Source organism: Anarhichas minor, unplaced genomic scaffold (genome assembly GCF_050575085.1).
Source record: "Anarhichas minor isolate MPS153535 unplaced genomic scaffold, ASM5057508v1 ptg000006l, whole genome shotgun sequence".
NCBI lineage: Eukaryota > Metazoa > Chordata > Actinopteri > Perciformes > Anarhichadidae > Anarhichas > Anarhichas minor.
This window is the reverse complement of record NW_027466452.1, coordinates 3,288,421-3,432,599: the sequence shown is the minus strand read 5'-3', so window position 1 is coordinate 3,432,599 and position 144,179 is coordinate 3,288,421. Positions and strand designations below refer to the sequence as shown.

The 144,179-nt window shown below is 43.9% G+C and overlaps 2 protein-coding genes and 1 long non-coding RNA gene across 6 annotated transcripts; 1 reads left to right on the top strand and 2 right to left on the bottom strand.

Annotated features, from left to right (window-relative positions):
• Positions 1-5,410: 5,410 nt before the first annotated feature.
• On the top strand, positions 5,411-6,497 carry LOC142933920 (uncharacterized). The gene is made up of 2 exons (XR_012947641.1): positions 5,411-6,044; positions 6,350-6,497. It is a non-coding gene; the product is annotated as an uncharacterized LOC142933920 (long non-coding RNA).
• Positions 6,498-33,516: 27,019 nt separating this feature from the next.
• Positions 33,517-103,858, bottom strand: chd7 (chromodomain helicase DNA binding protein 7). Of its 4 annotated transcripts, XM_076079577.1 has the most exons (43): positions 103,555-103,858; positions 101,768-101,851; positions 100,558-100,597; positions 85,148-86,775; positions 83,931-84,241; positions 77,388-77,851; positions 69,228-69,372; positions 68,413-68,535; positions 68,025-68,090; positions 66,592-66,647; positions 66,048-66,162; positions 65,089-65,172; positions 64,827-64,964; positions 63,121-63,242; positions 61,678-61,921; positions 59,832-60,008; positions 59,349-59,492; positions 59,137-59,235; positions 58,843-59,026; positions 58,518-58,734; positions 58,209-58,404; positions 57,915-58,082; positions 57,045-57,224; positions 56,849-56,959; positions 55,510-55,721; positions 53,257-53,456; positions 52,289-52,448; positions 49,444-49,533; positions 44,514-44,617; positions 42,463-42,592; positions 41,954-42,069; positions 41,421-41,835; positions 41,121-41,329; positions 39,978-40,982; positions 39,507-39,673; positions 39,052-39,306; positions 38,684-38,854; positions 38,033-38,266; positions 37,701-37,916; positions 37,396-37,536; positions 37,174-37,278; positions 36,872-37,043; positions 33,517-36,657 (listed from the first exon to the last, which is right to left on the bottom strand). In XM_076079577.1, the coding sequence occupies exons 4-43, from the start codon at positions 86,652-86,654 to the stop codon at positions 35,663-35,665; spliced, it is 9,948 nt and encodes a 3,315-aa protein (XP_075935692.1). In that variant the 5' UTR covers positions 86,655-86,775; positions 100,558-100,597; positions 101,768-101,851; positions 103,555-103,858; the 3' UTR covers positions 33,517-35,662. The 4 variants fall into 4 exon arrangements, with proteins under 4 accessions (XP_075935692.1, XP_075935682.1, XP_075935711.1 ...); XM_076079567.1 differs by lacking the exon at positions 100,558-100,597; XM_076079596.1 differs by lacking the exon at positions 100,558-100,597 and having other exon boundaries at positions 57,045-57,218.
• A 5,209-nt stretch (positions 103,859-109,067) lies between these two features.
• Positions 109,068-137,322, bottom strand: rab2a (RAB2A, member RAS oncogene family). The gene is made up of 8 exons (XM_076079554.1): positions 137,102-137,322; positions 127,900-127,971; positions 127,194-127,261; positions 124,786-124,868; positions 123,144-123,236; positions 121,075-121,186; positions 115,129-115,197; positions 109,068-111,597 (listed from the first exon to the last, which is right to left on the bottom strand). Exons 1-8 carry the CDS (start codon positions 137,145-137,147, stop codon positions 111,502-111,504), a joined length of 639 nt encoding a protein of 212 aa, XP_075935669.1. The 5' UTR covers positions 137,148-137,322; the 3' UTR covers positions 109,068-111,501.
• Between the last annotated feature and the right edge of the window lie 6,857 nt (positions 137,323-144,179).

Below are 144,179 nucleotides of genomic sequence, written 5' to 3'. Positions count from 1 at the left end.
CTGCAGTGAGACGTGTTCTCTCTGCTGTGATGCTGTGTCACTGGTACCAAAGGAACCGGCCTGTGATCTAAGAGAGTCGGCTCAATGCCGGATCAATCTGGACGGGGACGTGAAACATGGACACGATGATAATGGAGCAGTGCATGTGTGCACGAGTAATAAGAAAACCTAAACGTTTGAATGTACAGACTAATAACCTGCCTTATTCTGCCTCTGATTGGCTCGTGCTCGCTGCACATTTAGGAGAATTTATGAAGGTTATTGCTGGTGAATAAGATTGGTGGAAGGTTGGCAGAGACTAATGTTTAAGTATGGCAGCCTTCCTGTATAGTGTTCTCATATATAACTATGATAACCTGATTATGGGAGATCAATGACTTTTTGTTTTTCAAATGTTGCACTATGGAATAAAATTACAGATCCGTTTAATTTTTGTCGTGTCATAATTAAACTTAATATTAACCATAATGTTGCTGTGGCACACAGATTAACAAGAAAAGTCAAAGGGTAACTTTATATCAGAGAGTCTAACATCTGCATATTCTGTCTGATGGGCCCAAATGGCACGTTTGAAAATGAATCACCTGCCAGTATCATGTACTGATAGAGTTCCTTTGAAGCAGGTCTCTTGTAAATATCCGGGATGATTCCGTCTCCAGTATGCTGGTTCAAATCAGAAGTCGTGCTGCTGACACGCTGGACTCTGGCTCCATCACATCCCAAGGTTACCTCATCAACCAGAGCTGTGTAGTGCTGCTTTATTCTAAAGGAGAAATAGTGGGAGCCTTAAGGGAAACCTTTACTCTCATCTGTCTGTTCTTCTCCTTTGATTTCTTCATCAAACAGTCACTAATGAAAGTCTTATTGTGGCACAGCGAGTTCCTGAACAGGGAAGACAGAGAGCACAAAAGAGAGTAAATATAGACTAATGGACTCATTTTGGTTAATTACCAAGAGTTCCTGAACAGGGAAGACAGAGAGCACAAAAGAGAGTAAATATAGACTAATGGACTCATTTTGGTTAATTACCAGTCTTTGGTTTAATCAGGCGTGATTTGGTCAGGCTGGAGCCTCAGCAGCTGCACAGATTGCTTTGTAATCCTTCTTTATAAAGTGTGAAGTGATCAGCAGGACTAGTAACACACTAGATAGAGCTCCATCAGGGGCCCCTGTCAGATTTAAGGTGAAAACAAATCCTTTTCCGTTCTACAGGTGACATGAAAATGTAACCTTGTTCTGTTTTTCATCCAAGGGACTCAGGAGCGACTTTGATTTTTGCTACACTAGAGTTAGCTTCTTAGCTCTTTAACGGACCTTTTTCCTTTAATTTTGTCTCGTCATAGCAGGACAAGTTTGTACAATTGACCCTTTGCTAAGTCCCGCCCTCAAACCAGCTCTGACCAGGGTCCGACCAGACTCTCATGCGCTTGTTTGAGTTTCTTCCTCTTCAGCCTGTATTAGTGGATTCAAATGTGTTTTAAATAGTGATACTCGTTACCCGGAGAGGTTGGAAGGAAATATATGTTTCTAAAACGTTTTGTTTCTACATAAAAAACCTGTGGGGCTAACATTAACAGAGTACGTTAGCACATCATTAACTAGCATTAGCATGAATATGTATCTTTATTATTTTAACCTGAATCAGTTTAACATCCTGTATATATCCTTCAAATCGGAAATCGCCTTTTCATTTTTCCCAAAATGATTTAATATGTTTAAAGAGTGCAGTTAGTGACAGTGTGGCTCCATGGTAGCTCTGACAGCTTGACGCAGTCGCAGCGGGGTTTAGTAAAGGGTCAGCTGATACCATTCACCTCGACCACCGTAGTTCTGCTACTCGCTTGGCACACGGGAAAAGTGTCAGTTGGTTGCAATCTGCAACATCACCTCTAGATGCCGCCACATCTCACACACTGCATCTTTAAAACACAACTAAAGTCATCAGCTGGAAAAAGTATATATCTTACGTAAGTATATATCATCATATAATGATCAATAAAACATCAAATTGACTTGTTAGATGCAGACTAAAATACTAATCCAAGTACATTCTTGTGATTAGCAAGCTATGTAATTTAGTACTGCTATGGCAGAGGAGACAAAACCTCTAATGAAACGTGCCGTTTTCCATCTGAGTGTTGGTATCTGCGACCAGATGGGAGTAGAGTGGAAACTGGGTTGAGGGGGTATCCGGGGTCATGGGCTTTGGTGATTGCCATGCGAGCGACGGCTCTGTTATTGAGATCAGAGAGGTTGGGGGATTGGTGGACCAATGATTTTAGAAGCAGTGTGGGACACGTTCTTGTTGGAGACGGACAGCATGGTGAGAAAACAAGGGCAGCAGTAGAGTGTGCTTTTGCAAAGCAGTAACAGAAGGTGGGGAGGGGGGGGGGGGGGGGGGGAGTGCAACAGAGAGTCTTTGCTGGCAGCGTTTGTGGATGTCAGTGGTGTGTGAGTCCAAACTGAGTTTATGGTACAGTGTGATTCAAAACTGCCAACCTGCTCGACTTTCCCCTCGGGGATGTGTTGGGGGTGTCGATAACCAGTCTTTTATTTTATGAGCATTCAGCTGTAGATAGTATCTGTTACACCACTGAATGAAATGACGGTATATAAACACCTTGTAGCGATCCATTTATTTTCATCGACTTATGCAGGACCCAGTCGAGAAGGCAGCATTCTAAGCAGGGAATCCAGACGTCCCTCTCCCAAGCTACGTTTTCCAGCTCTTCTTCCCAGGTCATATGAGATATATAATCTCTAGTGTGTTCTGGGTTTACCCTGGGGCCCGGAAAAGCTCTAACGGGAGGGTGATGACAATCAGTAGCACCTATCACACCATCCCCCCACGCCGCACTGTGACACTTTGACCCCGTCACGGTCAGCCTGATTCAGAAATGAAGACTTTCTAAACCTGTCGACATCTAAGAAGTAGAACAGCAGAGCCGTGGAGGATCGTTGTATGTGCTTACATCAGCTTCTGTGAGGACTGCTGTGCAGAAAGGAGTTTTAAAAACCACGACAAACCCTGGTTCACAGCTCAGCTCAGACAGCTAAGGCTGGAAAGTGAAGAAGCGTTATGGAGTTGGGACATGGTTAGGTTTAAAGAGTCAAAGTACAGGTTTAGCAAGGCAGTGAGAGGCAAACTGAGTATCTGAGAAACTCCAACAGTAGCTCTCAGCAAACAACTCTGCTTTTGTCTGGATGATCACCAACTGCAAACCTAGAGCCCCCCCCCCCCCCCCCATCATTCCGTCTCTGCTGCAGGACAAGATCTCAGCTGGGGAAACATGCCTCGCGGACGACACAACCCTCATTAGACTCATCTCTTGTTGGGATGACTTCGACTACAGGTGGGAGATTGACTATCTAGTGACCTGGTGCGGACAAAACAACCAAGAGCTAACTGCTCTGAAGACAGTGGAGATGGTTGTAGATTTTAGTCAATCATCCATCATCACCCAGGACCTCAAGTGGGAGCTGATCATCAGCTCTATCATCATAAAAGCACAACAGAGGATGTGCCTTTTGAGGCAGCTTAAGAAGTTCAACCTGCCAAAGACAATGATGGTGCACTTCTTCACTTCATTGTGTCTATCTTCACATCCTCCATTACCATCTGGTACACCGCAGCCACTGCCAAGGATGAGGGCAGACTGCAGCGCATCATTCGCTCTACGGAGAAGATGATTGTCTGCAATCTGCCATCCCTCCAGGCGGGCGAGAAATATTGTCGCCAATCCATCTCACCATGGACACAAACTCTTTGGACCACTCCCCTCTGGCAGGAGGCTGCTGTCCATCAGGACCAAACTGTTTCTTTCCAGCTGCAGCTGGCCTCATCAATAAGGCCCATTCCACCCCACAGACACGTTACATTGATTTAAGTCTCAACATCCATCACAAAGAGTTACATTAATGCACATCTTTGGACATCGTTTGAATTATCATCTCTGTAAATAATTGCACACATTCATACAATATACTTCTAACTCTTGCACAGTCGATGGACAATATTTTGCCATTTAGTTTCTTGGCTGTTTGCAGTACTTGCCTATAAATAAAATGTTCTCTTTTATTGTAACACCAATGCAAATTCCCCATACAGTATGTGAAAAACATACTTGGAAATAAACCTGTTACTTATTATAAATGCAGTGTGGATGCAGTTCATCTGTGATCCATCCGAGGTCAGTGTGAGCCAAGTCCTGAAGTCTACTCTAGTCTGTCTGCAGAGTAGGAAACAAACTCAGAATAATTATTAGAATGGTTTATGGAATTAGAAGAATATTTTACTGACACCACAGAGACAGAAGACATCTGAAACGCCTGTATCACCAAGAAAACACTGGTTATATATACAGGAATAACACAGTGATAAAAAAGAGTTTCTTTGAAAAAAAGACTAAAATATAAAAAGGTGTAATCTTTTATCTGTCATCCTCCAAAATGTGTCATAAAAGAGCCCTTACTACATGACCTAACGGACACACACGTACACAGTGTATGAGGGGAGAATGGAGAGGGATAGAGTTACAGTGAGACTGTCTCCAGGATGACATCATCAGGCAACGGTTGCCTCATACAGATGGTGGATGGAGCTTTAAACCAGGTGCTACTGTGTTGAGCTCAACAGGAGGCATTCAGCTGATGGAACACTGGCAGCCAGTTTGGAGGTCCAGACTGTTCATTTACCAGACTCACCTGTGGGCTGAAGTCATCCAAACCGATCTACCACAGGAGCTGTAGCCACCATTACAAAGAAAAGGATGTCTGTCATCTTATCAATGGAGACATTCTTCTCAATAATAATGTAGAATGTCACAAGAAATGCTGAGTATAGTATGCCATTAAATGTATTTAAAAAAAATCTTATTGTATGCCATAAAAATGAATAATAATATAGGATGTCATAAAAAATATCCTAGTATAGTATGCTGTACAAAAAGACTATATAAATAATAGAAAAAATAGAAAACATTTCATATGCCATGAAAATGTCTTAAAATGGTCATAGCTATGAAAATATCATCGTATAATATGCCCAAAAATGTAGTGTGTCATTAAAAGATGCAATGGTATAGTGTAGTGACCGTTGCTTCCCAAATAAAGTCACCACGGTTGCTGAAATGTTTGTTCTGACGCGTGCCACAAATAACGAAGTCCAGTTTCCAATATAGGCATTTATTTCTCGCATAAACAGAGTTCAACCACTCTCTGTCGTTATCCACTTTTCTCCATATATCAATAAATCATAACATTTACATTCATTCAAATGCGCACGGTCAAAAACTGTTTGCTTCTGCTTATTAGCCACCACCTGTATCCAATGACCCCACTGATTATAATACCTGTGCCCTGATTCACACCGGCACTACGCCCCCATGTGGTGGGAGGTTGTACAAAAAGAAAACAACAAAATGCCATAAAGCATCGTATGCAATGAAAAAAAAATGTCATAAAGTATGCCATGCACTAACCCGGATTTCAACGTTGATTTCTGGTTGAAAAAGCGTTGATTTGGGGTCTGAACGTCTTAGACGTATTTTAACCGTCTTTTGAACCGGCTAAATTACGGTTACAATATCAACGTGTCACAAAACACCAATTTGTTTTAAATTATTGATGGTTTGTTCAGTTGTAGGTTGAAAGAGACGCGATTTTGGTTACTTTAAACGTATTTCTCCAAAATCATATTACGCTGGCCGTTGATATGTGGTCTACACGAAGACGTTATTTCAACGCATTCAATGTCTCATACAAAACTTCGTAAATATGGAACTATAGACTGTGTGCTGTCAACAAGAAGCTCCCAGGACATCGTAATGAGAGCAGAGCACATTATGTCTGTATAATCACGTAAGTTCACGTAAAATACAACTCTGTGTTTACTGCTGTAACACGCATGCGCACGGACTCGGTGCATTTTTCTAAGTTAGAGACGCTGGCGTGCTGTCTGCACGATGCTAGCTAGCTTACTGAGTTGATGAGCGAAATGAACGAGCTGACGGAATAAACGAGGCTTCACGCTAACGACATACTCTGTAAGTACTTGAACTACTTTATTCCAATATTGCAAACCGAAATATCATTACCAAACAATTAATATCATGTTATGCTCAACATGGTGGAGAGGCTGCTAGCAATTGTAGCGTTAGCATGTTAGCTTGTAGTGTTAGCATGTTACGAAGGTAAACATAGACGTGTGTTAGTTAATATTGGAGACACTTTCTTTGTGGGCTGTCCCTTATAAAATAGAGGACATTTCACATGTAAACTACACGTGTATTTTCCGTATTTTTCGAGCGAGTGGGACTGTACACATTTTAAATACTTGTTTTATTTACAGATGTCCAGCTTGAAAATATGGCAGATCTCCTGAAACCGGCTCCTGTGTGGCTTTGAAAACGACATTTAAAGGAGAAGGAGATTGTGGTTTTATATAATGAACATTGTTTATATTGATATTGTGCTTTAATAAATACAAATGAACTGTTGCCTGTGTCACTTGGTCTTTTGTCCTGTAAGTGGAAACTGTTGATGTGTTACTAACATTAAGTATTTAGTTGCTACATATAGATCTGAGAGCATTTTGACAGTTAAAACACGGTGACGTTGAAATCACGTTGAAAACTGAAAGTTTTTTAGCCGACTATTTAAAGACGTTGATTCAACGTTCATGTTTAGACCAGATATCAACGTGATGTCCAATACTGGCTTTCAACTGATGAATGTGGATGTGGTGTCTTAGTAAGCCTCTAAATCATGATATATTATTATTAGCACAATGTAGAGGACGAAAAATTATAGTATTGCAAATCACGTTTAAATCTGGTCTTGGGCGTAGACGTCTTTTAAACGTCTATTCAACGGAAAAATGCTCACTAGTCGGAATGAACATACTTATAAACGCACTGTTACAACTCCTTCATAGTGTCATATTGCTTTTCGGAGAATTATGATGATAAGTTCATAGTAGATGCAAAAGTATACTTATGTACAATATATTATGTTGAACATTGTTGCTCCTGGATGGATCACAGCCAACCCAATTATTTTCAACACAGCTCCTTGTCCTTGGTCATGGTGGCCACAGCACTTAAAAGAATAAACTTCATAATTCTCAAAATTCTGACCCTTTGCTTTTTTATTAACAGCATTTACTTGTACTTTTACTTTCAATACTTAAGTACATTTAATATCAGAAAATTACTTTTGATACTTAAGTACAATAAATATCAGATACTTTAAGACTTTTACTCAAGTAGTATTCTAATAGGTGACTTTTTACTTTTACTGGAGTAGTTTTCCAGTAAGGTATCTTTACTTTTACTCAAGTATGGCTTTTGAGTACTTTATACACCACTGGTTGCAGTTGCCCCTTTGTTCGGTTTGTGTTCACACTGCAACATTTAACAGCGGACTAAATCTTGTAAACAAATGCCACGCGCGAGCAAACTGTTCTCTCATTGGTCCGATTGTTATGCGGCTATAAATAGGCTCTGTTGATTTTTTTTTTTTTTTTTTTAAGGTGTGGGGGATGGGGGTGCGTGAACCCGGTTGGGATGTAGAAGGGGGTGCGTGGCCTAAAAAGTTTGGGAACCGCTGGTATATATACTATACTATAGTTATATGCTATATGGTATAGTATTGTATGTCATAAAACATCATTACAAAGCCATAGCATAGTCTTAAAAGTCATAGTATAGTATGTCATAAAAAAACACAAAAAGTGGTAGTATAGTATGCCAAAAAACTGACAAATATGTATGTAAATAAGTATGTTAAAATACCAATTGTGTAGTGTGTCATTAAAAAGCAACAAACCAACGTTCAAGGTGCATGCCGCCACCTACTGTACCGGAGTGTGTAACATTATGACTGTATGACAGTTATCATTAAACACAATAATTATTTATTATCATTATTATTATTATTATTGTCAGTTATTATTTATAAATACAATTAAAACAAAAAATAAACAGTCTTTGTATAGAAGTTATATTCTGGATATGAAACCCGTTCCATTAAAAAATAATAATAACGCCCTTTTAACCTGAACTTCACTGTACTGGTCCAGCTTATAGCTTATAGCTCTATTATTATTATCATTGGTGATTACATCACTTCAGCAAAGTTGCAAAGGAAAAGAATAAAAGAGTTCAGTCATCGTCTCCTGAACAATGAGTTTGTGTTACCTTTAGACAGAGCCAGGCTAGCTACCCATGTTTCCAGTGTTTATGCTAAGCTAACTGGCTGCTGGCTGTAGCCTTCTATGTATTGAACAGACACTAAAGAGGTATCAATCTAATCATCCAACTCTCCAAAACAAAGCAAACAAGTATTTTCTCAAACTATTACTCTGGCGTATAATAGGGGTGGAGGTAAAAATCGATACAGCATAGTATCACGATATTTTGTGTGGCGATATTGTATCGATACACGGAAGCCAAGTATCGATCTTTTATTATATAAAGTTTTTGGTACTGGAAAAATAAAATCAATTGCTTTTTCAGTCCACTAGATGGTGCTGAGGAGTTTTCTGGTGAGGTCAGCAGAAGTCCCGGGTCAGCGTCTTTGGTCAAACAAAGATGGAGACATCGGAGAAAGAAATCAGAAATGCGCCATCCGCGTTTAAATCGGACGTCTGGCTCTCTGCCCTTGACGTCCGTGCATCGCAAGTTATACTGAGTTATATAACTCTTATATCGTATTTATATAAGTTATAGTTCATATACTGAGTCCACACGTTTGCATTCAGTTAAGTTGGACTATGTAGTAATACAAACAGTTCAGTTTGTCAGGTGCAACATTTATGACATTGTTGGTCAGTCTGTCTGCTTGACAATCCTATTTTGCTACAATAAAAATGATTGAAGTGATTGAAAACTCTATCTTATTAGATAAAACATGTTGACACAGTTTTCCCTTTGGAGACATAATTTGCGGTTGACAAAAGTAATAAATCGCAATATATGTTATCGCAATACTCAGCATATCGCAGTATCGTGATACTATCATATCGCGGGACCACTGGTGATTCCCACCCCTAGCGTATAAAAACAGAAATAAAAGAAATAAAGAAACAAAACGTATCAGAGTGAAAATAATTGTAATTAGCACAAAATGGAAATACTCAAGCAAAGTATAATTTCTTCAAAAGTAACGTAATACGGGACTTCCGGTTAGAGCATGTAGCGAGCAGTCGCGTGCGGAGAAGCTCCCGACTACTTTTTATATTTGACCTTTAAGACCTTCTTTTTGTTACACTTTTTAACCATACGGCAAGTTTCCAAACCTGCTAGGAAGACAACTGGATGGAAAAATGACATCGAAACATAACAAACAACAAGGCTCACAAACCCAGGCAAATCGTGCTACTACTTCGCTAGCTGGAAAGTTAGCGCTAGCTAAAATGGCTGCGAGCCCATCCCCAGGTGAGGAAACCCACTCAGCCCCCGAGAACGTGGGGGAGCCCGTCACGATGCAGCAGCTGTCCTCCCTGCTGGAAAACCACCGTACCGGTATGAAAGACGACATGGCGGCGCTGATACAGACTTCATCTCAGTCACTACATGTTTCCATGGACGCGCTGCGAGGGGATGTGATTTAATTTAACAAACGTCTCATCGAAACGGAAACAATAGTGGGCAAAAACTTTGAGCGGCTCACTTCGGCCGAAGCGATCATTAAATCCATGCAGTCACAGAATAAACTTCTCTACGACCGTGTGGAGGACCTGGAAAACAGGTCCCGAAGATCCAACCTCCGCATCGTGAACGTACCAGAGGGCAGCGAAACTGGCAGGGAACCGAAGCAGTTTCTAGCGGACCTGCTAATGGAGACGACGGGACCGGAGTTGTTTACTTCACCTCCGCTGATTGACCGCGCACATCGCACCGGTCCGGTACCAGACCGAGGCTCCACCAAGTCCAGGTCATTTGTTGTGTGCTTTCACAACTACTCTGATAAGGACACAATGTTAAGATGGGCCATGAAACACGAATTAAAGTTCCGCAATGTGACTTTGAGAGTGTACCAGGACATGAGCGCTCCCCTTGCCAAGAAGAGAGCGGCATTCAATGACATTAAGCAAGAACTGTACAGAAAAAGGGTCCGCTTCGGACTGCTACACCCGGCCCGTCTGCGCGTCACCTTTGAAGGAGAAACCGTCTACTTCGACACCCCGAAAGAAGCAAAAGCCTTCTACGACCGACGGATAGCCGGCTAACGAAGTCATGATCACGGTCATATAAACGGGTACACGGGGGTGGTTATATGTACGGCTCTCCTCCTGATATGTAGACTATTTTTACTTTATTTTTTATTTTTTCAGTTTCTCACCGGTTGGTGATATGGTTATTGTTATCCCCGCTACTATTATTGTTAAGGTGAGAGCCACTTCTCTCTTGTGCTTTCTGAAATACACACCACCCCGTGTAATACAAGCTTACGGTCTGATACGTTTCAACATGTACTTGTTGTGGGTAATTATACTTTATTATTACTTACTGTGATGTCACAAAGTTGGTCTTTCACACTAATTTAATGTGTTGGGAGAATCTCCCATTTAGGAGAAATTAAGGAAGGCCTTACTGGAAGTACAAGTTAAGGGAGTCCTGCAGCTAGCCCCTGTTAGGGAGTCCAGCATAGGAATGGTGTTTTATGTTCAATATGTTGTAGTTTTTAGTGTATTATATAGTTCCAAGTTGTACGGCAAGCGCACTGCCCCCATGTCAAAACTAACCTTTAACCTTAAGCACAAAGTAGACCCATGTCAAATGTAATAATGACAGGAGGAGGTACTACCAGAATTGTTAGCTGGAATGTCAAAGGACTAAATGGCCCCATTAAAAGAGCTAGGGTCTTTGCTCACCTGAAAAAACTCAAGGCCGAAATAATTTTCCTACAAGAGACACATTTATCAACAGCAAACCAAGTTAGATTACGAAAACCCTGGGTTGGTCAAATCTTCCACTCTAACTTTAATAGTAAATCAAGGGGCGTGGCTATCCTTCTTCATAAAAAAGTACAATTCACTGCAGCAGACATCATCTCAGACCCAAATGGCCGTTATATTATAATTTCAGGTTCACTCTTCCACACACCAGTGATACTTGTTAATGTATATGCTCCTAACTGGGATGATGAAGACTTCATAAAGAAAATTATCTCCAGTCTTCCTACCCTAAATTCTTATAATTTAATATTTGGAGGAGATCTAAACTGCTTAATCAATCCCAGTCTGGACAGATCAAACCCTACTTTAAAACCACCTTCAAAAATGGCAAAAACCTTGTTGGCTTTTATGGATCAGGTTGGATGTGTGGATCCCTGGAGGTTTCAGAACCCCACCGATAAGACTTTTTCTTTCTACTCACATACCCACCAGTCCTACTCTCGAATAGATTATTTTTTTATTGATAAAACCCTCCTTCCTTCAGTGGCTAATACAGAATACTCTGCAATAGTAGAGTCTGACCATGCACCAGTAATTCTAGATCTATCATTTAATCTCTTACAGAAACCCCGTCCTGTATGGAGGTTTAACTCTCTTCTGCTTGGGGATAAGACATTTTGTGAGTTGATAAACTGAGTCATTGATGAGTTTATTATGAACAACCAAATAGACGGCGTATCCCCTTCTCTTCTGTGGGAGACCCTTAAAGCGGTCATTAGGGGTGAAATCATTGCCTTTTCATCGTTGCAAAACAAATTGCGTAGAGAGAAACAGGATCAACTCACCAAATCAATCAGGGACCTAGATTTACAAAACTCAACAACACCATCCCCTGAACTTTCAAAACAAAGATTTAACTTGCAAAAGGAGTACGACTTACTGTCGACAGGCAAAGTAGAAAAACAATTATTACAGGCTCGTGGATTTCAGTACGAACATGGTGAGAAAGCAGGAAGATTGCTAGCACACCAACTCAAAGTTAAATCTACCTCTCAGCAAATATCACAAATTAAAAACATATCTGATGTTGCTACAGTAATTCCATCTGAAATTAATGATACCTTCAGGGATTATTACTCAAATTTATATAAATCAGAAAGCCCACCCAACAACACAGACATGGAAAAGTTCCTTGAGGGTCTTATATTCCCGAATATTGATAACAGCCAAGAAAAGAAACTAGACCAACCATTGAATACAAGCGAAATACTGGGATCAATTAAAGCTATACAAAGCGGCAGAGCACCTGGGCCAGATGGTTTCCCCATTGAATTTTTTAAGGGATTCTCAGATAAACTATTACCACTTTTGCTTGATATGTTCAACGACTCTTTAACCCGAGGTACTCTGCCACAAACCCTGACAAATGCATCAATTACTCTGTTGTTAAAACCCGGGAAAGATGCAAATGAATGTGGATCCTACCGACCAATTTCTCTTCTTAATGCAGATTATAAGATTCTGGCAAAAGCCCTAGCTATGCGTCTGGAAACAACAATTCGTGAAGTAATTTCTGAAGACCAAACTGGCTTCATAAGGAATCGCCATTCTTTCAGTAATATCCGCCGCCTTTTCAATGTTATCTACTCCCCTGTGTCTTGTGAGGTCCCAGAGATGGTTATCTCTCTAGATGCAGAAAAGGCATTTGATAGGGTGCAATGGCCATATCTCTTCAGGATTTTGGAAAAGTTTGGTTTTGGTCCTAAATTTGTGGCATGGGTAAAACTCCTCTACTCCTCACCTAGCGCCTCTGTCGTCACCAATAGATCAAACTCAGAATATTTCAATTTATACCGAGGTACCCGCCAAGGCTGCCCATTAAGTCCCTTATTATTTGCCTTAGCTATCGAACCATTATCCATTGCTCTTAAAGCATCCCCTAACATTAAAGGAATTCACAGATGGAGCACTGAGCACAGAGTCTCGTTATATACTGATGATTTATTAGTTTATATTTCGGACCCGGTGGAATCTGTCCCCGCACTAATTGAAATCCTGAAGCAATTTGGGACATTCTCAGGATATAAATTGAATTTCTCCAAAAGTGAATGCTTACCTTTAAACAATTTGGCAATAAAGACTCCAGGAATGCAACTGCCTTTCCACAAGTGTGAGTCTGAATTCAAATATCTTGGCATCCATATCACCCGTAAATTTGAGTTTATATAATAGGAATTTTTCTCCACTAATCACCAAAATGAAGACAGACTTTGACAGATGGAAAAACATCTATACTTCATTAACAGGCAGAGTTAATTCTGTCAAGATGATTGTTTTACCACGCTTCTTATATCTGTTTCAATGTCTGCCAGTGTTCCTGCCGAAACTCTTTTTTACTACCTTAGATAAGCATATTATAGGCTTCCTATGGGATAATAAACAACCGCGGATAAGTAAAGTGATGCTACAAAGACATCGATCTCAAGGTGGACTTTCTCTTCCCAATTTCAGATATTACTACTGGGTAGCAAATATACAGAAAATAATATACTGGATCAAACTCCCTCAAGTAAGCTGGTGCCTAAATGAAGCTAAATCTTGCCCATCATCTTCTCTTCTAGCATTGGTAACCTCTAGACTACCATTCTCCCCAAGAAAATATTCATCCAACCCGATAGTAATTGCAACATTAAAAATTCTGGCGCAGTTTCGCGCACAATTTGGCTTCAAAGATCTATCTACTGTAACCCCTATTCATGATAATCACCTCTTCCCTCCAGCCAGACTGGACCATGCATTCTCGCTATGGCTTAAAAATGGCATTTTCAACATGGGTCAGTTATACATTGGTGGGGTGTTCGGAAGCTCTGAGGATATATTTAAGAAATATAATATCCCTCACTCCCATCTGTTTCGCTACTTTCAAGTGCGAAATTTTGCTAAATCTAACAACCCCAATTTTCCGAGTCCACCGCTAGACTCCGTGTATGAGGAAATTCTGAACACACCACCAGAGGAAAAAGGATTTATATCCCGAATATATCAAACCATTAACTCAATTACCGTGACTAACATTGTCAAAATCAAAGTAGACTGGGAAAAAGAACTTGCCATGAACATACCAGACTCATTTTGGAACCAGGCCCTAATTAGAGTCAATAACAGCTCTTCGTGTGCACGGTTAAATGTACTACAATTCAAGGTACTGCATCGCCTGCACTACTCTAACTTTAAACTTTCAAAAATTTACTCCAATGTAAAGGATAACTGCAATAGATGTCACAACTCACCAGCAGATCTTACTCACATGTTTTGGTTCTGCCCCCAACTGGCAAATTACTGGGAGACAATATTCAAAGTTCTATCACAACGCCTGGATGTGCATCTTTGGTGTTCAGGGGAGTGGAGGTCAGACGTTAATGAAGCAACACAAAAACATAATTGCTTTCTCAACCCTCTTGGCACGAAGGAGAATCCTATTGGACTGGAAGTCACCTCGTCCTCCCAGTTCCTCCATGTGGTTAAAGGACCTGGTGTTCTTTTTAAAATTGGAGAAAATTAAGTTCTCGCTGCGGCGACAGCCTGAGAAATTCGAATCTACTTGGGGTCCGATCATACGATACTTTGATAAATTGAAGACTCTCATTAGATTCATAAACCATCTGACGTTGTTGTAGGAATTAAGAATAGCAATAACTTCCAATTTCCAGAAACTCATTACTGGTTTCTGTTTGTCTGTAATACCCTCCTACACCATTTTTACTTTTGTGTATACTTGAGCTACTAATACTGTAATGTGCTTTTTGACAATTGAAGCAGTGCGATTTGTTCTCTGTTGGGGGAATGTTGGGGGGGGGGGGGAGAAAATGACAAATTACATGTGCAATGTATAACTGTGCACTCTGCTTTTGAGAATAAACACAATTTACAAAAAAAAAAAAAAAAGTAACGTAATACCTGCATTATCATTATTATGTTTAAAAAGATGTTTCAGACTAATTCACTGATAAACTAGTTTTGTGTGCATGTGGTCATCACTATCATCTCCACCAGATTGATTAGAAGAATACTTTTATGAATTCAAACTTTGCTTTGTTTTTGAAATGTGTGATGATGGTTTTATGGCTCATGGGTTTAAATGTAAAATACATGGATTATATATTGTAAATTTATAATCATATATTGTGATGAGATACTGTGTTTAAGCTCTGAAAATGAATATTGGAGGATTTTATTTCTATTCATTTTAGTTCTGTATGATTTATGCCTGCAAAGGTCATTAAGCACCCACGTCATAAGATTAGACCCAATAAGATCTGGTCTAGAGGTAGAAGTCAAAGATCAGACATTTTGAGCATTTTAAGTGATTAGCATTTCAGGATCTTCATCGCACTGATGGCAGCCCCACTCATGAATTAGCCTACACTGTGCTCCTCCACCGCTCCACCCAAAGTCTCAATAAAAAGACAGATATAAATATTATCAGAGAAGATGATGGTGAGTAATACACTCTCCTTATCTTTACTCCTACCCTCCTCTCGTCTCTTCCAGCTTAATAAATGAACAGACCAAAAATATTGACATCTAATGCATATTAATGAATACAAATGAAGTGTGACAGATAAATTGAGATTGTGATGAAGTCATGTGCAATATGCTCATATAGTTTGTTTGGTCTGCTGACTTGCATTCCTGTTAAGTCTGCATAAAGAATAATCAGCAACCGATATAAATGTGTTGGTACAGCTGCTTTACGTCTGTTGTACTGTATTGTCAACATACTATCATTTTACTGACTTAAAGAAAACAGATTTTCCTTGTTCTGTATTATTTTCATACTACAGCGTACTGCTATAATCATTCATAAAGCATATCTAATTATATCCAACAAGAATCCCTTGTATGCGATTATAAGTGGCCTCTTATTCATCATATGTCCACTTATAAATCAAGTCATTATAACGTAGTATTGCTGTCGTAGACAAACAGTGATTCATGCCTTTACGAATGTCTGGGGATTTCCAAATGCAAAGTTGCTAAAGGGGCGTCAAGAACGGCCGCTAACAAAGCAACAGCCCCTGACATGTAGTGGATTCAAACAGGCCGATCACAAGTGTTTATCTACATGTGTGGGGAAGTACGACGGTGCCACAGAGGAGTCTTCAGTCTCTAGTTGAGTGAAGCCTTTAGAGACTCACTTGTGAGTCTAATTATACTTCAACGACATAAACCTTTGCCATCGCCTTCACAAATGACCTATTTGATTGTTTCTGATGCGGCGTCTCTAGTGTACGAACACTGTTTTGTCCTTTGGTAAAATGGCCCCTGTGACAGTGACAAAGAAAATTCACCAGCTTTCATCTAGACAACTAAAAGTACTTGGTGAAGATGAGCTCATGGTTTGTCGCTGGGACAGAAATATATAATAAATCTACACTACCAGGACTAAGATACCCACTTCTTATTCCCAGCTGAGCTTCACTGCATCACAGGTTGACCGTATCAGGCCTCATAATAATAACAATGTGATTCCACATTAACTATCATGAAGCAAAGACCAAATAAAGAGTTAGTTTTGTTGTTGTACTCTCCCACTCCTTCCTTAACTGTCTTCTAACTTCCTTAACACTACAGTCCAGTCTAAAATCTCTATGTCAAAACCAGGTCCTCTGGTAAATGGGATAACACTGTGTTTGGCTTTTTCATTTTTCATTTAATAGGATAAAATGAACCACTTGGTTCTTTGCACTAAAGTACAGTCTCCAAGAATTGGTTGCTTTTTGCTGGACTTGTGAGTAACTTCTATTACCAGGTGATGAGCTCCGTGGTTTCCCGTGGTTCCCCTCCCTCAGGCTGGTGGTGGTCATCCTGGGGGTCAGTGGCACCACGGAGGACAGCAAGATAAATCAAAAGGGTCATTAGAAAAGCAACAATGCAATTTCAAACGTTCCTCTAACCTTAATTTTGTTTGCAGGGGTGGAAGTAAAATAATTAATATACTCTTGTTACTGGAGCAAATTGTTTGGTTTTTTAAACCTATACTTTTTTGAATATTTTTAACAATCAGTAACTTTACTTTTACTTAATTACTTTCTATCACAAGTATTGTACTTCACTACATTTCAAGTTACAGAGTAAATTAAAAAGTCCTAATAAGATGTGAGATTGGAACAAAACAAGGACATAAATCAGCAGCAGAGAAGAAGCTGCAGGAGGGCGGAGCTCCAGAGAGGTAACAGTCTGGGAAAGTTACATGTTCAATATATAAATGTTGTACTCTCCCACTCCTTCCTTAATAAACAGAGAATATATATTTATTTTACTACTAATATAAAATATACAATAGTCCATGGTCAAACATTAAGTTTGTGATGTCAAAAATATTTATGTGTCCGTGTGTGTGTGTGTGTGTGTGTTTAATGACAGCCCCACAATGCTAAATGCTAAAATAGTTAAACACATCACAAGAAAAATCACCAGTCGATGTTGATTTTAATGTGTATGTACTTACAGAAGTGTGATCATCATCCACCACAACTCCACCCAAACCAGTAGGGTTGGTCTCACACTGGACCTAAGAAGGGAATAGTATATATTTATTTTACTACTAATATAAAATATACAATCGTCCATGGTCAAACATTCAGTTTGTAATGTCAAAGATATTTACAATGTGTCTGTGTGTCCTCGTGTGTGTGTGTGTGTGTGTTAGATATGCTGTACAACATGAAAGTCAAAAGAGACGAATATACTCACTGAAAGAGAACACCCCTCCTCGTCTATTATTTGAACCTGAGTGTGGAACAGCAGAATAATGACATTTTACTTATTTTAATTCATAGGCCCATTTATATACTATATATATAATGAAGTTATGAAATGAGCAAATAATCATCAGCTAATCTGTTTCAACCAGCGCAGAGAGACCCAACAGTCAGAGAAGTTATTTCACATGGCGTTCTCCAAAAAGAGAAACGTGGACAGAGAGACCAGAGTCTTCAACCAAGAATGAACAGACTTGTTTGATCATTCTTCCTACGGGCAGTTTAAAACCAGTATGTCTGGAATGTTCAGAGACCGTGGTGATTATTAAAAGCGGGAATGTGAAGCGCCACTCCGAGACAAAGAACACATCTTTTGAGCAAACGTACCCACAAACGTATCCACAAACGTACCCACTCAAATCCGAAATGAAGGCACAGAAAATAAGCCCAATATGTTGTTGACTACATAAAGATGTTGATACAATTGCTATAGACGTTGAATTTTAGAAGCTTCTGGAGACCTGTTTGTCGGATGAGCGTAACATGAATATTCGAATCAAACGGTCCGTTTGACGGAATGAACTTTAGCAGGACTACAAAAGTCAGTCATTAGGTTACGCTGGGTTACGCTGTCATGAAAAGAATTAAGATACCACCAATAACCTTACCATAACAGCGTTCAGCTTTAATGCGGAGAGCAAGCCTTTTTTAGACCGCGTGCTCTACTGTGCTCTACTGAAGATGGCCGACAACTACGCTACTTCACTCCTTCCGATTGGTTGTGACGTCTTACGGGAAGGCGTGTACAACACGTGACCTCCGCCCAGTCTTACGATGTTTCCTCAATGTGTGTAATGTGTGTTCTATCTAAAACGGCCAGCCGATATCGCTATCTCACCACTGGGGGGGGGTTGTCTGTGCATTGTATTCACGCTTCCTTGTCAAGTTTCTCAGAAAAAGAACGGTAGACAAGAGAAGAGTGTAACGTAATAAACAGAACTGCATTCAAGGTGTCTGCTGCCGTTATTTGGTGCGGACCACCATCATACACTGACGGGAGGGCAACACATGCATTTGCCCAATAATTAGGTTCTGCTCCTTTGACCAATGCTACACCCTTCCACTTAGTTTCCAAGTTTTATAAAAATCGAGCAAACAGACAAACAAACCGAAGCTAAAAGATAACAAATACACTCACTAAAATGTCTTTGGCAATTCCATAGAAAATATACTTACGTGGTAGGTTTATCTTGTTGGGAAGTCTCATTGGTAGTGGCAGTTTGTCTGACAACAGCACCTTTTCGTTGGGGTTCTGCAAATCACATGCAAATCATATAACAATGGGCTGTTCCTCCTTAGTTAAACAACAACTGAAAGCCAGCCCCTTTCATATTACAAATGAAAGGGGTTGATCTCGTGCTACAGCAATCAATGTGAGGACAAAGCTGACTAAAACCTTCTGCACATACAACAACAATAAACCCTGGTTTACTGCAAAACTCAGGCAGCTTTGTCAGGTCAAGGAGGAGGCCTACAGAAGTGGGGACAGGATCCTGGACAACCAGACCAGAAATCAGGGTAGCAAAGAGGAGCTACACTTAAAAGTGGGAAAGCAGCTTTTCAGCCAACGACCCTGCGTCAGTGTAGAGGCCTGTAGGACCTCACCAACTACAGGAGACCATCCCCCTACACTGTGAAGAATCACCAACTTTCTGACGACCTGAATGTGCTGTACAGCAGGTTTTCACCCCCCCCCCCCCCCCCCCCATCTGCTCTGACATCAAACAACCAGGTACACCCCCTGCCACCTTCTCACCTCTCCCAAACAACCCCCTACCAGCACTGAGGATCTCCGAATAGGATGTGAGTCGGCTCTTCCACAGACAGAAGATCAGGAAGGCACCAGGCCCAGACAGTGTGTCCCCCTCCTGCCTGAAAGTCTTTGCTGACCAGCTGGCCCTCATCTTCATGCAGATCTTCAACTGATCACTGGAGCTGTGTGAAGTCCCCTCCTGCTTCAAATGCTCCACGATCATCCAAGAAATCCTCCATCACAGGATAAAATGACTACAGGCCCGTCGCCCTGACTTCTGTGGTCATGAAATCGTTAGAGAGACTGGTGTTGACCCAACTGAAGGACATCACAGCCCCCCTGCTGGACCCCCTGCCTACCGGGCAAACAGGTCGGTGGATGATGCAGTCAGCATGTGACTGCACTACATGCTGCAACACTTCGATTCCCCAGGGACATCTGCAAGGGTTCTGTTCGTGTTTTAATTTTGCGTTCAACACCATCCTCCCGGAAGTATTTGAACCAAAACTTTCCCAGCTCACTGTGCCAGCCACACACTTCCTGACAGACAGGACACAGCAGGTGAGGCTGGGAAAAATCACATCTAGCAACCGGATGATCAGCACCGGCGCCCCCCAGGGATGTGGGCTCTCCCCACTGATCTTCTCCCTCTACACTAACAACTGCACCTCAGGCTACATCCACACGAAAACAATCTCCGTCCACACAGCGTTTCAGCACCGTATTTGAAATGATCTCCGTCCAGACTAAAACGCCTGAAAACAAATTTTTATTTATTAAGTGTGAAGAGACTAGACACGGGTCACCTTTTTCACAGCAGACATTTGGACATGTGATAGCAGGTAAAGCACAGATGGACTTTATGACTTTAATAATGACCACATTTGTTTTAGATTATCTAATTACAGAGCATTGGTATTGCGCATGAAGTCTTAGCCATTCACATTTACAGAGATCGGGGGCTTCTGGGGCAAGATCACTCGTTTGTTTGAGTGAGTTTGAGCCCAGAATTAGACTACATTCCTCAAATGAGATACAATTTTTTACTTATTAGCATTCCAGCCGCTCTATCTGTTGAGAGGATTTTTAGCTGAGTAAAATGTAATGTTTGGGTGGTGAGGTCTGAGGTGTTCTTATGTGCTGACATGCTCCACAGACGGAGTCGTGTCCCCTAAGACACAGAAAGAAACATTCATGTAAATAAGCCACTTGGTTTGGTTTTAAAAGATGAGGTAGAAGAAAAACTGTAAATTGAGAATGTTTCTATTGTATTTTGTGCCCACAAAAGTGTGTTGGATATAAAGGGGTATTCCGACATTTAGTGCTGCACTGCTCATTGGGTCAAGTTTCAAAAAACTGGAACTAACATTTCCCATAATGCAACCTAATAGTGTCTTTAGTTAGACCACCTTGTAGAATAAATGTCAGTGGAGTGCTCCTTTAACGAAGACTGGAACACCAATCGGACAAACAGAGCAACGGCTCATTAGCTCAGCTTATTATGTATCAACTGCTTTGTGCTAATTTGATTGAAAATGGAAAATTTGCCGAAGGGCAAGGTAGCAGGTTAATGCTGCCATTACTTTAACAATACACACCACTAAATATTAGAACTGGCTAAATATCTATTGGTCCAACTAATAGATTAAACGATTACTAATTTAGCAGACAAGTATCATTGTTTTCTTGATTAGTATCTTTGCATGTGAGCACACACAGAACGGAAAAAAAATACTGTAGTCAATGACTAGAGTCAACCCTGTAAAGAAACAAGTCAAGTGTTAAATGCACTATAAGAAAACAAATGTTGAATATCTTATACAATTTGGCTGCAAAATATTTAGTCTCCTGTTTCTAAAACATCTAAAAGTGAATCGGCCTTCTTTGTTTAATCCCTAGACATGGAAATAGTGTTTTTATCAGTGAGTTATTTGTGAGTCACGTGATCGCGCATGCCAAGTTCCAAAAATTCAGAGGCGCACGACTGGCGCCATTTTCTGGCGCGTCTGCTTCACTAACATGAGTATAAACTAAATTTCAGGTTTGATTTGTAGCTGTACACTTGAGATTCACACACACACACACACACACACACACACACACACACACACACACACAGCTGAGTTCTGTGTGAACGTTCTTCACCCTCAAACACATGGAAGTGAAAACCTGTTAAGTAACTGAAAACCTATAAATCTCTTTCATTTGTTCACAGAATGTCATGCACATCTACAGATCTCATTTTGGACTTGGAAATTAAATCTTTCTATTCCGATTTATTTTTACACGTTCAAATATTTGAGTTAATTTTTTCAGAACGGTTTTACTCGTTGGGACTTTTTATTTATTTTATTCATGACCTGAATCTGCCCATCTAAATACATGTCAGGTATCAGCTGGACTGCAGAGATGTGTGTCTGTGAGTGAGCTAACACTGTGTTCCAATGAATGCTGGGATTGACTTCAACCCGAGTGAGGAAGGAAAGAAGGAAGGAAACAAAGGAATAAAGACAGGCAGACATCTCTGCTCACACAGATCCATGACCTCCCAGCTGACCAATAGCATGTAGCCTTCCTGATGACCTCAGAGCCCCCTCCCCTGTCTGTGTGTGTGTTCAGTGATGTGGATGATCCACAGATCTGTGGTGGACCTGCTCCTCCCCTCCCCCTCCATACCTCCACGTTCCTCACACACAGGCCTCGATGGTGAGGGGGAGGGGAGAGTGGGAGGGGGGTGGTAGGTCATTAGACAGCGGGGTGAAAATGAGAGCAGGAGGAGTAGCACACACACACACACACATACACACACATACACACAAATGCACACACACAGGGACTATAACATACATCCATGACTAGTGACATCATATTTTCATGCTGTATTGACTCCCAACAGAAATCTCCATTAAACCAATTACTAGAAAATACATTCAGTTAAAAAAATCAAAAATATAGACTGTATGTGAAAACTGAAGTTGCCAACCAGTCAAGTTGCAGTTTACATCCATGTTTGTCCAAAATGTGATCACTTCATCATTTCATCCTTTTAGACATTTGTGTGAAATTGTCATAATAAGCATATGAATTATTGTGTCATAGTCAAGCATTTAGGAGTCGGCCACCCCAGAAGGGGGAGCAGTGGTGGAAGCTAAGCTAACCCAGTCAGGACCTAGGCTGCTCCACTACTCAGCATGCTCCTGGCTAATGTTAGGAGACAGGAAGATAAGATGGATGACATCAGACTTCATGCTAACCCAGCGGCAGGAGGTTTTTTAGGTCTTGTTTAGGGGTTAGTTGGGATTCACAAACTAACTAACGGAGGTAAAACAGCAACTCCTGTGTTCTGCAAGGGAAAATGAGCGTCTTTGAAGAGATCACAGATAACGGCTTCAGTTTCCCGTCAGAAAGGTCTGTCTGACCGCAAGGTAAAGAAGCAAAAATAATAATATTTTCAGGTGTCTAAAATACGTCCACAGCAGTAAATTACTTTACTCCCGTGCTGGTGCTCCTGTCTGTTTCTGTAAACTCATCTACTGCAGTAAAACACTGACTATGGAGAAGAACCTCATACAACCAGCCTATAAACATCCAAACTATCCCTTTATGTGAAAAAAAACGGACCATAACTAGAACAAAAGCTCCTTTTGCACGTTCTTGTTCACGATCCACTGCATGTGGAGATCCGTGGTCTGAGAACGTAAGGTCAATCAGACCAATATTTGTTTAGTATGCGTCCTGTGTTGTTCTTTTACTGTTTAAATGGATCGAAATAAGACTTTTAGGGGTTGAAAAGAAAGACTGAAAAGTTCAGAGCACCTGTTTCCAAAGAAACGATCTTTGTTTTGACTAATCAGTTTGCAAATACATTTTTTTCTCTCGTGAACTCACCTGCATGGCAATCTCTCATGCTCATTCTTTTTCATTTTTACCATCAATAAACATACAAACATTGAAACTTGTGGCACACATTGCTTGCTCTCTGTCTGAAGGAAGCGGAAGTGTTTCACCAATCATTCAGTGACCTTTGACCTGCAGTGAAACCAGCGTGTTTCAACCTAAGAGACATGAGATTAACTTGATTTAACTGTAATTTACTAACTTTAACTCTTGTTAGCTGTTAGATACTGTCGGTGGTCGAGTTGCATTGTGGGTAGTGTAGGTACCAGAAAAGGAAGGTAAAAGCATGTACTGCATCCATTTTGTTACTTTTTTTAAACTATCCATCGTGAGTCCGACAACCTTAAAAGAGTGCGATAATAAATCAGTGGGGTATCTTTTAATATGTCCATAGTCAACATCTGGAATCCTCCACTCCTGTCCAGTGAACAGGATGCAGCCATGACGGACTGGACAGTGAAAACACAGCAGAGTTTATGATCTATAATGCTGATTATTGAATTCAAAGACCACTGCGGGAGTCATATGTAATGAACACATTATTTAATGAGATTAGCCCTGTCTTCAGCTGTCCGTCCGTCTGTCCGGCCTCCGTATCTCTCCATCCATCACCCCTCTCTCAGTCAGCCAATCGATACCTGATGTCAGGATGAGGTAAGTGATGACTTCAGAGTCATTAGGCGATATGATAGGCTGACACAGTGCCTTCAGCAGCCGCAGCTGGAAATGGATGGACCCCAGACACCCTGGGTCGTATTTCACCGCTCTCACAAACACACACACACGCACACACACACACACGTTGGCCCAGTGAGGATCTCGTATCTCCTCCCATAGAAATGGATTTTCCCCCTGCAGACCACACAGGGCTGATTCATATCTCTATTGATTTAGATAAGGAGATGAACTGAATGGGATGAGATGAAATCAGCCTCAGAAATAAATTACAAATGAATCAAATGAATCTGTTCAAGATACACACATAGGGGCAGTTACATATATATATATATATATATATATATATATATATATATATTCAATTGTGGCTGAGAGCCATTGCAAAAGCGTGAAGCTTTAATCTGAAATGAATTATGAGATAACGCAGCTAAAATTGTCATGAGTCACCTCAGAAGGTCGCCACAGTAAAGAACTGTGGTAGTGCTGCAGCAGCTGGATGTTTCCAGGAAAGCACTCAGTGACTGGTTTGGCCGCTCATCTTACCAGTCTGTTACTGGAATTTCTCAGTTCAGGGGGAATCAGCACAGGAAACTCCTAAAGTGGATCCCATTAAAAGCACAAAGCAGGACAGTGAGGCTGCTGCGTGAAACATAAACTCTGAACATCACACTACTCTTTACGTTGAATGTGTTTTTAACAACCAATGAATTCAATTTATCAAGAGGATACAAAATCATTAAGAACAAGGTTTTTTTAACTATGTTATAAATTACATACAGAATATACTATATATCATTATTATAATATATTAATGCAGTGTTGTTGTGGTAGTATTTCAAATTATTAAACCCATTTTCCCTTTCACAAAGCCATTTGCTGACAGTCATTACATGAAATTTCATGAAAATAAACTTGATGCAAGTCACATTTGTTATAGTGTATATATGTGTATATATATGTGACAAAATCAGTGGCTGGTTTAGTTTATCTGAACATTGTTAGCACAACTAAAAAAGAACAACTTCAGCAGTCATTCACATATTCATATTTACATATTTCATGCAAATTGGTACTGAACCATATAGCAAACAAACAGCCAAGCTAGGAGCACCACTCTGGGGGTTGGTCCACCACTTTTTAATCGATTGACATATAATTTGGTTCAGGCGTTCATGTTCCCCTCAGGATGAATTGTAATATAATTAAAACTATTTCCCATCAGCCTCAGCTGTACTATGTGGTTTGTGCTAATTAGCAAATGTTAGCATGCTAACACGCTAAACTAAGATAGCGAACGTGGTGAGCATTACCTGCTGAACACCAGCTTGTTAGCATTGTCGCTGTGAGCATGTTAGCTTGCTGACGTCTCAGTACAGCCTCACAGAGCTGCTAGCATGACTCTACTGTAGTCTTGTTACTCCTACTTGAGGGGGAAATGTAGTTTGGAATAATCTTGCTTTGGACATAAAACAAACATCACTACATAGGCCTATTACTCTGCTAATCGCTTGATGTTTCACTTGAAATACAGTAGGTTATGCTCCAATTAAGACAAACCACAGGACCCAATTCACAGCAGGCCTCATCTGTAAATCCTGAGAAGAGAGAACATACCCGACCATTTTATCTGTCATTTCCACATCACCTTATATCATCTTGAATAGCTTAATAAAACCGACCCAGTCTTTGAGAATGACCGCTCTAAGACATGATTGATTGTGTGGAAGCGAACAGCTTTAAGACAGTTGATCTTAGAGCTGCATGATTTTGCACCGCGTAGAAAATAAACATCAAATAACTCCTGTTACAAGCACAGTTGGTGAGAGCTGGAGGGACTCAACCAAAACATTCCTAATTTTTTCATTTAACTCCTCTCTTGGCCATTTTGTTTGTAGGACACAATTTACGTCAAATGCAAATGATGAAGAAAGTTGTGTATCGTTTATATAATGGAAAGAAATATGTTCAGGCAGTTGTAGAAATATGTTGTCATTTTTGTTTAACATAATCTAGGGTCTTTCAGGATTGTCCAAAATAAACGTTCTGTTTGGCAAGAAGTTTGTCATCGGTAGAATTGAGAAAAGAGAAGCCTCTGAACGAGTCATTTATGACTTTTACCCACCTCTAGTGGTGAGCAGCAGAACTGCAACAACATAACTCTTGCCTTGTCTTAGCCTCCCACATCTCCTCAACCAGCTGTCACTGTGATGTCTGTAACTGACAAAAAGCACAACCCGAATTCTATCAAACCAGAACTTCAGCAACCGCCAATCCAGAAACGGCAAAAAATCTGAAAGAAAGACTTTATTTGTCCTTCCGAACTCTCATTATGGCAGAAACATACTTCCTCCCCTCAGCCGGAGGAGGAAGTGAGGTTCAATGAATGCCATTATGTTCTGTGTGTGTGTGTGTGTGTGTGTGTGTGTGTGTGTGTGTGTGTGTGTGTGTGTGTGTGTGTGTGTGTGTGTGTGTGTGTGTGTGTGTGTGTGTGCGTGCGTGCGTGCAAGCATTTGTGTCTGTGCATGCAATTGATGCACTGGCTCTCAATGTCATGTTTTTACCATTTGTCTCTCTTGGAAACAGAGAGAGACTTAAAACCCCAGAGCAAACAGGACATCTGGACCTGTCTGTCTCTCTCCTCCTTCCTTTTATTCCATCTCCTCCTTCCTTTATTCTCCTCAGACTTCCTCCTGTCTTCTCCTCCTCCTCCTCCTCCATGCCTCTCTCTCTCTCTCTCTCTCTCTCTCTCTCTCTCTCCTCTCCTCTCTCTCTCTCTCTCTCTCTTTCTCTCGGGGCTATCAATCACGGTTGCCGTGACTGTCGCCGGGCTGTAGGTGGTCATGCTGACGGCAGATGGCTCTTTATCGCTGGAGCCCTGAACTCTCCATGACAACGGCAGAGAGCAGGAAGTGACACATCCAGCCGAGTGGAGAGAGATTCATCTGGACATGAGTGTGTAGGGACAGTGCGCACACACACAAACACACACATGGAAGAGTAACAGATATGAAAGGGTGAGGAGAAAAGCGGAGACCGACACAGCTTCAATGGCTGTTGAGGCTTATTTAATTCATCATATTTTGAATTTAATTTGCTTTATGTTACTTTTGACTCTGTAGAGTTTGTTTCCATCGATGGTTTTTCATTTTTCAGTCACCTCTTATGTGTTCTCTGTGTTCTGATTAATTAACTGTCATACTATAAGAGCCACAACTTCAACACAGTTACTATTTTTTGCATTTCCTTTTTGTCTATACAATCAAACGGTTGAGTTAAACCATTAACAAAGCTGCAAACACAACCCTGACATATTAGCAGCAGCAGAGTTGTGTTTGTGTCCACCTTGTGAATTTCAGTTTTATCTGTCTCTTTAGCTGCTAAATGCTCCCCTGTGTTCACCAGCTATGTAACTGTCTGTCTGCTGGTTGGTGCTGAACAGATAGAGCATCTGGGCCTTCTGACCCTCAACATAAACACTGTATACGCTATTAGATCTTCTTATTGTACAATGAAGGAATGAAAAAAAACAGCGGACAGAAGAAGACAGCAGAGCATCCACAGAAATAGATTAATGTAAATGAAAGGCCTTACAAAGCATCAAATGCAGATTATTTTTCACTGTGTGATCATAGCCCACTTTCAGATCGGACCAGGAGAGAGAGTCAGGGTTTACACAGTTGTTTGTCTTTGTTAGGCTGGAAATGGTCTTTGACAGTTTGAATCCGTTTTCATTATATTTCGGGTTGTTATAAAAATGTCTTCCATATATTTACGACTATAATGGCGGGAAAAGACAACTTTAGAGAGAAACTCTTCTGCAATCGAACCTCACTACTAATATCGGGATGTAGATCCATACACAGTCATCTGCAGCAGTATGTGTCCAATGAAGCATTGTTCACACAAAAATATAGATTAGTGCAGCTTTAATGGATAAGGCTGGCAATACTCTATATTTTCTCAGTATGTAACAACTCTTCTATCAGTATGTGGCACTAAGAACAATGGTTCCTACTTAAGACTTAAATCAATTGCTCACTAACATTTCGTTTTATTCTTTATAAAAGCTTAGTAATTTCCTTAAATAGCTGGTCACCATAGTTTTTATCAAACGTAACTCAAACAGTAGGAAATAGTGCATTTGTTGGGGACTATTTTCAGCGGCAGATTAATCCACATTTGGGGCAGCAGCAGGCTGTTTGTGGGATTTAGTCAAAATAAACTACAGTGTAAGTTCACAGTAATTAAAGAACATGTCACCCATCAGTGTACCGGTGTGACTCACTTTTTTTAAACATGCTTTGGATACACAGACAAAACTACATCTTTAAAGAATGTTGTAAAAGTAAAAGTGTCACTCCGGCAATTTAGAATTGCATTTCCAAAAAGTTTGGGGACTCACAAGACACACACAACTGTTAAACAGAGAGTCCCTATGATGAAGGTCCAGAACATTGGCTCCGATGATTATGCTATCAAGCTGCACAACGTCCGCTAGCTGGACAAGCTTACTAGTCATGAGGACTTCAGAGTGAAACTGATGGAGTGCCCTTTACTGTGGATTTCTTCTGATTTGGGTTCCAGATTTGAAGATCTGGATTATCATCAACAAGATGTACAATATGTGGGACAATAAGGCTGGATATTCACTAATCTGGGCAAATTCATTACAAGTTAGCTGGCAGAGTGCAGCCTGGCAGTGAGCAGTGATATAGATGCAGACACGATGCCAGCGGAGCCGCTTGTGACTGAAGAGCCTTCAGAAACAAAGGCAGGCTTTGTCCCAATATATCACTGTTCAGAGCTCTGCTGCATATGAAGATAACTGATTAAAACATATTAGCAACTCTTCAGAGTGTTTTTAGTAAAAACAGTGAAAACAACTGTATCACTGTTTGTGAAATAATTGTATTGATTTCAATCTGTTATATTAAATGGCATTTAGGGTATATACTGTATTTATAGTGTATATACTGTATATAATGTATTTCACTGGACTTATATTTCTATTGAATATCTGATCTTGTATTTTTTACAAGGACCTTCAAAACACCGCCAGAAGTCTGGTAATCAGAATTTTGTTTTTCTAAATTACTGGAAGGAGAAATGAGGATAGAAGACAAGACTGCCTGCTGGGTTCGTGGTTCAGTGTTTGTGTGTGTGTGGAATGGGGCGGCTGGTGGATTTCACGTCCCACTTCCTCCAGCAACGCGATTAGGCCAGACGTCTGTCACTCACACACACACACACACACACACACACACACACACACACACACACACACACACACACACACACACACACACACACACACACACACACACACACACACACACACACTCCACCTCTCTCTACTGTCTGCTAGAGTAAACACACCCTCACTCACACACATATTGGTATTACCATTCATGTGAGGACATTCTATGGACCTCCATTCAGTTTAAGCTGCCGGTCTGTCTTTTAAAGGTGCAGTAGTTTAAGTGTCATCCAGGCAGCAACCTCCGGTTCTGAAAAGTGAAGCCAATGCTTCATGTCTTAAAGCTGCATTCTCTCTACTGACCATCAGGGGGCGACTCCTCTGGTTGTATAGAAGTCTATGAGAAAATGACTCTACTTCTCTCTTGATTTATTACCTCAGTAAACATTGTAAACATGAGTTTATGGTCTCAATCTCTAGTTTCAAGTCTTCTTCAATACAGCATGATGTTCATTTAGTAAATGATGGTCCATTTAGAGTCAAATAGACCATGAAGCAGGGCATGCTTTAGGGCGGGGCTATCTTGTGATGGACAGGTGTCTAGCGTATATAGCGTCACACTTCCCCAGTCCAAATATGGTCACTTTTGTTCACTGGTTATAAAAAATCCAAGATGGCGATGGCCAAAATGCCAAACATGATGCTTCAGAACTGCAGTCAACAAACCAATTGGTGACATCACGACGACTGTGTCCACTTCTTATATAGGCTACAGTCTATGGTAGCATCACCCACAATAATGTAATACTGAGACATATGATGCCTGCAAACAGAGCATACCACCACTGAGGAGATTGGCAGCCTCTTCACTGTAGTTTACATTGAATACCACTGAGCTACTCATTAAAAATTATGTTATCGCTCTTATGGTGCCGTGAAGGGCTGAAACGCTAACGAAAGGCCTCTAGCTAGCTAAAAACATCAGATTTCAGCTCGTCAAAGGATCATTTTAGCACCCTATGTCTACCAGGGGTGCAGTCGATAACTAAAATGATGATGGGACAAGTAAGCTGTTAGCTAGCTAATATATATTATTAAACATCATACTAAATAGCTTTCTGATTTATCCATATTCTGCTATAACACAAGTATCATATTGTCAAAATGTATTAGCTTAGTTTACGGAAATATAGACTAAAACTGACATTTGGACAAAATGCTCGCTGCACACATAACGCTAGTCGTACTGAAAGTCAGGACCCCACAGTGTTCCCATTCGTCCTGCTGATGCCTGACAGTTTATTGGCCTGTATCCTCATTTTGTCAGTTACGGAGCTGTTCATTTGTCCAACTGGATACTTTGTTTTTGACCAAATTCAACTTCCAAACTAAACATTCACCTCAACTATACTTTGTGTTTTATGCTGATAAGCAAATGTACGCATGCTAAACTAATATGCTAACATGCTAACCTAAGATGTGAACACGGTAAACACTACACCTGTTTCACCTCAGCATGTTAGCATTGACATTGTGAGCATGTTAGCATGCTGACATTGAGAATGTAGCTCAATGCACCAGGTGGGAGCAAAGTGAGAGGGGGGACCACATGACCTGAACCGACCAATGACAAAACTGTGGTTCCAGCACCAAAGCATGAAGTGTTTCTCTTGTCAAACACCAAGATGGAGTCGATGTTGACTTAGAGCTTCTATTTTTGGATCGTTGGTGTGAGAAGAGTAGTAAGTGCATCAATCTTTATGTCGTGAATCTGCGACTTATTTTTCCACAATATCAGGATAGATTTTGTTGCAGTCTAAAAGCACTGTTCAACAGACGTTACTGTACATATACATTTTTTGGAGTAGAGCTTTACATATAGTCTGACGATTGCTTGTGAGCTTCTACAAAGTATATAGAAACATATCCTACATTATGTGTATATACAGTGTCTTTGAATGCAACATACAGTTTAGTTTTATGCTGGTGGCACAAGAAAAGAACAGCCCAAATCTCATGTCCATGCTGGTCTTCCTTACACACATGGGTCTGGCTGTCAGTTTGTGTTTTGTCAGCAGCTCCAGTGGGAGAGAGGCCATTTCTGACAGATGTCTCTCTCTCTTTTTCACTCGCTCTCTCTCTCACGCACGCGCACACAAACACACCTCTGTTTTTCTCTTTAATGCCGACACACATTGCATACCGTTAAATAAACAAAACATCGACATTCACTCTGGCTACTCCTGTTATACGCAATGATCACAGAGGCCTCTGGGGGCCGCAAACGGGCCTCTTAAGACCACTGTAACATACAGCACAAGTTGTATTTACACCATCTATAAAACGTCCTTCAACACGTTGTCACACCCAACTCCAAAACCAAACCGTTGGTCAGTGGCCCCAAGGTTCAAACTATGGCCAAATTCCAATGTCCCCCCCTTACGGACTCACGGACTTTGAGGCGCGCTACCGCGAAGTCCGTGAGGGTTTAGGGCTGTCCCACTGTCAAATTTTGAGCCCTTTATGAACCCTTTCCATAAATCAGCATGGTATGCTGATTTAGCCTAAGGGAATTACCCACAAATCATTGTAATGTGACGTTAAACACGGAGTAACCAGTGGACGCATGGAGACGTAAAAAAAAGGTAAACAAAGACGGCTCAGTGTGTCCAGCCTGTCATAATACATTTACTCAGAAACATTAAGGGTTAAAGATGGAACAAAAAATAAACATGAAATCATAAGATATTTATTTATTTATCAAATATTTCATTTTGTCATTGAAGCTGTTTTGACAAAAACGAGTAAATAGATTCAATAAAATGACATGGAAGCCAGGAAGACGTTCAAATCAGGGAGTACAAAGTATAAAATAAATACACACAATTATACATCATATTTTTTGTCGTTTTCATGGTAACGTGATATGTTGCAGCAAAGTGCTGTCCCATTCCTATTTCCACCATCTCAAGCCTTCACAGTCTCTCACACTCACCCACTTACCAGGTGACGTCAGTAAGTCCTTGAGGGTTCAGGGGGAACATTGGGATTTGGCCTATGACTCTCTAGGTTTACAGTTTTGAGTCAGTTTATCCTCGTTACATTGTGTCTTTTCAAAATAAACTTCCGTCTTCACAGGAAGTGGCGACAACAAATCCACCTGGTTAGATTTAGAGAAAAATAGCATGGTTGACATTAACTTGACTAACCGAATGACGGACGATTCACTTGACAAATAGTTTTGTTTAGCACGGGACTCGAACATCGGTCTCGCACTTGCTCTTTCTTTGCCTGTTATTTATGCGTTTGTATGTGTGGAAACGGATACATACAACATATCCTTCCAAAAAAATGCCAAACACTTTCTGATTTCAGCTCCTACAATATGAGGATTTGCAAATTTTCTGTCATATATGATAGATAAGTGTAGAAGTTTGGCAGTGTGTGGCAGCCTCAGGCAGAATCAAGCCCAGTCGGTTAGTTTACAAGAGTCGAGGTGATATACAGTCCTACCAATGGTTCCTCCAACATTCAACAAAGGAAAGAGAGAGCAGTACAAAACAAAGTGGATGTAAAATGTAGGTTGCAAATTCTTCCAAAAAGCGTTTTAGCCAATGTTTGAGGAAGTAAATGCAGGTAATGTAGTGTGATGAATGATACATACACACTACACATTTCAGTAAAAAACTGAATGTAAACATAACTTCCTTACTCTCAAGATCCACGAGCGTTTTCCAGAGATTTAAAGGGACAGTTCACAAAAAACTCTGGATTATTTTTGAGTAACCGGGTCATGATTTCTGGAAAGAGACGTTGCTCTGGAGTTTTTCCAAGTGTATTGTTTTTTTTTGGCGCTCTGAGCACCACAAGCCGAGTACCATCCAGTCCTAATATATTAGAGGAAAAGGCAGACTTCTCTACGGCTGATATCTTCAACACTAAAATAATCTAAATTATTAATTAGCACTACAGGTTTGTGTGCATTTTTGATTTAGTGGTGAACTGTCTCTTTAACTGCTTCTTCAAAAGCCACATTTATTCAGTTGTTTTAAACTGGACCTTAAATTTAGATTATTTTCCTGGTAATCAGGCTTTTTTTATATTGATATTCAGTACCTTCCTCCAACAAACCTGCATGTCCAGTGGGACCATAAGTACACAGTAGACCAGCACCAAAGCTGGTTTCACTTGAGTCTGACCTCATGGTGGAAACAAGAACTGGAATCAAAGTAGAGAGGGCTGAAACAAATAAAATGCAAAGCGGAGGTTTGGTTTCCTAGGCGAGTATCATGATTCACTTTTATTAAAAGCATCATAGCTACAATTCATCATACATGATGTCTCCAAAAAACAAAAAACAAAAAGACAAACATCAAAAAAAGAAGAAAAAAAAACATTTACATGGTATGTCTGTAAACTTCAAGGCTAGATAAGAATTTTGAGGTAATGCTCTTCAGCTTGCTGGCTAAAAGTAACAAAAAGTCCATTGTTTTTCAAGAAAAAGTAGCTAAGTAATAAAGGTACCTGATTATTTTAACTCTTTAACACCAGTGCATCAACAGGAACAGAGTGAGACAAAATTGATTGCAGTACTTATTTGTCTTCATTTACAGTTTTTTTGTTTAGTTTTTTTCTATTCATACGACACTTGTGGTTATTCATATAGTGTGTGTGTGTGTGTGTGTGTGTGTGTGTGTTGGGAGAGTGATGTTGGAACATTCAAAAGCTGCCTTGGTTATTGCTGTCTCAGCATTAGACGGGAGAACGAGGAACTTGAAGGGGAAGGAGTCTTCCAGACAGCAAAAAAACTCATCTCTCCCCCTCCGTCCCTCTTTTTTCTCTCTCCCTCTCTCTGCATCTGCTGGGCTGGCTGTGATAGCAAATGTTAACATGACCTGGCCACAGTGTGTGTGTATTTGAATGGACTTTATAATATTTGAACCACTCGCGGCGCTCGATTCGCCTCGGACACTTGAACTGGCCTCGGGGGAAAAAAGCAGAAACGAATGGGGCGCCGCCTGTGCTTCTCAAGCGTTTAAAACTTGAGTTGGTCTTCATGTGGAAACTTTGTGAATTTCCAACTCGGGTGAAAAGTGTGTCTCAGTGGTGTTCTGGCCAGGCCTGGTGTCAGTGTGTGTGACTAGAGAAACAGTCTTAAGAGAAGGTCACTAGGGAGCAGCACTTGGTCTGAAACTACCGGGACATGAAGAAAAAGAAAAAGATAATAAAAACAAAGGATTCTTAATGCGGCAGCGACCGGGAAAAAACCTTCAAACAAAAAACAAACATTGCATGTACCCCCCCTCACCCCCTTTAAAGAATAAACCTGAAACATCACATCCCTGTGTGGATCACCGCTACAAATCCATTCACAGAAAAAAAAAAAACTCCAAACGGGGACCGATGGAAAGGCCCAATCGGGGGCAGACCCAGCCCGCCTGCCCCCTCCTGAGCACAAAACCAGCCGCCTCGAAGAGAGAGACACAGGATTCAGACGTGGCAGTGGAAAGACTCAAAGACTGGCATTCAAACAGTGTGGGACTGGTTTAACAGTATTGGTTCAGTGTGCATCCACACGCTCAAAGGAAAACAGCTGTGGGGGACCAGTCATCCCACTAAACAGTCACATGACAGAGGGCTTTCGGGGGTTAGTGTGTGTGTGTGTGTGTGTGCGCGTGTGTGTGTGTGTAGTGATGGACATTTGAATGTGCGAGTGTGTGCAGCTAATGATCAAGTATGCTGTGGTCGTCAGTGTGTGTGTGTGTGTGTGCGTGACACTGAGTTCTAGTCCAGTCCGCTTCTCCTCCTCAGAGTCTACCTGGTCTGATATGTGAGAACTAGAAAAAAAAATATGAAAAAAACAGTCTGCTCTGAAACAACAGCTCAACTCAACTCCATTACCCATAATTCCTTTTGCAGCAGCTTTGTCAGACAGACAGCCGGGGCTGTTTTGAGAACTGATGTTAGAAAGAATGCTGCCAACAACAAAACAGTCCAGACGAGGGAAGCAAAAATAAAGATTTGAGAGCTGAAAGCAGCAATAATAATAATAATAATAAATGCACTACTGGAACTTTGTGGAGTCCTATCTGAAGGATCGTGGGAGAGGAGGGCGGGGTTGCACCGTTCACAGTGCACACAGGAGGAGCTCAGAGGACTTTTCCCTGACTACACTATCAATCAGAGAGATTTAAGTTAACACACACACACACCTCGTTCTCTCTGACGCGTAGTAAATATACCTGCTGGGAAAAAAGTAACAACAAATAGTGAGAAATCAACGACAATGTAAAAGGAGGAAAAAACAAAAAAAACAGGATTGGTAATAGTTTGGGTATTTCTGGTGGAGGCGTGTAAACGTGGCGAGGGGGAGGAGAGGAAATGTAAAGGCCAGTCAGTTTTGTGTTTTTATTTCAGTCACTCTTGTCCTTCTGTGGCGACGCCTCCTCCTCCTCCTCCTCCTCCAGCCCTCCGTCCTCCAGGGCTGAATCGTCTCCTCTCGTCTCCTCCTCCGCTCCATCCTCCTCCTCAGCCAAGTCACTCTTACCTCCTCCCTCCACCACCACCTCCTCCTCCTCCTCCTCCTCCTCCTCCTCTCCCGAAGCTTTCAGCCCCGCCTTCTCCTCTTCCTCCTCGTCTCTCATGGGGTTCGTGGTCACGGCGTTGCCCCCCAGCATTCCGGCCATGGCGCTCTGCAGCTCGGCCAGGGTGGAGGCGGTGGGGAAGCCGGGCAGGCTGAGCCCCCCGAGGCCCGGAGGTAGGAACATGGAGGGGTAGAGGAGGCCGGGGGCCATGGTGGAGAGGAGGAAGGGGTTGAACGCCAGGGAGCTGGCCGACATGCCGGCTGCGGCCAGCAGCGCCGCGGCATCGCCGTTGATGCACGCCTCGGCCGACGAATCGGCGGCTGGGATCCGAGGAGCTCCGGTGGCTGCACTGACCGATTTCTCTGCCCTTCTTTTCTCCTTCTTCCTCGCCTTCTTCACTCCTTCTTCATTACCCTCAGCCTCCTCCTCCTCCTCTGCCCCTTCTTCAAAGTCTTCTCCTTCTCCATCCCTCTTCCTCTTCGACGTCACCGTCTCGTCGCTATCTGCTCCTTCGCCCTCCGTTGTTCCGTTGGTGTTCCGTGATGTGGCGGCGATGGAGTGCGACGCGGCGGCGGCTGCCGCCAGGTTGCCGCCGAACAGACCGCCTAGGCTGAACATGTTGGGGAGGGCAGCGGCCATGTTGGGCAGGCCTCCCATACCGGGCAGCATGAGTGGCAGCATGGAGACGGCTGCGGCCTGCTTGGGGTCGGAGGGGTGAGGAAACGCCATCAGACCAGCGGCCAACTGGAGAGACTGGAGGCTCTGCAGGGACGACAGGTCCATCCCTCCAAACAGACTGTTCAACAGCAGAGGGTTGATTCCGCCTGGGCACACACACACGCACAAAATTAAGCTCCATCTTTCAGGTCAAACAATATCGGCTATGAGGTTAAATTCTCTGACGTAGACTTGATTTGACAGTGGAGGGCTTAAAAAAATAATGGTACACAATGTCAGAAGGTGATTATCTTTCCTCAACATACGTGTGTGTGTGTGTGTGAGTGAGATGAACAAAGTTGCTTTAGCAGTAGTTTGTACCTGCAGATGAAGCAACAGAGGCCAGTGATGCCTGGGCTGCAGCTGCGGCCTGGGCGGCGGCGGTTGCCTTGGCGATCTCAGATTTCGGTCGTCGCCCCCGGCGACGGACGCCCTCCTCCCTGACGACAGGGCCGGTCAATAGACGGTCAAACATGGCCTCCGGGAGGAAACCCTGTGTGGTGGAGGAGTAGGAAGTAGAAAGGAAACAATGGTGCCACAAGCTGCATCAGTACACAAGCTAGCACACGGTGACATCCTTACAATGAATGGAACGGACCACAGGTGTTCTCTTTGCTACTAACCGACTGTTTGACGATGTCTGTCCAATCAGGGGCAATAGAATACTCAGGGTTCTCCAGCAACCATCTGGGAAGCTCCTTCATTGGTGGAGCCATGGCCCCGCCCATCTGAGGAGCAAGAAGATGAAAATGAGTTTGTCTTGATAAAATCAGTACCAGTAAAAAAGAGACATATCCACTACTGCACTGTAGTGGATATACTGTGGAGAATCCTGATGGGCTTACCTTGCGTCCGTTGCGTCGGTTGACCACAGGCACTCTCTCGTCTCCAGTCAGGGTGTTGATGTCGATCTTGTTGGGGTTCCGACAGCGGTGGCGCTTCTGCTTGGGCTTGGAGAACTGAGACAGCAGTAAATCCTCGCTCTTCTGTCGTAGGAAGGGAACATACAGAGGTGGGTGTGAATAACTCGTGGCTTAGAGAGAAGACTAACGCGAGAATAAACAGGAGGGGAAATTTCATTAAGATCTGATCCTGCTTAGGCTCACACTAACAAAGGAGTTAAAGACATTATAAAAAGAGGAAGGCGTACTGGTGTGAATCCAGCCATGTCCATGGTGTAGGTCGGGTGCTGCCTCAGCCACTCTCCCAGCTCTTTGTTGGAAACCGCTGTCTCTTCCTCCTCCAGACTGCCGGAGGCCAGAGACCTGGCACTGGGGCTCTGCTCTGGGACGGTGAGGGGTCTGGGGGCCCGGGCAGACTCCTGAACCCCCTCCGCACCTGAGACCTTTGTCCCGTCTGCGTCATCCTGAAGGTCCAAGAGGGACACGGAGAAGGGAAAGATGAATTTAAAGTAGACACTCATACTGTGTTGTGTTGGTGCAAAGGTGACGTCTGTTGTCTATAGAGTCTATATTGTCATACCCCTCCTGCTCTCTTGTTGCCCATGAACAGCAGCTCCAGGCCTTCCACATTTTTCCTGCGGCCCCGCCTCCTCCTCATGATGGGCAGGTCGGCCTCCAGCGAACCATTGGCTCTGTGTCCAGAGGGCGGGGCTTGCTGCAGCAACTCCATCTGGGCCTTGAGGGAGGGGCTCGTCACCAGGGCATTGGGGAAGCCGGCCAATGAGGGAGAGGCCTTGTGGTGATGGTGCATGCTCTGAACGACAAAACAGTTAGTTCATAAAACTGGTTTAATTCTTCTTCTTATTTTTTTTAATACTATAACTTTTAGTTTTTTCAAGTTTGGCAATAGTTTCTAAATTAACAATCATACTAAAGGCCTTTAAACAGTGGGGGCGTGATGAATAAACCACACGTGAAATACTATTTACATCTAGGGCTTTTATTGTGAAAGGAGTAATAAAGTTTGCGGTGTTCACACTACGGAGCCGCCACTTTGTTTTATATACTCCACCAGATCCGCACAATGTGTTTGGTTGATGCTTTTATTTGTGATGTGACAGCTCAGAAAAATCGACCTCCGACTGAAAGTAACCGTTTTGCTGCATAGTAGTCAAGTTCTGACTACCCCCCCCGCCATGTGTAAAAGCCTTGAGGAGCTTCGAGCGGTCACCTTGGTGAGGTCTATCGCCTGGCTCTGGGACTCTGCGGCAGAGTGGCTCTCTCTCAGCTGAGCCACCATGTCCATCAGGTTGCGTCTCTTGGCCGCCCTCTCTGCCTCGATCTCGATCTTCCTCCTTCTCCTCCTCCTCTGGCGAGGCGCCGTCAGGCTCAGAGCGTCCTCCTGCAACGTCAGGTTAACAGTTACACCTCTTGTCTAGGGGCTTGTCTTATTGTTGTTACTGGGACTTCAGCAGCAGTAAGTTGAGGCTGATTCCAGGGTTAGAATAATGATAGAATAATAATCTAACTTCTGGTTCAATTAAAATCGTTTTATTTTGTTAATGTATAAAAGAAATAAATATCTGCACAAGCACTCACATGAACCTGTGGTGATAGTGTTTTGTCCTCACTCCCACTGTAAGCTGTGTGGATGCCGGCCATCGTCAGCTCGGCGAGGCTCCGCCTCTGCAGCGGGCTCTCGGTCACCGTGGCGACGGCGGCAGTGGCGACGGCGGAGCCGTGCCCCGGCAACAGGTTGCTGGGGAAGTCGAAGATGTGGCGCCTGTTTACGGGCCACTTGCCCTTCAGGACAGCATCGCAGATGTTATCCATCCTGTTGATCATCACCCGATCCTATGGGGGGGGGGGCGGGGGGGGAGAGGGGATGATGGATTATTCTGCAGCACCACTACAACAGTTGAAACTTAAAAGCTCAGCAAAATGTAATTCCACTTAAAAATATTCCCACTTGGAACCCGTGGACTTTCGGCATTTTCTCCTAAAATAACTAACTCATCATTCCCGGCTGTTATTGTTAACCATTGGAGACTCACCTTGGGCCAGAATGAGAAGGAGTAGGCGCGGTCCTGTAAGGCCTGCAGCGCAGAGGTCTCCGGTAGGTCGTCGGGGCAGAACCCGTCTCTGGTTTCGTTTTGGGCCGACGTGCTCAGCGACGCGATGCTCTCCTCGTCAAAGTTCTTCTGCTCGGACGCAGCGCTCGCTGTGTGGGGGGGAGGGAGAGTCACGTCGCCGCTCTTAATTAACAAGGCTTTTCACGAATGGTTACCAAGGAATACACATTGGTTTTGATTCTCTCGCCTCTGGAACTTATTAAATCACCAGATATAAGCCTGTGACTTAGTGTGGTGTCAGCAATGATGAGGATCGACAAACGGAAAATAAACTGGTGAACAATACACGAGAACACATTTACAACTTCACATCATCATCTCTGGTAAACTAAAGTTCCACTGAGATCAACGACTGACTTCCTCCAAGCTAATGTCAATAAACATCCCCCTTACCTTCAGCCTGAGAGGATTTCTCTGATTTGTCATCTTCATCCATCCTCTCCTCCTCTTCCTCCTCCTCCTCCTCCTCCTCCTCCTCTTCCTCTTCCTCCGGGCTTTTCTCGGTGTTGGCTGACTTTGGGGATTTAGGAGACTCTGGGTTCTCCCTCTCCTCTGCAGCCTTGTGGGCGGGTTGATCTTTGGGAGAGGAGGGATGCTCCGAGAGCTCGGTAGTCGTCTCCGTCTGGTCCCTGAGAGAGTCGGCGGCAGTCGAGCTCTTCTCGTCTTCGGTCAAGTCTTTGTCTTGGTCGTCTGCTGGCTTGGAAGTTGTCTCTCCTTCTCTGCTCTGCTCCTCTTTCTGCTCTTCCTGGTCCTCTTTTTCTACTTTTGGCTGGGCCTCCTCCTCTTCCTCTTTCTTCACCTCGATCCTCGGCAAAGCAGTGCTTTCCTCTTTCCCCTCTCCGACCTCTCCCTCATTTCCCTTTTGCTCATCAACAGTTTCAGTCTTGATACACGGGATGTCGTCGACATCTCCTTGCTCAGTTTCCATTTTCACATCCTTTCCTTCGCCCTCTTCTTTGGCTGCAACAGCAACTTTGGCAGCCGCTGCAGCGCTCACCAGCTCCGCGGAGGTGAGGAGGGGCGCAGGGTTGGTCTCCGCCGCTCCCATTCCTGCTTTGGTGATCTCACCCTGGACCGTTGCACCGCTGCGAGCCCCCCGCTGGCCGGTGAAGCGCTGGTGGGCGTCCAAAAAGGCCAAGGCGGGGTCGTTAAAGATGTGGTAGTCTGTTCGGCTCACACCGTGCTTGGAGGCCCCTAGGAGCAGGTCCCGGTCGTGGCGGCTGCTTTCCCACCACTCGGGCAGGTCCTGGGAGGGCTGGCAGAGCTTGAGGCGCTCCGAGAGCAGCGGGTGGGGGAGGACCTGCTCCCGGATGCGCCGGAGCAGCTCGATGCGGTACAGTGTGCGGGAGGCACGCTCCTCTGTGATGGGGTCGATGATCAGGGTCGGGTCTGGGAGTTCTGATGAGGTAAAAGACAGAGACAGTCCTTCATTAAAACAAAATCTCATATTGAACTATTTTTTTTCTCCAAATAAACTTTCTTTGACCTGAAAGTTATTTTAGTGACAATACAGAACGCAGTAACATTTCCTCTTACCTGTTTCAGTCTTGACCTGCATCCTGCAGACCCGCTTACACATGGCGATGAATGAGTAGTAGTATTTCTCCAGGCTCTCGTCCGTTTTCTTGTCCAGTCGAGCGAAGGCCCTGAACTGCGCCCAGTCAAATTTCTGACGCTGGGTGTCAAAGACGACTCCAAAGGTCGACACCACGCGGTAGAAATCGGCCTCCTCGCGACGAGTCCATCTGACAGAGAAACAAAACCAACGTGTGAGTAAATGTTAAACTACAAAGAATAACATCGGGTGCAATGCAGTCGGTCATGTCTAATAACTACCGTTGTCGTCTCTCCTTGTAGTACATGGCTCCGTCCGTCATTAGCGAGCTGGTGGTCATCACCGGCGACGCCTCCGGCAGGAACTGACCGCCTTTGGCAAAGTAGGCACCTCCTTTAGTCAGATACGGGCTTCCGTCCGTCAGGAACACCGCCGCTGCATCTTGGATGTAAGTTGCCCCTCCTACCCCCGCGTCGGTAACCATGCCGATGGCGGGCAGGAAGTCCCTGCGTCGCCGGCGGCGGCCGTCAGGCCGGCTGAGGGCCTCCTGGCGTTGCTGCTCCCTGCGGTTGGAGCGCTGGTAGGCCGTGATGAGGCGACGCAGCCGTGCAGTGAGAGCCGAGGCCGCCGGCCAGTAGAGCCGCTCGTTGGCGCTCGAGGCTCCGCCCACTCCTTGACCGTTCTCACCCGATTTGGCTACATGAGAGGAGAGATGTAAGGAACCTCATCATCAGGTGTTTTTTTGTTATTGTGAAAGGATTTAAAAGCGGGTTGTGAGATTGTGCAGGTTCTCGTGCTTGAATTCAAAGTTTACCTTCAGCTTCACCTTCCACGTTGTCGTCTTTGTCGTCCAGTGGAGAGTTGGTGAAGTCGTCCATATCGTCTCTGAAAGGCATCCGCAGTGGCTTGTACTCTGGATCCTCCTCCTCACTGTAGAGGTTAGGGGGGGGGCCAAAGAATTCATGATTTTAATTTCACTGATCATTTTTAATATTTGAGGAAGCAGAAACACGGAGATGTTTAAAAGAAGGAGATAAGGCAAAACAATAAGACACTGAACAAAGTAAGCTTCAAGTTTAACTCGAGGGATTTTATGTAAAGACAACTTAATTTAAGTTGGCAGCAGTTTAAACAAAAAAAAAAAAAGACACCACGTACAAAGACATGTGGCCCTACACCCGTTTCCAGTCACATCTATCGGGGACCCTGGACTACATGCTTTAAATCAATGAGTCATTGTGTCAGACTATTTGAAGCTAATATACGAGTAGAAAGTAGAGAATGAAAAGGGGGAGGGGGAAGCAGAGAAGCTCTCTCTCTTACCCCTCGACACCATCTGCCATCATGTCGGAGCTCCTCTGCTCAGCGGCGATGGCCTTGGCGTCTGGCATGCCCACCCTCTCCAAGAAACACAGGGCGGGGTCAGCTCGCATCGAGTTGTACTTCTCATAGCCTGAAGAGAACGAGGAAGAAGCAATGAAGAATACGGAAGCCTGGAGGCCATGAAGTCCACTTTAATTAGTAACGAGAAAAACTCCTAGAAAGAAGAGTGAGGGAAAAAAGTTCTGCTTTCTAGCTCACTCCTAGACAGACATGGTGCTACACAGACCAACACATTATTTCACACACACCATCCAATATTAAATGAAGGAGTAGACAAAAACAGCAGCAGAAGGGCAGACCCCAGGAGCCAGCTGCTGACAAGACAGACAGCCCGCTAGTGTGTGTTTATCCAAGTGAGCCTGCAGGTGCTCATTTGTGTCTCAGAGAGAGAGAGAGAGAGAGAGAGAGAGAGAGAGAGAGAGAGAGAGAGAGAGAGAGAGAGAGAGAGAGAGAGAGAGAGAGAGAGAGAGAGAGAGAGAGAGAGAGAGAGATTATTGTTATATTGTTGTGTGTTGATGTAATTGTATGTTTAATTTTTTGATGCTTTGGCAATACTGTTTTTAAACTTTCATGCCAATAAAGCAAATTTGAATTTTAGAGAGAGAGAGAGAGAGAGAGAGAGAGAGAGAGAGAGAGAGAGAGAGAAGTGTGTGTGTCATGGCGTCTATGAAAGTGAGCTAGTGGGTGTGAGAAACTGTGTGTCTGTTTGTCCGTTAGGGGCATTCAAGCAGAACATATTAGAATGTGCAGATCCCACTGAGACACACAGTGAAGGGGGGGGAGAGAGCGAGAGAGAGAGCGAGAGAGATCATTTGAAGGAATGCGAGGAAAATTCAGAGGAGCAGGTGATATGAGGGGAACAAAAAGGAGAGAGAGAGAGGAGGAAGTGAGAGCGTAGAGGACAGGTGGCAGGAGAGGAGGAGCCACAGAGCCTCTCCTTCCACTTATTCCTCCTTCCTTCCTTCCTTCTCTCCATCACATTTCAATTATGGAAGATGTGACGCATTGTTCCCGAACCGTCTCTGTCACACACACGCGCACACACAGCTCTGTGCCTGCAGCCAAACGTTAATCATCGGGGCCTTACAGGCCATCCCTTTACTGTGTGTGTGTGTGTGTGAGACATGCATTGTTTTGTGTGTTAGCCCCCCGAGGGCCTCCAAAGTGAATGAGGATTATGATTAACTATGAGTGAGCCCTTTTGTATCCCTGTGTGTGTGGGTCCTAATTGAATCATAGAGGGTGGCAATGATGATAAAATTATGACAATTATGCCAAATTAATATGAATGAGTGTCTCCATCCACAGCTTGCAGACACTGGGAGTCACAGTCAGTCAGCAACTAGAGGTGTGTCATAGGGAGACCAACGCTACAATCCAATGTCGGTAAACGGAGAAAAGGGAAATTAGTTTGGTATTATTATTATTATCCTCATCTGTGACATACACACCTGTAACTACCTGCCAAAGCAGAGACACATACACACACACTCTCTCTCTCTCTCTCTCTGGGGGCTCCTGGTGAAACCAGCCATCAATCACACTCCCGATAGCACACTGAGCCTGCCAGCTGCGTACTGCTATCGCCATAGCAACACCAATCAACCGGTGGCAGCAGAAGTGGGTGGGATGTATTGGTGTGTATGTATGTGTGCCCTCGCCCAGTTTGAACGTGATGTGTGCGTGACTCCTCGCGTGATGTTTGCCGTGTTGGAAACCACCGGAGCGAGTCTGTCTGTGAGTGAGTGAGTGAGTGAGTGAGTGAGTGAGTGAGTGAGTGAGTGAGTGAGTGAGTGAGTGAGTGAGTGAGTGAGTGAGTGAGTGAGTGAGTGAGTGAGAGAGAGAGAGAGAGAGAGAGAGAGAGAGTGTGTGTGTAGGTGCTGACATGTTATCTGTGTGTGTGTGTGTGTGCTAACATATTATCTGTAAGTGTGTGCAATGTTCATTTTGCATTCCCGTGGACGTGGATCTGCAGCGTGCGGTCTTCTTACCGTGCTTGAAGACCCCGATGAGCAGGGATTTGTCGGCCTCGCTGTCCCACCAGTCGGCCGGGACCTCGGCGTGGAACGGCTGGGGGATCCAGACGTCCAGCTCACTGTGGCAGATGTACAAACACGGCGTCACAGAGACTCAAAAAATACTGTGTGTGCAATAATAATAATAATAATAATGATCTAAACAGGAAGTACTGCCTCAGCTCCCTCAAGGTTCAAACGTCTCTTGGCAGCAGCCTAAATCTGCTCAAAATAAGAACTGTGTTTTGGAGTTCCATCTAGTTTTCTCCCCAAACAGGATGTGAAAAGAAACTGAAACAGGAAGTGATAAGAACCCGATTTAAATCAGCAGAATCAGGACTACAATTGACCATGTAAGTAACATCCAACCCTACGCATGGCTCTGTGGACACAGGGTTGAAGACTGGGAGAGCTTTCTGAGAGCACATAGAATGAAATATAATACTGGATTTTACGGTCACACTGACAGAAGTATGAAGGGAAATTAGTATGAAGTCCTACAACTAACGCACATGGATATATTCACATGTTAGTCTTGGTGATGATCAGGGAGCATGCTCTGGAACGAGTGCTGTCATAAATATCAAAGTATGGATACGCAGCATCCGGTTCATCAAGGCTCCATGTTTTTCACAATTCATGTGTGATTCTGACACTTTGATTTCCTAATGTCCCTAATTTTAATGCTTCGGGCTCCATGTGGGCTCCAACCACGTATCAACAGCCTCCGTCCAATAAATCTAAATCTTAATAAGCTGGTAGGGGAGCATCATAGTCACCACGGAGACAGTGACGCACTTTATGGATGTGATCCAGTAAATTCTGGTCGCAGTGGAAAAACCCTTTTTAATAAATAAATGCAGATGACCCTCTGGATTATTCATTATTTTTCATACCTATAAATCATATTTGAGACAATTCTAGAGCTTTTTAGTTAAACATTTCAATTGAATTTAAGACTTTACAGACCCGCATAATATCTGAACACAATAACTCATTTAAGAGAAGCTACATGCAGCTCTGTATGATCATTTTATCCACGTTCATATGGAGAGGAAACAAGTGGGACAGCCTCTACACCATGTGGAGTTTCAGTAAGTAGAATTAGGGCACTGATCTTCCTGGACAAGCATCTACAGATCATCATTAGAAACGTCCATTTTGCACCATAGCACATCCAGTATAGGGCCGACTCCCTCCTCTGGTATTAATATTGTACCCACAAGCTCACAATGATGACCAAGATGGCTGCTCTAAAGGTGTGTGGTATTATCATTGGAGTTAGTTTGGTCCCTTTAGTGTTTGTGGGACCAGTTAAGGCAGGGGTTCTTAACCTTTTTGACCTCGGGGCCCAACTTTTCAAGTACAAAGTGTCCCGGGGCCCATTCAAATATTAACACTATTAGTTTAACTAATTGATCTCACTCTTGGTTTGATTTGTATTCAATAACTATATTGTTACCTGTTCAACTCCACCCCTATTTTGGAGCAAAACCGCCTAAAATGACATACCCAAATTAAAATGGCTGTAGCTTCTGAACCACTCTGACTATATGCATCAAAAGTGTCAGAAAACCTGTAGGTCATACAGAAACAGAGCAGTGGGCCTTTGGAGTCAGTAAGATTTTTGTCCGCATAAAATAAAAAAGTATATTTCAGTATAAATAACTGCCTGTGGCTGTATCTGTACAGGTAAAGGACCATATAGGGCTGTAACTACACTATCAGTGAACAACTGCCTCAAATTTGAAGAAGATTGGACAAAGTATGACCATTCTACAGTGTTTCTTCCATGAAGAGATCCAGGCGGAGCTCTAAAAGGATATTTGAAGACCCAAATGGACACATGGTAACCAAATGATATTCTGACACACTAAAGGTGTTTCTCCCTTTATATTTTGATATCATAGTATTTTCCTTTTATTTTTAGCCTTTGCAAAATCTATGTATATATGGTCGAAGACATGGTGTGTGAGTAGCGGACTTGCTGTGCGTAAAGGCTGCGATCGAGCGCACGATCGAGTATGCGGGTAGCTCAGTGACGCAAGGTTATACGTTGGTTGACGGCTTATAGAAGTGGGAGATAAGGTTTGTACTATAAGGACTAGCGTTTTCTGAAGCCACTAGCGCCATGGTAACATCTGCTAGCACATTGTCGGGTCTGTAATGTGTCTTTTTCCGTCGAAATGCTGCAAGATCCGACTTGCAGCGGTTATGGCGACTTTGGACAGTGTGTGTTTGGGCTCCTTTTGTGAAAAATCCATAAGAAATGAAAGAAAATCGATGATTTCTTTGCAAAGATGAGGATTTTGGGCATGCTGGGATACCTAACACAGCCATGTTTTGTGACGTAGTTTGCGCAAGCAAGCCGTAGGAACGGAAGGGGAGGGGATCGAGGACGCCAGCGTCCTCGCGGAGTTGAACAGGCAAAACCCTTGTCAAATAAATGAGATGATACAATGTGATGATCACAAAGACATTTATTTATCATGTGTATGTAAACCTGCATACACAACAAGAAGCCCAACAGGCTTTCCCACGAGCGTTGGATGTTTCGTCGCTAGGTGTCGCTTTATTTTTGAAGGCTTCAGTGCTTCGTTTGATAGCATTAGCCCACATTCCACACACTGAGCCCTCGGCTCAGCCTCGTTGCCTCCGTTCACAAAGCCGTACTTAAGAAAGTCAGGATTGTACTTGCGCACACATTTAGACTTTTGCGGGGGTATGGCACCACTGTGGTCTTCATTTTTTCTTTTTAAAAACGTATCCATAACTTTCGCTACAGGCTAGCGGCTAGCTGAGTGTCGTCTTCTGCTTATTGGAGCTTGTTAAACAACTGACTGACGCATTACCGCCACCAGGTGGTGGGAAGCTATATTGTAACTGAGCGTCTCATGGAGAACAGTAATATCTCTGGTGTCTTCAATTGATAATTTATGTGGTCCCGCGGCCCACAGGTGCAAAACTGAAAGTTGTTTGCGGCCCTCTAGGTGGCGCTCGCGGCCCAATCGTTAAGAATCACTGAGTTAAGGGACTTAAAATATGCTCTATAGGGTTCTTACTATCAACCATTTCTACCATCCTATTGTGAACTAAAACAGGGCCATTTGTTTCCAGGTGTTCAGGAGTAGTACTGCATCTGTGAAATGGTTGTATAAAGCAGAGTGGGAGCTGCAAAGTCTGACTATGGAATGAGCTCTGGAGGTGTGGAGTCAGAAGGACCTGAGCCCACCAGACCTCTGTAGGATACTCATCCTCTCCGCTGGAGGCTCCAGGCTACGTTAGCCGCTACTAGCATAACACAACCCCAACCTCCAGCTGAAGGACTCTGGTTCTGCTGCATCGATTCTGCATCCACTGTGAGTCCTCAACGTTACGTGTGCAATGCTAAATCCGTGGAGCACTGACATTCAGTTTCCATCGCAGCCTTTAGGAACACACTAGAAGCTTTTTGACTCGGCAGCAGCTTGAGATGTATGACATAGCAGCTAAACTCAGACTACGAGCTTATGAGGTCTCGCTTTAAAAAAACAAAACTAAAACCACTTATTTGGTCAGCAACATGCATGTAAATGACAAACTGACAATAATTATAATGAGTGAGGTTGTTTTTTGCAGAGAGGATTTTATGTTGTGGCACCAAAAAAAAAAAAAAAGAAAAAAAGAAAAGAAAGAAACCTCCATTATGGAAAGAAGGTAGAAAATGGTGTTTCCAGCTAGCTCTGGAGAGAAAGGGTACAATAAACAATGGAAGCAGAGAGACAGAGGGTGACAGGAGGGGAGAAGAAACCAGGGAAACAGTCCCTTATCTCTGCAAACAGCAGCATGCCCGGCCTTGGCAACGCACACGCCAAGACTGGCATGCTAAATCCCCCTGGCATATGTTGGCACGATGGCACCCCGTATGCTCACGTCTGGCATGCACTGACACACACGCACGCGCCATACACACACACAAACAGGCTTGTCACAGTAGCCATTGAGAGGGGAGGGGAGGGGGGGGGGGGGGGGGGGAGAGATAGAGAAAGAGAGAGAGAGAGAGAGAGAGAGAGAAAGGGGAGGGGGATAGATCAACATGAAGTGCACGTGCTCCACATTATAAATGCAGTCACATCTGGGGGTAAGATGATGAGAGACTAAAGTGGACTGCAGCGAGAAAGGGGAGAGAGATGAACAGATGGCAAGAAAAGTGTTGCGTGACGGAGAAGAAGATGGAGGGAGCGGTGACTGAGTCGTCAGAGTGAGACCTCCACATGGACAGCATCGCTCTGTGAAACCTCGAGCCCAGTGAGAAAAAGTCTTGACGCATGGAGGGAAAAGAAAACGCTCTAAATGGGTCAAAACTGTGATAAAAAGCTGCTTTTCCCCAGATAAAGACACTGTGTTGTATCCGTCAGAATATAAAGAAACCAGCCAAAGAGGCCAATAGAACAGGCAGAAATACACTCCAGTAATAATTCATCACACGCTCATATAAATATCCATCTCTCAACTCACTCATGATGCATCCGATACATGAAAGCCTTTCCGTCAACTGTAAACAACTAGTGTGTCGTCTTCTTGGAAAAAACCTACAGGATGGATCAGGTGCTCTTTTAGGGATTGGATCTAATAGCAGGTTATGAAATTAAAGGTCTGGACAAAGAATCCGAACGGTAGTTCTGTTTTCTGTCCATCTTTTTTTTTTTAGATCGGTGATGTTAACATTAAAACAGATCACTAACAAGAACGTCTTGTTTTAAAATCTTCAGATGTCAGATTAGTTTGTTGTAAACAACAAGAGCTGCAGAGTGAGTTTGAGCAGCAAAAGGCTCAAAGTGAAGAGAGAAAGGTAAAGCTGAAACAGCCTCATGTGGTGGTCATCCATAGCGAGGGAGGATGGGGTTAAAGAGAAGTGTTCACTGACCTGGAGTCAGCTCCTTCCAGGATGCGATCGGCCTGGTCGCCGATGACTTCCTGCCGCAGGTAATACAGCATCCTCACCCGCAGCAACACCCTGCAACACAAAGTCCATTAGTTCGCTTCTGCTGAAAAAACTGAGAACCTTGTTTTGCATGAGCTGATGAGATGGTTGTCAGAGTGACGGTGGAAGAACGGTTCTGGGTCATTGTAATCATTGTGTAAACTCTGTGTGTAACTGATCAATCATTTCAGACAAAACCTTCCTGGTTCTAGTTTATCAAATTCAACCGTTTGGTGTTTGTCTTTGTTCTAAATCACTGTAGACTGCATCTTTGAGTTTTGGTCACCTGGTCAGACAAAAAAACATTTGAAAGCGTCCCATTGGCTTCTGGGAAATTGTGTCTTTCACTTGTTTCTGGGGTTTAGGCCACATCCATACTACTCCGTTTTCAAACAAAAACGATCTCCGTCCACACGGCGTTTCAGCATCGTTTTCGAATTGATCTCCGTCCATACTAACACGCCTGAAAACGAATATCACGTGACTCTTCACGTACACTGGGCATGCGCGTCGATGTAAACAGGAAGTAGATTGGTTGCTTAGTTAAAAATACGACAGAGTAATAAAGTAGTCTTTAATAATGAGGTAATAAAAGGTCGTGTTTGATACTTAAGATCTTCTCTAAAATCTTCCTCTATAAACTCAAACACACAGTTCGTGGAAAGTTTTAGAAGTTTTATTTTTCAGACTTAGTTACAACGCTGCAGGTCTTGTTCTATCTCTCTCACATATCAAATTTACTTTAAAATCAACACTTAAACGTAAACGTTTATTAGATTATGGGTCCATAAATGTGGTCAACACACGTCTCTCACTCGTTTCCTCTCGGTTTCATTGTGTCTGTTCTCACTCGTAGCTCTGCTGGTGGCTGAACTATCTGTCCTACTGAATAGCATTTACTGCTTTTGTTAGTTTTACATTTTATCTGTGTACTTCACAATAGATGTGCAGAACAAAATAAGCATTAATAAGAAAAGGAAAGTCCTCCGTTTTGTGTCCATCACCCTCCCTAAAGCTGCTAACCGTGACTTCAGACGTCCGCTCCGTAGGGCTGGTAACGCCGCTGGTCACGCCGCTCGCTAATCGCTCCAATAACAGCTGCTTCCTCTGTAATAATGCAGATTTTAACTGAACAGCTGCTAATAAAGACAACAAGGTCAGCAACACCTGTAATGAGTTGTCCATGTTGAATTAACCTGGTAGTCGATCGGTAATCAATGTTGTTTGTGATCTTCCGGGTAAGGGTCACATGATAGGGGCATGACGAATCAGGGAAGGACACGTCGTGACTGCTAAGAACCAATCAAGTAGCGAACGCGGGTGTGGGCGTCATCGTTTCTAAACATATCCATATCCACATATCCATTTTCGACCGGCCACACGAAAACGCAACCCCGGAGTTTTCAAACTTATCCGACCTCGGGAGTGTTTTCGAACTCCTCCGTTTTCGGTGCTCGAAAACGCCAGCGTAGTCGCTCAGTGTAAACGTAGCAAAACATGCGTTTTCAAATGGAAACGGAGTAGTGTGGACATGAGTAGAGAAAATTATTAATCAATGAATTGATTGTAATGAAACTAATCTTTACAAAAATGTAAATATTATTAGTTGAACTATGAAGCATTTGTTAAAAAATAAATAATAGTTTAAAATGAATGAATGTGAAAACTTTTCACAGACTCCACTTTGAGAATCATTGATAGAATGCAATTCTTTTGCAAAAACGTATTTCCCCACTTGTTATTCGTAACATTTCCATATAAAGCCTCTGATATGGGAGATTTCATCACCTGACTCTACTGGAGGACGAGCTGTAAAGAAGCAGAAGTAGCTCAGTGAGCTACAACTCTGCAGCTGAAATACCGGCTGCAGAATCATACATTACTGCTTTCAGCGGCTTCTACAACTGCTGCCTAATAGATGGCCTTCTCTGGATACGAACCACGGATGTTCCCGGTCAGAGTTATATTCTTCCAGCATCCCCCCCCCCCCCCCCAGTAAAACTGATCACTTCAGCCACGGCTCAAGAATGAGAGTCCGATCTGATCTCCTGACGCTGGAAACGCTGCTAACCGGGAGACGTGCCTTCACTGTAAACATTTGTCACCAGGATTTAATGCCAATAACGGACGGAGGAGGAGGGGCGGGGGTGAGGGGGAGGAGCAGTGAGGAAAATAACTGAAAGGACAGAGAGCGGCGTTGCTGGAGGGGACAGAAAGTTTTGGAGAGGCAGCGAAGACGGGGGGAGGGTATAAAAGCCACTCTGCAGTGTGAGTGTGTGTTTGTGCATCAATGGCATCACAACTTGCCGTGTGTGTGTGTGTTTGTTGGCAGGCTGTGTGAGCTCATCCATCAATGTGCCAGGCCTGATTAGCCACACAACGCTGTGCTCCAGCCTAGCAGATGGCACCACATAATCACCCCCAAGTGTGTGTGTGTGTGTGTGTGTGTGTGCGCGCGTAAGTGCGTTCTTTCACCCACTTCCAACAGGTCTGCCTGCCTAGCACCTGGCCTGGCACACAGCCAGACACACACACACACACACGCACACAAACAAACTTCCCCCTCAAGAAGAAGAAACAAAATCTTGGGATTGATGCCTATCGCCCTGACAACAGAGGAGAGAGAGCTGACCAAGGGCAGCGATCCAGCGTGTGTGTGAGTATGTGTGTGTGTTAAAGCCATGGCTCCGTCCACATTAGCTCGGTATCCATAGCCTAATAACCCTTTTATAAACTGTTACTGGGCCCCTGCAGTGTGTGTGGAGTGTGTAGAATGAGGAGGCCCTACTTGTTACAGTGGTGTTTCAGGTGTCTCTTGTAGCTATCCTCTTGCAGTAAGTGGTCGGGGTTGCAGCTGGCCAGCCAATCGGCTCGCGGCGTCTGCGGAGGCGGGGCCAGGGGCTTCCCCTTCTTGCCCTTCCTGCCCCGAGGGACTGGAGTGGAGAGACCTGGGGGGAGGGGGACAAGGTGCTCAGACAATGGTAGGGTACTTCTACGAAATGACAACCTGTAAACCTCGTTCCTGAACAGCAGAATCCAGAACACAAGACAAAACACTACTGGCTTCAGGGATCTATAATGTTATAGTAGTAATAATAATAATAATAACAATAACAATAAGCTAGTCTTGTTTGGACAAGGTTCCTCTTGAGCAGCTTCTTTTGGTTGGACCAATGTCAACTTGGGCAGCGTCTTACTCTTCAGATGAAAATGCGTCACATTCAAGTCTTTTTATCATTTTAATCTAGTTTTAGATAAAATGCTTTGTCGCTAAATTTTGTCACTTTTTTAAAAATTGGTCTTAGTCCCTTGTCCAAATGTTCTTTTTAGTCAGATTATATGAAGTCAATCATTTTGTCCATTTAGTCTCATTTCACATTAGATTTGATGAAAAACGCAGGTTGAACAATAAGGCCCATGGACCACGGCCTTATTGTTCAACCTGCGTTTTTCATCAAATCTGATGTGAAATGAGGCCCAATAAGGCCACGTCCATACGTGCCGACCCACGAACTTTAAAGCATTATAGTAGCACAAGCCAGGAGATAAAAGAGGGACAGAGACGGACTGAGTGCCACTGTTGTGTGTTTGAGAGGGAGATGGGAAGAGAAGGTGATGAAGAGATTTCTTTATTCTATTTAACTACATTTTATTCTTGTGTTCTTTCTCAACGTGCAATATAACGCAGTACATACAGAGTGAGTATAGCTGAATCAGGTATACGTGTGTGTGTGTGTGTGTGTGTGTGTGTGTTACCAGAGTGGTTGGTCAGCGTCTTGGTGGTCCCGTCTGCACTCGGGGTGATCAGGTCCCAGATGAAGCTCTTGATGTTCTCGTCTCCGCGGTAATGCAGCAGGCAGTAGGCCAGCAGGGCCCTGCAGATCGTCTCCACGTCAGCCTCCTTCAGGGGCCGCTTGAAGCGCCCGTGAGCCAGGATGTCGCTCCACCTGCCCCACCTGAAGACATGGAGGAAACAGGAAGGGACACCGTCAGCCTATTACATCAAATATCCACGTCGAGTTGGGAAACAGCCTCCACTTGTAAAAAGATGGTCGAGCTAATCCCCATAAGTTACAACTGAATAAATAGTATAGAAAATGAATGACCATCAAAAGAAATACTGCCTGCTAACTATATTTCAGAGAAAACAAAACTATTTTGTGAAAAACTAGTCAAACTTAATAATAAAGGATAAAGTTCCAAAAACCAATCCAACTTCAAAATCCAAGTACACCACCTCAGAGTGTCCTTAGGGAACTTCCTGTTTCCACAGACCAGTTTCACTTCGTGATAATAGCATCACCTCAGAGTCACTATATCACGACATTCTGATGAGTTTCAAAATAAAAGCCCTCTAAAAGGTCACATACGAGCTGCGTTCCCTCTAAATTAAGATGAGTTTACCAGAATGATGATGCTGGTATGATCATACGCATTAAAGGGTTATATCAAACGTTATTTTACAGACAATATGAAAATATCAAGAAATAGAAATACTATCAGAGATAATGTTTATAAGCCATATTAACCAGCTTTAATACCAATAACAATGATCTACTGTAATAATGCGGTACACTCATCTGTAGAGCATGGATGGAATGTAGGAGAACGTTTTGTAATGAAGAGGGTGAAAGTTTCTCAAATAAATACATATTCCTAAAAATGAACCTGCTATACTTAGATAACGATAGTGTGAACTGAAACCTGAATGTTTTCTATCCTACATTGACTAAACCGTAACAGTCGCCCTAACTAGAACAACCCAGACATCCCACTGTGTGTGCGTGTGTGTGGCTCACACCCCCAACACGCTCCCACCCAACGAGCAAGCGATCTAAAGGCTGATGTTGTGGACAGCGTTGCTCACGCTGTCCTGAAATCTTTCCACTGCTGCTTTCAAATCTCCACTGAACCATGTGACCTTCCTCTGAATGATTTTAGACGGGTGGGGGTGGTGGTGGTGGGTGGAATGGTGGACAAGGACGAGACGGATGATGGGAAAAGACAACAGAGCGGCCTGGGTGCAGAGGACGGGCCCAGTCAGACAGTGTGTTTTTGTGTCCTACAGCCTCGGGCCACGAGACTAGACTGTAACAATAACAGCGCTGACATCTCACTAGCACCACTGTTCTGTCTTAATGCACACACACACACACACAATCGGTCACGCCAAGTCAGCCGTGAAAATGGATGGGTTTGCCCGATAATCACTGTCTGTGGTAAGTGTGTCAATTTGCCTCTCTGGGTGCGTGTGCCGTATAATGTAGTCTGAAGGCAGTGATTATTGTGTACTAGTACGATGCTCGTCTGTCACTGTACAGGTTAACAAGACATTCTAATTAAATAGTGCTCTTTACAGCTCTAATGCAAGAATATATATCAACAGTTATTCCCTAGAGACAAATATGTGTTTTAAATATTTTAAAGCAAAAAAAAAAAACAGGTGTAATCTAGTTTACGAAAAGCGAGTGTGTGACAGGCTTAGTGTGAGTGTGTGTGCACTAGAATGCTTGGCGTAGAAAAGTGTGTCATGGTGTGTTTACAGGCACGTCTGATTAGTGTGTTTCTGGCCTCGAGTGCAGCAGTAGGTCTACTCATTCACTCCGTGTGCAGGTCTGCATCCGTTAACTCACGTGCTCGATAACACACATTCAGTGGTCAACCTCGGTGTTGTACTGTCACCACTCATACCTGCTGCCTGGGGGAGTTTCTCTACAAGTTGTATGAATGTTAGCTTCATATTTAGAAAACAGATGTGAGTGGTATCCATCTTCTCATCCAGCTCTCGGCAACAAAGGAAAGCAAATAAGTTAATTTCCCAAACTAATCCTTCAAATAAAACTGTAAACAGAGCACTTATTCCAATGGAGCATTTTCGCTCTTCATGGCATCATATCATCTGTGGCCCCTAATAGCCTGAATCTAAAAGAAACACTTTTAAAATAACAGATTTCATAGTTTGTAAATCCTGTCTGGTTCTTGGGTAGGAAACATGAACATGTGACTGACCCGTAGACCAGCAGGTTCTTCTCCACTCTGAAGCACTCGGACCGGGGGTACCCCTGGGTTTTGTCCTGGGGCCGGCGGGGTTTGGACGAAGGCTTGCTCGGCTCGTCCTCGTCGCTCTCCAGCTCGGAGAACTCCAGCATCTCGTCCTCTTTGGCACTGCTGAAGTGCCGCGTTTGCTTCCTCACCCTCGGCGTGTCGATCACCAGCGTGTTCTGGAGACAAAGTCAGGGGAACCGTCAAGTCTGCGTACTTTTATAGTGTTCATTCCTTGTTTTTCTATTATTTACGAAGAACCATGTTTCAATTACAGATGGCCTGAAATCCATTCACAGCAATATGCAAAGCACCTTCTGCTTTACTCCTGAGAGGCGGCCCAGGTGTACCTGTACATTCTGAGTTCTATGAGAACACACAACGTCTTCTGTACAAAGTCAGATTAATTGGATATTCCGGCCTGCGTTTCATGCCTGATGCTGAGAACATTTCTGTCCGGCTCAAACAAACGGCCGTTAATTATCTTGTCTAATGAATTACATTTTTGTTCAATTAATTAGATTCCCCCCTCCACTTGCAATGCCATTAATATGCGCAAACAGGGCAGTAGTTAGCTCTGCAATTATCACAGAGCGCCGCCGTCGTTTCCATTTGAACATCACACAATGAGAAGTCCCGGGGGAAGCGGCCCCGCGTCCACGCTCCTGGAGCTGGATTAAGTGTTCCAGTGGAGGGCCCTCCACCAGAGAGGAGACGAGCCAACCAGGAGGAACAAATACACAAATACAAAAAGAGACGGGGAAGCAGAGCAAGAATATAAAGATGGCTGTTAGCAGAGCACTCAACGGGTGTGCAAGAATGTGAGTGAGCTTGTGTTTCCGTCTGTGTGTGTGTGTGTGTGTGTGTGTGTGTGTGTGTGTGAGAGCACTAGCCTAAGTGATATCTCTGTACCCTCCAGGCATCTGCGCTCCGTTAAGTGGAGCTAAGCAGCTTACTCTCTCTCGCTCAAACACACACACGAGAGCAGGGAAACATGGGTAATTAAGGAAGAGAGGAGATTCCCAACTGTCAATATTAATCTCTCTCTCTCTGCTTCCCTCCTGATCTATCAGTCTCTCCCTCCTCCTCCTCCTCCTCGCTTGTGGTGATAGCGGTGACTAATTACCACTGCTAGTCCCCTTTCCATAGGGGGACACCACCAAGTGTGTGTGTGAGGACTTTGTGATCGCTCTCTTTCTCTACGGCTACATCATTTGTGTGTGTGCTCGAGGGCGGGGTTTACACAGCAGGTACTTGTGTTATCAGTGTGTATGCACAGCTGTGTGTGTGTGTGTATGTGTAGTACCCGTCCATTGATGGCGTCCAGGTCAAGCTCCGCCTTCTTGGCCCATTTCTGCCAGAAGTCCGGATCCTCCAGAGAAATGTCGGTTCGGTTACCCGCTGCGACAAAACTGGCCTGCAGAGGGAGGAGAACTCGTTGGTCAGCGGCGGTTCCTCAGACAGCGTCAATAGATGCGACGGAATGGGGGCGACCCTATTACCTTAGCGAAGGTGGAGCCCTTGCCCTCAGACTCGATGGTGATGGTGTGGGTTCGTCTCTGGAGGATCTGGTCGATGTCTTCCTCGCAGAACTTGGAGCCCTCATCCTCCTCGTCCATCAGAGCCCCGTACGCTCCCTTTCTCAGAAGGTCCTCCACCTCCTTCTTGGATAACTGCTGGACCTTGCACCAGAGACAAACGTCATGACGAATGTTAAAGTGAGCACACAGACACCGTCGGTTTTGTTTTCATTTTGTGTTTGTAAGGTTTGGGGTGCCCTGTTCTAACTAGAGGGATCAGACATGAACCCAAAGAGGGGTCTGACAACATTGTGTGAGTGTCAGAGTGTCCAGCGTACAGTGCTGCAGGAATGAGCCCCAAAGCACTTCTGCACCCTCGTCTCAAAGTCAATGGGTTTTTGGTTAGATGCTTGAAATGAGGTCTGTGGTTAACACGAGTTGAGGAGATTTTTGTTCTTCGACATTAAATACGTCATTTACTGTTTTTATGTATTTACAAAACAGTGAATATACAATTTTGAAGCTTTTACGTGTCTTTAAAAAGGCGGTTGCTAACAGGTGTCTAAATTAGACGACTAAACGGCATCACGCTGAACACTAGTCCGCCTTTAGCTTAAAGGTGGTAAAGTCATGTGACCGTGGGGGAGTTACTTTATAGCTAATAAATTAATTGTGAAAATTATCTTGCTGAACAAAATGTGCAAGTAATCAAACTTTGATCGTATTTTCTGCAATAATCTAAAGGAAAAGTCCTTCTGACACACGGCACACTAAGCAGATTCACGTACAGGACAAACATCAACCTGAAGCCATCGCTGTAGATACTAGATGTGTAAGATGTGCGATGCTCACCCCGCTGTTGGCGTTCTCTCGTCCACTCATGCTCTGGAGAACGGCCTTGTCCAGCCCCAGCTTCAGACTGGCTTTGTCGAACATCTCCCTCTCGTAGCTGTTCCTGGTGATCAGACGGTAGATCTTGACCGCCTTGGACTGACCGATACGGTGGCACCTGGCCTGGGCCTGAAAGGGGGGGGACACAGTCAGGGAGTCAGACACGTTGTCCTAACAGCGGATCTCACTTACTCTTCTGTCCTGGCCGGCAGAGACATTACATACAGCAGTGGGGCCGATCAGAGCGGTTCATACCTGCAGGTCATTCTGAGGGTTCCAGTCAGAGTCAAAGATGATGCAGGTGTCTGCAGCGGTCAGGTTGATGCCGAGTCCTCCGGCTCTCGTACACAGCAGGAAGACAAAGCGGTCAGAGTCGGGTCTGGAGAAGCGGTCGATGGCTGCCTGCCGCAGGTTGCCGCGAACTCGACCGTCTATCCGTTCGTAGGGATATCTGGACACAGAGCGGTGTGTTATTATCAGTAACCTCCCGGAAAAGCTAACACCGTAGTAAAGATGACCCAAAACAGATCGAGGCGTCCCAACACATCTCGTCTCCACTCTCACCGTTTCTGGATGAGGTAGTCCTCCAGGATGTCCAGGCAGCGGACCATCTGGCTGAACACCAGGACTCGGTGTCCGCCGGCCTTCAGTTTGGGCAGCAGCTTGTCGATGAGCACCAGCTTGCCGGCGGCCTGGACCATGGCTTGGAGGGCCATGTCCGGCATGTCCGCCCTGCCGCCGTGAGACTCCCTGAAATCCTCGGCGATCTTCTCTTCCGCTCCTGGATGCAGGAAAACAATTCAAGTTCAGCAGGACACAAAGACGTTATGAGTTTGGTTCACAGAATCTTCCTACTTTTAGAAGTGCCTGTGTGTGTTCATGTGTATACCATTAATGAGGTAGGGGTGGTTGCAGCATTTCCTCAGCTCCATCATGGTGTTGAGGAGGTTGGGGACGTTGGGTCCTCCACCTCCGCCTCCTCCTCCTCCCCCTGCACCTCCTTTTGACAGGAAGGAGAAATTCTTCTCCAGAATGGCCCGGTAGTATTTCTTCTGGATGTTGGTCAGCTCCACCTGATGAAAACAAGAGTTGAGTCAATTTGTTTCTCCTTCTCTCAAATATGACCTTTACCAACGCTCACACGCAACACTGTCTTTTCGTGCTGAGATCATCTCGGTCCTACCTCGATGATCGTCTCCTCCTTCGGGGCCAGGTTCTTCTCCACGTCCTCCTTCAGTCTTCTCAACATCATGGGCTTCAGAATGGCCTGCAGTTTCTGAACCTGAGACGGACAGACGAAATGTTAACACTTGTGGAATTTTAGGAACTGAATAAAGATGACAACTCCACCCCCCCATTCGTGTTCCCCCAGATCCGATTGAGTCGTCCGTTTACCTGCTCTTCGGTCTTAAGGTCTCCGAATTCAGTCATGAATGTCTGTTCCGACGGGAACCGCTCGGGCTCCAGGAAGTTGAGTAAGCTGAAGAGCTCCTCCACTGTGTTCTGGAGAGGAGTTCCCGTCAACAGAACTTTGTGCTCCTGGAGGAGGGAGGGAGGAAATTTGAGTTCCTAAAATGGGAAGCAGGATGTCTTCAGAGCTTGAAAGCCCAAAGGGAAGGAGAGAGGGATCGTAGTAACACGTCTCAGGTACTGGCTGATCTCAAGTTTCTACAAGACCTTTGAAAAGCTAAAAAAGAAATCCTGCTTCTTGTTTTATCAACCTGTACTCAGTGTGCCAAGAAACTACAACAAATACCTCCAAATGGGGACTTTTTAGAGCCTTGAGCTCAAGTAGTATAAGTAAGACCATGTGATAGACTTGATGTGAGAACTGATTGCAGTTACTCCTGTGTTCCTGCGGCCCCGGCCACCACTCACCATGTCCATCATTTTGAGTCCTTCCAGTAGTTTGCAGTTGCGGTTTTTGAGGCGGTGTGCTTCGTCGATCACCACGCAGCGCCAAGGCACGCTGCGGAGCTCCGGGCAGTCGGTCAGAATCATCTCGAAGGTCGTTATCAAGGCATCGAACCGATACGCTCCTTTTATTATCTTACCCTAAGAAAAGGGGAGAGAAGGAAGGTCAATAGGAGTAATCTTAAAGTCCTTTACCCTGTGAATCTGGGAGGGAAACAGTTTTCACGTTAAGTAAAAAGCAGGGACCGTGGGCCACAGCTGCTCCGTACATCTGTGAGGAAAAGCAAGAGAAGCTCTGAAATAGGAGGTTGTGCTGCTAAACATTTTCCACTTGTTTTGTGCCGGTTTTCTTTATTCAAACCAGGTGAAATACACAATACAACGTATAGCCATCTAAGACATGGCAGAAATAAACAGTGGAGACAGGAGGCGTCTGCTGTATGTCCCCCCTCTGTCTGCAGATGAAGCAGGCAGTACAGCACAAAAGAACACGGCGTTTATGGCGACCTTGAGGATTACCTCAGCCTGGATTAGGAACAAGCAGCTAGCGAGGACGCGGCTACAACAGCTTATTTTCCTCAGAGGCTCACTGTGGCATAGGTTGCACTGAGAGATGTTAGCAGCATTGTGCAGTAGGAGCTTACAGCTACAGGACCATAAAGAGCTTACACAGCAGAGGAGCACCATACATCCCCAGCTGGCTGAAGATTTCCCCTGACCGAGGAGGTGCTCGGATCTGCTGACTTGTCTACTGTGCAGCTACGTCGGCCTCATCCTCCTTAGTTCTCATACAGAGCTGCCAAGACAGTGTACAACCAGCAATCCAGATTCTGTTCCTTCGTCTATTTCTGCTTTACACTTAACAAGCTGAGGTTTAGGTTGAGCTACCGTCACACTCTGAGTGACCGGCCAAACATTTAGTGTTTTGATGACAACAAATTACACTTAGTTTATGTAGAAATGTGGATACAGAAAGCCTGGATAAGACATTTATGAACCCTTGTGCTTCACTTTAAGAAATTTGGTTTGATGTCCTTAGAGGATAAAAGTGTCCCCTTCCTAAAAATTCTATAAAAATACTATATATTAATATTATTTTCCACTTGAACTGAGGTAAGTCTTTTAACCAACGTCACTCTTGATCATAACTACCAAATATGCATTAATTTCCGAAATGTTAAGCCGTTTCTTTCCTTAATGCCACAGTTTTTTTTGTTTATTTAAAAAAATGGTTTTTAGTCTTTGCTGTATATTCAACTCTAGAAGGATTTTCCCCCACTCTGGTATGTGTAAATGATTAGTAACAATATTGATCTTAATGCATCAACCACTGCAGAAACCAGGAATACTGCATGTATTTACAACATAAGGCAAAACATGAGATGATGACTCAATCTGGTGGAGTACAGTAAAAAGTACAAGTTAGAAACCAGAGCTCTAGATTGAACACATGATATAATATAATGTATGATCTATACTGTAATGGTAGTGGGATCAAACATTGTTGTTTTTATGTGTTTCTATAGAGACGATTTTGTACTTAAGGGTCTGAGTGTCTATATTGTGGCTACACAGTTTATTATGGACTTATTATAGGAGCTGAAATAAAAGAATGAGATTTTTTTACCATATGCATTAACACAACCAAAGTGATCAAAAAATGTAGACGCCCTTGTGTCTCTGTGTCAGTTCATTTTATCTAGTTACATCCATCCAATTACGTTCGTCTAAAAAAATAATAACATAATGCCTCTCTTTTCTATTCCAGGAAAACCAAACTTTAAGGCCAGATTAGCCTCAGCCCGTTTACCTGTGCGTCTCTGTAGTACATCTCGTAGGCCTGGATGGTCTTGCGGCTGGCCTGGCTGCCGTGGTAGACCACCGCGTTGAGCTCAGTCCAGGTCCTGAACTCCCTCTCCCAGTTGGGGATGGTGGAGAGCGGGGCGATGACCAGGAACGGCCCCTCGATGCCCTTCAAGTAAATCTCGTGGAGGAATGTAATGGACTGGATGGTCTTACCTAGACCCATCTCGTCTGCCAAGATACAGTTACGTCTGCAGACGACAAGTGAACGAGATGCTCAAAACAACACATACATTTGTATTTCAGTTCCACTAAACTAGTGTGGAACCCAAATCCAGATACCTTATACTCTCTAAAGCAGGGGTGTCAAACTCATCTTCACTCTGGGCCACATCAGCATCACGGTCGCCCTCTAAAGGCCGGTTGTAAATGTAAGACTGTGTAAATGTAACTACTCCTAACATATTGTTAAATAACTGTCTCTGCATTTAATTATTGTTTATTCAAGTGTACATATTGTACATGCAGTTATATAAATGTAAAAATATATTTAAGCACATTTCTGTTATTATAACTTAAATCCTTTTAATTTAGGGTTAAGAAACCCGCATTACTCTATCAAACTATTAAAGAAAATAGCAAAGACAAATATCAAACAAGTTATTACATTAACTTTGTTCAATGCTTAAAATCCTTTCAAGGGTGCGTTTGCACAATCCCACGTGAAGTATTTCATGTGTCGTAAAGCCACGTTTAAAGTAGTCTTCAATATACTCAATACATTTCCATTTCAAGTGTAACCAGCCAAAGAGCTGCTTCTATGACTGTGTGTTTAAGTATCTCATCATTTTGATTTTCCATCATAATTTTGACATTCTGTCTCATAACTTCGACTTTCTATCTCATAATTTAGACTACGGGGATATTTTTATTATCAAGTCTAACTTTTAATTATTAATTTTTTTATTTAATTTCTTTAAACTTTTTTTTTTTTTTTTTTGCTGGCGGATTCGCGGGCCACATAAAATGACGTGGCGGGCCGGATTCGGCCCGCGGGCCTTGAGTTTGAGACCCCTGATCTAAAGACTTGAAAAATTTAATTCCTTCAGATTTCCCCCGACCTAAAACACACCTCCAATACCTCCATGACTAATCCTCACTCTCAAACTGTAAGATGTGTGGCCCTGGAACAGAAAAGGGTCCTTGTCCTCAGACTTAAGTCCAGCTTGTGTTGGTGCTCCTGACAGAAGCGGTCTACAGACTCTCGTGGTGCCATTAGAGCACGCCTTTAATCCATGGATGGCACCGGTGGGAGAACTTAGACCACACGATGCTCGAGGGTCACTTAATGTCCACTTAAGACTATTAAATGAGGTGCTATCACACACACAGAGGCTAGCAGCAGCAGTTAGGGACTCATTCTAACAAAATAAAGTTAATGCAGACTTACGAGTTGTACCAGTTGAAGGTTAGCCAGTTGAGGCCTTCTAGCTGGTATTCCCTGAGTGCGTTGCAGTTCCTGTAATCCTTGGAGCCCTCCAGCTTTTTCCAGTCGGCGGCAGGAGGCCGATCCTAGACGCACATTAAATTATTTATTAAACGACATTGAGGCTTAACAATCCTTCTGAATTCATTGGTGTAAGGATGTGGCTCTTTGAAATACAGTAGATGGGTTGACGGAGTGTTTCACTGCCTCATGTAGAGGTAAAATAGTGGAGTAATTCATAAGTTCATTAGATGCAGCTACTATTTTGATTTAGCTGCTTTTCGTTCCTGAAATATGATTGCTGCATGCAGCAGTTGTTTATTCTAAAAGACCCTTTCGGGGTAAGGAGGGCTCAGAATAGAGAGCAAAAGTCCTGACCCCCCTTTAAGCAACATGTTGATCCACATGAAAAATCAACGTGACCGTGGGTTAGTGTGAGGAATCTTGTCATGCACTAAACTGTTGACAAGTGGAATTTTGACCTTCGGCGTGACCAACATTCATCCTCTGGGGAAGATGAATGTCCATCCGTCAAATAGTTGAGCAGATGTTTCTTTGTTGGTCCAACCGGCCATCCCTCAAGCAACACTGCTAGTGCGGCTAAATATATAGAAACACAAAATACTGCCTCTGTGGAGCATTTCTAACATGGTCCTTAAAGACATAGTTGGGATCTTTGGAAGTGGGTACACAGTTCTTCTAGATGAGCTTTGGAGAAACAGACAGGAGCACCAGCACGGAAGCAAAGTAATGTACTGCTGTGGACATATTTTAGACACCTGGAAGAATCAATAACAGTTAAAGTGTACTATACTATATGTAGAATATCTTCACCCGTTTACCTTGCTGTTAGACAGCCCTTCTGAGAGGGAACTGAAGACCAGAGTCACCAGACTCCATTTACAAAAACAGTAATTTTACCTTTGCAGAACACAGCAGTTGCTGGTCTACCGCTGCCTCGATTGTTTAGTCAGTTTGGATTTACCAAAGTCACACAACGATACAAACAAACTAACCCACCGAGGCAGTGGTAGACCAGCACCGGCTGTGTTCCGAGAGGTAAAATGACTGGCTGTAAAGAGCATAGATAAGTTCCCGTCACAAAGGGTTGTGTGACAGCAAGGTAAAGTGGTGAAGATATTCTAAATATAACGTACACTTAAACTAATATAGATTTGGTATGCAGTACATTACTTTGCTCCTGTGCTGGTGCTCCTGTCTGTTTCTATGAACTTCATCTACTGTAGTAAAACACTGACTATGGAGAAGAACCTCATACAAACACACTTAAAAAAAAATCTGAACTATCCCTTTAAGGAGAAACAGTAGGCAGCAGTTAAATAGATGGACACAGGGAGAGAGCGGAGTGATGAGGGAAAGACCACAGCCAGTCAGCTGCTTCTGTTCAGCATTAAACACACTGTTAGTGGTTTGGCTTGGCCACAAGAGCAGGGCGTGTGTGCAAGTGAGTGTGTGTGTGTGTGTATGAGTGAGTGTGTAAGACCACAAGAACGTGGCCCTGTGGAGAGCAGTTAAGGGAGCTGTAAATCTGGAGGAGGAAGGAGCAGGCAGCGGGGCAGCAGGCCAACACACACACGCCTACTGGGAGGAGGCTGGGACCCATATAGTACCCAACGAGCATATATACATATACACACAGGGCTACTTGCCACTTTCGTAGTGTTGGGTGCGTGTGCTGCGATGCGTTCATATTCCTCTATCTTGGACTGGTCGATGTCGGCCTTCAGCTCCCAGGTGGAGTCTTCGTAAGGCAGGCTGCACCATTTCACCAGATACAAGGTCACCGTCTGCACAGAAACACACACACACACACACAAACAGAGAGAGAGAAACAGGGAGGTTTGGTGAGTGTGCGTGCGGGGAGGGAGAGGCTCAAACCCCATGAAAGATGACAGAGAGAGATCAAAGCACCTCTCCGTTTTCATCTGGGCTCTCTGAAATGTCCAGGACGCGGTCCACCTCCACGTAGTCGGGGTTAAAAGGCTCATCGTCCATCTGGGTGTGTGTGGGGGGGGGGGGGGGGGGCAAAGTGGAGGTTTACTGTCAGAAGCAGGGAGATGGTTTTAACACTTACAGCAGGTTTTTGGGTGAGGTTGCGTGATTTCAGAATGAGCATTTTCCCATGTGTTTTTCTACTTTTTCTTTTTCCCCTATTAAAAAGCTATTGAACTATATGGATTCCTGGAGGTCTGATGGGTCAGGCTACATTATCGTACAAAGCTGTATAAGGATAAAGACGAAGAGCACCAGAGACAAATAAGAGAGAAGGATCGGTTTGGACACCTGAACATTCTCAGCTGTGAGCGGTTTTTAATCCAGAATTGGTCAACTGGACCAACGGATTGTTGTCGATCCGTCAGATCCCGCCTCACAACCGATTAATTAGTTTAACCAGAATAGTGTGAAAAACGTTTCACTGCCGATTCAGTAAAAATATGCGATGAGTGATCGTTAATGCTTTCTATTCGCCGATCCCTGATAATGCTACATCGTTAACAAATCTGTGCTGAGAGCTAGTTCATGTTAGCATCACCGCTAACGTACGGAGGTTCCATTCAGTTACATTATGATGCCTTCATGCTCTGTTCAGTGAGAATGATGTGTTCACATGTCATTTTGTAAAATGTAGTCTTTGGTGAGACACTTGAATAAACAGTTTTCTGAAGGAGGTGTTTTCACAGCAATAAAAAATAAATATTAGAAAAGGGAAATATGACCTGTTTAACTTCCTAACACTAGCTCTAAACAGTTTATAATACAGCATTTAAATTACTTATGACCTCATCATTTTAATCAATAATCAATCTCTTTCTTCTTTTGAGTTTTCTGACCCGTTGCTCATCGGTTGTAGTGAAGAGCGCAGGTCTTACCTCCGTGATGAAGCTGTTGAGTTGCTGCTTGGCCCGGAACCTCTTGACCTTTTGGTGTATTCTCTTGTCCTTCTCGAGCTCCTCCAGGTCTGCCCAGCGACAGTGGAGGTACGAACTGAGACACAAAGACACACCCAGGGGCTCATTTCACTCCGATCAAAGCCAGAGAATATTAAACTCCACACCGCCGATCCTGTTGGTTACACACTTATTTGCAAGTTGTATGTTCAAATTCGTGCATGCCGCTTCACTCTCATTTGCGATTTTTTGCTTTTTTTTTTGTTTTGCAGTTCAAATGGAAATCTGATTAGTGTGAGTGGACACAAATGAAATGTGGGCCGGCTGAATAAATGACAAAAGATGGAAGAAAAACAACCTACTACCACTGTTATTGATGCTAGAGTGAAGAAGGCTCTCAGGCTGAATATACTCAGCTTTTACACTTTGGACACCCTGAAGAGTGTGCGTGTTGAAAAAAAGAGGATCCCTGCTGTAAAAGACAAAAGAGGGTGACAGGGAGAGAAAAAAACAGCTCGTTACTCACAAGCCCTTGAACTTGACGTAGAACTCCTCCACCTCCACTTCCTCCCCCGACTCCAGCTGGAAAGAAAAAAGAAAAAAGGAAAAAAGGTTAATAATGAGCAGATATAGTAACTGTGCGGTGAAGGAGCAGTGTGTCATTGTTATACAACATGTGGCTAAGTGGCACAGAAGGAGCCTGAAACAACGTTTTCACATTAGGGCCGCATGCTCAAGATGTGTGACATGTTTTTCACTGCGAGAGATTGATTGATATATCTCGATAGGAAAAAATACAGGGACTTTCACCCTGTAGGGGGCATCTGTATGTCGCTACATTTCAAAGTGAAATTAATCAATCTGGTGCACTTTAGAGCTAAACTAAGAGGCTAAGTGAAGAACGTTGTGCCCTGGTAAAGAATGGACCCTCTCACAGGGAGCCGGCCCGTCGAGGTGAATCCCCCCGGACTGTGAGGACCAATATTGTTAGAAGTGTAACTATATTAGTGGCGGGTCTGTCTGGACAGTAGCTAACTACTGGGAAATACTGGATTAGTCATGGGAAATCAGAACTGTGGGAGTTTTCCTTTTGAATCAAGCAGCAAAAAATCTGTGTACACACACACTGAGGGACAATACTGTTTCATTCATTTTGCTTTTTGGGATAAAACAGAACGGCCAGATGTAGATGAAGCTTGCGGCGAAGTAGATGGAACATTTCAAATATGCCAACGGATTATACTTCCAAATTAGAGACAGATTATTAGTCAAAGAAAAATATGTGGCAGAAAACACAAACATCAGAACGGTGTTAAAAAAGTGTTTCTCTTGCTGTGTGTGTATGTGAGAAAGGGAAATACCAAAACAGTAGCTCTTTCAAGCGCAGCCGTCCATTCACCATTAAAAACACACACACACACACACACACACACACACACACACACACACACACACACACACACACCTACCTACTACTACTACTGTAATGCCATGAATCATCAATCACACACACAGCCTGAGGAAATGCTAGCTTGGCGTCTGGCATAGCTAGAATTGTGGTTTTGGCTGTGTGCCAAGCCCGAGGTCAACTCTGAATGGAGCGCTGTGTGTGTGCATGCGTGCGTGTAGGTGGGGGGGGTAACCCATTGGCAGCTGGCTAGCAAAGAAAAGTTGGCTGGTGACTAGATGTGCGTGCATGTGTTGGCTCAGGGATGAGCTTTCTTTAGACAAGCCACCTAAAACAAAGCCGGGTAGAGAGAGAGACACACACACACACAATGACACACGAGAGCTCACGTCTCCGCTTACCGAGTGAATACTCGCTGTCTGAGCTCTGTGTGTGTGTGTGTGTGTGTGTGTGTGTGTGTGTGTAATCTGCTCAGGCCAGCTGTGGAGCGGCTAATCAGATGACGTATACCGTGCTCGGCCCGTGTGTCCATGTCTGTTGAATCATCTCACCTGTTTCTTGGTGATGCGTTTGCCCATGATCTTCTCCACGACGGGCCCCTCGGTCTCAGCAAAGTCCTGCAAACACACACTGCTGTTATAACGCCTAAAGCGACTGACTTAAACTGCCCTTTAAAAAAAAAGAAATTTGGAAGAAGGTGCCAGACAGGAAACTATTCATTCAGTCTCCAAAGCGATCTACATTATTTCCACCGATGTCCTAATGTAACCCGTGACAGTTTAGTGACTGATACCTTGGTATTAGGGGGAAAATCTGATGGTTTAAAATGTGTAGCTTCTTTCTGTGAGATTACTTTATGTCAGACGCTGGCCACACACTCTTTAAATAGCGGTGTGACAGACCGTAGTAGATCCGACCCTTCGAGTCTTGCAGCTGTACCTGTTGTTGAGACGGGGACTTGGGTGCCGGCGAGTCGTCACCGCTGTCGTCCTCCTCCGAGATCCTGAACTCCAGATCCTCTGTGTACCTCTTCCTCTTCACCTGGCGGCTGGAGCGACGCTTCTGTTGGACAGAGGGAGAGGACATCGGCTGTAAATTTGTCACCTTTTGCAGAAATCCCAGCAGCAGCTTGATGACTCGTTACCAATCCCCCCTTTCAGTTGGTTCATTCAAAATGTCCACTGGTCGTAAAGCAGAGAGAGATGAGTAAAAGACACTCAACACAACACATCAGAGTGCATACTGTGTGACACTAGAGCAGAGCTGGAGACAGGAATCCACAGGAAACACACTTCATTGTCATTATTCTCTTCCATATGGTCCGGCATGTTTAGATCCATGTTTATATCAAAACGTTGCCAAATAATACGGATGTGTGAGCAGGCTGCTGCTGAGGTTCATATCTGAATGAGGGGTGCTAATAGCCAGCTGCTACTCTGTTTACATGGCCCACATAATCACATTCACACATAAAAAATTTATCTGAGGGGTTTAAGGAGGGATACGGTGGAGTCCTGCTTTGTTCCTCCAAAATTCAAATTGTATTTCAAATAGTGCACTGAAAATAAATAAATGTATGCGGCAGCTGAGAAGTTGCTGATAGTGCACGGTGTGAACTTTGTCTGTCAACACGGCTGGTTTACAACACAAACTGAGGCTGAGGGATGCCAAAGAGAAAAAATAAGGTTTTGTGGCCTTCTGCTGTTCTCGCTAGGCTTCCTGAAGAAACTATTGTTTCTATTTTAGATGCCTACCTGTACACCGTCATCATCGTCCTCCTCAGGAGGCGAGGGGGGTGGAGACTTCACCTCCACGTCGTCGCTGACTGATGGCTCTCGCTTCCTCTTGGAATCCTTCTTAGCAGCGCTAGACCCGCCCTCAGACTCCACCTTCTTACTGCTGTGGAGAGAGAGTAAGAAGGAAATAAAACAACTTTATATCCACTGAAGAAGAGACAAGTGGGTAAAATAAAACAACAGAAGACCAGTCCTCAAAGTGTTTCCTCCTTTACAGTTTACACACAACGAGGTAATCGTGTGTGTATGTGTGTGTGCGCCTGTCTGTCCCAGGGCAGTCGCCATGTTTGATTTACCCATTTAGAAATCATTAGTGTGCCTCAGGCTCTGGCACACAGGGGGTTAATGTGATGAAAGACCGTGAGGAGGCGGAGGGAGCAAGATGGAGAGATACAGGCACGGAGAGGAAGGGGGGGGGGCAGAGAGAGTGAGACAGGGAGGGGGGGGAGGGAGGGAGAGAGAGAGACAGGCAGGCAGACAGAGAGGGACAGGGGAGAGAGAGGCCCCAGAAAGAGGAGGAGGGGTTGAAAGGCCCTCAAGCTTCCTCTAATCTCTGGCATGGAGAGCAAGAGGAGCTGGCTCTATCTAACACACACCTTCCTGGACTGGAGCGGGCCATCCCAACCATACTTTTCTTAAATGACCAACATACAGTTATGCCATAAAGGACACATTAACCTCCTCTACTAACTCACTAGGAAAATATCTCTCTCTCTCTCTCTCTCTCTCTCTTCTCCTCTCTCTCTCTCTCTCTCTCTCTCTCTCTCTCTCTCTCTCTCTCTCTCTCTCTCTCTCTCTCTCTCTCTCTCTCTCTCTCTCTCTCTCTCTCTCTCTCTCTCTCTCTCTCTCTCTCTCTCTCTCAGCAATCACCATCTCCCTGGTAACGGCTGGTCATGTGACCTGCACCTGTTCCTCTGGCTGGTCGCCACACGCTGGAGCCATCTGGCCCCACACACACACTTACTTCTCCACTTGGCTGCCTTCTCCCCTCTCTTCCTCATAGCGTCTTCATGGTCTCACTTCTTTCTTCAATCACTTCATCACCTCCCTAAACTCTCGCTGCTCCGTCCATCTCTTCAGTCCTCCTTTGCTGCTCTGACTCTCTCCTTTTGTATTTCCCGCTTAGTTGTCCCCAAATGCTTCAACTTGTACCACGATAAATTCCAAACAAGTTTGCAGACTCACGACAAAAACTGTTTTGTAACGCCGCTTCTGTGCAGCGGTAACGCACTATTCTAGTCATTCTGACAGAAGCAGCAGATAAAATCATACTTTGCTTAGAACATATGAGAGTATGGAGAGGGGAGAAATTTACTCAAAGTGCAGCAGGGAAGACATATGTGTAGCCAACAGGAAGTTAGCATCACACTGGTTCCCGCGTCAAAAAGCCAGTGGGGTTTATCCATTGAATTTTAGATTACTGCAGAAAAATAAGCTCTGTGGCAAACAAACTTTCATGAAACGTACACGCTTTGTTCAGCAAGATAAATCTTCACAAATGAACCACCACTTTTATGATTTTTTGAAGAAGTTAAAAGCTAACTTTAGGCTACAAACCAACTGCACCACATCACATTAGCGAGAGTTAACACAACTAGTGGGTGTGATGGCCTTTTGTTGATTTTTGATATTTGCTCAAAGACACATCGACATGGATTAGCGGAGCCGGGGATCGAATGCCGATCCTCTGATTGAAGGACGACCCTGCTCTACCACTGAGTCACGGTCGCCACTTGTTAGCAACCGCCTTTTTTAAAGACACATTATAGCATTTACTGACTTATTTTATGTTGTAAAACAAAACGTTTGAATCTCCTAAGCTAAACCACAGACCAATATTTCAGGAAACCAACCAAAAAACCCATTGACTTGCAGACAAGGGAACCAGCGGCCTTTTTCCCGCTGTGTTATAATTTGGAATCTATTGAATGGTTGAGTGTTTTAGTCAAATGTTTTCAGCAGGGTTTTATTTACAAGTGGCTGTAATCACTAATTGTATCAAATGACTCCTCTTTACAGAGCTTTATATAGAGCTTCAGCTCATTGTTTAGCTATCCGGACCGCAACCTTCCTGATTTGGTTCACTCTCACAGCTCTCACAGTGTCATATTCAGACACGTGAGTAGGGCTGAGAACTTTTTTGACTCACTGCGACCAGAAAAAAACAACGATGTGCAACACTGCTGCCGTTTGTATCTTAGTGTAGAAAAGTGGCGCTACCACTGGAAAAACGGCACAACGTGACATAGCGGTAGTGGCAGTTGTTTTCCATCCCATACGGTTGGCTTGTCAATAGCGCCGTATTTCAAATCACAGTTATGAGCCCGACACACAAGGCAGCTGTTTTCAGTTAAAAGGCTCTAAAAGCTGTACACCAACTCTATCTCTGTGCCATTTGGTGCTAAGCAGGTAGCGACTACCTGGTGAATATCACGGTGCCTTTAGCAGAACCGGACATTTCTCCTCAGGAGTTGGCTGAGACCAAAACCAGAGCTGTAAGAGTGTATATTGGACTTAAATCAGCTGGACACAAACATGACAAAATAATGATGACGTTGCTCTGTAACTGCTGAATGGGTAAAAAAATTAATGGACTTGCATCCAATGCCAACAAGTGGTCAAAATAAATCTGGTTATTGCAAGTTAAGAAAAATGTAGGTTCTTATTTGATGACTGATTTAAATTGTGTCTGAGAGGCTGGTAACTCAGAATGTCCGACAAAAGAATTGGATCTTCTTTACGTCTCCGTATAAGGCTAGTCCTGTCCAGGTGTACTACCCCCCCACCCTCACCCATTCACTCTGCTGTATACTCGTGGGCCGAGAGCCTGGCACTCACACATGGCGGCCAGCTGTGGTGCACTGTGTGTCAGTTTGTGATGCTCCTTTCAGGTTGAGCTGGTGAGATAAAGGAAAAGACAGGATGCAGAGCAGTGGAGTAAAATATAGGGAGTGAGAGGAGAAGAAGAGGAAGACAAATTAAGAAAAACAAAGGGGGGGAAGGGTGGAGTGTAAGGGACACCTGCTGCCGTGATGAGTCACACACTCGCCCCATGGTAACAAAAACCACACACACACACACACACACACACACACACACACACACACACACACACACACACACACACACACACAGCTGTATTTGCACATGCGTCTGCAGACACGCAAGGTGCCTGCATGCATGCATGCATGTCTGACTTGTTTGTGTGTACTGCAAATAAATCACCCTGCGCACGCGCACGCATACACACAAACAGTGAGGGAAGGGTGTGGCAGCTGAGAGCTGGGTTATTTATAGATGTACTTCCTCTGAGAGAGGTAGACAGAGAGAGAGCGAGGGAGCAAAGGAAAAGAGGGATGAGAGAGAGAGAGAGCAAGGTCAAAGGAGAGGAGTGAGCTGACTGGACTAGTAAAGCACACGATTCTCTCTGTAGTGCGCACACACACACCTTCCTGGACAGCTGATGCTAATAGTGCTGAATGCATCCGAGGTTTTCATTTATCGTCTCTTCATTAACATCCAGTCGTCCTGCACAAACAACTGTTGTTGACTATGAGGCACTACTTTAACCCTTTGAACACAACTTGGGCAAGACAACCAGTCTTTACTGTGGTAGCTTTAGTGTCCATCGCAAGTGTGGAAGAAATCATATAAATACACTCTGCATATCTTCACAATTCATCTAAATCGGTGCGTTATGCAGCATGACTTCTCCGAGCACAGATTTATCGAAATATGTTAAAAACTGCGGGCCAAAAGACATGGTGGATCCATGGTGGCAAAATTTCAAAAATATTTATCCCATATGTACATTAGATAAGTGATGGAAAAGCTTGGTTTGCTTTGATTTATGACTAACACAGCATAGAAGGTCCTCAACAATATGGTGAGCATCATCCATGTACAGACATCATGAGGACATTTAGGCTCAGGCCATATGACGAGATTATCGTTCAACATTATATTGGTTGGCCACGATAGCGGTCCAAACGTGTCCAGGATAACTGGTTGATGTTCAATTTATCTACGCAGTCTCTCATTTTCTCTTGCTTTCTCTATGCTCAACGCATTTTTGTAGCCGATAAAAATGTAAGTTACGGTTCTGTCAGATTGCTGCTAGACCACCCTGTTAACAAATGGTAAACAGTTTCTCACTGCATGGAAAATGCAGTTCTGTAAGGCTAAAAAGAAAAATGGATTCATGCAGGGTATTTCATTAGATAAAAACAAGTTAAGTCTGCCTGGTTAATATGACAAGACTTGGAAGTGACAATGCCACAAACTTGTAAATAAAGGAAGTGAAACCTGAAAGCAGCCTGTGCTCAAATGTTTAACAGCCCGGTTAGTGGTCCCACTAAACAAGTGAAGGCTTCAGCCTGCTCTGTAGTGTTCACACATAGATGCAAATACACAAAGCCGAAAGAAAGCACTCTGCAGCATGCTATGGGCCACATGAAAAACTCTTTCTGCACCCACTAGTGGAAATCACAAATCCACTAAAAATGCAATGGAACACACATATGTACTAGAGACCTTTGAAGAGGATCCACTTTACACCAAGTTTTATTAAAGTTCATTTTCACAGCTTTTAAAATGTATTCTAACAAGTCAGAAAAAAGTCAAAAGAAGACCTCCACCTCCATGTATACTGATTGACTTTCCTATGGAGGAATGAACCAAGTGAGGATCCTGAACTCAACGAGAGCCACGCTGAACTTCATTAAAAAAAATTATGGAAATTGAATGTGCAAAAGACAACGCGGGGCAGCAAACGCCTCAGCCCTGAACCCATGGCTTAATCCAGAGAGAGTGACAGAAAAGAGGAGTGAAGATGGAGATGTGATGGATGAGGGCGGTGGAGGGGAAAAGATGAAAGGCTCCTCTTCAGCAGGAAGAGGTGGGACTGGAGGGGGAGGGGGGGAATACAAGGGAAGATAGTTGGGTGATTGCAGCGGTCCACCATTTTAGAGTAGCAGTGAATGGCCGGCAGCCATTATTATGCTAAATTAACCTGGGAGCTCTGGGCCGCCACTCAAGATGGAGGAAAAGCCGAACAACAGATAAGAGCTAGTTTACCAACACACACACACAGGGCTGAGAATGCACTCGCCCACCCCCACATTTCCTCTGCCCCCCCCCCCTCCCCACACCCAGTTGTGCCTGTGGAGTGGTCAGCAGCGTGGCCTTCATTATCATTAGACGCCATTTTCTGCCACAAAGATCACCAGCAACCCCTCCCCCAATGCCTGCCTCCTCACTGCTTCACACACACACTCTCTCTCAGCCCCCCCACTTCCCCGCCTCCAACTGTTTTCCAGTGGGCGATGCACACACACACACACACACACACACACACACACACACACACACACACACACACACACACACACACACACACACACACACACACACACACACACACACACACACACACACACACACACACACACACACACACCCCCCAGCGCTGACCCCTGCCTGATGCTTTGGCCCTCCCTCTTCCTCTGAATAAAAGGGGACCAGGGAGGGAGGGAGGGAGAGAGACAGAGCGAGAGAGACAGAGCGAGAGAGACAGAGCGAGAGAGACAGAGCGAGAGAGACAGAGCGAGAGAGACAGAGCGAGAGAGAGAAACAGAGAGACAGAGAGAGACAGAAACAGAGAGAGACAGACAGAGACAGAGAGAGACAGAGAGAGACAGAGAGAGACAGAGAAACAGAGAGAGACAGAGAGACAGAGAGAGAGATATGGGGGCTGCCTGACACATTCCTCAGTCCGATCAAGTTTCCACCTCCTCAATGGAACCACATCTGACTCTCTGGTACACAAACCCTCTTTGCCACTCCGCATCGCTCTCTCTCATCTGACTGATTGAGAGGGATGAAGCAAAAAAATAAAAAAAAATAAATAAATAAAAATAAAAATTGCTCACATCAGGAGAAGTGTTATCCTCCCCCCCCCCCAAAAAGAAAGTAGAGAGAAGTGATAAAGCCGGAGAGGAAGAGTATAAGAAGGGAATAATAGGAGCAGAGAGCTCTGTGCAAACGAAGCGAACCAAAGCCGATGGACAAACGCTGAGAAGACCGACAAGTTCATCCAGCTAATCGATATCCTGAGTGGGAAGCTTAGATTCTACGGATCACGCTCCTGGCGTGGTTACATGCTTTGGTACTGAGTGTAAGCTAAAACTATTACATGGAGCTGGCAATGATGATACTCAATGAGCACCAAATGTGAATTAATCCGCCGCTTAAAATAGTCCCCAACAAACTCACCATTTCCTCCTGTTTGTGTTTTTTTTGATAAAAACTACAGTTTTAAGATGATCTTCACATAGGGTCAACTTACAAGCCTTTCCCTGTCCTTTCAGCCACATCTCGTGGCCTTAATCAACACGTGGATTTTGCGCTCTGTATTTGAGACCCTGTTTTTAAAGATTTCCATCATCAGACAGGTTGGGGAAGTCTTGAGTCGTATTTTTTGTACTTTTCATAGGATTTGTTTGCAAAAAAATATGTGTATTTTAAAAAGCAACCTTTAAAGTGAGACTTTTTAACTTCTAAAAGAGGAAATCATACTTTTAGCATTTTCTGTTTACTCACTTCATAGAGACAAAGTAAGAGCGTCACAGTACAGGACACACACAGTAGGAGTAAAACTAAATAAGACTACCGCTTAAAGAAATATGCTCTTTTATAATAGCTGTAGAAACTTTAGATGTCTTGCATTGCTACTATGGTACCGAATGGAAAAAGCAGCCAATTCCCTCTGGAAAAAAAGCTGCAAATTTCATGTTTGAGTTGATTTATTAAGCATAATGACAATAGAGTCTGTTCTTTCAAATAAACTTGGCATTGCCAGGGGGATAACTGACAAAGTGACGAGTAAAGAAGAAGGTGAATAATACTACTTTCCACCCGACCTGCAAAACCGACAGCAGTTCTGACCCTGTTGATCCGCAGCTATAGAAGAAAATGTGATTGATCCTCCGATTTGTCAGTCAAGCAGCGCATGCTCCACTAAGCCCTGTGATCACTCACACACACACACACACACACACACACACACACACACACACACACACACACACACACACACACACACACACACACACACACACACACACACACACACACACACACACACACACACACACACACACACACACACACACACACACACACACACACACCAGTTCCCCCTGGTTGGCCACATGAGTGTGGATCTAGTGAGTGTGGATCTAGGGCTGCACGATAAAGGGCATTGTGAAGTGCGCATGTGCAATAGTCACATGGCAGGACGTACAATGTCAGCAAATCGACTCAAACACATCGTGGTGCCACTTTTTTTTCATCTTTCAGTTCTCTTTTCCCACGATTGATCCAGTATTTCCCATTAATTACATGCAGTCTAGGTAGACACGCCCACGTTTCATAATGAACCATATACATTCACACACTTCTCCTCCTCGCCTGCCTGTGTGAGAGGACCCTCTCCTCTGAGAGGGCATCTCCCCGAAACGTTGCGCCGCTGCCGGCTCTGGGTCGGCTTTACAGCACCCTTCGCCGGTTCCCCGTGGGGAGGCCCGGGGCTCCCTGCACTGACCGATGTGTTTCTTTCTGTCATCACCGTTCAAATCTATACAACCCATGAGTTTGATCACAAGAGCACAAAATGCTATAGAGCTAGCTTCTTGCTGTCGAGGTACACCAGATTGATGGATTTAACTTTAAAACTTAGAAAATCCATGATGAAAATTATTTTTGTCACAACGCAGATATACAGTTCTTTCCAATATATCGTGCAGCCCTAGTAAAACCTATTCTGAACATACCAACATGGTTGAATTGATAGTCGCTTTATTTCCTCAGTTTTCCATCTGCTGGTATTCAACGGTTACTACCTGGGCTGCTGCCTCTCTATTGAATCACTATAAGTGGAAAACATCACGCTTCTACCGAGTAGTTAATGTTGCATCTTCAGGACTTTCCACCCTCTCTGCTGACACCAGCTGATGAAGTTGGACTCCTCTTACCTGGTCATTAACACACGTTTAGCTCTACACTGCTACTTTAGAAACAACCACATACACACAAGGACTAATGGAAAGCTGCTCCTACCTGGTTTTCTTGGGGGTCTTGGTCTTAGGCGTGGAGCTCTTAGTTTTCTTCTCCTTGGGCTCTTTGGGGGTCTTGGGTGTCTTCGGGGTCTTGGGCTCCTTTCCCTCCACCTTCTCCTTTGGTTTCTTTTTCCGCTTCTTCTTCTCCTCCACTGGCGGTGAACTTCCCTCTACAGTTCCTGTGCCAGTCACCTGTTCACCCGCATCACTTCCTGTTTCGGGAAATCCAGACTTCACGTCTTCCTCTCCTCCTCCTCCGGCTGCTACTGCTCCCCCTCTCTCTGCCTTCTTCCCTCCCTCCTCCTCCTCTCCGGCCACTACCTTTGCTTTCTTTTTCCTTTTCTTTTTTGGCTTGGTCTCCTGGTCGCTGGGCTGCTCTGTGCTGATAGGCTGGCCGTGGGCGCCAACCGTCGGCCTGTCAGGAACCATCATTGAGGCGTCGCCTGACGGGTCGGTGGGGGAATGCTGGGAAGTGGAGGAGAAAGTCAGCCATCAATTTCAGTTTTTTCAACAACTTTAAACTATGCTTAATAACTTTATATATAGTAATACATCATTTAAATAAGACACTTGGCCTTCTTCCCCACAAATAAACAGCAGTGGTCACTTGGCTTTGCATGTACAGATCTGGTCAGTGTTGGCCAAGACGCATGAAGAGCATGAAAATATGCTAATAGTTCTCTAAATCATTAGTCACTTGACTTATCTTTGGGTATTTTCATTAAACGATTGATTAATTGACAGTGTCGATAATCATTATTTTCAGGCCTACATTTGTGTTTAAAAAAAAGAAAGTAATCTAAAGGGCTAGAACTAACGATCAGTTTGTTATTAATTAACCTTGCGATTATTTGTTCTCTAGAAGACGCCAGAAACGTCTTGTTTTGTCCACAAACTAGAGTGCACATATATTCAATTCACTGCCATGGAAAGCCAACAAGTATTCAAATTGGAGAATCTTATTTGAAACATGACTCCGTAATGAAGCCTTACTGTTCATTTTCTGTTGATTGACTAATCAATACATGGTTTCAATATGGATCAGTCTGAGAACGTTTGCAACCTTCCGTTCCATCGTTTTGCCGTGCCAGCCTGTCAAAAGTCAAGAGGGCGATATTTTCTGCGTGGGCGGGGGTTGAGATTGTCAGTCATGGCCGACTACAGAGCAGAGGGGGTAGACGTGGATCCATCCATCCATCCGTCCGTCCACATGGCTACCACCTCCGCCCTCTCCTCGACTCCCTGTTGCCACAGTGTCCTCCCCCTCCTCCAGCAGGCTAACCTTAGTAAACAAACCGGCTGATGCCTCGTTTTCCTCCTGCAGACTAAATCCTCTCCCAAGTAGGCTCCCTGTGACAGGCAACTGGTTACCAGCTGTTGGGAGCCTCTCCAGCTGCCTCTCCTCCCTCACCCACTCTTCCAGCCCTCCCTCCCGCCCTCCCTCCCTCTCTCCAGCTGCTCAGGGTCCCAGTAGCAGATGGGAAATCAGGCATCATGACACGAATAAATTATCTCCATACTTCAAAAAGGCGCAGCGAGGGAGTATGTGTGTGTGTCATACCAGTGTGCCTTTGAGAGTGTGCGTGTGTAGCTGTGTGTCAAAGAGAGGTGTGTGTGTGTGAGCATCAGCAAGTTTATAGCGAAATGCCACGGCAGCAGCTCCCCTCTGTGTACAAACACACACACACACAAACCTCGGTTGTGTTCACGTGGAGGAGGAAAGAGTTGGGTTGCCATCACTGAAAGTCCACTTCCATCAGGAGAATGCTAATGTACACGCACACATTCCGCACCAAACTACTGCAAGGTCACGTGTCACACACACACACACCTCTGCACACAAACACCTGCTGACACACACGTAAACTGAGACATTTAGACACGCAAATAGGGGGAGGAGAGGGAGAGGGGGGGAGAGAGAGAGATGGAGGGACAAGCGCAGAGAGATGTGGGGGGGAGATGCAGTGCCAAGAGATAAATCTGTCCTCCTGCCAGGCTTCCCAGATAATCAATCACACGAATGACAATGGAGACACACACAGTGCATATACACAAACAATCACACACACGCTGGAGTCCTGCGTCAGGTTTGGTGTTCTGCTGGGTGAATTCAGCTTGATGGTGTGCTCAGTTCTGCTGGTTTTAATCCAGTTCTCCACAAGGAATGGAAAAACCACTGCGCTCTACTGAAAGACCATTACAATGCACCTTCAACACAATGATATCACCAATAAGTCAATTTAATAAAAGGATCCATAAAAGACCTCGATGAATGAGTGGCCTCGAGGCCGATATCACAGACTCGGAAGAGACGAACAGGGTTGGGTTTCATCTCTCCGTGGACAGAGGGGGATGTTGGAGGACCTCTCTTCCAACATCCCCCTCTGTGAGAGGAGGAAGTTGGAGTGGAGGAGGGCAGGACAGCTGGAAGTGAAGTGAGATAAAGGGTTAAATCTACCAGGCAGAAACACTTTAGACTCCCAAAGGATGGAGTGAAAGAAAATACGGTCACAGTCGTTCAGCTTCTTGCCTTACCCATCCATCTATCTATCCATCCCTCCCTCCCTCCACCCAATCCACCACCCTCCTGATCTGATACAGATCGAACTCCATCTTCTGCCTCTATATGAAAAAACACAAGGCCTGTCACATTAATTACTATATTGACTTATAGTACGATATGGACACGATCGTTATCATTTTACATTGTCCACTTATGGTACGATATATGGACATAACTGTGATTATTGTTACGTTACCGACTTATCGTACGATATATGAACATAACTGATTATTGTTACGTTACCGACTTATCGTACGATATATGGACATGAACGCGATAAATTTACGTTATTGACTTATCATACGATATATGGACATGAACGCGATAAATTTACGTTATTGACTTATCATACGATATATAGACATGAGCGCGATCATTTTACGTTATCGACTTATCGCAGAATAAATGGGCAGGAGCGCCATCATTTTACGTTATTGACTTATCGTACGATAAATGGGCAGGAGCGCCATCATTTTACGTTATCGACTTATCGCACAATAAATGGACAGGAGCGCGATCATTTTTAAGTTATCGGAATATAGTACGATATGTGGACTTGAGCTGGATCATTTTCTATGTATCTACTATACGGACAAGTATATGGACATGACCTCAAATATTTTTGCTGACCTCCATATTGCTTGTTGTGTTTACATGCATGTTTATTTACAAACAGCAGGATTTTCCTGACCATTAGAAGACTTGCACATCGCACAGACATTGCACATTTTTGTTGACAGAGAGTCCATTTTGTTTATTGTTTTGGTTGTGTGGTCTTATTTTATTTAGCTCTTTGAACTGGTGCACTTGCATTATTATGCTGTTATATTATCATTATATCAGTGGCATAAAATGGTGTTAAAACTCAAATCATCTTTGGGACAATTTATTGTGACAGCACCTTTATTTGCAGCATTGGCTGGTGATATTTCTGATTTACTTGGTAAAAATAGGTAAAATATATATTATTCTCAATCGAGCCAGTTGAAAGTACACTCGTCATCATGCTGTCAGCGAATGCTTTGTAACGTTAGACGGACTTCCTCCCCTGCATGAAATCATTTTTGGACAGTGATTACATTTTGCCATATCACTACTCTTTGTGACGCTTGGCTGCACATTTGAGCGCCAGCGTTGGTCAGTCATTGGTTGATGGATGCTGAACAAACACCACTTTCAAGCAGATTTTTAAAAAATCCATATTTTTTTTTTATCATTTTGGAAGTGGTTGACACTACATTTTCTGCCACGGTTCCAAACAGTCTAGCTACACATAAGTGATTGATGTCGCTTACTTCCTTGAACCAATCGGTATTTAACAACGTTTGAATCTGATGACAAATGTTGGGCTATTTGGTCACTGTCAATCAAGTTTACTTTAACACCTAAATAGTTATAATGGAACAGATTAGCTAAAGGTGCGAGTTTTAAACTATTACATGAATAATGTCTAAAAGATGTGTTTTTTAACTGTGATTGAGCTACTGTTCTCTTATCTTAACCATGTGCCCTACAGTTATATATATAATTATACATGTAACTATGGGACACATACTTATATAATTAGACATTTAATAGTAAGTTTTACTTTGACACTTTAAAGTATAGGAGAAGGTGAAATTGATAGGATACATTTATTTCTTAATTTAAAGTATGTGAACTCTGGCTTGTGCAGATAGCTAATGCACATTTTGATGGCTCAGATATCTCTTGTATAAAGAGTTAATGTTTCATCTCTCCATGATGAAACAGCCAAGAATCATTCACAGTAAGCACAGGAGGAAGGAAGCACCTCCTCTCTGCTCAGACACTGCTGCAGCAGCAGCAGCAGCAGCAGCAGTTGCATGTCTCAGCTCTTCAAATATGGTGAGGTGGGTTTCCAATAAAAATCACTCAACCACCAAAACCAAGATGAATCAGCTTACAGAGAAGTAGCTTGGCGAGGTGCTCGTACTATCTGCCCCTCAAAGGATGATTAAGTACGTCATCTTTCAGGACAAGAGATGAAGCCACACTGCTCTGCTGTGGCTTTCCATGGCTGAATTTCACTTCATTTGCCATTAGGTATCCATTGTTCTGACTGGTCTGATGACGTGCCCATCTCAACAACATTTCTATGTGTCTGTCATGCTGGACCGAGGTATACAGACTTGAGAGGAAGAAACGGGCCAACAGAGGCACTCGTACTTTTAAGGGTCTTTCTTGTAAACTATGTCCTCAATACTGTACACGACTAACATGAATTTCTGGTGAAACGTTTGAAAGAAACCGAGCATTCCGTCAACCGCTGACATTTTCCGTTTGTTGGAATCCTCGCACACAACCAGAGTCGACTAAACGCCAGAGGAGCGTTTCCTCGAAGCCGCGGCGAGCTGGATGGTATGGCAGCTCGCTGACAGCAACCGAGAGCGGGGGAGGGGCGAGACAGGCATGTTATATGTCAACTAAAGTGCTGCACGCAACACAGTGTGTGTGTGTGTGTGTGCGTGAGATGTAGAATAAAGGTCACAGCGCAGCACTCTGCCAGAGCTGTGACCTTGAGCTGCTGACGAAGGCACGTGTGTGTGTATGTGCATGTGTAATAACCATGCTTAGTGAACAGATGGAGCTTAGAGTACCAGACATACAGTCATTATGACTGACTGACCAGCTTGGTGTGTGTGGCTCTTTCTAACAAATGCATCGTGTGGCACAGAGAGAACTCCCTTCCTGTGCCACACACACATACAAGGCTATCCTATTTCCCCAGGCACATTCGCCATCCCATTCCAGACCACACCATCCCAAGCCACACTGTCGATGTGTGTGTGTGTGTGATGACGGGGCTGCCTGACCTGCAGCTAGAGTCGGGTCGGCACATGCAGCTCGCCCGGGCTCACCAGTCAACCTGGCATCTAGGTCAGGAGTGCTGGATAGATTGAGAGTGACGGCTGAAATGTCAACCACAAAACGCAGCGGTGCACGGCTGGGAGGTGGAGTCGGGGTGGGGGGGATAGTAGGGCGAGGGGGCGGGGCACAGGGCCGCTATTGTGTGTGAATGGGTCAGTGGAGAAAGAGGGCTTTGAGCAACAAAACAAGCTAATGGACACTGGAGGGCACTTGATGCAGGCGGCGACGATGGCTCGCCACACAAAACACAAACATAGAGGTTGCCATTGAGAACGGCTAACCTCTCCACGGCAGCCCCCCCCCCAATCTCCTTTGCTAGAGAGAGATCCTGGAGTCTTTGCTCATTTTCCCACTTATTTTCCTCTTAGCATGTTTTCCCCCCTCCCCCAATCTCTTAATCACCCACCAGCTTCTTTTTTTTCCTCCTCACTGTCTCCCTCTTTTACAAACTGCCTGTCTCTCTGCACATCCGGCTACACAACATTAACTTAGAGATGACAACCCTGAAATGGGTAAGAAACAGTGAGACAGACAGACAGACAGACAGACAGACAGAGAGAGAGAGGAAAGAGAGGAGACGGGGAGGAGGGAGAGACAGGAAGGGAGGTTTCCTCTATAGAGAAGGGGGAAACGTGGGAGCAAGGGGGAGGAAAGATTATGCTGGTGGCGCCTCTGTGTGTGTGTGTGCGCGAGCATGTGTGTTTGTGTGTTGTACACATCTCAGGATATGCAGCTCACAGGAAACAAACAGCTGCAAAAATCCATTTCCCCACACACATACGGAGACACAACGACACACAAGGCCCACAGCAGAAGATACAAAAGGCAAAAAACACAACTCCACTGAACCAGGGCCCAGTGCACCGCTGTGTTCTCAAATGTCATGTACACACATTTATGCACACAGAACGCACACTTCCCTTACACTCCAAACACACACGTTCCCCCACCCACATGAAAAATAAACACTCACATGAAAACCACCCACACATGAAAACAAATGCACGGTCTTGATCTCTCTCATACACACACACACACACACACACACACTGCTGCTACCACATCAAAGTGTTTGTTTGATGGGAGACTCACCTGTACGTGAGGCACTTTCTGTGGGGTGAGAGGTGGTGAGGAGAGCGGGCGGGAGGTGGTAGGTGCCCAGGGGTGGGAGGCCTGGTTGGGGGGAGGGGGCGTGCTCTGCAGGTGGTGCGGCATGTGTGCGTGCTGCGTCGGAGCGCTCTGGGCGGGCGGTGCCAAGCACTGGATCGGGGCCGGGACGCCATGCTGACCGACGGCCGGACCCTGGAAACCCATGGGAGTGGGCTGCCCGCTCCGGGGGGCCTGCAGCGGGGTCTGGAGCAGATGCTGGTCTCCCCCCTGGCTGACTGGAGCTTCAAGAGGCCCTGGGAGTAGAGACGGGGAGAGGAACACGGCATCAGCCCCGACTGTGTGGATGCATGATCAACAACAATGTGTTTTACCTCCTGTCCATCACCAAGACCATCACTTTGTTGGTGTTTCCATCACCAACACCATCATAAACATTTGTAGAATATTAAAGTAACAGACACACTAGGTGGCTGCAGTAAATCAGTTTCTATTAAGAAGTAAAACAAAGTACAAAAGTAGTTTGTACTGCTTTTAACAAGCATTGAAAGGCATAATCAAAAGTAAATTCAGAAAAGAAACGAGAATAAAAACAGAAGCTCAAGTTTCATGCAATTGTCAATAAGTAAAGGTAAGCAAAAAGTGGAGTGGCTCATATGTGTAAAATAAACATTACAGGTTTACAGGCCAAATCAAGTTTCTGAATTACTTCAAGAATTCCCTCGTCCAAGTGTAGGATTTACGCGCAGAAGCAACTAAAGTGTGTAACTCTAGTTCTACTGTATTGTGGAGGGTTGCTGGAACATCATCTACAGTGTGGACCATCTCTGCCCATGAGGACGATCCACTACAACAACCCTAGAGAAGCTGCATAACCTGACTGTGTGATCTGACCACTGACATGTCTAGGGAATGTGTGTATTTCATGAGGAAGGTGATACAAGACGGCTAAAGCTTTTTCTTCTTCCAATTGGAGTTATGTTCTTAAATCAATGTTTGGGTCTGTTGGTATTTCAACTGCTATGAACATGTGGCAGAAACCGTGTAAAGACAAGGTCAGTCTAACATCTCTGCGTTGTACTTACACTCTGTTTTTAGATGTGTATAGAGGAAGTGAATGGATTGAGTAGGTGCCAATCAAGCACCAAACGTGAGACCAATGACAAAGCAACATGGGACCGCATCAACTGTCCTGTGCTTACCTTGCTGGAGCTGAGGCCTGTTTGGCCCCATTTGAGGACCACGCTGCGGCCCCATGCCGGGATACATCTGCCCTGCACTGGGAGGCATGTTGAGGGGCTGCTGGTGTTGGGGCTGTGGGGCAGACAGAGGGATTTGGGGAGTTCTCTGGGCCATAGCATTGGGTTGAGACTGCAGGGCTGTGTACCCTGCAACCTCTGGGGCTCCGGCTAGCCCTGCGCTGGGGGGTCTGCTCTGCTGGGGAGGAGGTGTTGGGGTTCCCAAAACCCGCATTGGGGACATGGATGAGGGGGAGGGGTAATTTCCCTGAGCTGGGGGGGCAAGGTGGGATTGGGGCTGGTTTTGGGCCGGGGGCAGACTCTGGGGGTGTTGAGGGTGCATAGGCTGGCCCTGCTGCCCTGCCTGCTGCTGCTGCATTGGGGCAGAATGGGTTGGATGGGGCTGGGGTTGGTGCGGTGGTCCAGGGGGATATCGCTGCCCCTGTGGCCCAGCTGCTGGGGTTGATCCCTGGTTAAACCTCTGGCCGAGCTGCCCTGGTCCCATGGCCTGGCTTGTGTTAGCATTGACATTAGCATTGGCACCCTGGCCCATCCCAGGTCCCATGGCTCCATACTGGGCCTGATAGCCAGGGTACTGGGCACCCCCAAACCCTCCCATGCCCTGTTGGTGCTGGTGTGGAGGCTGTCGGGAGGGGGAGTGTGGGTATCGGGGTGTGTGGCCCATGTTGGGATAACCCTGGGGTTGTGACTGAGGCTGGGGGTGTCTCATCTGAGCCCCACCCATTCCAACGTGCCCCAGGTAGTGAGATGGGTCCTGAGCAGGAGGGGGTACCATGCTCTGCGAAGGGTAGTGTTGGTTCATGCGAGCTGCATTGGGTGTAGGTGGGCCTTGCATCCCACTATAGTTGCCTTGAGACATCTGGTAGGCTCCCATCTGGTTGGGGCCGCCCCCTGCTTGTGTCGGAGGCTGCTGATAAGCTGATCTGGTCTGCTGCTGCCCCCAAACACCACCACCGCCGCCTCCTCCTCCTCCTCCTCCTCCTCCTCCACTTCCTCCTCCTCCTCCACTTCCTCCTCCACCTCCACCTCCACCAGCATCACCCGGGTACCCATGGTGGGGGTTGCTGGAGTTAGCTGGGGTATTATGGTAGTGGGAAGCCATGCCATTCATGGGCGTGTTCACGTTTGGTGGCCCCTGGCTGGGGCCGTTCTGGGCTATCATTCGTCCCGCGGGGGCACCAGGTTGATCGTAGCCTGTGTAGGGACCATGGTCGTACATTTGCCCCAATTTAGGCTGCCCGGGGCCGGGCCCAGCGCCGTGGATCATCCCCTGGTGGTAGCCTCTGTTTCCCTGGTGCTCGTGGTTCAGAGAGGGATTAGTCTGCTGTGTTAAAGGGTTGGACTGGGCGGAGGCAGGCTGCTGAGGAAAGCAGTCCCCTAAACCATCCAATCCATCTGAGAACAGCCCTGCATCGTCCCCGAATAGGCTCAACATCCCTGGGTCCGCCATGGCTGGGTGGGGGGCCCGCAGATGGAGGGGACTGGATGGAGGGAGGTGTGTTGTGCAGTGAGGAGCTAATCAGCTAACTGCTAATTTGAAGCTTGCTACTCCATGGTCCTATTTAAGGTTCCTGGAGAGACGGACAGAGGGCGGGGAGAAAGAATGACAAAAATTGGAATTAGTGCATCGACCAAAAGACTGCTGTACGCTGTTCTGAAAGCTGGACTGTGATGAATGTAGTTTTAGAACTCCTTGACGGTTTGAGCAGACCTGGACAATTGCACAAAGTTACAGACACGTTCAAAGGCTGATTTATTACACGTCTGCCACCAAATGACTTGAAACCGGCAGTCTTTACTATTAATTTGACAGAAGAATCATTCTTGTGTGAATAAGTGGTTGCAGTATAGTTTGGGTGAGCAGCACAGCATTGATCATTTAGCAACACGCAGCTAGCTCTAAGCTAGCAGTTAAAAAGGCAATTGTTAAATTGTTATCAACCCTATTTGTTAGACGGGACTAACTGGTAGCTTATCGTTATTGCCATATATGGATAACTATGTAGCCATAGCACACTATGTTTGAGTGTCATGTTGGGCTGGGCGGTATACCGGTTAACCGGTATAAATTTTCCGTATGATATGAATTTTTCATATACCGTCAGGCACAGCCGAAACAACTTATGTCGCTCTTCAACAGGCAGCAAAATATATTGTTCGCCGCTGTGAGCGCTACTACTACTTCTTCTAGTTTTACGGCGGTTGACATCCATCTAATTGGTGCATTACCGCCACCTTCTGCTCCGGAGTGTGGATCAGACAATAGACTGTGAGCGCTACGGTCGGAGCTAGTTATCTTAAGTGTATTGAGAGGGAACCCTAGTCATGGTTACAACAACAATTAACAACCCACAACTAACGCTCTTTAACATGGCAAAACACTACGACACAACAGTTTGTGATGCATAAACAATTTGTAACACTAATAATTGTACATTTATAAAATTTCCCCGCCGAACTGCATGCTGGGTACAGCTAGCTAACAACAGTCTGCTAACAGCTGGGAGAGGCTCTGTCGCTCCAGTAACGTTACATTAAAGTACAGAAAAGAGCGATGCAGGATGAACAAAGATTGAACAACAAAATGTATTTTGGTCAGACACATATGCAACGCTGATTACTGTGTAATATGTGTGGTATTTGTTATAAATGTACGTTGGTACATAGAGGGTGATAAGAAGCTGTACATGGAGGGGCTTAGGACCCAGGGGAATGTAGGTGAAGGAAACAGGAAGTCACGGAACGGAAGACACGCCACACAAAACAGCTGTTCACCGCTCGCTGGCCGGTTGGCCGCCCGGTTCTTTTTGGCGTTAATTAATTAATGCTTTAACGCAAAAAAAAAAAAATACTGTGATATGCATTTTTGGTCATACCGCCCAGCCCTAGTGTCATGGCTAAAGAGTCATTTCAAGTCTATCGATTATGGAATATCTTATGCTACACAACTCTTTTTTGGGGGTTTCCATTTGTAAAAGTTGTTAACAGTACCTGGTACACTTCTTTGTACCACCTCAAAGTTCCAAGCAAGCTGATCTGATACTAAAAGTTGGAGTTGAACCACTTCAGACCACTCATTGGTCAGAGAGAATCATCACTAGTGCAACACGGGACATCATGCACAAACCCACCATTTGTAACGCCGTGGAAAAGCTACCTTAAATAGCAACCAAATTTTATATTCACTCAACACATTTAAATAGATTGGCAGCCTGCAGAATCACGCTGCACACTATGGCATACAACTGATGTTTGGTTGCAATTTTAAGGATTTCGCGAGTGTGGCATCGAACAGGATGTCCCGATAGTTACCACGACGTCACTATGGCAATCAGCTGAGAATCAAACATACACTGAGGGGGTCCTAGCCGCAGTGTTGACTGAAACAGAAAAAAGGACGTACCAAAAGTGAGTCGAGTCAAAAAGTCAGTCATGAGGTGTTGCTTTATGTCACCTAATGAACCAAAGCCGTAGCTAGTAGTACTAGGTTACTTAAAACTCTTGTAAGATCTTAGAAACAAACAATGCATCATTTTATCCCTAATATTTATTTCAAATAAATAAGAGTCCATAGGTTTGTTGTTAGTACACGATTTAACCATGTAGACCCCAATACAGGCCTAGATAGGATATTTTCACAATCTAAACTGCAATATTGGCCAGGGAATCTCAAGAATAGTTTCCCCCAAAGCATCTACATGTTGCATCATACAAACTCATTTTCAACATTTATCAGCAGCCTTGTTACCTGCTGAGCAGAGGTGCAGTGGATTAACTCCCATGTTTAGCAAGGTAATCAGTTTCAGATTCAGAAAAACCCATTGAAAAAAAACCTCTCCTTCACACACACACACTTCATATTAGCACTGCCCCCAAGCCCTCCCCCACCTCAATTTTACTACCCAACAAAAGAACTTCTTTCTTTCCAAACACACACTCGGAGTCATTGAGTGAGTAAGAGAGAGAGTGTGTGCGTGTGTGTTAGAACAAAAAGGGGCCCAGCAGATGCAACTCTTGTTTGAACAGCAGCAGCTGCCATCCAGCCAGCCAGAAATCAGCCAGCCAACAGGCCAGGGAGCTTTTTCTGTGCAGCAGTCGACCAGTAGCTTCTCGGTCGGCAAGTAATTCAGCTGGCTAGCTAAAGAGTCCGTCAGTCAGTCTCGACAGATGTGTGAAAACAAGCCAGTTATCCACATACTACCTTATTAGCCTCCCTGTGGGTCTGTTGCTCTCCCTTGGTAAAAGGAAAATAAACATGCATACAGCAAACCTACTTTACCATTATTCAACTTATCACATTTGCATGTAGGATTTTGAAAAACTGATCTAGAGACACACACCCAGCCTGCACGAGTGAGAGGGTGGAGGTAAGTGGATGTAAGCATGCATGAATGAGTGTAGGTAGGTAGGACAGAGAGGAGGTGTGCCTGTTGCTTTTATGCACTGCAAAAAAAAAAAAAAAAAAGAAACAAGCTGCTACAGCCCCCCCTCCGGTAACCTAATTTATTTCCTCCTCCACACTCCGCTCCTACCTCCCACTAATTTTCCTCACCCACTTATCGGTTCGTTACATGAAATAGCGTGCACAAATTGGTACTTTTCCTTTTTTAATAAACATTATGCCGTGCCCCAGAATCACTTAATAACCTTAAGTTATTGTAGCTCAGTTTTAGACAGGCCCCTACCGCGTTAGTTAGGCTGGGGTTTGAGTGTACAGCTCTATAGTCCATCACAGAGCCATCAGTACCTTAGTGATATTAACTGTCCTGTAATCAAAATAGCTTGCAGTCAGCATGGTTAGTGCTGGTGTCCTTCACATCAACCAGCATGGTTAGTGCTGGTGTCCTTCACATCGTAAGATGGTGTCCTTCACATCAACCTGACTGCTTCCTGTCACACGGCAGATGTTTTCTTTTCAGCTTTACTCAACGGGATAAAAACGGTATCGATACACGTGTACCAGCTGCAGCTTAGCCCCGCCTCCTCTCTGGTTGTGACTCATCTCATTCGCTCCGGTTTAAAGTAATGATTTGCGGGTTTCATTTTCATTCCGCCCTCCGTGAGCATTGGGTGTCAAGTTTGTCAGCATATTGCTGAAATACCACCTAACATAGCTAGCATAACTGCTACAACCATGAGGCAAACAAAAAGCGTTTAGCACGTTAGTTCGATGCTAACACCTGATGAAAATCAATGCGCTAAGGGAAATTAGCATCGCAACCGATCCATTTTACGTCACAGGAAACTTCCCTGTGGAAATTAACGAATTGTTACTTTACATTGCTAGCTTAATACGATACAACTCTACAGTAACCTCACAGGGTCAAAACTCAAACTCCACATCAGCTCGAGACATGGGAGCATGTTTTTAAGGTTTACTACACTTATTCTGCTGTTCTCTGCTACTAGCAAGAAAAGAAACGTCCGTCATAATAGGGCCTTGATATTTTTATCTTTTAATAAAAATCTAATATCTTATGCATTCAATGTTGTGTCAAATTTTCCGTGAGGTATTTTAAATGGTATCAAATAGATATTGTTGGTATTGTATCGAAGCATCGCGACAACACTACTTTTTAACCAAATAACAAAGTGCAAACTATTTCTCTGTCAAAGTATCACCATTACTGTTCATAGACGACTTCCAGGGCGACCATAAAGACGACCCATTCGGTCGGCATTACCATGACACAGAACTTCAGTGATACAGACTTCCTACATCCCTTTGAGCTCTTGGCTGCCTCCACAATGCCTGATGGGAGCATCCACTCTTGTTGTGTGTAAATAGCAATTAACAAACCCTTCCCTCCATCTCTCTGAACCATAAAACAAGCCGCCAACACAAAGACAGCAAGACAGGTGCTGCTCAACTCTTTACTATATGAGGGTCAGCAACAATGTGAGCTCATCTTTATGCTTCTTCGTGGTACTGAGGAACAGCGGTCTGTTGAAGCAGTGAGACCATGTGTGCATGTTATGTGCTAGAAATAGGCTTGTCACAATAATTAAGGATCTAATTGTAGTCCTATTATTTAAGTAAACCATCATGTGTTGAAAGAAAAAGACTTGGCTAGTTGCAAATATATCAACTTATCCTATGATATAGAGATATGACTCCAATCATTTTGGCTGTTTGTCTACAGAAGAGCAAAATTTTAGCCAACATGATGCCAGAAAGTCTTCTTGACCATTAGAAGACATGGTTGTTGTTAACAGAGCCAGAGAATATTTTTATAGTAAAGTTGTGTGTTTTATAAAACTTGTTTTATTTATTTTGGATATTTTTTTTAACATTTCAATTCCAATGTCTGAATACCATTAAGAATTAAAAGTTCATTCCTCTTTTTAAAAGGGTGCACTTACATTATAATGATCTGGATTACAAATTCTATTTTTATTTACCCAGAATTCAAAAGTCAGGGAAAATACATGCGATTGTAAATACACATGTTATCTTCTAATGAAATGTACCATCACTAAAAGGAGTTCAGATAAAAAGGATACAACCCTGATATTCTGTGTGTGCAATAACAAAAGGAGAACATATTGGCCTAGGCATGGAAATTGTCCGATACGGTTGGTGTCATCACTTTTGATAAGCGTGGAATTCAGACGCTCTTCTTTTAAACTGTGGATAAGATTTGTGTCCATCAGATAAGTGTGCATGGGAAGCTAAGCTACATTTTGAGTGCTTGATCCAGTCCGCCACATGGTAAACACTATACACATGCATAGCTAGCAATGTAGGTGGAAGAGCAGCAGGTTGAAATAACACTTATTATTCCCTTTAACCATTCAACCAACATTAGATTTTTATTGTCCATTATTTTTCAATTAATCACTTAGTTGCCTGTCGAAAGTCCCCAGAGTTCAAGAGAAGCAGCAGAGCGTCACACCGGAGATGTTTGAACCAGCTCTACTCATTTAGAACTTTTCTGAACCGTTAAAACATTCTCTTTCAGAGACTAACAGATAAAGCAGCACTTCAGCTGTCAACACTTCTAGAGCACAGTGGTGTAAGCAGCAGCACTGCCGAGTTACATCACTTCCTCTGCATTTCAATCACTACAGGGAGAAAAAAAAGGCTTTTGCATGCGACCGTGTGTGTGTGTGTGGCAGGTGAGAGTAATTGAGTGTAATTTCACATCCTTTGCAGAAGTTACTATGAAGGCAACTGATTTCCTGTCAACCGAGTCAGACGCACACTACAACAGACCTTGAGTTCTACAATACAGAATAAATAGAGCTGTATGAGCACTTGCTGGCTACTGAGTGTGTGTGTGTGTGAGAGATAATGTGTGTGTTCATCAGATCAACAGCTCTAGTTTAAAGCAGCAAGGCCAGAGATTCTTCCCTCGTATTTAGTCTGGCCTTCAGAACCAGATAGCGTTTGTCTGCAGCCTGGACCACTTCCTCAGCCCTCGCTCTCTAGCTCACGTCTCTTTCTCACAGCACACGGAACACGTGCACACTTTGGCATCGAGGCCCAGCTGTCACTGCAGAGGGAATTAGGTGAACGGTCAGTGTGCCGCTTTGGACGCCAAATCTCATCAAAGGATGAGGCCCTTTACACCCCCTCCCTCCCTTCCCTCCTCCTTCCCTCCTCCTCCTCCTCCCCCGCCAGCACACACACACGTGGTGAGGAGGAGGAGGAGTGAGACTGTGTCCACGCTAACGGAGAGATTCTGGCTCCGGCTTCTGCCGTTACCTGGGAACATCAAGTGCTGGCCAATCAAATAGGTTCTGTTCACATCACGAGCTTCAAGATGAGGAAGCAAACCCTCCCTGCCTTCATAACTTTTCCCTAAGTTGGACAAAACTCCAACAAATAGAGCAGAAAACTGCTGCGCAGTGTCTTGGCAAAGACTTCTCACTGGACTTGTGGCTCACATTTCATTTCCTTATGGGTACCTGCAGCAACACCAGTGTTACCACCTAAACATCATGGCTATTTAGTATGCACTCATTCACACAATCGCATATTAAAAAGCCAAATGTACATCTCCTCCATCTCCATTACATCACAGTGCACATGTCGTCAAGACGACTTCCCAGCCGATAAACAGTGTTTGGATGGACAGGCAGAACACACTGCTCCATCGCTGCTTCCCGTTTGTCCAGTTGTCTCCCAACACAAATACTTGGCACACAACATTTGGTCAATTAATCGAGTGGTTGAGCGACAGAGACTCGATGAGAAACTATTTTGATAACTAATCATTTATTGAAGCAAAAATGTCAAAATGTCACTGGTTCCTGCTTCAGGTTTTCACAGAAATATGTCATTTTTTACTTTTTCTGACATGGTGTGGACCAAACAATTCAATTCATCAATTAAGAAAATGATCGACAGATTAAAACTACTGTTGGCTGCTACAACACCAGATGGTTACCATAGGTATGTGCTCCTATTCAACATGACAGAGAAGGAAAGTGTTGTGTTCACTTCTGTGGTTTCACAACACCACACTGATGTTTATCTTTTCAGACAGCTTGTACATCTACTCACTCTATTCATCATTCATGCTGTCGTCATGAAATGAAGAAATCCACTTCAGTTACAGAACATGTGTTCTTACAAAAGACAAACAGTAAAGTAATGCCCTCATAATGAACGGTATAATGTCAGATAACTGAAATACATTTAATGGGAAAAATAATGGAAGCGCGTGTGTGACAAGGTTAATTTATGTGAAACAGATTCATTTGGGCCAAATGTAAACCTGAATAAAATGTAATACTACTAAATGCTGGAGGAAAACACTGAAGGGTTGCAGCCGAGATTATTTCAATTAACAATTCATCTGCTGATGATTTTCTCAATGAATCGTTTGGTCTACAAAACACCAGAAAACTGAGTACGTGGTGACATGTACTAATGTCTTGTGTTGTCTGACCAACCGTCCAAAACCCCAAAAGTATTCCAGTTACTACATTAAAAGACACGGAGGATCTGGAACCATCAAATGATTTGACTTTGTGATTGAAAAGTGGCTCAAACGATTTAAATCTATCTTTAAAGTAGTTACCTAATCGCTGCAGCTGTAATAGACAGCATTAATGTGGACAGTACTGCTGCGATATCAGGTCATGTGACCTGCCGACGTATCAGAAGCCCTGTGGACAGCTGAGAGGGACGAGGCCTCTCTTTTCATCTTTCTTATGTGTTGTAACTCCAAGCAAACTGTGTCTCAGGACTTTGACCTTGAAGTGTCCAGCATTTTTATTATCCACCGTAAATAAGAGAGAAGAAATACATAAAGGGTGCCTCACTGCCGACAACTGGCACACAAGCCTGTGAGTTCCACCTCACCTGAAACCAGCAGTCATCACGAGAGGCTCCAACGGACCCTGCTTTAGCAGACCTGATGAGTTAACTGAGGCTCAGGAATCCACACCGACTGCACAACTCTGTCAAACCACAATTATGGAGGCCGAGCCCAGACCACAGAATATCAGTGCCACGTCGGTGTGCCACTTAGTGGGCTCTCTGACAGCCGGCGGTGCCACGCGGTCAGAGAGGGGCCTCCATTGAACTCTGAGGAAAACACTGGCGTTTTAACAGATACATGTACTGCAACTTAGACGTATATTCAAAGTACTGGAGAGACAATCCAATGTAAAAGGTTATATCATCTACTTGTTTCCACTCGTACAATCCCTGCAGGTGATGTCAATGCTCCTGCAGTCTGACTGAAGCTGTGTCAGAGTGACATCACATGGTGTAAGGTTCGGTTGGTATGAAAACCAGCAGGTGCTCTGGGCTCCGTGACACGCCTCTCCAGTTTCCTGCTCTGCACATTGTTCAAAGACTCGATTTATTTTTTTCAGTATGCATGTGGTTGACATACTAAGCTATGAAAGGCCTCTTCCTCATTGACTTTGTTTTAACAATAAGACAATGTAATTTTGTCATAACTAGTTCCATACTCGATCAAACGGCCACTAACCACTCTGTGCGTGTGGCGTTAGTGTGAAGGAAGGAAGGGAGGAGGAGGCGAGATCAGCCGACAGCAGCTCAATGCGGTCCTGTCTGCGTTGTTGAAGGTTTGGCAGCTAAACGGTCTGTAGCCTCCAGGCTTTACTACAGGAAATCTCTGCCATGTCAACAACGCTGGAGACACAGACGGGCAAGCACAGACAAACAGAGCGCAGCCAGAGAAACCAGAAGTACACCTAAGGTAGCGAGTGATCTCCCCTCTTCCTCTAGAGGACACGTGTGCTCCCACCCACCTCCCACTACCACCGGGATCTAAGCCGCTATAATTTATACCTTTGTTCCCAAATGGAGGACGGTGCACTGGAGCTGGCTAGCTGCGTGTGTAATTACGCTCAAGTGAGGGGATGCAGGCCGTGTGTTTGGGGCTGGGATTTGTGGCCCGGAAGGAAGGAAGAGAGAAGAGGAGGAGGAAGAGGGGAGGTGGGGGATCAACAAAGCAAGACAAGAAAGAGAGAAGCTGTGAAGCTAGAGAAAATCTGGTTATTTTACACACGGCTGCTTCGTTAATGGACAGTGTGTGTGTAGTGTGAATGTCTGTGGTTTGTGTGCATGTGTTTTGGCGGATGGGGGGGGGTCAGCAGGAAAGGGCTGTGTTTATCCAATCTGCTCCCTGCCTTTACCATGTGGTAGGAAAAACCACTGGCAAGCTACCAGTCTGATCCCAGAGGACACAAGAGGCCGAGAGACACGGGGGGGGGGGGGGGGAGAGATAGTCTCTAAAACAGACTCCGTCTAGTCATTGAAAACCACTCGTATCTGTGAGTGTATAAAGGCGAGTGATGTCGGTGTGACACCGAGGATAAAAACAAACATGGAAAAGAGACTAAAAGCATCTTTACTCCACATTGTTATCCATAAGTGTGAAAGCCTTCCTCACCGACACCGTGCACCATCAGTGTTCACCATCAGCCCTAAACCGCACAGACTCAAGGTCAGAAGGAAGACTATACACCGGTTCATATTTTGGCGCATGCTGGATGTGAAACAGTGCAGGAGGCGTTTGTTCTGAAGCGGGACACTGGTGTTATAAAAGGCTACCAAGACCAGGATGTGGAGCGGTCTCTGTAAACAGTGACTGACGGGCTCAAACAGTAAGAGGCGATCTCTGCAGAGTCACAGCCCGCGGGGACACCCAACGTCACCGACCGACTCCAGCTTCTCCCCTGGAAAAGATTTATTGCCATTTAAATTGCTGTGAAATAGATAACTAGATGAACACATACGGTCAATGACTCATTCTAATCCTATGAAGCTGCTGTTTTAGAGCCAGAGCAATGCCTCCTTCACACATCAGAACCAGAATCAGCTTTATTGGCCATGTATGAGTGTGCATACATGGATTTTGACTCCGGTTACACATTGCTTCCCATCGTACGTACATACATAGAATATACAATAAACAGAAATATTAAAAAACAAGGACATTAAAGACAACAAAGTAGAACAGAGAAACTAAGCATAAACATGTAACATTTAAGTACTATGTACAATATAAATATATATCAAAGAATATTTATGATATATATTTATATTGTACATAGTACTTAAATCTATACAGATGCAGCTTTTTGCATCGTTCACTGTCTGTATTTGGTTGTAACACCAGTTGAAGAGTAGTTTATTTCCAGACACGATGTCTGACTTTTCTAACCCAGTACAGACCCGTTTGCTGTGGGATCGAAACGAGTTTCTCATCAGAGAAACACGTCTATATCCTCTAACTCCATTCATACGTCTGACTTATGTCCGACTCAGCTATGAGGCTACGTTAGTGGCGTAAACTGACCCCTTCAGGTTCAGAACAGATGTGTCTGACTAGCTTCTACTTCTACCACAGCCCCCCCCCCCCCCCCCCCACTCAGACTGGGTGAAACGCTGGCATCAAACCTGTGTCAAAAAAGATCACATCCCTCTAAATTTAACATGAATGCTCCAACACTGAATTTGATTCACGTCGATTCACCTAAATGAAGATCGGAAATCAAACTGGAGCCGCTGAGGGGGGAAATTGTTGCTCGGCGATGCAAATGAGTTCACAGTGGTACTCTGCCATTGAAACAGGCTTCTGAGGGGGGAAATCCCCAACACAAACTTTCAAAAAGGGGGTTAGACTTCTGAAAAAACTACAGGATTCGTCACTAGCTGGGAGTCTCTTTAAGAGAAACCACCAGTGGGTTTGGGGGCTGGTGAGAGATTTGTCATCCCGGTGCAGAGGGACCAAGATGAAGCTTTGGAAACATTTCTGAGCAAACAACATCACAGGCACGACTTTTCTGATTCTCACTCTGGGTTTTTAATTTCATACAAAATATGAATAAGATGTGAGCTTCCAAAGAAACCGTTCCTCTGTGTGAGAGCAAACAAGAAGGCGAAGGCGCACACACACACAGGGCTCTATAGCGTGCTACCCCCACACCTCCCTAATCAATCACTGCTATTGACATGCCCTTTTACACCAATGGGACAGGCAGGTCTGGACCGTGTCCCCAGAGATTGGCCGGTTCCCCTCCCAGCCCCACCTGCCTGCCTGTTAACAACCAATTAACTTCCGGAGTCCTTTCTATGAGGCTGAGGGGCAACTTCTCCCCCGGGACATGCACCCTCCTGCTTTTTTCTTTTTTTAACCAGAGTCAATGCGCTCTCCAGGATCTAAACTACTTCCGTTGTGGGTTTGAATTCTACTCAGGATCTCTTAGGCACTTTTGTAACATTTTTCAACAGGATTCAAATGCAGCTGCGTCATTTGAGTGCTGGAAATAACGACCAACATTAGCTGCCAATGATGGACACGACGAGCCAGGGTGTCATGTAAGAGGTTTACTGGAGAGATGCACACATCGTCTCCTGCATTTAGTCCCTCCTCTCTGACCTTGAATCCATCTCCATCTTCCTAACTGGATGTTGATTCTACAGGCAGGCAGCACTTAACCTTTCATCGGCCGTGTGAATCAGTGGAGGAGACAAACGAGGCGAGGTGGAAGGACGCCACAGCGGTGGCATGGCAGGTTTTCGGAGGTGGAGAGAGGGATCCGGAGACCTGTGCTCGGTTTTGTTTCCCCGGCAGCAGTTAGATTAGATGGTGGTAGAGAGCTGAGGGGTGAGGAGGGCCACAGGGCCACGCCGGGTGAGGTCAAGGGGAGATTTAAAAGATGCACACAGAGATATACTTGACAGGCCGTCTCCTCCGTCACACATGCGGCCCACACAAACACTAGAGAGCTGTGTTAACGCCAGCCTCTTCTAGGCACAGCACTTAGTCCAGAAGGCCCTCGCTGCAGGAGGAGGATGGGGGGGGCGAGCGCGGAAGAGGCAGAGGGAGAGACAGGTGAGAGGGAGGGATGAGAGAGAGAGAGAGACAGACAGAGATGACACTCGGTTTTGAATGTCACCACGGTGCTAAAGACCCCCGCTAACCTTTTGGCTGGAAATGAGAGGACTGGAGGGAGGGAGGGAACAGACAGGCAGGCAAAGATGGAGAGAGAGAGAGAGAGAGAGAGCGATGGAAAGGGTGAGAAAGAAGAGGAGGCAGCTCACGCATGGGTGGAGAGGGACCAAGTGTGGGTGGGTGGGGTGGAGGTGGAGCAATGGAGGGCGAGATGAAAGAGATGGAGACAAACAACAGCAGCTCTTCTCGTGTCTGCTAACACGGGCTGCCATCCGCGACACATGATGATGGGAGACAAAATGGCCACCCATGACAAACACCGGCTCTCCTTCTGGCTCCAGATACCCAACACCAGACTGTCCGGCAGGAGCACTGGTGCTCTCTACCCTACACGGGGAACACGTCTCCTCTGTACAGGCCTGAGTCTGGTCGTCAGGGTCCGCCACCTCTAAAATACAGATCCTCATCAGTGATAGTGAGGGAATGTTCCTGTGATTACTCTTAAATCAGAGGACTGCAGAGGCTTCAGGAAAGTTAAATCTGCACTGACCTCATAGATATAATGCAAACCATAAAGATGCATTACTTATAGAGCATTTTAGATTTTCTAAAAAAAAAACGTTGCAGCCATTACTTTCCAATTGAACAACAAGGCATGGCTGCCAGCCGGGAAAGATTAACTTCACTGTTCTTTTTCTAGCCACGCTTCAGTGTCTAACCTATAATTTTAAGAATAGAGACTGAAGGCTTAAAAAACACTTTAATCCTATGAATCAATAACAATACATATTCACCAGCCCGCAACTTTCAATTTCGGTTTCAAAAGCACCTCCACTAAGTTGGCTTGTACCGATGTTCAGCTACAGAATGTCTATCACCTGTAACACAAAATACAAACACTAAAAGTAACACGTAGAGTCTCTGAGGAGCTCTACCGATCAGCTGCTGAAAGGACAATGTTGAGAGTTTAATAATTCACTTAACACAACTGTAGAAGTGGAGCATGGGAGAGAAAAGAGAGATTTGAGGGGGTTTCTGGACATTTCCCCACACCCACAGAGGAAATTCCACCCTCGGTGGTGGGATTTAAGTGTTAGTCAACGAGAGCTACTGTTCAGTTAAAATATCACTTTAGGTGCTGAGGGTTTCATCTCATTGTTGGGCTTTTATTTTTAATAACTGGGCCCATAAACACAGTACATCCAACAGCAACACGGGTATATAGCCATCATCCTATACCACTGTCCTCACAAGTATAGAGGACACAAAGCTGTGTTTCATACATCCAGTCAAGGCACTGTACTCTCGGTAGGTGAAATAAAAACAGAGCTGCAAAATAACACAAATGATTTCTTCCTGCCAAATGTTGCAAAATACTTTGAATTTGTAAATCGACTTCAGCACGTAAAGGGACCAAGTATGTGAGCTAATGCTTCAAGTTCAACATGAAATACATTCCAGGGTAGCTCAATAAGTCACGCTGAAAGTGAAGATGCATTGTTAGATATGAACTTCCTCTTACCCTCCAAGAGAAAACAAATCTCAGCCCCCATCACAGACAGAGCTTTACTTCAGATACATTCATATTAACATAAAAAACAAGCCGCTGGTTTTAATTGAACTGGTTTTATGGAAATGTTGTGAACTCAAGTGAAAGGGTAACTTCTTACAGATGTAAAAGAAATACAGGAGAAAGAGAGAAACTAATAACCTGACGAGTTGCCCTCTTCTCAAGGAGTAGAGGAATCAGATGGGGCTGTTGGTGGATGACACGCAGCACAGAGAGTCAAATGAGATGGGAGGGACAAAGATGGGAACAATGGCCATTTTCACTAACAGAGCACAACAACATCAGTGTTGTCAGCCACGAGCTGTGGTGCTCTCTGTATGCCAATGGGAGCACTACCGGCTTCTCGGCCTCTCTCTCACACACACATCATGTGGCCCCTTTTTAATACATTTATCTACCTTGCTCCGAGCAATCCTGAACCAGTGTGAACAGTGTGAGCTGGTGAAAAGGGAAATAGAAGGTGGCGCATTATGAGTGAAAATGCTCAGATAACCAGAGCTGATCACAGTAATGAGTCATAGTTCAAAATAACAGGGAAAAGCTTATTCAAACATGTGACACATTGATGGACACCTGTTCCAAACAAGGTGTCGTTCTTTGCTCTGAAAACGCTGGAGTGAGTGAATGAGACGGTGAAATCTTTATAGTCATTAAAATGTTTGGTTGGATGTGTTGGGAGAGTATAATGGGGGCATACATGTGGAGAGGGAGCACCAGCGCATGCTTATTAGCACTGGAAATTGAATTGCGTCATTCTGTGAAATCTCGATTAACTGGTGAATCTTAATGTTGTGTTTCGTAGGGTGTGGGTCCGCTGCATGTGGGGCTTTCCTCACATCTAGCCCCCAGTGTGGGGCGGCAGGAAGCTGGCTTTTTGTGAGGACGCTGCAAACATGTTGGACCAAAAATTATAAACACAAACTATAAACACAAACTATAACTAAAAAAAAAAATATATATATATATATATATATACACATATACACACACACACACACATTTTAAGCTTCATGATATGGCGCACAGGTGGATTTTAAAGAAGGGACCAGATTTTGCATCATACAGTTCATGGGTTAAATAACACTACACCCAGGCACTTAATTAAGTCAACACGCTTGCCCCACTAACTATTAAACACTTAGATTTTGACAATTTACTTCTTATAGTTTCAAATGGTAGTGCCTACATTATTTAGCACCACTTTTCCTCCACGCTGCCCCCGACTGTAAATAATGTTTCAACGCCTCCAAGACAAAATGTTAAAGAGAATCAACTCCAAGGTCTCAAAGACAACTTCTAGAAACAACTAAAGTTTGAATGAAAAACAAGAACAAAACTACCACTAATCTGACAAGAGGAAATCATATTTAAGGTAAAAATATGATGCATGATCAAATCCACATAGGGGGGGGGGGGGGGGGTAACTTTGTGTCCTATCACCAGCTTAGTCCAGAGCAACAAATCAAGGCAGCCTTGTGGCTGAAGGGGGAGGAGAGAGCCTCAACTTTAACGACAAGAAAAGACGGAGACAAACGGGAGAGAGACCAAATAGTGCTGAACATCTGTTGTGTGCGTGTGTTTGTGTGGTCGGGGCCTCTTATCTCTCACTCTGTGGCCCGCTAAACAGGACTAGCTGCCATCTTGGCTCACAGACAAGGTGGTGGGGGTAGCAGCTCCTGGCTGTGTGGCAGGCTGGAGGAGGAAAAATAACGAAGGCGCACATGAACACTGACTGAATAAAACCACTATATGAGAATGAACACCACAAAGACAGCGTGTATATACAGGATTTGTGGATATAACGCTAGTTTTTTTTCTCCAGAGAGCGCAGCCAAAGTTGTGTGAGAGCGGCAGGGTGACCATTATGCAAGGTGACCGACCACAGAGCACATAATGGAGAAAGAAGGCTGCATAGCGCGAGGAAACACGCTATAAAGTCGCATTGTGAGGACCGTGTGGTGTCCCGTGAAGACGTGTTAACTAACGAGAAGTACGTGGACACGAGCAGGTGTTTGGAGCTGCGTCCACATAATGTAACAAGTGTAGCCGCGGAGGTTACCAAACTTCAGACATTACAAACAAGCTCCATAACAAAAGCCCTCACGCGGACAGGACGTAGCGTCACTTTGTCTTTCGACATCGATAGAAAAAAGTGAAGCGAAAAGATGAGGAAAGTTAATTTCCTCGCCGAGAGCTACGTTAACTAACGATAACAACCCGAGCAGGTTCGTAGCTAGCTCAGGGGGGCTAATAAGTGGTCTTGGTCCGCACACAATGGGGATGAGAGCTAACAGGCTAGCAGAACTTCGGTGTCCTCGCGCTGGGCTAACCTCCAGCGGCTAGCACGGCTAATTAGCCTATCAGCGGTGTTTCGCACGTCGTTCCGGACCAGGGAAACGCGCCGCTCATCTCGGTTTTTATCAAAGTAAAACACTTCCCTCTCTATTTCTAAAGCTTGAAATGAGGACGACAGTGTTTCTTATACATTTAAATGTGTGTCGGTGGTGTAAAACGTGGCAGAAACAACGTGAAAAACACGGTTGTGTGGAATGACCGCCTGGCCTCACTGCCCCCCCACCCCCTCTCTTCCACTGCTCTGTCCCTTCCGTCCAAAAAACTAGGGCTACTACGGACACTTCGCTGTCCCCTTACGACAAAGAACACACGTATTCAGTGGAAATACTGCTAGTACTTATACTTTAGTGAACAAACCCTTTAATGTAACTGTGGAGAAGCGTTTTGAGCAATGTGTGCCAAGTATTCTCCGCTGGGAATCTCACTCACAGCTCCGCTCATTCAGTCGGCCAGTGACTCACCTCTACGCTCGAGCCACCTCGTGTCTCCTGGAAGCTTCAACACAATTAGCTAACGGGGCTAACACTTACACTTTAAAACTAAATTAAGTCTATATTTTATGTTACAAAATTCAACAAGTTGTCGGGTGAACGGACCATGAAACGAATAGGTTCTCCGCGCGGTGCCGGGGGGTTTTCTTTCCACTTTTGAACTAACTACGGGACTGTTGTGCGTGCGTGAGAGCGATGCAGCGGGTGGCAAAGCTAAACGTGCTATTGTTAGCATGTCGGCATGGCAGCTACATGGACCTTCAATGACTTTCTGCTGAAATGAGAACATAAAACACAATAAACCGGCCGTCCTGAACACGAGCGAGTTACCGCTGAATGAAGTGCCCATCGGGCTGAAAACACAACTCACACGGCGGATTAAAGAGTGCGATTGCGTTGGGGGAAAGTATGGAAAACTTACTATTAAGAGCAAATATAAACTGTTTTAATTGAAAAATCAGTGGTTACTATCAACGACTCACACTCGTACTGAATTCCGCTCGACAAAATAGAAAATGCACTCATTCAAAGGAGCATTTGTTCGCTTACCCAACAAGCTCGGTCACTTCGGGCTTTTATCAAATCAACTCCTCGTTAGTATCTCCGCTCGCTTGGAAAAAAATCCACCGTGGTCCTTTTCCGTTTGAAATATAAATAAACAGAGGAAAAAAGTTCAAGTTTCTTATTCATGAAATATTTCTCCGGCGTGTCTCACATCTGCGACCTCGCCGACTAGTGCGCGTTGCTCTTCTCTCCTTTGTGTTAATTTCACTCAAATCGAGTTTAATCCGATCGATCCCTCGGCTGGTCGCGCTCCCGAGTCCTCCCCTCCAGACACTCGCTCACCTTCCTCGGCCAGGGGGGGCGCGCTCCCGAGAATCTCTTATAGAGATAAACAGGCGGCGTGCGCGGTCCCTGACCCTGTCGTGCCTGTGTGACGCTCTCTGCGAGTTCTCAATGTGGGGATTGTAAAAAAATAAAACAATAATAAGGGCGTCATTTGGACTATGGTTTGGTCCAAATTAGATTGTTTGGTTTAATTATTTATTGTTTTAATAGAAAGCTATGAAACCGGGTTGGAAGTCCAAACCAATATCAAAAGAGCACTGTTTTCAAAATCATCCTATTTATTTTTCTGTTTAGATAAATACATAAATGAATGAATAAATAAATGTTGAATGTGGGTTAAGGTCTAACCTTTGCCAGCGGGTAGCTTTTATTTTTCATGTTGAGGCAGATGGGTATTCTATACTTCTGATTTGTGTATGTATCTATGTGTTTATGTATCTATGTATGTGTTTATCTATATACTGTATGTGTGTGTGTGTGTGTATGAATTAGAGATATGGTTAAAATTCCTGGTTTCGTTGAGATTGTTCCTGGAATGCTAGATTGTAATTATTTATGTGAAAAGTGTATGATGTGAATGGAATAAATGTGATAATTAATTCAGTAATAAAAATAAATACCTCTATGCACCTCCTGGGTCAAAGAGTCTTCATTGCCATGGTTGTAACAGGAACAGGAAACTTCCTTTAAATGCTTGTGTGCTGATCATGACTGTCATGAGTACATGGTCTGTATTGAGTCTTTCTTTTATCTGAATATCTTAAAAGCATAGTAATAAAAATCTATACATCTTTATATTTGTGCCGTAGAATGTATCTGCCATTGAAACTAAACCTGATGAATGCTAAACTGGATCATTGTGGAGCAGGGGCTTCACTTGTTACACCACTTGTCTGTCATAGCTGATCGTTTTGTTTTTACACAAATTAAAGGACAGGCAAACATTTAGTTGTGCATTTGAGTGTTGTCTTAAAGGGGCAGTTCACCTACATGTGCCATTTGCTATTCCCTCGAAAACACAAACTTATGGCTTAATTTTTTGGTGGTGAAATAGTCAGTAGCACTTCAACTACAATCAATTGAATGAATAGATCCTTAACGTCTTTAGTATTTTTGTCAGGTATGCTATGATGATTGCTGAGTAATATGTATGTTGATGTTGTCCAATGTCAAGTCTCTATTTGATCATGTGACAAGAAAATACAACAGTACGTGTCTGTATGCGTGCTTCATAACTACTAATTAGCGTTCACAAGGGCCCGTCACACTAGAGGGCACTGGGGCCTAAGAGTCCTCGAGTGATGTCACTTGAGTCAGCGTCACTTGAGTCAGCGTCAGTTGAGTCAGCGTCAGTTGGGGCTGAAGACTACAGGCTTAAAAATAAAAAAAGTTAAAAATATGTTGGTGCGGGGTCAAAAAGAGGCGAGTTGACCAGACCTCTGTGTCCTTCCCCTCATCTCTGCTTGACATTAGCGGCTAGTAGCATAACACACTCCGATCTCTACAGTCACGCAGATCAAGTCGAGTTGCATCGTGGGTAAATGTAGGTACCAGGTTTTGACAAGTATAAGCCCTGTGTGACCGGTGTCTCTGCAACCGTTTTATTCTGATGGACTGTGACGAAGACGTACTTTGCATAAAAACGTCTTCTAATAAAGTTGACACAGAATTCACCTCTGCGATGCCTTTTGATTGTTTTATCAAGACGTCTCTCCTGGTACACTTACACATCCACAGATACAGAATATAAAAGAGGAGGAATCTCTGGTTTTTCTGTGGATATTTTTTTATAGGAATGTGGATTTATCAGATTGATTTAAGGAGTGTCACTGGTTAGAAAGTTCCACATTTTATTGGTAGTGTGTCCATGCAGTGTTGGACTCAAACTGTTCTGGTCTCGGTCTCAACCCCTCAAGGTCTTGGTCTTGAGACACTGGTCTTGTCTCGGTCTTGATACTCTCTGGTCTTGTCTCGGTCTTGATACACTCTGGTCTTGTCTCGGTCTTGATACACTCTGGTCTTGTCTCGGTCTTGATACTCTCTGGTCTTGTCTCGGTCTTGATACTCTCTGGTCTTGTCTCGGTCTTGATACTCTCTGGTCTTGTCTCGGTCTTGATACTCTGGTCATGTCTCGGTCTTGATACTCTCTGGTCATGTCTCGGTCTTGATACTCCCTGGTCTTGTCTCGGTCTTGATACACTCTGGTTTTGATCTTGACCCTCTCTTGCCTTGGACTTGATTCAGTCTCAACCCCTCATGGTCTTGGTCTTGACACACTCTGATCTTGGTCTCGTCTCAGTCTCAATTCACTCTGATCTTGGTCCCGACTTGGTCTCGCCCTGCCTAGTCTTGGTCTCGACACTCTCTGGTCTCATTTTAGGTGGTCGTGACAACACCACTGCTTAAATCGGTGTTCTCCAGTACACTCTGGACCAAAAGTATCTCCTGATAGAAGGTTGCTCTGCTCTGAGAGAACCTGACAGCCCCGTCATTCCTCGTGAGGCAGACATATTTCCCTCCCATTCAGAAGGACCCACAGTTTCAGCTCATTTCAGTAGGTTTTTAAAATCAACATGCAGGGACTTGAAACTTGCTGGAGTTAGGTAATCCACCACCGTGAACATTGTGTCTGCTTCTACTATAGTCATAGTTGTGTTATCAGAGTCTGATTATGAGGTCGAGCGTGCAGATTTGTATAGACTGCATTACTAAAAAGCTTAATCTGACTGTAAAGCTACAGGCAGACAGCTGATTATTCTCCTTCCTACACTAAAACATTTACAGTTTGATGTACCCAATTTGCTAACGGTGGAAGGACGTATAGATGATCAGAGTTTTGCTGAATTTTGAACTTTATTTTCCTGCTATTTTGTCTCCTTTTTTTGCATTTAGTCATGTATCAGATCCCTAAAACCAGCTCCTGTTTATCTGTGTATAACGTACCCAATGATGGAGAGCAACAAAGTATATTTACTCAAGCGGTACTTTACTTGAGTATTTTCATTTACTTTATACTTCTACTGCACTTCAGCTCAGTGGGAAATACTCTACATTTATCAGACAGCTATAAGATTTTACACATTGTTTTGCTAATTTTACTTTATCAGTTTAGCGTGCTAACATTGGCCAATTAGCACTAAACACGAATGACATCAGTTTCGCAGGTATAGGCCGGTGTATGAATGACGTATTTTTGTAGGCCAACCCCGGAGGTCAGCATCACCATCAGTATCATGGGATTTTTCCACTGGATTTTGGATAATTGCAGAAAATAAGCTCTGTGGTACACAAATGTTTATATTTACATGTTTTGTTCAGCAAGATCATTTTCACAAACAAACAACTTTTATTATTTTAGAAGAGTGAAAGCAAACAGAAGTAAAAAGCTAACGGACTATAAAAAAAAACTACACCACATTCTCATAAGCGAGTAAACACAACGAAGCTGTGAGTGTGATGACGTTTAGCAGTCTCATTTAGCCACTTGTTAGCAACTGACACATAAAAGCTTCAAAATTCACGAAAAGGCTACTTGCTGACGTATTTCACATTGTAGAACCAAACGTTGAAATGGCGTTGATATTGCTGGATAAAAAGTTTTTTACGGTTCATCCTGTGGGGAACATGAATGTCTGTAAAGTTCAGTACAGACATTCATGTTCCCCAATATCCAACAGTTGTTGAGACATTTCACTTAAAATGACAACTGTCAACCTCACACTGGCACTACAGAGAAAGTCGGGCCATCACTTCAGTCAGTAGGATTCATCCTCTGGGGAACATGAATATCTTTACAAAATTTCATTCGAATCCACTCAGTACATGTTGACATATTTCACGGGATAAGTGAACAAATTTGACCTACTGGTGGCATTTAATCCACAAGAGTTCACCCCCTGGGGATCAAGAACGTCTGTACAAAATTGAACGCCAATCCATTGAGCTATTTCAGTCTGGACTGAAGTGAAAGACTCTGCTGTATTGAATCTGACGTGGGAGATCTGAAGCTGCACACAATGACGGATGAAAGCGGCCATAACTCACCAGAGCCCCCCTGAAGCTGCTCTGTGTGCACCTTCAAACATAAAACTAACAAATGGGTCACATGTATATTTTACCCCCAGGCCTAGGGAGCTATTAAATGATATACTCGGATGTTATGTTTCGTTAGTCATTGCCAGTACATCACAGTTAAATACTATACTGTTTAAACATACTTACTGTAATTCTCAAGGTGTGCTCTGCGTGTTGGTTTTCATCAAGGCTGATCTGAGGTCTGCAGTCAGCAGCATCCAGGCTGGAGGTCTATATATTTTATAGTCCTCAGTGTCAGTACGCTTTACATTACAACGGAGTACATTTATTGAGGTTGTACAGGGCTTTTCCTATGGAGCTTCCTTTAACAGCAGAAATGCATAGTCCCTCTAAAAACTGTTGACATGAGGTCTGTTATTTATCCACTGGAATAACTGGGGAACACTTCCTGGAAAAAGATTTTGCAGTTCATCTGTTAAAATGTAATTTTCAATTGCTCCACCATAGTTTTGTAATTTGGGTGAACCAACCCTTTAAATCGAAGGGTAACGATCTCCTTCAGGTGATGGGATTGACCGACACGTTAATTATTGTGAAGGAGCCATGTAGTCCCTAACTGCTGCAGAGTAAGTCCCATTAGTCAATTTAGCTGTAATAACACCATACACATGTTTTTATAACATCTTCTTGAGGCACAAATGGTTTATATGTTGCAAGTAATGGATGTTGTTCGTGGTTAATAAATCCTTCATCAAGACTTCATCGGTAGGTAACAGTTTACATTCGCTGTTGAGACAAAAACGTGGCAGATTCCTGCAAATGTAGGAATTTCATGTATGCATTTAATGGCTGAGAAGCTTATGCTGAACTTGTAAACCTTCCCTGACTGCATACGAGTTGAGAAATGTTTCATTCATTAGGCAGGCTCTCAGTCTGGCTGACCTTCATCGGGGAATACAATCTCCATGACCGCTGAAGGTCGAATGGCACGGATCTAAGAGAGAGTCCCTCCCTGCTCATTTTAATGGATAAATCAGAGTAAAACAGCGCGATTCATTCGTTCATACGCCGAAAAGTCAAAACAAGCGAGAAAAAAAATACAGATACGGGGTTGTTGTTTTTTTTGTTTTTTCAAACACTGTATTTTTCCATCGCCACATAACCATCAAAATGACATGTTTAGAGTTTAGAATGTTTTATTATAGTTTATTGTGATAGCATTTTCATTTTTTCTTTTTTTATGTTTTGTTTTTTCCAAAGAACAAACACAGCAAATAACGTCGAGGGGGGAGGGGGGAGGAAGAGAGGAGGGCCACATAGATAAAGATAGCTAGATCGATCCATAGATAGACAGATAGACGGATGCATCAGGTTTGGCTTGATTCTTCCCCCTGGAGCCCCTCTGGGTCCACACACACGCATACAAACACTACATTTTGCTTTACAAATAATAATCGTCATCAGAATAAGATTAATAACTGAATATATAGGAATAAAAAAAATGAACAATAAGAGGGACACAGTGCTGTGAAACCCACCAACAACTCCCTACAGCTATGTTAGATAAACAGAAATAGATGTATGCATCGTCTGCGTATGCGTGCACATACTGTGTGCAGAATGGGTGTGTGTGCATGTGTGGGTGGGTGGGTGGGGGGGGGGGGGGGTGTTAAGCATGTTAGTTCAGATTCTTTCCAAATGCCCCAATTCATATGCAAAATTCAAACTAGGCCTGTTGCTACGACCTCTCTCTACAAGTGCATCTCTGCATGTGTTATGCATCGTCAGCTAGCTAGCTAGCTAGCGGTAAAACGCCTGTCTGCAGAGAAAAGGGTCAGTTGGATTCGTTTTTAGCAGCTGTCCAAATCTCTTTCAGGGGGGGTGGAGTTAAGGCAGGCAGCTGATTTCCGGACACATTACAGGGGCGTAGTCAATTTTTTTTTGACAAAATGCAGGTAAACAATAATTTGGCATTAAAAATAGATACAGAGCTAATGTTACCACAGAGTCTGAGGGAGAGACAGAAGAAGAAGTGGGGATGAGAGGGGAGGATGAACAACAAGTAACCGAAGTAGTAAAACATGAGCAGAACAGTAATATGGCGCTGATTACATCGGGGATCTCGGAGCGATCAACAAAAAGAAAACATTGCAGCAGTCATCGATCTAGCTCTAAACGGTGCACTTTATATATCTGCCAGCTAATTCATGGTGGAAGTCTTCGCTTGCTTAAAAAAGGGAGACGCCTTGACATTTTCAGTCGGAGTCTGTTCTCCACCGGGGACTTTGACTGCCTCTGTTAACAGCCCGTTATCCTTCATACTTGTCGTTTAAAAGAAAGGGCACGGTGGCCCCGATGTAACGGGGCGGTACGGTGCCTTCGGCTTTAAATGAGTTGTTGAAATGCTAAAAAGCCTCTCGCGGTGTATTTTCCCGGCCCTGTTAAAGAAATGACGAGTCCACAACACGTCAAGCTTCACCTTGAACAAGCCAAAAAAAAAAAAAAAAAAAAAGCTACACAATCCTAGAGCCATATATACACAGAAATGTGCGCGATAAATATAGTTAACAAAAAAAAAAGTCTCGGTTTCCAATCGACTCTCCTCTCTTTACTTCATAATGGCGGCCGCTGCTCTCGATCTGGTCACGTTTCTTTGAACTTTCCTTTCTGTCGTTCCCAAAAGGATCCAGTTTCACACTCAACAGTTTGCTCTTTTATTCGCTCTCCAGACAACACTTTGTTTAAGCCACAACCAGTTTGTAGTGTTCATTAAATACAAATCATATGCAAGTCAACGAAAATGACAAAAATACAGAGAGGGAGAACAAAAGATGGCAACAAACAGGAAAGGAAGCACAAAATAACAATCATTTGCACTTTTTATGGACAGAAGATACAGAGGGAGTTGAATGCTTCCTAAACACACCGACATACTGGAATACCTATATATCGTCCCTATACACACACACAGGCACAGCATGAAAACTGACTCAACATGTGGAAACATGTCCTGCTATCAACGTGCTGCGTCATCGTCTTCAGAACATGTACAGATGTGTGTGTATAGACACAACACAGTCACTTGTTAATCTACTGCAGATACACTGGAGCTTTTGATTCAGAGGTTCTGGAATAACCCAACAACATCCTCATGAATTAAGAGGAGTGACGAAATTAAACTGTTGGAATAGAATTCTTCACATCCGGCATGTTTATGTTTTGTTTTTAAAGAAAAAGATAAAAATCCATTATCTAACCAAAAAAAAAAATTGGTGGTGACTCCAAGCTGACTCGGCCCTTGTAAGACTGTACGAAGTCAGGTTGTTTTAGGGGACACAGCCCGCCCCCCCCCCCCCCCCCCCCCCAGACCCATAGGTGTGGGTAAGGGACTTAACGAAGACATGGCTGAGAGACAGAGAGGGAGGGATGAACGAATGGAGCAGAGGAGAGAGAGAGAGAGAGGGAGAGGTTAACAAACTGTTAGTGAGCCTGGACAGTTCTGTAGAAATGCAAGGGAGAGTCGAGAGGAGGAGGAGGAAGGGTCGGGGGTTGGAGGAGGAGGAGGAGGAGGAGGGTCGGGGGTTGGAGGAGGAGGAGGAGTGTTTTGGGCTTTCAGCAGCAGCCCCCTCCAGCCTGTTGGCCTCCCTGGCTACCGGACAGCGTGGAGTTGGTGGTAGGATGCTGGGGTCCAATCTTAATACCATTAGCCTGTGTGGAGACAGAGACAGAGACAACTCACATGAGGTTATTGTAGGTTAGGGGAAATAAACTAAAAGCACATCATCATGAAAAGATCGCACTCAAAAATGATGAAACGTCTCTGCTGCAATGCTCCACAGAATTATCGCTAAGACAACACAGATCACACATCCAGTTTGTTATGTTGTGGACAAACCTGGTCCATTCCTGGTCTACTCATACTGAAATACTTTTTGGGCAAGTACATTTTCTACAATGTCCCTCCTCCAAGTTATTCCTGCATAAAGCTGGGTTTAATTACAATAAAGTAATTCAAACGCACACCTGGTCAGACCTGCATTTTATAGATTTATTGATGCTAATTTGCGCTGTTGACCAATAGCATGCCATCTTGACAGTGCTAATGTTTGAGTTGACAGTGCTAATGTTTGAGGCAAGACAGGGCTAGGGAGTCCAAACTAGATGAAAGCTATCATATTAGCGCGCTAACTGCCACGCAAGCTTGGCTACCCCCTTTTGACACGAGTCTCCCTCTAAGCTAATGTGGCTGGTGAGAGCTAGCATGTTAGCGGGTAGATCTAACTCCCCCGTTCCAGTAGCAGAGACTGGGTGATTATTGAATTATTCAAAGGAGCACCAGGGTGTCTGGTATCTGGTCTTAAAAAGGCTGTCATGTATAGTCGGCTGTGTGGTCTGTACTTGAAGGGAACCTGGAGGCGACAGCATCTGCTCAATGCAAAGAGGGCGGGAGGTGACCAGGTGGGGGTTCAAGGGGGTCCCATAGACGGGTTACTAATACTTAATAGTAGAAGACGTACCGAATGGGGCCTTATTGGGCTTTTTTCTTGCACGATACTCTACATTGTCATTTGTCTAATTTTAACGTCTTCAAAGCAGCTGTGTGATTTTGGTGAATCTGAACTAACCCATACAATAATACAAGTTAACTAACCGATCAAGGCAGAGTTAGAACAGCAACTCCTGTGAAATCACTGGTGTTGTCAAAGGAGTCTAGTGGTTTTGAAGAGAGCTTAGATAACAGCTTCAGTTCCCCGTCAGAAAGAGGTGAGAATATAGCTAAATATAGCATACTGATATTGATATCACATCTTTGATTCCACAGCAGTCTTTGTGTTTCTACTCTGACCACGGAGAAGAACCTCGTACACCGACGCTCTCCCTGTATGAGCTCCTATTAGATCACATCACAGACCAAGCAACAGGTGCTGCTGCGTGGCACAAAGGCAGGGGAAACACCAGCAGCACTCAAGGACAAAAAATGAAAAGCACTTATAAGAGAAGAGGAACCGAGAGAGGCAGGCAGGGTGGTGGTAGAGAGACACGGCTCTTTCACCTCTCTCTCCCTCTGTGTACTGTGGTGCTCACTCACAGCCTCGCTCTCTCTCCTTCTGTATATATTTATCTCTCTCCCTCTCAGCGTAACTCCCCCTCCTACACTCAGTAGCAGTGGTGCCTCTGGGAAACACTGTATGCCTTTAAATCACATTTATTGAGCTAAGGCCATGTGTGTGTGTGTGTGTGAGTAAGTGTGTGAGTGTTTTCTCATAGTGGCTGCCAACATTTCTGGTGGGGCTTCCCTCTCTCTCTCAGCCAGTCAGCTGATGTGGTTTGGCTGGCCGGCCTGCCTTTCCTCCCTCTTACTGTTACTAAAACAAAAACACTGGCTGGCCAGCTCCAGTCCTGTCCTGACTAACACTGCGCTACTTGCTGGCTGGCTAAAGGGCCACATATACACTCTTTACACACACTGTGTTCTGTTCACGGACGTGTACAGGCTGCACGAGGACCGTGTCTGTGAGGACCGCCACATCTTTTCAGTGATGATTTACGACGTGGTTTAGAGTTTCCTTAAGAAGATTGAAGAAGAGGAAGAAGAAGAAGAAGACTGGTAAGTTAACTTACATCCCACCTAAAGGTTCCAGGCCTCTGAATAGCTGCCCGCTAGTGTTTCCGACCACAAGAAGGTTTCAATTTCCAATCAAATATCAATCAAAATTCAAAATTCAATTCCGGTCAAATATTATCTTTGTCTATTGAGCTTACAAACAATTGATAGTAAGGATGTTCCGCTACCTGAACTTACAGTTCTCATTCGTACGTCAAAAATAAATATGAAAGTTAACCAGGCCATGATTCTCTCTGTAACTTCTGTTACTTACTTACTAATCTTACTGTGTAAACATCTCCATCAAACAACTGGATTTATCCAAGTTTCTAGCTAAATACTACTTTTTACAAGATACATAATATAATTTACCTTCGCTCAATACTAATTTTTCCTTAATGGAGCTTGAACGCACTCAAAGCATCCTCTGAAAAGTTGTCTCTTAGCTCCGTTATTTAGCTTGTGCAGGAGAGTGTTGAACCACCGATCAGATCTAGCAGTCGGGATGTCATCTAGCTAGCTAGCAAGCTACATTCATGAAACAAGCCAACTAGTGTGGATGAGATCAATGCAGCTGCTCATGTAATAAGTCATATATAAAAATAACTCTTATGTCAACATTTAGTCTTTGAAACGTTAAGTTTAATGCTCATAGAAACAGCTGCTGCTGCTGCTTCTGACAGAGTAGTCTGCATACAGAAACATCACGTGCTCCTCATCAGTTAGTGCAAAATGACATCTACACAAAGTCGGGCTGAATGAATGAAGTGCAAGGAAATTAATATTCAGGCTCAATATCAGGCCAACGCGGACCTTTCATTCAACAAAACTGACCGAACTCAACCAGCAGTTCTATTTTTGAACATGCACATCCGCACCGTCAAAGTGTGGCCCCCTGAGTCTGCATAACCCTAACCCGGAGGAGGACGGGTTGCACATGTGCCGTCGTACCCTTTGGGCGGCACACAAACATGTTCACACAAACATGGTCAAATGATGAAATCATGTGATCTGCAGCTTTGTTGTTCGCTGACCAAAGCAGGAAGACAAAGTAGAGGATTTATCCCACCGTTTGGTGCTTTCTGTGCAGAGGGAGATCTTTAGGAGACCGGCCTGGAGATGGAAGCCAGCGTTGCACGACGCTCGTTACGTGTGAAGTGCATTTTTGGGAGTTTCGTGATTTGAATGTGGACGTCGTGTGAGTAACACTTGCTGACAAGTGCATACTTGCTGCATGGATAACTGTTCCGCTGAGAGAAGATAACCATCTGGTTGACTGGATATGAAGCTTACTGACTGGCTGGCTGAGTGTTTGTTTTCTCGCCAAATGACTGAGACCTTGTGGGATGTGAAGAATTTATGAGCTGCCGAGAGAGCGAGAGAGCGAGAGAGAGAGAGAGGAGTTTTGCTTGGCTGAAGTCAAAGGAAGTAGAGTTTTTTTTCTTCTCCCCTCTCTTTTTGAGAAGAGAGGGAGCGTGGCAAACCACACACACTGCTGGAAAACTACACAGAGGAGAAAGAGAGGAGAACAAAGACTGGAGGAGAGGAGGTGACAGCCTTAAAAAAAAAAAAGAAAAAGAAAGGAGACGTTTGAGGGGGAAGGGAGAAAAATAAAAAATAAAAGTGCGTCTCACCTCATTGTTGATATCAAACACTCCCTCCTGGATCTTCTCATAGATCTCCTTGGCTGTGTTGATGAAGGCCTGAGATAGAGACAGGAAGTGAGAAAGGACAGAGGGAGAGGAGGAGATTCAAGTTATACGTGGATGTCCACAACTAAAACTTTTGATTTGTCAAATATTCCATGTATGTGTGTTAAATGCTGGCGAGAGGCTCAAACATTCCACGTTTCAGAGTTGAGACAAACAATGACCAAAGTTTGGGATGTCCAAGCTTCCCAGCAGCACCTGAAGGCCACAATGTAACCGACATAAATAAAGACGAGCACCGGTCATCGCATTAAGTAAAGAGACACCTACTGGGAGGCTCATGAGACGCAGCCAAATATTTAAAAAACGCAAAAAGTATATGTAATTTTTCGTGAAAACGGGCTAAAACACACATAAAGGTAAGCTAATATTTCTAAAGGAGCCAAATCATGACGGCTCTTAAAGAATTAGTTCCACCTTTTTATAAGAACTATTGTTCTGAGAGGGAAATGAGAAGAACGGTGTGAATCTCATGTCTGCGTTCAGAATAGAGCTGGAGACAGGACGTAGTTAGCTTAGCTTAGCATAAAGACTGGAAGCAGTGGGAAACTGCTAGCTCGGCCCTTTACAAAGCTCCTTATCCGACCACAAAAACATTCACCGGGGACTAGGAACCTTTTGTGTTTCGACCTTAGGGACCACGGGTCTAAATTAAGTTCCGGGACATTTATTTGTACTCTCTGAAAGTACAAGAACTTTTAGGGTGGAGTTTTCAGGGATGACCATCACTTCATTCATAAAAAAAGGAAGTACTTTAGTATCGATTCAGGACCATTTTACGACGAGGGGAGAGCATTTCTCTTGGTTCGATAACAATAACAGTAAAATTAGGCTTTGCTGTCGGCTATACCGGCTTGTTTAATAAAAAAAAAGAAGAAGAGAGCGAGCGGTAGAAAAAAAGAGAGACGGCGTGGCAGTGAATGAGAAAAATTGTTTCACTGCATTTACGTTCTTAAGTGCAAATAAATAAATAAGCGTCAAACACTCAACAGATGGTTCAGTGTGGAGACAGACACTCTCTTCTGGATTTCATTCATCTCGTCAGACGTGCAGCAGTAATACTATGCAGCAGTGAAATAAAAACCCAGGTATACTCTTCTGTTTTGTAATGGAACAGAGCAGACACACTGAACCGAGTGTTTACCCAGCGACCACCAGCAGCCCTTGTCCCATGTCCTGTTTTCATTGGTTAGTAGTCACAGGTCTTTACACAACAACGGGCTGAAGGAACCTTTTACTTCCTTGCAAAAGTAATCCTGGCACTAATATGACCTGGAACTTCTGGGTGGAAACACCTAAAGCTCACAAATGAACACGTTGCGTCTTTAAAGTCGAGGTTTTAGGGGGAGTTGTGAGCTGGAACCATCTCTTGATGAACCACAGGTGAGCAGACTCACTGCACAGAGGCACTGAGCCGATGTTTCAGTAGGAAAAAGCTCCACAACACGTGTCTAAAACCACAAGGCCTGACCCATTCTGGAGTTGTGAGGCAGATAGTGAATAGAGGTTCAGAGTTTTAGAAATCGAATGACGATATTTTGACCAATAGTTGCTTTTATAAAAACAAAAGGTTTTGATTTGGATTCCTTACATGAGGTTTTTTTCTTACATCCTGATGTCGACATTTCACTGAGTAAAAACCAACTTGTGGACAAACTGTAATGGTGACACTGTTTTCTAATTAGGTTTACGACAATGTATTGTTACTTATTTAGAACAATACCAGGCCGACTTATCAGTCCAGCTCTAACAAGTGCATTTCATAAAATGTTAAACGATATCTGTATTATTTTATCAATTAATTTAGAAAAATTGAGAGCTAAATATTTGTATTTTATATTTTGACAAGCTTGATTGTAAATCAGGCCGTCACTTGTTGTGTAGCAGCTGTAGGAAGTTAAAATCATATGAAATAAAACCATTGCTGACTCTTCTGTCCCCCTGAAGGACAAACTGCTGCTCAACACGTTGGTTTGTTGTTGTTTCATGAAGGAAGACGCTCTAAAAGCAGTTTTGTTTGGACTTAAAGAGATCAAGATGTGGACTGTTTTAAGAAGTAAACCTCTCTGAACACTTTCAGAAGAGCGTGATAGAAGCTGCACATTTGCTTCTTCTTGTCGACAGCTGCTACAAGAAGATCACACACACACACACACACACACACACACACACACACACACACACACACACACACACACACACACACACACACACACACACACACACACACACACACACACACACACACACACACACACACACACACACACACACACACACACACACACGAATAAAGTGGAATTAAGCTCCCTGAGCTACTCGCCTGTAACTGTGATATCGCTGCATTTGTCTCAGGGGACAAGTCTCTAAGTGTCTCAGGGGCCCAAAGTGGAGAGCAGCTCGGATAAACTTGTTGTATGATCTACGGAGGAACAACGGAACACCACTACCCACTGCAACTTTGTCAGGCCGAGAAGAAGTGTGCGTCTTCAGCAGAGTCATTAAAGACCTGAAAATATGTCCTGAACTTCTAATCTGACACAGAGTCTGAAAATAGACAGAGGAGCCCAAGGGTGCTCCCTGGTGCACTCTGTCCTGTTCACTCCTGTCCTCCTTCCTTCCTTCAACATATCTCCGTGGCCCTTGTTCCTTCACGGCTCCCCACACCTCCTTCTCTATGAGACTTAGATGTGTGTGGACTGTTCGACGGGGGAGAAAAATAAAGGAGGAAACAGAAAACTGAGGAGAGAACATTGAGAAGGAGAGAGAATATTTAGAGACAGGAGAGATAAGAGCAGGGAGCCTTTTTTGATTGTGGGCCATATATAGAATAATATAGTTCACCATTACAATGTTTAGTGGTGTTCTCATATAGTACAAAAAGCATTTCTGTACCTGCTGCAATCTAAATGAAATGAATTCAATACTTTTGAACTATAATACAGTGCATGGCCTGAATGCTTAAAATATTATGATGTTATGTGTAAAACTGTAAGTAAGTCAAATTAAAACAAAAATGGGTTTCTGTTCATGGCCTGAGGACTCTTCAAAGATTAAGATGCTAATGTAAACGTAACAATAATTAACTGAGTCGACATCTTGACTAGTGTTTAACTAGGATATGAAGTGTACATACAGTGACATTTATTAGGAATATGATCAAACCATATTCTAGTTAATTTTTTTTAAATTCAATGCGGGTCATTTCAGTTTAGTTAGGCCATCCCGGGACTAGAGGAATAGTTACAAGTAGAAAGCTGAAAAGAGATGTAAACATTTCAGCAAAAAAAAAGGAGAGAAGTGAAAAGAAATAGAGGAGAAAACAGAGGAGGTAAAAGAAAAAGGAGAAATAAAGACACAAGGACAGAAATGAGCTGAGGGAAAGGGTCTCGAGGAAGGGAGGATGTAAGGAAAGAAGAAAGGAGGGGGAGATGAGAGGATGCTTACAGGAACCGCTCTCTAAGGAGCATCCATCGGCCTGGTGTCCACCCACAGACCCTGGCGACAAACCCGGCCCACCGATTGGCTGCTGGGTGTCGCTGAGGGGGAGGCGGGGTGCAGGTTATGAATATGTATGAACTATAACTGGTTGATATACTGCTGAGAGAGAGAAAGGGAGATGATGGAGAAGAGGGAAGAGGAGGAGGGGAGGAAGAAATGAATGGAAGAGGGGCAGGAGGATGCGGAGGAGGAAAGGGGAGGAAGACACTCTGGAGGAAGGGGGGAGGAAGATGTGGATGGAGAGTGGGGGGGTGAAGGAGGATGGGAGGGAGGTAAAGAGCAAATGATGGACGTCGAGGGATAAGGAGGGATGGAGCGAGGAGAGATGAAGGGAAGAGAGGAGCGGTATCGGGAGGATTCAGAGGACACTAATGAGACAAATTAATCATAACACACACACACACACACACACACACACACACACACACCTCCCCCCTCATCTTAACCCCGGAGAGAGCTCCACTCAACAGTGGTGTGTGTGCGCTTGCAGCATGATATAGGCCAATCATAGCGAGGGCTGGGGAGAAAAATAATCGATGTAAACAAACACACACATGCGTACTCTCTGCAGTGTCCCAGCTGGCGTCGGATGGGATTATTTATGTGATTGGATAAGTGAGAAAGGGTTCCCCGAGGACCGCCGGCACGCATTCATTACACACCACCACCCAGGGGCGTGGCTCCGCGAGAAGGGCGGAGCCACGCGCTAACTGCACTTTGTGACGTGAATAAGGTCTTTGGCTCTAGCGTGGCGGCGACCCATGATGGGGTGGGGGGAGGGGGTTTGCTCCAAGTGTGGTAGTTCTAGTCAGGGGAAGCATCTACACATACAAGCTAGTACATTCAACTATAAGACATCAGATGGTGTGTCACGACCTGGCTCTGAGGCCCTGACACTGGTAAGGGAGATGCAGACAGTTGACCAAAAGTAAAGAGTTTATTAGACCTAACAAGGTATCTAACTGGCAATGGTGGTTGTGAACGAGCTGTCCTCGTTCCTCCACGGGGTGATAGGAGAGCCTGCTGGTTTAAAGCTAACAAATAACATTGATTGAATATTTATCATCCATCATTATTCATAATACGTCCTCAGCAACAATCACTGTTGTGATAGTGCGTGTTGTTGTTGGTTTATCATTCAGCGGTGTTAATGAGGTGGGCGGGGCTCTAGCTGCCATTGAGGACGCCAAGGTAAATGTCCTCTGTATCGTTTCTGGTTATTTGGGGTTTTAGCGTAACTTGAGGAGGAGTTTCCCCATCTACAATTACACCCAAAGTTTGTTTGTTTTCCTGGGAATCCATGTGTGAGGACAGTCTGAGTCCAGCGTGGGTATGGCGGAGTCTGCCGCAGACTGATCCAGATGTGGTGAGGGTGCATTAGGCTACCTGAGATCTGTCACAGACTTATGGTTAGCCACTGCGTGTGTGGTTCTACATGGATGTGTTGTATTCACTTTCTTTAAGTGGGTGTGAGGGTTTTTTCCCTTCCTATTGTTGCATGTTCTTGTACTTTACTATATTATTGTGTATTACTATATGCATTTGAATGTAAAGAAAATGAATCCTATTTCAATAAAACAGCTTGACAGTGTCTTTTTAATACTACATTTACGGCTACAAACAGTAAATTACTATTACCAGTAAATAACAAAAACAACCTTATTTTGCTCATGTACACTGGTGTAGAATCTAATCTACATTTGTCATTAGAATGGTTAACTCTTGATAATGTATACAGTAAATATGCAATAAGTCACATTGCATCACATTAGAGGTTGAGGACACAAATTGGACTAAATGTGATTTGTAACACAGCTGGTACCCTGTTACCCATGATGCTGTTCAACAATGTGCTCGTGACGAATCATCATTGCAGCCCGGCTTGGTGATTTACTTGGTGATTTACACATCCCGACATATTCAAAGATATGGTGTCCAGTGAAGTTTATGCTTGCATTGTGCACATAATGCGTGTGTGAAATCCTGGTGTAGATCCGTCTTACGAGAAGAGATTTATATGTGTCATCCTGTGTCTTTTTTCCCTATAGGGCTAGCAATAATAATAGGTCATAATGATGAGAATTATAAGTGCGCTGCAGACAAAGTGCAGATCCACTTAAGCAAACAGAGACAATGCAGAGAATAAAGTCAGCAATTTTGTGTCTCATTTGTTATTATTATCATTTGATTGATGTAATTTATCGGATGCAAAAAAGAATATGATATCGGCATTTTATATCGGCCATCAGCAAACCCTCATCAGTGGACCACTAGTCTATAGAGCGTCCCACCAGTTGTCCCTTTCCAAATGTAGCCTGAATAAAAGTATATCTGGGTATATCTATGTACTGTGTATGTGTGTAATATTACCTCCTCGACATTAGAGGCAGTCTTGGCTGAGGTCTCCATGAATATGAGGCCGTGTTCTCTGGCAAACGCCTCACCCTCCTCTTTCTTCACCTCTCTCCTCGACTCCAGGTCACTAAAAACACACAGACACGTTAATACGATCACATAACGTGTTTTCATGGTCAGCCAAAAGGAAAACAATCGTAACCTAGAACATTAGTACACCCTCTGAACAGTGAGGAGGAAGCTAACTCGAGTCAGGACCACTGAAGTTCTGTGACATAAATGACGAGTTTTCTCTCCTGAATGAAACCAAGATGTGTTCATGATGACACATCAGTGATAAGAGCAGCCAAAGATGACTCCGGCTTTGTTGTTTTGCATGTATGGTGGGGTACCTGTCAATAACCAGCTGAGGTCTGTTGCAGAAGTAAACTTCCTCATTTAAATTGAACAAGATAATGTAATTACCAGAGTAGAATTAGTTTCTGCAATTCTAACAGCAGCAGATTTTGACATAGCAAAAACTTACACACCACTGTTATGTAACCTCAGGTGCATGAGTATGTGTCACTGGTTACCATGGTGATTGGGGCACCAGGGTGAAGGGGCAGACTAATTAAGAAAGGTTAGACAATGATTTTCAATAAATCTACCCTGGCCCAAATTCAAAAACCTTGAATCCAATAGACAACATATTGATGTCATCAGAGAGATATGACTCTGCTGAACGCGGTGATGTAATCTTTATGTTTGTGAGCAGGTTAACAAACAGGTATCTGCTTTCTTTGAGAAGTTTGTGGTCAGATTTAACATGGAGTCTAATGGAGCAGTTGGTTGGAATTCATGTCGGTTTCAGGCTACCTGAGCCAAATGTGTAAGTCTGTTGGATTCCATAGCGACCAGCACAAAGCTTCCTACGTTTTGACCTAAAATGGTTGATGAAGGATGAAAATTGTGGGAATGAGAGTTTGGAAAAATTACAGAATATCTTTCAAGGTCCTCTCTACCCTAAGTCTGAACATATCGTCCAATACACACCCATTATAAAATCTGAAACTTAAACCGGGATCTCATGAAAACTGTGCTCGCTATCAAAATACCCATTTGTTTTGTTGACCTTTCAAACTCTAAATCACTTTTCTACGTTAAAGTATGGCGAGTCAATATGGGCCCATATCGCTCTCTTCATGCCAAAATCCTGTGTGTGTGTGCAAGTAAGTAAAATGTATTTTTATAGCTTTTCACAGACTGAAGTCACAAAGTGCTTAACAGGAGCGGTATTTCAAAGAAGAAAACATAAATAACACAATGTGACCATAAAAGGGCAACTCATTTACATGAAACGTATTTAAGAAGGCACAATAAACAGAAAATACACAATATAATCTGATTAAAAAAGCAGACCTGGAGCATGAATTTTACCCAAACGCCAGTCTTAACAGGTGTGTGTTGAGCTGATTTCTAAACAAAGTCACTGACTCAGCAAACCGTCGGGGTGCAGGCAGAGCATCCCATAGCTTTGGTCACCACGGGTCTTAAGGCGAGTGCGTGGGACAGACAGAAAGTTTAACACGTTTGACCTGAGAGCGGGGGCGGGTGAATAAGGGTGCAGTAGTTCAGCCACATGTGCAGGAGTCTGACCGTGTAGTGCTCTGTAAGTGACAGGGAGCATTTTAAAGTGGATCCTTTATGCTACAGGGAGCCAGTGAAGAGATCGGTGTACGATACACAAAATCAGTATGATACACAATCTTAGTATGTGAAAATTTCTCGCAGGTTTTTGCAATTTTCATTTTTAAGAATCTCTGAGAAAAGTCATAGCACACCATTCACGATCAGGCCGCACGTTTTGATGTATTTGTTGCGCCGGTGTTGGCGAGCATTTCAGCCTTGTTGCGCCATAGCCACACTGAGTCCCTCATTTAAATCTGACTAGAGATATTATCTAACTTCATTTGAACACAAGCTACAGTGTAAAGTTAGGACGAGTTAAACAAACCATTGTAAAACAGCACAACCCTTTTAAACCCGGCACACAGATGATGGTCCGGCCCTGTGGAGGACCGTCACTGTGTGATGCATCTCACCTCTTGTTGCCAATGAGCATGATGACCATGTTGGAGTTGGAATGTTGGCGAGCGTCCTCTAACCAGGTCGTCAAGTGGTTGAAGGTGTCCCTTCTGTTGAAACGAGCACAGATAATACAGAAACCATCAGAGATGAAGCACCGACCAATCATGAAGGAGCTTTACAGAACACACTGATATCAGATTTTACTCTCCCTTGTGTGGTGAATGGTGTTCTTGCCACTTCCTCTTGTTCTAGTTTACTGTCCTCAAGCCTGAGGCATCATGTCTAGAGTCCCACTAGTGGCCCCTAAAGGTTGTAATATCCAATGTGCCCCACAATATTATAAACTATTTACTACACAAAATTAACTCCAAAGCAGTGAGTCTACTAACTAGGTCACAGCTACACGCAGGATTCTACTCGGGCTGCCCCCTCTTTGGCGACTAAGATTTCTTTTATCGATTAGTCGCTTTTCATGCTGAATGACTCATTTCCAAGAAGACGTCTCTGGTAAACACAAAATTTAAAGTGGTGCATTTGTGTGAGAAACTTTAACAGATCGATCGAATCAACTAAGAGATGAGTTGACTAAATTGAGTGTTAGGTGACTAAGAATTTATTTAGTCAAAGACAGTTCTAGATTGTACTTCTGGGGAACATGAATATCCATAAAAAAATAAAAATAAATAATAGACAATCTGTTTTATTTGTTTTTTACATAGAGAAAGCTGGTGGAGGGGAGATTTTGACCTGATGGTTGTGCTGGACAAAAAGGTCACAGGGTCGTGGCAATCATGCGGAATGAACCTCTGGGGACCATGAAGATCAATAACAAATTTCATGTTAATCTGGCCAGTAGTCGTCAATATATCTAGCTCTAGACCGTAGCGTTGAATTGATGGAAAGACTGACTTGGGGTTTGAAAAGAGAAGCAGCTAATACCCAATTCATCAGATAGCTATCCGATCTTAAAAGAGCTGCGTGTAAATGCATCCAACACGGGTTGAAATGTCCTTAATGGATGGGTACAAAGTTTGGTTCAGACGTTCACGGTTACCAGACAATGATCCTCTGACTTTTACTCTCAGGCTACGGGATGGATTGCCATAAAAACTGGGTTCACACATTCACGCCTGTCAGGATCAATGGTAATCACTCTGGTGATTCCGAACTTTTCATCTAGCTCCATCAGGTCTTGTTGTTGTACAACACTTTGGCTTTATGATCAAATACCTGCAAAACGGATGACATTCCCCTTAACCTCAGTTAACAGTGTTAGTGTGCAAGGGTTAGCACACTAAAGTAAGATGTTGAACATGGTGAACGATAAACCTGCTCAACACCAGCTTGTTAGCATTGGTATTGTTAGCATGTTGGTGTTAGCATTTATGCTCGTACTTTTCTCTCCGTGAACTCCTGAAATGCGGATTTTTCTTTGTTGCAGCTATATGTCGATGTCTAAAAACTCTAAAACATCATCCTAATCTACAATATTTGGCAACTTCCCATGTTGAGGAAAGGATGCTTGTGATAGGACAGGTTGAACTAGGGGTATTTTGAACTTTTCAACTTGTTGTCATTGTTTCTCATCCAAGTTCACAATGTTCCTGAATGCAGCTTGGCTGAGCGCTGAGGTTCCTTCTGATTGGTATTTGTTACCTTGTGATGTCATAGACTAGCAGAGCTCCTGCTGCTCCTCTGTAGTAAGACCTGGTGATGGACCGGAACGACTCCTGACCAGCCTGCAGAAACACATACATATATTAATAAACAGAAATTGAAATCTGAATAATTGAAATGACCACACACAACTGCTGGCCCTCTTGCTTTTCTAAAAGAGTCAGGCCTCATCTGTCCGTCCTACAGGTCCTCCTCCATCAGTCCTACTTATCTACCAGTCCTGTTTATGTAGTCTAGTCCCAGACATGTCCTGTGCCGGCCCTGATTCTCTAGCAGTGTCCGGCTCCAGGTTTTCCATCAGCTGGAGAAAGGACAGGACAGAGCAGAGCCTGTAACTGGATACAATGGACTTCTCTCTTTCTCTCTCCGTCTCTTACGTCGTCACAATCCCTTTCTTTTTCTCTGCTCGCGTGTATAACTTCCCAGCTTCCTTATTTACGAACAACATGGCAGGCCAAATCAGCTGTGGTGTCATGTGGATTAAACCTGAAGCATTGCCCCCCCCTGCCAGGTAACCTTGTTCCCCCAACTCTCCCTTTCCATTATCACCCCTCATTGTTTCGCCTCCTCTGTCTCTTCCTTGCATCACTCATCGTCTCATTCTTTCGCCATGAATCGCCAGGCCTCCACTCTTTCCATCACTCCTTTCACCATCTAGCGTTCTTACCACCCCCCCCCCCCCCTATATTCATCCTCTGTCTCCATCCCATGTACAGTAACAATGTTGTCTGTGTTTCACCCAGGCCAGGGTAGAAAACAAAACGCAGCTCTATGCTAGCAGCTGCAGTGCTGCTCTGCTCTGCTCTGACCTCATCTGAAAAACCAGACAGTCAGTCAGTCAGAAACACAAGCAGTCGGTGAATCACTTAGCAATCAGAGCACCAGGCTGCCAGTTTGTCACCCAGGACCTCAGTCTGGTTGCTCCCCGAGTCAGAGAACGAGTCACCCGGTCGCTGAGCCAGTTAGTTAAGATTAAATACCGGTAACTAGCTCGACCAGTCAGCCAGAGGACCGGTCAGTGAACCAAACAGCCAGTTAGACGTTCACCAGTCAGTCAGGGAGCGGCCAACCAGTCGGTGATGCTATTAGTGAATAAATGATAAATAAGGGTGAAGGAGAGGGAATGCTGGGTCTGTCTGCCATCTGCTCTACATGCAGGCACAGGCACACACACACACACGCGCACGCTTTAGGGCGGGGCTACACAGTGATTGACAGGTTTCTACCAGAGACGTATACAGCGTCTCCACACTCCAAATATGGTCAAATTCCTGTTCATCGTTTGCAGAAAAAACAACATGGCGCCAGCCAAAATCACCAGACTCCAGGCTTCATAACATCAGTCCACAAACCAATGACTACATCCACTTCTCATATACAGTCTATGGTCATTATACGGCATAAGTCTCGTCTTTTCCTGGTTGCAGGCTGCATTACAGTGAAGTGATGTAATTTTCAGAACTCTCTCTGGTATTTCACTCATTTTGCGTTTTCCTTTTCTTTAAAGGAACAGTTAGTTACCAGTTAATGGGTGTCCAGTTATAAGCTAAATTAAGGGAAACTGGCAAGCATCAGTGAGCCCTGCTGGTTGTCACATGGAGATGATCTAATCACGGACTACATGACACCTGGACAACCAGGTGAAGGCGATTAACTAGCTGGTAGGATAGAAAAGTTTTGAGCAGCAGGACTGACATCACTGCTGTGGGCCTTCTCACTGGTTTTCCATGGAGCTCTACCTCCACCTGCTGGTCTACTGGTTAACTGCATGGACAGGAAGCCAGAGTACACAGACACGGTCAAAACATCACATCCACAGCTGTCTTGAGCAATTAGGTGCGTTTACGGCCTTGATACGATTACTAACGTCATGGCAGTACCTCCACAGATGGATGATACGTTCATTCAGAAAAAATAGAAACCTTTGCACTTCTATTATTTCTCTCTTCAACTAGAAAATTGCATGTTTGTTTTTTGTTTTTCATTAGTTTTGAGGGATTTAATGAAGCTGAAACTCTAACAGCATGAACACCACATGAAAGATGTTGCCAAAGTGAGTACAACTTTTGTGAGTAAGCCGTCTTATCATCTAACAGAGCTCCAGATATATTGTTTTTACATACCTAACACAAATTCATTGTAACCATACTCAAATATTTATATTAAAATTCTGTCAGATTCACTAAGAAAAATGAGCTTTCTGGAGACTTTTTCAGATTATTTCCAGTTACAGAATCACAGGTTAAGTTTAAAGCTGCGTATTTACAGCCTTGCATTTAGCTCATTAAATATTTGTTGAGGTCTCTCTACAGAGTCATGGATCTGCTGCCACGAGGAGAGCCTCCTTTAAAAAAAAAAAAAAACAATATATACAATAGATATATTACCGTATCCCAGATCTGCAGTTTGATCTGTTTGCCATCTATAGTGATCATCCTCGCTCCGAACTCCACACCTAGACACAGACACAGACACAGACACAGACACACACACAAATTAACCTTTCATGTCTATTCATTTCCTCACATAAAGAGCTCATCTAAAACAAAAACCGATTATGAGCATTAATAGTTAGACAGGAACCTAACAAACAGACAGAACCAGCACAAAAAGGAGACTCTTTGTAAAGTAGTAATACACAACATTCCACCTGTTTCACTCACTTTTATTGGGTATATAAAAACAAACTCCTGTTAATGTAGCTTCTATTGTGTATTGAGCTTTTATGCTAATGTCGCACACAAAAAGCAGACGATAAAGTATTTCATATTTAATTTTAAGATGAGAATTTAAGATTATTCTGAAGACATCAGACGCAGAGATTCTTCTCTTCTAGTTCGATGTGATCCGTCTGAATGTAAGAGCAAGCTCAACTCTGCTGATCTGAAAGAACATTAACTGCGACACAAGTGATCCTGTAACTTAAAGGTTGAACATGAACAACCCACCACAGCTAATTACATTGAATCATTTTGATCTGCTGTCTAACAAGAAGCATGAGTTTAATTAGTGAATGTTGAACGATGATGACATTTTATGCATTTAATGAATGCATATCTAGTGATGATGCGAGTAGAGGACAGGCGCTCTTACCGATAGTGAGATCGTGAACTGGCTGAAACCTCTTGTCTGTGAACTGTAGTAATAGACATGACTTCCCCACACCTGTAAAAAACACACACCATTAAAAAGAGCTGGAACAGTGATTATATAGTCTCACATAAACAAGCATGAACACACAATTATTCCATTTCCAACGGCGTCACATGTGCTGAGAATAAAATACCACACCGGCAACTAACATCATTATGGAACCAATGTGAACTCCCACACAGCGCAGAGACGCTCTGCTCTGCTGTTGGAATGCAACAGCGCTCTGTAGGAAGTTACAGATGTACAACAATAATTCAGGTCTTATACGTTTAACTCATCAAAATTAAACATGGGAATATCGGAGTCACTGACCCATTACACACCATTTCTCCAACATGGCTTCAGTTAGCCTGAACCAAAGGTTAGCGAGCTAGCAGCGGCTGGGTGTGTGTGAGAGATGCCACTGTGGACTCATTAACACGCCTCCACATATGACTTCTAATAGCTTTATGCAGTATTGGTGCAGAGACGTTGTATGTCAACAGATTCTCTGAAGCCACCGGTTACAGAAACAGTGAGCTGTTACTTCCTTGACACATGCTTGAAAAACAAACACTGGAAGCATTAGAAACACACTAAACAGGTTTGGTGCACTGCAACCTGTTTAGGAAGTGTCTGAAGAGAAGGTCTACAGTAAACACCTATAAAACATTTTCAATGTCAGTATACATGGCCTGATTACCAAAGGTGTAACAGCACACTGTTATAATCCTTGCTACTGGCACCAACAGCAAAGCGCAGCTTCGGCCATATATCCAATATACTCGACGTATTGCAGCTTTCGGTTACGGTGATGGAAGATTCCGGCCTCCACTTTGAAGAAGGCTAAACTAGAACCCAAGTTGTTTTGAGGTACGTGTTTATTACAGCCATTACGGTAAGAACGTATAAGAGCTGACTTCAAAATAAGACGTTACACGTGAAATTTTCATGAAAAACGTACTGTTAATTTCAAAATTAAAGAGAGAAAATATATATCATATATCATAATAGATATCGTATATCACATCACTATTTTCTGACATTAGACCAAATGATCAATAAAAAAACAACAACTGATAGGTTAAATCGATAATTAGTTGCCGGCCACAGGGTGAAAAACCTGATGAAAGTATTGAAATATTTGTATTTCTGCAATATTAAGAACGTGGTGTTTGTGGCGACGTTCATGGAAAAACTCTTAAATATGTATTAAGAGTTTTTCTCCATTGTTTACACACCAAAGTGGCAACAACGGCCACAAAATAAATGACATTAGTATGGAAATTTTGCCGTAGCCCAAAACTCCAGACTGCTAAACTCTGAGCACAAGTCCTTTGTTTTCACTCAAATAGAAATTCTAAATCAACCAGGACTGACATCTTAAGGATTGACAATTTAAGAAAGAACTTTTCAATGTCCATTTGTGACAAGATGGTTGTTTTTTTTGTTGTTGTAAAAAGTGAATCATCTTCACCTCAATGGAATATTAAAAGTGCTTCAAATTCTAACATGGAGCTTCTTAGAAAAGGACAAGAGTGTCTAATAGATCATGTTTGATGTTCATTTTGCAGCCGTGGGTTGATGAGCCGTCGGAGGTTTGAGGTTAGGGAGCGAGCTGTAAACAGGCAGCGGATGGAGGAGGGGCGAGAAGAGAAGGATGCTGATGAGAAGGCCAGAGGGGGGTGGTGGACAGACTTTAAAGGAGGTGGCAGAGAGGGACGTGGTCTTCCTCCTTCGTGGTTTCCAAGGGTTACCATCGCCAGGCAGCAGGGCGTTGCTAGGCAGGCATCCTTGCGTGAGGATGACGACAAGAGACGGAGGGAAGGACCACGAGGAGGTGTAATAATTGTGTTGTCGTGACCTCCATCACACACACTGCTCTACAGCCGTCATAGAGGAGACATTCAGACATTCAGCTTACATTTCATACATGCTTACAATCAGCTAAAGGAGCCAAAATACAATTAACAGACATTCCAGCGTAGCACATAGTGGTGTAACGGACCACGGTTCAGCATGCGGTTCAGCACGCCTGCCTGCTGTGGATTACTTTAGTAAAATATGAGATCTGGACATCACTTATGCTTCTCTAGTCTCTGATCTCTGATAATGTGACATTGTGTACAACCAATCCTTGTTTGAATTGACAGAGGAGCTAGTCAACGAGCGAAGGCTCTGTTCAGTGAACATGAGTATTGGAAGAAGATCAATTATAACGTTATCAGGATGCATTCACATGTAATCTCGTAAAATGTAGTTTTTGGTGAAAAACTTGTTGTTTGAGTGAGATGTTTTCACAACAACATCAATAGATATTATAGATGAATTATGAGCTGTTTACATCAGCTCTAATAATACATCATTAAAACAAGATTTGTTTTAATCCACAAAATTACAATCTTTTATTTCCTTATCATTTGAATTGTAAGTTTTTATAAAGAAAGAGCAGCTGCTATAATCAAACAACAAAGGGATATGGATCTGACAATATGGATCATCAATTAGTATCGTGATCAGGGATCTCTAAAAGTTAGATTGTCCCTTTTTTCTTTTCTGCTGATCCAATCCGATCTGCGAGTGTTATGATCCGTTGCACTATTAGCACCGTTTCTAGCTAAGCGGTAACAACATGACACCTGCAGCACAGAGCAGGAGAAAACCATCTGAGGCAGCAATCACAACCTGCTGCGCCTTCAAACAGGGAGAGTGGCTACAGTCACAATGAGTGGAGAACTATTATGTCACAGCTTCTCAAATGAGGGAACAAACACCTCGCCGTGCTAGAAGCTCTTATCACGCGTGGGTAATTGTGACTGTGGGAAGGCCCTCCAGGTGAGTGAGCGGCTGGTTAGAGAGAACAGGTTACTGGATATTTGACTGGATGAATGGGAGGTGGATTCATTTCTCCGGGTGAGCAAACACAGGTCTGATTCAGCACAAGAGGGCAGATGAGATAAGCACATTCTGCTTCTTTCCACTACACTGTAAGTGGAAGGCCTACAGTAGATAACAAAACATGTATGCCAACCATGAGAAAGCTTTGACAAGCACACGAGTTTAAGAGCAAACACAACCCAGAGCAATATTCTGCATGAACAGGATGAACGTAAAGAGGAGATGGACGTGGCAACGCTGGACTGAACAGAAACCACAGCTCTGTTCTTCATACGAGGAAACCTGGACAGACAGTCGATATTTTAACTGCAGCCCGTCAGTCCTAGAGAGCTGGCTTTAGCTGTTGTCACGGCAACAAGTGTTTCAGTTTGACCAGGTAGAAGGCATCCATTCAACATTTCTGTTGTACTTGCTGTATTCAGGGGACAACGTGTTGGCTGATGAAAGATTAATATTATTTTTATGTTTGAAAGATGGTGAAGTTGAATTATTAGTAGCTATACTTGGTAACAAGACTGCAAGCTTTTCTACACAGGTGGTGTTTCAGATATGATTTACACGCGTGACCACGACCACAGTGTGTTTTTACGTCTCTTTGTGAGTAACTACAGTACCTGTGGGCCTAAACTCGGTGCTTTGCCTGAACTCATGCATTCAAGGCACAGTGGAGCTTTGAGCTAACACCAGCATGCTAACAGTCACAATATTACAATGCTTATGTTCAGCAGGTCCCCAGCTTAGGTTAGCGCGTTAGCATGCATATTAGCGATTAACACGAGTACTGATGGACACGACGCCTTGGGGACCTGTACTAAATTTCACGGCAATCCATCCAACATGTATTGAGATACTTCACTCTGGCTAAAAATAAATGAAAATGAATATAACAACTAATACAATCAACAGTAGAATCAAAGCAGATTTGGGTTGAGCTTCTCTATGGGGTGTCTTAGTGGTGATTTCAGAGCAGAACAATAGATTTTTCCACGTACTGTACTTTTAAGACGAGGCTGTCAGCCAGGAAAGTCAATGGAGCCTTTCCTATTAATAGAATGAGGCATCAATAAGAGGCTCATTTTGGCCAGGTGGTTTTGCCTCATTTGCTTCATTCATCAGTGGCTCGTGCTGAAGACTGATGGAGTTTTGAGATACTGCTCTGCTCACTTACAGCAGTAACCTGAGGCTGAGCAAGGTCAGCCGATTGCACTGAATCTCTGCTGAGGAATGTGATAGGAGGTCTGTCCTCCTACAGGAGCTCCTACTGAGGTGGCTTCATAAGGGATGTCACGAGAACAGACACTTCTATACCAAGTACTGAGAGTACTCGTTTTTAAACAGTATCGCACATACCTTACAGACGCCTTAACATCCAAAAGGATCCAGTAAAGCACTATAACACAGCCTGTTTGTTCCTCTGATAATGGTACATTGTGAACAACAAATCCATGTTGAGATCTGTAGGACAGCCAGTTAACGTTAGCTGTTAGCAGCCGGTGGGCAGCACAGTCCTGTGAGAGTCCATTGAGTTAGATTATGAAGAGTATTGGGCGAAGGTATATTATAACATCATCGTTATATGTTCAAATGTAATCTTGTAAAATGTAGTTTTTGGTGAGAAAGTTGAATAAACAGTTGTTTGACAGATGTTTTAACAGCGATATAAAATAGATATTATAAGAGGCACTAGCTCTAACTGCTTATTGTTTGTTTTTTACTGTGGTATCAAATTGGGTTTTGACAATCATGGAATTTCACTGGTACTGGTATCGACTACTACATGTCTGGTATTGTGACATGGTTTATACTGTACTACTATACTGGATCTGCCTGATGAGTCGTCCCTGTGGTAGCTGAACTTCCAGTCTTAAAATGCGTTCATATGGGGCTTCCAGCGGTCCGAGGGTCTACGACGTTGGCCACGTAATCACAATGTTCCCGGTCCAAGTCCGTCAGGGGACTCTTGTTGCATTTCTTCCCCTCTCTCTCACTGAACACACCATTCAAACGCACAGTAACACAATCTTCAATCTCAGAATACCACCTTGTCTGTGATACTGTGAGCAGAGTTAGGTCATATGACAGCCATTGAACCACACAAGACTCTCCGTTAGGATTCCTGATGCTGTTTACTAGTGCAGTGCGCTCAGCTAGCTATAGCTAGACCCTCAATGTGCCAAGGACTGAAGCTATAATGAAGCCAAGAGGGGCTTCCAAGACACTCTCGTTTGGTAGATGTACATAAAATGAATTATCAAAATAAAGCAGGCTTTCAAACAAATCTACTTTAAATGTACTTTTCAAGTTACTGTAACAGTTTGGGTTTTCATTTTAAGGACAAGGTCTAGTTTTAGTTGTAGTTTTATTTGAATTGACATACACATTACTACGGTGACACTACAAAGGCACTCAAAATATATGTTGTAAGTACAGAATACGTGAGCATGTGTACATAGTCAAACATTTGGTGGAAGTGTAACAATATATAAGTAGATATTAGGCAGAGATTTTAAACTGATTTTAGCAAGTGTGATTTTCATCACACCACCACTGGATTGTAGATTCCTGAGGGTCCCGGCTGTAAATGTTACGTCATGGCCGACACAGACACAGTCCACTGACCCAGGATCATCTTCATAAAGGCTCCAGTTCACTCATGTTTTCTGGCGCAATAGCTTTAGGGTTGAGTATTCAAATGAAGGAAGTTAAAGTATTCGTTTTGTAATTGCATTGACATTTACATGTTAAAATGAATGCTCAATGATCTAGTTCCCTCAGAGTAATGTCTGTCCTTCTGCTAGTTTCCAGTAATCCTGAATGCACCTCAAAACTCTGAAAACGGGGTCAGACCTCTTTAAAAAAGTAGTGTCTGGAAATTTGCAGATCTACAACGGGCAGTGTTCCAGAGTCTAATTTTGGAGGTTTTAACATGTACAGAGACTAGAATTTTCTTTCAGTCAGTCCATCTTTCTGCCAACCAGATCTGTAGACAGGCTGGCTGGAGGCCACTGGCCAAGAGAAAGAAAACCCGACCTGAAACAAACACAATTCACATCTTCACTTTCTATTGACCAGGACAGCTCAATCAATGACGACTTACTTCTTATAGCTGCAGGCCACTGCCTCATCCTGTCATCAAAGAGGAAAGTCTTGCTCTTATGGCTGCAAAGCACCACTAATGAACGGGTTGGATTTTCTTTAAGTATTATTTGGGGAATTTCTGCCTGTTTTATTAGACAGCCTACAGTAGAGAGCTGCCAGGAGAAGGGGGGGGGGGGGGGGGGGGGAGAGACTGTGTCACACTCACAGACTCTTTTAAGTCAAAGGACCTCCTAAAATACCCAAGATATCCCTCAAAATGTAAAGAGCTACAAGAACTAGATAAGGATCGGCAACTAGGAACAAAAATGTGTGCAACTAATGACTTAGAAAAAGAAAGTCTGAATACACATCAGACATTTAGGGTACAAAGCTACACTGAAAACAAAGAAAGTGCTGTCTTAGGGTGTTAGCCAACAAGTTGTTTTTTTCTTCCGCCCCAAAATGTTGTCCGTGCAAACCTTTAAAAGGTTCATCTACTTTAACTGACTGGTGTCTTCATCATTCTCGGAGGGCAGTGGTAAAGCTTATCACAGATCTACCACCTGGATCAGTCAAATGGTGGAATTTTCCTCTTCATTTCCAACTCTCTGCTGCCGTGCACACACTGATTTCAGGTAGGAACCACGACTAGCCTCGGATACTGAAGGTCAGATAACACCTGGCTGTACTGAGCAACAACCAGTAAATCTCCATCAACCTGCAGGAAGACGCGATGAGGACCTGACAGGAATTATTGAAATGTAGAGGCGCATTATGGGTAATTACAATAAAAATAAAAACTGATATGGATTTAAAATAATTGATAATCCTCCTAACATTTCTGCAGTCGCACCTCTAAAAAGGTAAGAGGCTATTAGGTTAACAAAAGAATCACTTCCGTCTATCAATGACAATCATGCTGAAACAATTGCTTCTAAGTGAATCATTGGTAAACTATGAGTACTACTATCGTGAATAAAATGACCTATTCTAATGTTTTTAATCTTTTTAGTCAATTATAAAGTAAATCGTTGGTTACAGCTTCAAAGATGCTAAGCAAAAATAACCTAAAAAGAGATTATTACATAAAAAAAAAAAAAACAAATTACTCTAGCATATATTTTCCAACTGATCTTTTTTTGGGGTTGGTGTCAACTTAGCTTTAACCTTCGTAAAAACAACCTCCAAATCTCCATCTCCATCTTACTGACTACAATGTGTGGCTTGTGTCAGGTTGTATTTGGAATAATCAACTCACTTAACTCTGATTAAATGAAACAATCAGATCAATGTTTAACAGAACCGGACTGACTTAATATGCTGAGACTGTTCGTTGCCCGTGAAAAATAAATGTTATTTCAGAAATGTGATTGGAAAGATTGTTACTGCTTTGAAAAAAAGTGTTTCTCTTCGCTGTTATGAGGAGACTGAATCTTTTTTCCAGGACATTTAGCTTTGCTGTTCCATAACTCATTTATGTCAAATATGTTTGTGAAAGCAAACAGCTGAAGGTCCACGAAATATTCTGTCTTCCCTTCCAATCAAAAGAGACAACAGGACCTATGATGTTAGAGCTAAACGTGGACGTACGCAATGTCTGCACTGTTTAAAGAACTTGTGTTGTTTTGTGGAAGGGCTTCAGTACAGGACAGAAGTATTTGGGATTTTCTGGCAACCCACAATGACATTTAGGAGCAGGTGTAATGTTTCAGTGTGTATCTATTGGAGGTGCACAAAATAACACGCACACCTGTACAATCAAATGCAATTGAAGACATCAGCTCTGCAGTAAAAACTATCTCAAAGCGTAAACACACACACACACACACACACACCTACACCAGATACTACACGTTAGGGTGGCTCTGAACTACCAAAACAGACATTTCATATTATTTTCCCCCAGGTTACAATATCAAACGATGTTTAAAGCGAATACCTGTGAAACGGAAACCTGTTGTCGCAATGATCATTTGTACCCTCTCATGTTGGATTTTGAAATCCCTTAAAAGAGCCTGGACCACACTCGACCAAATTAGAAAAACACACACTGCTTTAGATGCGTGCACTGCACACGGGACTGCAGAGTATTTCTGGTGTAGACGTGCATGTAATCAAGCTAAGCTGCATCTCTCTTCAGCACTCACTATTAGAGATAAACAACAACAGCAGGCAAAAACAGGTTTCACAACATCACTGTAGTAAACTTCCAGCCCACCACAGTGATCTAAAATAAGTCAACACGTGTGCGCATTATGAATCTTTCCCAACTGTGTTTAAATAACTTCCACTAGAATAACTGTCTTGGTATGAACGTCTATACTAACAATGTAAGTAAGTGCATGAATAACAATACACCATAAAAACTTAATTACCTTGAGTGGAAAAACCTGTTTGGATTTTGACTGTATATTCAGCTCATGTCTTTGGTTCGGTTTCCTGTATTGAATAATCCTCATACATGTCTCCCTCTACCTGAGAGCTGCAGTTAACCCTGACTGTTGTGTTTAAACACAGGGCAGCATCATTATAATGCAGCAGTATCACCAATGCACCTGCTGCCATTCTGCGAGCTAACTGTGCAGGCCGCTCATCAGGACAGACAGCTAACGATAACATTTGGTCAGAAATAACGAAAGTGCTCTACGCCATTTTAGGGAATATTATAGGCTTTAGCTTGACATATTGGCCTTCTGTGACAAGAAGCTAAGCTAATGTGAAATGTGTCATTTAATGATGCGTCCACGATAAAAAGAAACGATTATCATTATTATCTTGTCCATGAAACAAGATGAATGACCCGTTAAATGCCACTGGGACAGCTGTTTGCTAAATATTTAGTGAAAACGCTAATGCTAGCTAGGCAGTGAGCTAGGCTAGCTGTGTGGCTAACACCCCCACCCTCGACGCAAACGGACAATAGGCCCAACTCTGTCAACAACTGCTACGCGAAAGTAGTTTAGGAAAATATTGTGTTAGAGTGTCTGTGTCTTATTTCCTGTCACTGTCAGGGTGTTTATTACATTATATACGTATGGCAACGTTGAAGAATTGGAGCTGTCATCCCACCCTTTGCCTCTCTGCTTTTACCACGTCATTGGACTATCCAACACTGCGGAAATACACCAATAGCTAAGAGCTAGCTGGATGCTAACTGGCAGTCTAGCTGGCATTTGCTGCGGCTTACCCGTGTCTCCGATGATGATGTATTTGAAGAGGTACGCATACGCCATGGTCCCTGGTTTGTGCAGTCAGCTGTCTCGCGCGTTACACCTTCGTTAAACCAAGTGTGAACCGTGTGAAGAAGGTGGCTGACAGCTTGTTAGCCTGTTTTTCTCTGTCGGTGTTGAGGAAGGAACAATAAACAGCCAGAGCCTCAGCTCTACGTCACACAGTCCGCCCTCGCCACGCTACAGTATGATGTCTTCAGGGTGTGCTCGGAAAACTCACGATGTGTTTTTGACGGTGCGGTTACTCCGTTTTTGAGTTAAATAATTGAATGGAAGTCAGTTGGCGCGACACTTTTCACACGTAAGCCAATGGCTAAGTCAACATTTGTAAGTCTTTTATTGTAAGAGACAGAACTCTTCTCACAAATTGTAATAAAACTGTTAAAAAACAAGTCTAGCCCCTAGTGGCTAAATTGCTCACACAAATGCAGCCATCAACTTGAATTTGATGGACAGAGCTGACATTTACAAAAGTCATCACTCTTTTCATGATTTAAAAAAACAACAACTCTTTATGTGTTGTGTCACAGGCTACTATTTGGTCCCCCCCCCCCATAACATTATAGCTCATGCAAATAGTTTAATTAAATACAAAAAACTCTTCTGTCTACATTGATAACAAAAAGCCTGAGAAAAACGAGTATGAGGAAAAAATATACAAAATATGCATTTCTCCCTTTTGGGTACAGATTTATTTCTCAAACATATGTAATTTAGTGAGCAGCTGTTTCCTGAAGCAGGGACTCCAGCAATGCTAAATGAAGAACAATTATTGACACCTAATTTCATTAATTAGCTAGCAGAGCTGTGTGTGATGTCTGCAGAGATACACGCACAAACACACCTTCCTGTCATTTCATGTATTGAGCCTGTATCTAAACTGCCTAAATAATGAAGACAACTCTTTCTTGTATTACATAGAATTTTAACCACTTACGTCCTCTGAGATTTGTAGCATAAATGTGAGAGTTGTACACAGTCAATGTTTATTGCAAAATAAGAAATGTACGTATTCTCTCACATCTGACTAAAAACCAATAAATACCACAGGATCATACCTCATACGGTTCAGTAGGATGTGTTGTAGGTGGTCGAGGTAGAGACAGTTTCATGTGGAGATTATTTTCTTGATTAATTGATTGATTGTTTTGGTTTTTATAAAAATAAAGATAATATTGAAAAATTCTGCCATAATTACCCAGGATCCCAAGGGACACCTTCACAGTGCTTGTCTGACTAAACGAAAACAATCAAAATAACTAAAAGGAGAAGCAGCAAATCCTCACATTTGAGAAGCTGGAACCATGAAATCTTTGGCAATTTGCAAGAAAAATTACTTGAATAATTATCATAACAGCTGACGATTCATTTGTCTGTACGATTAATTGACTAATCGTTTCAGCTTTACTTGTATGCGTGGTCTAATCGTTAACAAAGGCTCTTTATATGTTTGTATGCAAAAATCTTTGTAAAGTAACTTTGTATACTAAGCTGTCAAATCAATGTAGTATTCAGTGCAATGCAGTTCTTGAGTAAATGTACTTAGTTACTTTCTACTACTATGTATATCCCAGTAAGTGATAAGTCAGAATAGTAACCTACAATACGCACCTGTAACTACATTAATTATCGTTAAAAACGAATGATGAACAGTAATTTCAATAAAACGTGGATTAAAGATAAATGATGCAAATTAATCTTTATCTTGTGAATGTGTTAAGGCAGTGATTTTCAACCGCTGTGCCGCGGCACACCAGTGTGCTGTGAGAGATCGTCAGGTGTACCGTGGGAAAATGTCCAATTTCACTTAATGAGTCCAAAAAAACATTATTTAGTTGTTGCAAATACTTTGCCATTGTTGAGCGTCTGAGCTGCAATATAGTGGCTGGCTAAGTAATAAATACTCTTCCATGCCAGTGGGTGGCAGTAGGTAGCGCAGTAATGACCTGTTAATTTAGGACAGTAGAATGAAATGACGCGGGCCAACGTACAACGGCCCGCCAGAAAATATCATGTTTATCATAACCGGCCCGCCACACCACAGAGCTCCGGGACGAAAAGTGACGATGTGGGCTGGCTTTTTGTGCAACATAACGAAGCATCTCACTGCGCTAAAGCTGCAGCTTCAGGGATGGGGACGTGTGATCACAGACATGTGTGATGCAGTAAAAGTCTCCACCGCTGTGTTCCCGACTGCGCATTTTGATCATAAACTGCGTGCACTTGGCAGGGAGATCACTGGGCGATTTGCCGACTTTGCAGCTCAGAAATTTAAATTTGAACTGCTCAGCAATCCGTTTGCAGTTGACGTAGAAAGAGCACCTGTGGAGCTGATAGACCTCCAGTGTAATGACACTCAAGGCAAAGTATGACTGAGGGCGCTGCACAGTTTCAAAGCTTCACCCCCGAAACGATGCCTTAACTCCGCCTACATGCTGCTCAAATGCTCTGCATGTTTGGAAGCACATACCTGTGTGAGCAGCTTTTCTCTGTGATGAAGATGAACAAAAACCCACACAGGAGTCGTCTCACTGATGCACACCTTCACTCCATCTTGAGGGTTTCCACAGAACCTAACCCCAGATATTAATGAACTGGCAGCCAAGAAAAGATGCCAGACATCTGGCTCTGGTACTATGCATAAAAAAATGTAGCCTACCTAAACATGTATTCTTTTTGCTCTTTGTCCAATATCCCTTCTATCCTGTTTATTAAATGGCGACTCTATTTGGCCCTCAAGGTATAGTCCCAATTTTTCATTTTGTCCCTCCCTGGGATTGAGTTTGACACCCCTATATGCTGTATTATGCTAAAAGGTGTCATTTTGTAACGTTTTTGATTGTTGGTGTGCCGCGGGATCTTTTTAATGTAAAAAATGTGCCGCGGCTCAGAAAAGGTTGAAAAACAGTGTTAAGGAAACAATAAGGATAAAAGGTATACAAATGACTGCAAAAATACAAAGAAAATAACTGTATGTTACTGTTCCTGTAATGTTCATGTTTAAAAGAAGAAACAACTGCTGTTGACTGTTGAAGCCAGTGTGAAGATGATCCATATTACTGTTGTAACCTATAAAACAGCCAATTAATGGCAGCAAGTATACAGTGTTAAGTTATTGCAACTTAGGTAGTTCAGAGTTTAAAAAAACAACAAACAAACAACAACAACAAACTACACAACCACAGTGAAATGAGTCAATTATGGCAACTGACAACAGTTTGAACCGTCTAAAAGCAGCTGAGCTGTAGTGGCTCAATATGTCCTGCAGGAGGAAGCAAAGTGCTGTATCTTAAAGGTAACGTTTTTGTCCGTGTGTTCTTCTTTGTGTGTGTTTATTCTTTTTATTGAGTGGTTCATCTTACAAAGAATGTTACCGCCATCCTAAGAAAAAAAACAACAACATTAAAATGACAAAAGTTATTGAAATCAACTATAAGCATTAAGAGCAATAGTAAAAAAAAAATGTTATTATTGTTAGTAGATATTGTCATACAGGACACCATTACACAAATAAAACATGCAACACAAAAGCATATAATAAAGAACATGCAAAACAATGAATCAGGAAATATCAATATCTGTTAATAGAAATATGCACTGTTACGTGCCGTGTGTTGTTGTTGTGCTCTCTCTGATTACACGCAGTGTCCTCCTGGGTGCCGCTCGTTACTAGAGGCCAGCTGCGCCCAATCAAAGATCGGAAGCGTGGTTAAAAGGAGAGGAGCTCTGGAAGGACAGCCTTCTTCCGGGGCCGAAGCCGCAACCAAGCCGAGAGAGTGGTGCCGTGGATCTCTCCGGTACAGCCGTGTGGGCTGGTGTCGCCATCGTGTTGGTGCGATTATCACTTTGAGTCGCCCTCTGACTATCAGAGGGTAGTTTTGTTTTGCCGCGGGCTTATCTCCAATAAACGATCTTTTGTTAAAACCCTTCGCAGTGCTCTCTCTCTCTTCCCCCGGGTAAAATAACACCGTTACTCCCCGCATCCCTTAGATGCCTAAAAGGGGAACGTAACAGTTGGGGGCTCGTCCGGGATCTGGAAGAGCTGATTGGGTAATTGTTGATGGTCTGTTTGTTAGGTGCTGGCGTGGTAAGTGTTGATGTCTGTCATATTGTCTCTTGTAAGCAAACTGTACGGCAGCTTCCTCAGGATAGACAGGTGAGTGTCCAGCTGGGCTTAACGGTCTTTCCTGCGGGCACTCGTTTATTATTTTGCCTTTTTTATTTTCGGAGTAATCCTGGGTGGGGATCAGTCCCTGGTGGAGGTAGGCGTTTCAGGGTTACGGCCGCTGATGTTTGCCTTTCAAGTCGCCTCGAGCCCGGCACGCTCCAGAAGATAGACAGGTAAAGGTTTGGTTAGGCCGGATCTGAGGAAGTTTGTGGTGGGGTTTTTTTTTTTTGAGTACGCAGTGAACTCTGTGTACTGGTTGGGAGTGGCATCCAGTATCAACATTTTATCCCGTTGGTCACTTGTGTGTGTGTGTACGTGTCAGCTGTTGATAGCTTGTGAGCTAAACTCAGCTGTAGCGTTAGCGGCTGGCAAGGGCAGCTAGTGCTAGCGGTGGCGCATGAGCATGTATGGTCTGGTCATCTAGAGGTCACTAAGACCTATGACAGGATCCTGAGGCATTTCTTCTGGCCAGGAATGAAAGCAGATGTGATCGCCTTCTGTAAGACTTGCCAGATTGTGGGAAAACCAAATCAGGTAGTGCCGCCAGCCCCTTTGCGTCCTGTCCCTGGGGTTGGTGAGCCATTTGAGCATGTGATCGTGGACTGTGTGGGCCCATTGCCTAGAACCAAGTCGGGTAACCAGTTCTTGCTAACAGTGATGTGTGTTGCCACCCGTTTTCCTGAGGCCATGCCCTTGCGTAAAATCACGCCGCCAGTAATTGCTAAGGCACTGACAAAGTTTTTTTACCACCTTTGGACTACCAAAGGTTGTGCAAACTGATCAGGGAACAAATTTTCTGTCCAAAACCTTTAGAGAGACATTGCAGTCGTTGGGTGTTTCCCACTCTGTGGCTAGCGCTTACCATCCAGAGTAACAGGGTGCGCTTGAACGATGGCACCAGACTCTGAAATCCATGCTGCGAAAATATTGTTATGACACCGAGAAGGACTGGGATGAGGGTGTGCCTTATGTACTCTTTGCCGTGCGGGATGCAAAACAGGAATCCCTTGGGTTCAGCCCTGCTGAACTTGTGTTTGGTCACGAAGTGCGTGGGCCGTTAAAACTGTTGAAGGAGAAGTTGATGTGTGGGTCTAAGCCCAAAATGGATATGGTACAGTTTGTTTCCGTGTGTAGGGAGCGTTTGCAGCGTGCGACCGGGCTGGCGAGGGAAGCCCTGTCTTCCTCCCAGGACAACATGAAGAAGAGGTATGATAAGACGGCTGTTGAGCGACAGTTTAAGCCTGGTGATAAAGTACTAGTGCTGTTACCAGTGGTTGGTTCTGCCCTTTCTGCCCGTTTCTCGGGTCCGTATGTGGTGGACAAGAAAGTGTCAGACACCAACTATATGATTCGCACGCCTGAGCGCAGAAGAAAGACAAGGTTGTGCCATGTGAACATGCTCAAACCTTACCTTTACAGAGAAGTTGCCCCGGGGGAGCAGAAAGAAATTGTGGGGACTGCTGCCCCCGAGCTGATTGCTGCTTCCATGGTTTGTGTGGAAGCCGTGGCTGACGATGGTCTGGCAGTGCCCTCGGATGGTCAGCAGTGTGGCAGGCTGGCTAATTCTGAGTTTCTGTCCAGTATAAACTTGCATTTGTCGTACCTGACTGAAAGTCAGCGAGGGGAGGTGCTTGAGCTGTTCCGCTCCTTCCCTACTCTATTTGGGGACGTGCCAACATGTACGGGTGTGTTGCAGCATGACATTGATGTGGGTAATGCAACCCCAATCAAGCAACATGCGTATCGTTGTCCTATGGAGAAGAGGGAGAAGATGAGGAAGGAGGTGAACTATCTGGTCGAAAATGGGTTAGCAAAGCCTAGTCGCAGCCCATGGAGCTCTCCGTGTTTGTTAGCTCCTAAATCTGACGGTACCCCGCGTTTCTGCACAGATTTCCGCAAAGTGAATGCAGTGACGGTGCCAGACTCATTTCCGTTGCCTCGCATGGAGGACTGTATTGACAGCATTGGACCGGCTGTGTTTATCACTAAGCTGGACCTGCTTAAAGGATACTGGCAAGTTCCTTTAACTGCTAGAGCTTCTGACATCTCAGCATTTGTGACACCGGACCATTTTATGCAGTATACATGTATGGCATTTGGCATGAGAAATGCACCAGCAACTTTCCAGCGTCTGATGCAACTGGTTTTAGGGGATGTGCCCCACTGTAACGTGTACCTTGATGATGTGGTGGTGTGCTCTGAGACCTGGCAGACCCACATAGAGAGCCTGGAAGTGGTGTTCCAGCGGCTTGCTGAGGCATCTTTGACCTTAAATCTGGCAAAGTGCGAGTTTGGTAAAGCGATAGTTACCTACCTGGGGAAGCAGGTGGGCCATGGGCAAGTTCGCCCAATGGAGGCGAAGGTTGAGGCGATATTGGCATATCCAGCCCCAACCACCCGGCGCGAACTTCGCCGTTTCTTGGGAATGGCTGGTTACTACCGCTGTTTCTGTAAAAATTTCTCTGTGATCGTGACTCCCCTAACTAACCTGTGTAGCCCGGCTGTTCCATTTGTGTGGACCAGTGAATGCAATCATTCATTTAAGGCGGCCAAGTCTCTCCTCTGCAGTGCTCCGGTGTTGGCGGCTCCAGACTTTTCACGTCCCTTCATGCTGGAAGTCGATGCTGGTGCTGTTGCAGGACGGAGGGGGGGATGTGTGCCACCCCGTATGTTACTTCTCGGCAAAGTTCAAGCCCCATCAGCTGAACTACTCCACCATCGAGAAGGAGACGCTGGCCATGCTTCTAGCCCTTCAACATTTTGAGGTATACGTGGGTTCTAGTTCCACACCGGTGACGGTATATACCGATCACAACCCTCTGGTCTTCCTGGCCCAGATGTGTAACCACAATCAGAGGTTGATGCGT

Excerpts from the sequence above, each read along its gene's own strand:
- rab2a (XM_076079554.1), bottom strand. The coding sequence starts at position 137,147 with ATGGCGTATGCGTACCTCTTCAAATACATCATCATCGGAGACACGG. Across the intron at positions 127,972-137,101 it reads CATCATCATCGGAGACACGG|GTGTGGGGAAGTCATGTCTA; the intron begins GTAAGCCGCAGC and ends TGTTTTTTACAG. Across the intron at positions 127,262-127,899 it reads AGTTCACGATCTCACTATCG|GTGTGGAGTTCGGAGCGAGG; the intron begins GTAAGAGCGCCT and ends GTCTGTGTCTAG.
- chd7 (XM_076079577.1), bottom strand. The coding sequence starts at position 86,654 with ATGGCGGACCCAGGGATGTTGAGCCTATTCGGGGACGATGCAGGGCTG. Across the intron at positions 55,722-56,848 it reads TGGACGCCATCAATGGACGG|AACACGCTGGTGATCGACAC; the intron begins GTACTACACATA and ends CTTTGTCTCCAG. Across the intron at positions 37,044-37,173 it reads CAGACATCGTCAAACAGTCG|GGTTTCCTCCCGGAGGCCAT; the intron begins GTTAGTAGCAAA and ends TCCACCACACAG.